Source organism: Malus sylvestris, chromosome 9 (genome assembly GCF_916048215.2).
Source record: "Malus sylvestris chromosome 9, drMalSylv7.2, whole genome shotgun sequence".
Classification (NCBI taxonomy): Eukaryota; Viridiplantae; Streptophyta; class Magnoliopsida; order Rosales; family Rosaceae; genus Malus; species Malus sylvestris.
Window position 1 is genome coordinate 15,370,673 of NC_062268.1, and position 144,179 is coordinate 15,514,851.

Consider the following 144,179-nt stretch of genomic DNA (forward strand, 5'->3'; position numbering starts at 1 on the left):
AATTATTAAGATTAGTAGCTATTTCGTTGTTTTTGGCATAACAATGATGTTATTAATAATAAAAAAAAATACTAAAAGTAAGTAATAACCGCACCAGAATAGTAACTAATACATTAAAAATGTACATATTTTTTGACCTTCTGCCACATTTTTCTTTTTTTGTAACATCATTGTTACGTCAACAACAATAACTAAATAGTTAATTTTGGTAGTTGTTGCTCACTTTTCTTATAATAAAAAGCATCAAATCATGGAGATTAATCTGGTGTTGATGGTGAATAGAGCAATGAATTCTCCAATGTAACATTAAACGAGAGAGAAAATATCTACTTCATGTGGATTTGTATCATCTCTGTCCAAAAAGAATGAACATGCTCAATAATTAACTGAGATCATTTAATATTTAAGATCAGTTATACATATGAACCATGTCAAAATGTACTTTGAGTAAAATGTTAAAGTTGTTTTTTTTTTAAGTATAACTTTTATTAAATTTTAATTCGTTTACGTCTTCATTAAGAATATTAAATTAAAATTCGGGACCAAAAGCATCCCAATGAAAAGAACTTCCATGTGAGGCAACATACGAGGCTACAGCATGAGCAACGACATTTCCATTCAGCTTGACAAACACAAACCTCACACTTCCTAATTGAGACGCCAAATGACCAATATCATGGATAAGACACTCTAAAGTAGCATCTACCACATACTCCCTATTAAGCATACTAATTATCACCTGAGAGTCAGATTCAATCTCCACTTTATCACAATCCATCTCAATACATACCATTAACGCCACACGAATCACAGCAACTTCTGCCATCGCCGTATTATTGAACCAAGCCCGCTTTCCCACCTGCCGCTTGCTGCAATCCAGCAAAGTCCCTCATAAGCCCACCCATATCCTCCTTTGAGTGTTTTAGAGACTTGATTTAGTTAGGGACTAATATGATTTGATTTAATTAGAGATTTGATATGATTTGATTTGGTCTATGTTTCCTTGTTTTGTGAACAAAGGTTTGATTTTATTTATTTCTATTATTGCTCCATTGTATTCTTATAAATACCTTATTATGAAGAAGAATAAAATATTCCGAAGTATATGAGATTATTAAGAATTCTGAATTTTCCCTAAATCCTTTATTTTCATCTAAAGTTTCACTCAAATGCATGACACGCCACCTTCATTTTCTTTCTCAAATTAAACTACTGATTGCGTTATTGAACTGTCTCCAATAATTCAACAGATAAGGGTTGTACAGAATTGACCAATTAACTAGTAATCATGCAGCCTTAACTTAAAACTCAAAGTAATACAGCCTTCTGAGCTTTCATAGAAATTACAATTTCCATCAATCAAATTCTAGTGAGATTTTGATTAATATTTATTGTTGACTGCTTTGCAAATGAGTTGTTATCAAAATAAGGTTGATTTGAATCAAGAGTCATCAGATTGTTCTTATGAGAAGCACTAGAGGAAAGTTCGTGCAGGTGAGGTATGCAGCCAGCTTACCGAAATATTTTACTTACAGAAAGTCACAATTGCAGCACGCTATAAATTTGCTAATACTTCTGGTTTTCCATTACAATATACAACCACGCAAAATCCACTAATTAGATACCCGGCCCACTCTACTTTTAGTGGCAACAATGTCCCTGTCCAAAGCAATACAAATGAGGGTTACTTTTAGATGCATATTAAGGCTTCGTTTCGCAGCTCGACTGTATTGATTATTTCAGTTGAATAAAATAAGTAGTCATCAGATAGTACGATTAAATTAATGGGTTGTTTGGTGCCGTATCGAATTAATATCGTATTATTTATACTGGATGTCAGTGCACCGATAAGAGAACTTCGAAAATATATTATTATTTTTAAGAAAAAAATGATGATTAATGAAAAAGAAAAAGGGAGAAAAACAAAATTTTTAATTTGCATTCACAAACTTTTCTTCTAATTTCCCAATATTCTTTCACCTAAAAATGTAACTTCAACAACAACAAACACAGAACCAACTAAGCACCCAAAATATGAACAACCCATATCGCCAAAAGGAAAATTCCCAGATCGAACTTCGAAACATGCTGAGGACGATGAAAAATGAACATGGATTGACCTTCTGGAGATTTAGGGTCCTTCTGGAGATCTTTGAGCTCCTTCACATCCTTTTGGAAGCCATGCGAGGGTCCTTCTGAGAACAGAAAATTCCCAGATCAAACTTTGAAACATGCGGGGGTCCTTCTGGAGATCTTTGAACTCTTTCAAGATTTGCTTGGAAGCCATGGATCGACCTCGCAAGTCGTAACGGATCTCAGGAAGGGAGGAAGGGGCGTTCCTCTGAAGGAGAGAAGAAGAGAGAGAGAGAAAAGGAACTTGGCAAAGCATAGTCGGACTAATAATACACCGATTTTGGGGAGGATAATTAGTCGGGTGTGAGGAGTATTAAAGTGGTGGGGTTGGATATTTAGTCCGGGTATTATTTAATACGTTAGAGCATTAACATCTGATTCGGTATTATTAGTACTATCCAGTTTTATAGGAGTACCAAACGAGCCCTAAAGGTATAATTAACGTTTGCAACTTTGCACGCGCACATATATTTGGTAACAAAAAGCAAACTTCAAAGTATGGCAGCTTTCCTAGCAGAAAGACGCATGAATATACAATATACTGGTCACAACTTTTTAAGGCTTAGAATTTATCAACAGACTACAGTCATTTATGTACGTATAGATAATTGAAAATCGTAACTATAACACGCATGTGAATATGAACTTACGACCTACATGCATGAATGGTTGAAATATAGTATCTACATATGCATGCATGATTGGTTACACTAGCAAACACAATTATAACACGTGCATGAATGATTGCTAGTAACCTAAGTGCATGAATTATTATTGAAATGTATAGTATATCTAACTTGATCAATCTGCGGCCAAACTCCTAAGTCTCAATTTGAAGTCTTCAGAAGCAGGAATTAATACGCATATAAATAAATCTGATTACGAGTTACCAAGTGCTCTAATATTGCACTTGGGAAATGTCATGGAGGTCAATGTGGTCGTGGCCAAATTAAATAGTGTTGATTCTCTTGCAGTTTCTGGGTAGCTAGATGGTTAGTCGAACAGATTAACGCGAATCACTATGTTTAAGATATAAGGGGACAGATCAGTACACAATTTTTCAGACCATTTTTTTGTTGTCAAATACAAGATTATGTTTTGGATCTCCATATCCCACTCGGTCAGCTTTGATCAATAAATTGCAGTATGCTTACATGAAGTTTCCATGTCATTGTCGTCTATAGTTCTGTACTACTTTACTCATATTTCTACCAAAGTTTTCATCCACTAAATACAATATAGTATTATTCTTCACTATGTATGCATGCCAATTAAGTGGACGTATTGTATATAGAATTTGGTAGACTTTACTTGACTATTAAATTCCAGTGTATTTAATATAGATTTTTAAGAGTATCTCCAAATGAGATGTTAAAATCCTAGATAATATGTCACTGTGCATATTTGACACAAAAGTCTCTTCAACCAAAGTGTTATTTACTGATCAAATTTGAAGGCTTTATGATTTGGAATCAAATTTGGCATCAATGTCAAATTTATTTTAATTCATTTTAATGGTGGGTCCCTTATTCCACTAACATTCCAACTTTTTAAACATTTTTTTAATAATTACAACCATTTAAAACTCTATTTAAATAATAAAATAATATTTAACAATTCAGCTGGAGAAATACAAAATTTGACATAAGGTTTCAGATTGCCACATCAGTCATCAATTGTAATTTGACCCTTATAAATTGACATTTCATTTGAGGATGGTCTAAAATGTCGATAAATCACATGTATTAAATAAAGACTTTTTTTTATCTAAAATATCTACAAAAATCTTGGGTTATTTAATTATGACTTTTTGTGAGGTTTTTTTTTTTTTTTTTTTTTTTTTTGGGAGAACGACTTTTTGTGAGTTTGGCAAAAGTCTAGCTGTTCAAAATTTCATCTGCTTTAAAGGATTTTAAAAGCCATGAATTTCGATGGACTTGGTGCTTTCATCGTAAGTTTTTGTTATAGTAAATCCAACCTCTTCCCTTTAAGATTTTGATGGATTTCATTTTTCTCAATTCTCTATTGGTATACTGTGTCATCCACCATAATGCAATGACTATTATTATCAACTTCAATTACCATGTCACCTTATCACCTTATTATGACCATCTCCTCTACCTCCACCACCGCCAACATTGACATCATCATCGCTACCATTGTCATTCCAATGAGCGTCATCGCCACCTCTACTTTGACCACCACCATATTGCATGTATACAATTGATGAAGTTTATCAGTTTACCTTATGTCCAATAAATTATCGTTTATATGATATTTTACTCCATAACATATATTTTTGCTCCTACGAGATTGTTCTATTAGTGTCTTGTTATAAACACATTGAAATTTCAATGAAAAAACAAATTTGAAAATGCTTTTTGAATAAGCATACAGTAGGTTTTTTTTTTTTCTTTCTTTCCAAAAAAACGTTTGTAGGAGTCAAAAGCATTTCCAAATTTTTATCTCAAACGTCTTTTGCCTTTCAGAAACAAGCACAAAACATATGTACGTATTCAATAAAAATATAATAATAGGTTCTTGATATTTGACCAAAAAAAACTAGGTTCTTGATAAATCATGAAGAACAAAAAGAAAAGAAAAGAAAAAAAAAAACTTACCTCTTTCAAACAATAAATATTAAGAGAGACAATCCAAAATAGAACTCCGAATGTAAAAGTAAATGCTTTAACCATTTAAACTATAAGTTATCAAATACCATAATAAAACAAAATAAAACTTTTTCTCGTGAGGAAATGTTAAAAGTTATCAAGGTTAATTAGTGATCAATAGCGGTAGTGAGTAAAATAATTAGCATGAAACTATGAATAGCCTAAAGATTTAGGATTCCAATTCCTATTTTGTAACAAAAAAGTGTATATATTAAACAAGAACCAAACAAAGTCAAGGAGAAAAATGAAATATTAGTTTATAATACGTTTTTCAAAGACTTCATATTTTATCAAATCAACCATGGACCATAGATTAGTAAAGCTAATCCCCTTCTCCAACAATCAACTTCACACTCATGAAACTTTTCAATACACACGGACGCAGTTGCCATTTCTACAGAAGACAAGGAGACACTCGTCCTTTGCAACCAACATATCTTAGTTTCTTATTGGCTTCCCCACGTTACCACACCGCGTCTTTACTCGGAAACCTGAAACTCGTTTTTGACTCGGACCCGTTTAATTTCTCTCTCTCTCTCTCTCTCTCTTTGAATTCGTCCCCAGAAAAATGTTTCCCAAAAACAAAAATACAAAACACGAAGCCAACATTAAAAGTCCAAGTATTTTTCACAAGCACATATTTTAAAATAAACGTGTGGACGGTGGTGCGATCGAACTTTTCTCTTGCATGATCATTTTCTCTTTATATATATACCAAAGCAGAAGCACCAACTCATCATATTCTTCATATTCCATTGACAAATAAATCATCCCACTTCTTCTGCAGCTACCATTCTTTTTTTTTTTCTCTGCACAAAGCAAGGTAAAAAAAGATTCAACTTTCTCGAACAAATTTAAGTTTGCAGAGAACTAAGGAAGAAGAAGAAGAAGATGGCACTGACTAAACAAATCATGGGCAGTTCTCTGATTGAAAAATCCGAGTTTTTTTCATCATCTTATAAGTTGTTTTTGGCAAGACCAAGTTTGGTGCCTTCGCAGAGGACGGCGGTGCATTTGAGAAGGTCACAGAGGGGTCCTTTGGCGGCCATCAGTGAAGATTTGGTGAAGATTGTGCCTGTTTTTTCTGCTGAGAAGCCTGTGAAGTTCAAGGTGAGAGCTGTTGTGACTGTGAGGAATAAGAACAAGGAGGATTTTAAGGAGGCCATTTCCAAACACTTGGATTCCCTCGCTGACCAAATTGGTAGAAATGTTGTTTTGGAGCTTATCAGTACAGAATTAGACCCAAGTAAGCAACTTTACTACCTGAGTTTTCTTAGAAGAAAATGATTTACTCACACTTTTTTTTTCTCCTCTTAACTCTGTCGGTTGATTTTTTTTGTTTATTCAATTTGAATACTAAATATAAATATGGGTGTGTGAGTGTGTGGAAATCACTTAGAAATATTAAAGTTAACTTCTTTAAGTACACTATTTAAAATTGTACTAAGATTTGTTTTTCCTTATTTTTGGGTTTTTTTTCCCTAAATTTTTGTAGGAACAAAGGCCCCCAGGAAAAGCAGTGAAGGTGTGGTAAAAGATTGGTCTAAAAAATCAAATCTAAAGGCAGAGAGGGTGAATTACACAGCTGAGTTTATGGTGGACTCAAATTTTGGCGTCCCAGGAGCAATCACAGTTACAAACAAGCACCAAAACGAGTTCTTTCTGGAGACCATAACCCTTGAAGGTTTTGCCTGCGGTCCACTGCATTTTCCTGTAAATTCCTGGATTCAATCTAAGAAAGATCACCCTGGGAAAAGAATAGTCTTCTGCAACAAGGTAGATTCCATTTTTCCATTTCCCATCGATTTTGCTTGGCCTACGTTGGAAAGTCAAACCTAATTTTTTTATTTTAGGCTTTGAATATATCTGCAAGTGACTAATAATTTAGGTGGGTATATTTACGTCAGACAAGTTGAATGGTTCAGTTCATACCTTCATGGCAAGCGGCCTGTAGCATTTACAGATATTATTAATTTTCTTATTTTTATTTTTGTCTAGCCCTCATTGGGCAGTCAAACAGATACTGATTGATATATTAGGCCCTACAGAGCATTACCCACTACCATCATTCCAGTCCTTTTGTTCTATATTACTTAATTTATTACATAATTTTTATTTTTGGCAGCATGTTTAAATGCATTAAATAATTATTGACTTTTATTTAATTTTGAGCAGCCATATTTACCAGACCAGACCCCTGAGGGGCTTAAGGAACTGAGACAGAGGGAGTTGAAGAATCTGAGGGGTGATGGCAGTGGAGTTAGAAAATTATCAGATAGGATCTATGACTATGGTTTGTATAATGATTTGGGAAATCCTGATAAGGGAATCGACTTTGCTAGGCCTACACTTGGTAAAAAAATCCCCTACCCAAGAAGATGTCGCACCGGTCGCCTCCCTACAGATACTGGTAAGAAATGCTCACTCGTTAGACCGTCTGTCACATTATGTTGCCAAACTGCTATCTTGATAACTTAAATTTAAATGGTCTACTTGCTTTGTTTGTACCACAGATATGCAAGCGGAGAGCAGGGTTGAGAAGCCACTACCAATGTATGTGCCAAGAGATGAACAATTTGAAGAGTCAAAAATGGACACATTTTCATTTGGGAGGCTCAAGGGTGTTCTTCACAACTTGATCCCCACCCTTATGTCCAGCTTCAAAGCTGACAAAGACTTCCGTGGATACTCCGACATCGACAGCCTCTACAGTGAAGGCGTCCTCCTCAAATTGGGTTTGAAGGATGAATTCCTAAAGAAGCTTCCGTTGCCAAGTATGGTCAGCAAATTCCAGGACTATAACCAGGGCGTTCTCAAATATGACACCCCCAAGATCTTAAGCAGTGAGTTTCACTGATCAACATGTTCTTAATCAATATAAACCCCTCAATGTGCCCACTGAGTATATAAAAATATGATTGCGCAGTCAATGTGTGGGCAAAATAATAAACTCTAAATAACTAATTAATGACTCAAAAGCCATGATTAATATTTTGATTAACTTAGATATTATTCCATGTGCAGAGGACAGGTTGGTTTGGTTGCGAGATGACGAATTCGGCCGCCAAGCAGTTGCAGGGGTTAATCCATTAAGCATTCAGAGGCTTAAGGTTTTTCCACCGGAAAGCAAACTTGATCCTGTGGTTTATGGGCCATTAGAGTCTGCTCTCAAAGAAGAACACATCTTACCGAATCTCTATGGCATGACTGTTCAACAGGTACTGCTCATTATCTCTTTTTCTATTTTAATACTTCCGATATTTTTTTAAGGAAGCTGTTATTGACATTCTGATCGTCATCTGTAGTGTTGTTAGTTTAAATTGGCATACGAGGAGTTGGAATAACTTTTTCCAATTTTTATGGGACCTTACACCTCCTTCATGAACCATATTTTGTAATGTTGTTGCTCATTTTTGTTTTTTGTATTGTTTAATTTTGCAGGCATTGGATGAGAACAAGTTGTACATAGTGGATTACCATGACGTATACCTTCCATTTCTTGATCGGATTAATGCTCTGGATGGGAGAAAAGCATATGCAACTCGTACCATTTATTTCTTGACACCTACTGGAGCTCTGAAGCCCATCGCCATTGAGCTTACCCTCCCCAATACAGGACCAAGTTCAAGATCAAAGCGTGTTTTGACACCTGCTGTCGACGCCACCACCAACTGGATGTGGATGCTTGCTAAGGCGCATGTCTGCGCCAATGACGCCGGCGTCCACCAACTCGTACACCATTGGTACATAAATTCTCTCTTTTGTCATATTAGCTTATTTTATTATGTGATATTTGATTATATATTATCAAAATTATTCATACCAATTTATGTGACCGACTTAGAGTTACTTATTTTATAATTATATATAATTTTGTTGCAAATGTTGTTTGTGCTAAAAATTTGTTGCGTTGGTTTCAGGCTACGTACCCATGCTACCCTAGAGCCGTTTATCTTGGCAGCACATAGACAGTTGAGCGCAATGCATCCGATTTACAAGCTTTTGGATCCTCACATGAGATACACACTAGAGATCAATGCACTGGCTCGCCAGAGCTTGATCAGCGCTGATGGTGTCATCGAGTCATGCTTCACTCCAGGTCGGTATGCCATGGAAATCAGTGCTTCAGCGTACAAAACCTGGCGCTTTGACCATCAAAGCCTTCCTGCAGATCTTGTACAAAGGTAGGTGACTAAAGATATAGCATGTTGCATGCGTTTCCATTAGGTTTACTATTTCCTGAATGTATGGTTCCAATTTACAGCTTGACAATATAAGTCTGGTTAGCTTACGCTACCGACATATACTATATGTTTTTATGTTCTTCGTCTAATTTATTTGGTTTATTATTTTGTAATGTAGGGGCATGGCAGTGCCTGATCCAACACAACCCCATGGTGTGAAACTTGTAATGGAAGACTACCCATATGGCAGTGACGGATTACTCATCTGGGGTGCAATCGAGAACTGGGTTCGAACCTACGTGCACCACTACTACCCCGATTCAAGTGTAATCCGAAAAGACAGAGAGCTGCAAGCATGGTACTGGGAGTCCATCAATGTAGGTCACGCTGATCTCCGCCATGAAACCTGGTGGCCTTTACTGTCCACAGCAGATGACCTAGTCTCAATCCTCAGCACATTGATCTGGCTAGCATCAGCTCAACATGCGGCACTTAATTTTGCACAGTACCCTTATGGAGGTTACGTCCCCAACAGGCCACCCCTGATGAGAAGATTGATCCCGGAAGAGGGTGACCCAGAATACGCAAATTTCATATCAGACCCACAAAAGTTCTTTCTCTCAGCTTTGCCAAGCGTCCTGGAAGCCACAAAATACATGGCTGTGGTGGACACATTATCGACACATTCGCCGGATGAGGAGTACCTCGGGGAGAGGCAGCAACCGTCTACTTGGTCAGGGGATGCTGATGCGGTGGAGGCATTTTACAAGTTTTCTGCTGAGATTAGAGAGATTGAGAAGGAGATTGATAGGAGGAATAGTGATCCAAATCTTAAACACAGGTGTGGAGCAGGAGTTTTGCCTTATGAGTTGCTTGTACCAAGTTCCGACCCTGGGATTACATGTCGTGGTGTGCCTAATAGTATTTCGATATGAGTCTCAACAACATTTAGTTTATTATTTTGAGGTGGTGGAGGCAATTACTGACCATTCTCTATAACTTGTAATTAAATCAGGCTATTTTTGTCGTTGGGTTATCTATTGGGATGTATATGTTAAACAATTTAATCGTAATTAATAATGTTCTAGAAGTTGGTCATTTTCTCTCTATTTTCTACCATCGACTTCTTTTTAATTATATTCCTCTTCTATTGTTTATTGTGTTGTAGCAAAAGCGAACATTGCTAAAATTTTGAACAATTATATAATCAATCGTATATATGGTTTAGCAGTTGATGATGCACCAAGTTGAATACTCTTGTTGACAAATTTTTATGATCAACAACCAATTATTTTTCCTACCAGAATAAATAAGTACTAATTAATTAGAGAGCGAACAAAAAAAAAAGATCGTGAATTTTACAAAATTTGGTTGTAAATTATTACACTGTTTTAAGAGAAGTTTAAGATCACCTCAATTAGCAATGAAATCTTCCATAGGAGCAGGGCAGCGGAATATCACTGAAATAAATTGTTAGAGTGACCAAAATTTTGAAAATTTGCCATTCAAGTGGTAACAACGGAAGCTCCCTAAATTATTCCTCACTGTCACGTCCAAAGCTGAAATGATTCCAAGGTGGAATTTCCACCAAGCGATTGAATTCAAGCATCGGGAATATTTTCTCAAAAAACTTGGCAGAAAGTTTTGGTTTCCATAAATATAATTCATCAATGTGAGGTCTACTAAATCTTACCATCATGTAATGTTTATCCTACGTTGGCTAAAACCTTACGTTAATTATATGTTGAAATGTATTTTTTTCATTTGATTTCTATTTTTTATAAAGTTGAAAACATGAGTTTTTGAGTTTCAATTTACGGCCATCAACACTAAGAGTTGAGAAGATGGGTTTGGGGGTTTGGGTTTCGCTTTGTAGGTGGTGGTGAAGCCTCACCTTGAACTTAAAACTCTGTTCTTGGTTGAATATTTCAATGGAAAAAAAGTGGTTTCCCAACTTGAGAAGGATGTGAGTGTTCTCAACGATAAGTCACCTTTGAGTATAACACATCATCTCCATAGTAGAGCTTGGCAAGCTCATCCTCCACCACTTCGGGCCACACAAATTGTCCATCACCATTCTCTATACCTATGGCAGCTTCATCAATACCCCTAGCATTCCTGCCTAAGTGCCACATATCACAATATCTGCATAGAAAGAAAAGTTATTATTAGTTTATTTTCTATGGTGTTTTAAGTATAGACATATGAAAAGTTATTATTAGACATATGAAATGAAAGCATGTACTTTATGCTTATGCAAATACAATCATGGGCGCATGGATATCAAGAAAGTAAATTGGAGATTCATAAACAAGTAGAAACTTCATCAAACTATTCAATTGGGATTTTATTTTTTAAATGGGTATAAAGATAAATTCACATTTTGAATTGGATTTATGAGGGTATAAATAGGTATAAAATTGGTTTTAAAGTGATATTAATTTTTTCATTAAAAATAATATAAATGTTATATGAGTTCAAATAAAATTTTCCAAAAAAAAAAACACGAATCCATGGCCTCATTCAAGCCCTCCATTCCCCCACCAGTGACTTTTCTACCTCCGGTGAGGTCCATGTCATCATGGGTCCTATGTTCGCCGGCAAAACCATCGCCCTACTCCGCTGGATCAAGTTGGAGGGCAACAGTGGCAGGTAAATTTTAAATATTTGGTTAAACCCAAGTTTGATTTGTGAAGATTTTGGGTAGAGATTTAAGCTTTGTGTAAGGTCGTGTTAAATCGGTACTAAATTTCCCTTAAATTTAATACTTATTTATTTATTTATTATTATTTTTTATGTGTAGGAATGTGGCAATGATAAAATCGAGTAAGGATACGAGAGACGCCATTGATTCAGTTGTGACACACGACGGGGTGAAGTTTCCGTGTTGGGCGTTGTCTGATCTGTCGTCGTTTCGGCAGAACTTTGGAGGAGATGCTTATGACGAGGTAATTTTGGAGCTGGGTAAGTGTTTAATCATTGTTGGGTTTATGTCAATTCTTCTCTTTTTATTTTTTTAATAATTATTTGGGCTATTGTTTTACTACTGGATGTTGGACCTTTGATTTCTGTAAAACATGTTATGGCATGGTAAAACAATTAGACGAAGAAACGGGAGAGCAGGGGTGGAAGAGAAAATTGGCTGGGCTCTTTTGCACTAATTTTTATTTTTATTTTAATTTATTTGAGGTTTTGTGATAAGGGAGGTTGTGGTCTGGTAGCATAGCTTAAATAAAAGCAGAAATCGTGATGTCTATGAACTGGACAAAGTTTTGGTCCAACTCTTTGCTCTTTGTTCCAGTTCTTTTGCAAAGGGTGGGTCGGGCTTTTATACATAGAGTGGTGGAAAGTGACGGACCACAGGCCTATAAGCCTAGTTACTAGTTTATATAAGATTGTGGTGAAAGTGCTTGCATCAAGACTAAGGGAGGTTATGGGCAGCACAATCTCTCCATTTCAAGGAGCTTTTGTTAAAGGTAGACAAATTTTGGATGTTGTCCTCATTGCAAACGAGGTTGTAGAAGACGTGAGGCAGAAGAAAGAGGAGGGTTTGGTGTTCAAGATTGATTTTGAAAGGGCTTATGATCATGTGGAGTGGAGATTTTTGGATGAAGTCTTACAAAGAAAAGGCTTTGGCAATAGATGGAGGAAATGGGTGCAGGGTTGCCTAAGTTCCGCAAATTTCTCAGTTTTGATCAATGGGAGGCCTAGAAAAATTTAAAGCTTTAAGAGGTTTGAGACAAGGTGATCCACTGTCACCTTTTCTTTTCACCATATTAGTTGATGTCTCGAGTAGATTGTTGGAGAAGGCACAAGAGAATCATCTGATCAAAGGTTTATGCATGGGGCAAGAAAATGTGGAGATTTCGCATCTTCAATTTGCTGATGACACCATTTTTTTCTTGGCAGGGGATGAGGAAGTTTGGAACAATGTATTAGAGTTGCTCCATTTATTTTGTACTGTTTGAGGTTTGAAAATTAACAAAGCAAAGTGTTCTTTGGCTGGAATAAACAAATTGTGAGAAAATTAAAATAATGGCATATTCTTGAAATTGTGAGGTGGGTAGTTGGCCAATAAAGTATTTGGGTCTCCCTCTTGGGGGAAGGCCAAGAACAATTACATTTTGGGATCTAGTTGTAGAAAAGATGGAAAAAAGACTTCAAAGTTGGAAGAAAGCATTCTTATTCAGAGGTGGTACTAAATTGGATGTTGGTTTGGTTATTTCCGAACTTTTCACATGACTTTCATTACCCAATAGAGAATATGAAAACCCTAACCTTAATTTTGTAAATTGATTTTGGTACCTGCAAATGAGAAAAGGGTAAAGTTTCTTATCTCTTTAGTGTTTGATCCTGAAATTAATTTATCTGAGATCTGGACCTCTGTACATTTTGGGTAAATTTTAACGACTTTCTCTTTTCGAATGCCTTTTTGTTTTCTATTTTGGTCTTTAAGCTTCTGCTTTTTGGGCATTTTGGGTTGTATTTTCTATTTCCCAGTCGACTAGAAATATTGAGGGGGGAGAGAGAAAAATTTCTCTTCAATAACCGTGCTTTTATATTTCATAGGGTCTGGTATTTGATTAATTAGAAATGACAGCTTTACTTGATTGATGTTTTTTTTATTTTATTTTATTTATCAATATAAGGTACTATGAATTGGGACCCGACAATCCACCATATGGTGCCAAGTTCTACGACTTTTGTGGGGCTGAGGATCCTGAGGCATCCAGCTGCACTACCAGTTTCCATGTTTCGTATAAGGCCTAATCGGATAAATGGTTCCCGTGATCATAAGGTATTTGGATGATAGTCCATGTGGTAAAAAAATTCGGATTTAAACCCCTGTGGTCTAAGTCTGTTATGATTTATGCCCTTTTGTTAAATAATGCGGATTTATGCCCTTCTGTTAAATAATGCTGACGTGGCTGCCAAATGTCTGCCACGTGGCAAAAATAATAATTTTTAATTTTTTTTTAAACCTGAATTTTTACAACAAAAAAAAAAAACAAAACCCAGATCTGCAGAAGAAGCTCCCCCCCCCCCGATCGGACTTCTTCTTCTTCTTCCCGCCGGAGACCAGCTCCCCCCCGCCGGAGCCCTCTCCCCATGCGACCCTCCTCCCTCTCCTTCTTCCTTCTTCTTCTTCCCGCCGGAAACCAGCTCCCCCCTCGCCGGTCTCCCCGCGCGACCCTCCTCCCTCTCCCTCTTCCTTCTTCTTCTTCTTCTTCTTCTTCTTCTTCTTCTTCTTCTTCCTGCCGAAGACCAGCTCATCTCCTCGCCGGAGCCCTCTCCCTGCGCGACCCTCCTCCCTCTCCCTCTTCCTTCTTCTTCTTCTTCTTGCAGATCTGGGGTTTTTTTTTTTGTAAAAATTCAGGTTTTTTTTAAAAAAAATTAAAAATTATTATTTTTGCCACTTGGCAGACATTTGGCATCCACGTGGCATATATGTGGCAGCCACGTCATCATTATTTAACAGAAGGGCATAAATCCTAACAAACTTAGACCACAGGGGTTTAAATCCTAACAGATTGTGACCACAGGGGTTTAAATCCGAATTTTTTTATCACAAGGGCTATCATCCAAATACCTTATGACCACGGGGACCATTTATCCGATTAGGCCTTCATATAATGACGATTGATCCATGTAATATCTCTCTCTTTAAGTTTCATCATTTCATTTAGTCTTGCTCTTGCACTCTAACCAAGGTTCTGTATTTCCAATAATCTCATCTCTTTTATATAAATCAGTGTATTAAAACTTTAAAAGTGTGAGACGTGGGCGAGGCGCCCGAGGAATAACCCGGCCTAGGCATGAGGCGAAGCTTCACAGGACTTAAATATTTTAATATATACACTAAGCGTATACATATATTATAAATATATATATTCACATCTATATACATATTATATATATATAATAGAGGATGAAAAGCACAATGAGCACACATATAACAATGCAAGCAGACAACACACATATCCATAAAATAAAAATAAAAAAGCAAAGAGATGATAGTGCAAGGAAGAGGTATGAGATAGTTCAAACCTACCAAAATTTGGGTTTGAGAGTTAAAAAAAATAATAAAAAAAAATAAAATTCCCCTGAGGTGCGCCTAGGTGGCTCCGGCAACGTCTTCCGCCGCCTAGGCGGCTCCGACAACGCCTTACACCCATTCCCTCAAAACAGAGGCGTTAGCCTTCACGCCTAGCCTCAAAGGCGCCCTAGGCGCGCCCCGAGGCTAGTTTTTTAAAACATTGATATAAACATGAAGTTGAAGCGTGATTGGGTTTTTTTTTTTTTTTTTTTTTTTTTTCTCTTTAAGTGTCTGTGTTTATTTTCATTACTGTATTAATGTTTTCTGCTGTTGTTTATATAATTCTAAGAGGAGAGAGATTAATGGCATCAGGGTAAAAAAAAACAAGGGAAGGAGGGAAGGATGAGGAACGCACCGGTTGGCCTATTTTGGCCTGAGTGTTTTTTTAATTGGTTTGAGATTTTGTTTATTTTTGGGGTTCTTTTGCCCTAATTAATATTGGTTTGAATTCATATAGAATTTTGTTTATGTTTGGGGTTGTCATGTTCGAGTATTTAATTTGGTATTTGGTAGTTTATGTTATAGTTGTTGTCAGTTTTCTTAAAGGATAAATCCAAGCGATAATGCCTTTTCTTATATACGTGCAAATGTTAACACTTTGTAGATTTTCAGTTTTTAAACAATAAGAAAATGTAACCGTTAAGACTCCAGAGTGCTTTGTCATTAAAGTAAATGATTTTCGTTTTTTGGTTTGTGCTTTTTGTGATTAAGAAAGTTTAGTAATTTTTTTATTCACTTATTAATTAATTGGTTACTAAAAAACTAACAGAGACATAAGAGCTTTCATTTCTTTTTCTTTGCTTGCATTAATTTTGTATTGTTTTTATTTTTTTTAGAAACTTTTGTGCATATATTTGGGAATTTTTATTTGGTTAGAGAAAGGGGAAAAATATAAGAAGAGGAGAATTATATCCTTCGAGTTTCTAGAAGTTTTAATGTGTTTCGCGTCTTGTATTTTCGTAACGTCCGTACAAGTGTCTTTTGGTTTCTGGCTACTTTAGTTTTTCAGCATTGAATTGTAGGATTAAAGTTTTTGATTGAGTTCTTATTTAGTTCCAGATCAGAATGGGTGCAATATGAGCACTCCTAAAACTGAAAAGTTCTCCTAAATTTGTGAGAATGGCTGTGTTGGATATGGTTTGTCGTCCATGCAAGGATGGCGTACCACAATGGAGGATGTTGTGAGTGCATTAAACTTTTCTCTTCCTATTAGAAGTTTTCAGATCATAAAATTCTTTTATGTCTATTCTTAGAAGTTTCTACTGTTGTATCCTTTTCTGTCTTTATTTAGCATGATATAGTTTGGATTCAACTGAATATGATTTTACTTGACATGTTCAATTGACTGCATAGATCTAAAAGAAAACTAATGATAAGGGCTCCAAAACTTTAAATCTTAACCAAAAACCACATTATAATTTTATTTAATGGTTTTGACAAAGCCCAACATTAAATGAGTCCATGAAAGATTGGCCCAAGCACGAATTTCTAATTTAACCCTTAACGGCAAACGTTGCTCCGTTTATTTAGTTTGTTTCATTCCAGATGAAGAGAGAAAGCCTTTGTACAGTTTCTACAAGATTCTATGAATTTGATATTAATTTTCTCTCAGCTATTTTCTCATTTCATGAACCAGTCACTGATCTTTTTCTCTATTAAATCAACAAGATCCCATATGACTTGATTCCATCATTCTCCCATTCATCAGGTAATTTTCCATATTAAGATCCACCTCTTCCTCCGTCATGGGAAGCGAAGCCCAAGCTTTGGGTATGCATTTATTAAACCTAGTCACTGATGACATTTATTATATAATGTCGACAACGACAGTGACGCCACCCTTTCAATCCATGATGGAGTCAAGGCCGAGGAGAAGTTCGAGATGTTCGGGACGGTCCCTGACCTGCCATTAGAGGTACCACAATTATGCTATATTATTTAGATTTGAGCTTTTTGGGATCTTGGATTTTTCATTGATGATTTAATGTCTCCTTCAGAGGAAGAGTCTGAGCTTGATGTTTTTGAAAGGTATTAGGATCTTTTAACCGCCTTGAATGATGATGTAGACTTTAGGAAGAGGTGCAAGAAACAGAATCCTCCTCCTCTTCTGTTTGTGATTCTTCTTTACTTCCTGTTCAAATTCAAAACTCTAAAATTGTTGATTTTCCTGGAAATAACTCCCAAACACATGACAATTGTAAGTATTTTATTTTATTTATGCCCTTGTTTCGGTGTTTTTGTCTGGTGTAGTCCTTGAGGATCAAATCACGGGCCTTCATAGGTGATTCGATTTCGCGTAACCTTGTGCAGTCATTGCTTTGTATTCTCTCTCTGGTACACTCGAAAGTAATCAAATTTACTACTAACTAGCTTATGTTTACTGAATCTATATGCTTTAGATCTACTAAACTCTATTAATTTTATTTTGCATTTCCAATTAACCACGATAATGTCTGACGATTTGGCGAAATTTATCGAATAGTATCTGGAGAGGTCAACCCATTATTCTTTTCTCAGTCTACGTTGGTTGTAGTCACTCAGGTGTGGACTCTACTGATAGCCAAAGTATGCTTACAAATTCCATATGACCATTTCATAACAAGTTTTCTCTTTACATTCCTGCATTCTCTTTACATTCCAGAAGCTGGAGCTACTGGGCTTGGAGGGCAAATGACAAAAGAGGAGGTCAAGAGCTTGAACAAACGGTCAGAGCTGTTTCTTCATGCTTTTGCTTTTCAATTTGTTAGGTGCTTCATTTGGCACCTCCTTTTTAATATGAGGGATGAGTTTTTATTATCTAATTATCTCTTAAAACTTCTTTTAATTACTTTTCTAGTACATATACATCTTAAATAGTTTATCACAATCATCCAATTTCCATATGGTTAGACCTCTTTTCATTGTTGATGTGGGATTCTATCTTTGTAGGTGAAGACTGGGTAATGGGCTGCTATTTTCCTTTTTTTGTTTCAGAGTTTTTATTTGGATAGTTAACAGTGTTATATTGAATCAATTGAGGGACAAGTGTAAATTTTGAGGGAAGCCAATGAGAGGCCACATGATTTTCGGTGCAGAAGATCTGCACTCCTGATTTTTACTTGACTGATTAGCTTAGTTAATTTTGGATTATTGTGTTGGAAATTGTGATGTGTTCAAATTAAAAGTTAGGAAATTGTGATTAGTTTAGTTAATTGCTTTGATTTTTACCAAAGCAAATTGAACTATTTATCAAAGTGAACTATTTATCAAACTAAACCACACTTTTTTACCAAAGCAAACTGAACTATTTATCAAATTGAACTAGAAAATCACACTTTATTACCAAAGCAAACTGAACTATTTATCAAAGTGAACTAGAAAACCATATTTTTTTACCAAAGCAAACTGAACTATTTATCAAACTAAACCACACTTTTTTATCAAAGCAAACTGAACTATTTATCAAAGTGAACTAGAAAACCACACTTTTTTACCAAAGCAAACTGAACTATTTATCAAACTAAACCACACTTTTTTATCAAAGCAAACTGAACTATTTATCAAACTGAACTAGAAAACCACACTTTTTTACCAAAGCAAACTGAACTATTTATCAAACTAAACCACACTTTTTTACCAAAGCAAACTGAACTATTTTATCAAACTGAACTAGAAAACCACACTTTTTTTACCAAAGTAAACTGAACTATTTATCAAACTAAACCACACTTTTTTACCAAAACAAACTGAACTATTTATCAAAGTGAACTAGAAAACCACACTTTTTTACCAAAACAAACTGAACTATTTATCAAACTCAACCACACTTTTTTACTAAAGCAAACTGAACTATTTATCAAACTAGTAGTATCACTAGTTCGTAACTAAATACTGACTATTTTTAAAACCGAACACTAATACTATCACTATTTCGTAAACTAAACACTGACTATTTATCAAACGAACAATAGTAGTATCACTGTTTCGTAAACTGAACACTGACTATTTCTTAAACGGAACACTAGTACTATCATTGTTTCGTAAACTAAACACTGACTATTTCTCAAACGAACACTAGTACTATCACTGTTTCGTAAACTAAACAGTGACTATTTATCAAACGAACATTAGTACTATCATTGTTTCGTAAACTAAACACTGACTATTTATTAAACGGAACACTATTACTATCACTGTTTCGTAAACTAAACACTGACTATTTCTTAAACGGAACACTAGTACTATCATTGTTTCGTAAACTAAACAGTGACTATTTATCAAACAAACAATAGTACTATCACTATTTCGTAAACTAAACACTGATTATTTCTCAAATAGAACACTAGTACTATCACTGTTTCGTAAACTAAACACTGATTATTTCTCAAACGGAACACTATACACACACATGAGTTCAATTTTATAATGAGATAGATCCAAGGCAATTGCATGAGACTTCCAAACATAATTCAGACCAAACATAATCATAAACTAGTTTCCAAAAAAAAAAAAAAAACATAATCATAAACATTGATGTGAGTTACTAAGTTTATGGATCACAAACATGCAAACATTAATTTGAAATAAGTAATTAACAAGAAAATGAGATTAGTACCTCTCATCAGCTTATGGGTCCCAAATACTTCATCCAATCAAAGCCTAAAAACTTATGTCTAAACAAATATTAACTCAATTTAAACAGTTGGTACAACATAATTACTCCATATGGAACGTAATAGATTTCTTTTATAAAATTTTGGTGTTTTGTTATGATTTTAGATTTGAATTTGAGTACAAAAAGCATCCAAGGAATGTTTTTTAGATTTCCTCTATCTAATTTTAACAAAAGCACAAAGCGTCTATTCGATCGTTTATTTACTGTGCATTAATTTACTGGAGCATACCAATGAAAAGTTTGTTTCATGATAACAAAAGCTAAAAAATTTGCTGAACAGATGGCATTGTACTTCACATTTGGTGCGACATATATACATGCTGCTTATATTTGTTGAAAGCAAGATTTTCAAAGATTTTGCTTTCAAATTGGTGGGGCTTTGACATGTGGATTTGCAGCATGTATACTAATGGCTTTCGTATTCTCCATCATCACTTTCGTGTTTAATGGGTAAGGTAGTGGCATTAATTGACGGAATGGGGCTTCCGTCAAGGGTAGCGCCTGTAAAAAAAAAGTTTGGTTTTTCACATGGGCTTGTTTTTTCGTTAGAGTATTTAGTTTTTGTCCTTTTTGATTAAATTTCAAGTCCTTATTATTAAAATTTAAGCCATTTTTATTAAATAATAGTTTATGATGGTTTTTCATTAAATAAAAGTTAGTCCAAACCCTTTTTATTAAAACTCCCTAGATCTAATTCTATTGGTGGATTATTATCTGTCTTTAGTTTGAATGCATCAGTAACATTGTTTGTTTCACCACCAAGTACAAATTTATTTGCTTTTTGATGGACATACTAGAGAATTTGTAAACATGCTAATAGAGAATACTCTTAAACACTAGAGAATAATGTTATTTATGTAGTTACACCTGAAACAGTTGGTTTCCACCTCAACGCGCGGACTTATTATTTAATAACAACTATACTACAAGAAAAAGACTCTTTGCGACACTCTATTTGCAACAGAGCGCAAGTGCTTGCGAGAAAACTTTTGCAACTCTGCTTCAAGTAATGTCGCAAATGATGTTGTGACGTCAATGGATACCCTCTCTAAAAAAATTATTTTCAATTAGCACGCCGCATCTTAAGATGGAAAATATTCTACCGTTATCAATTTTTTTGGTAAACTTGGCGCCTTCTTCGCAGATCTTCAATCAGGCTGGCCCCAAATCAAATCCTCTCCCTCACTCTGAGTCGCAGTCGAGTACCTCAAGGAAATCGACAAGGCTCGCAGTGATCTTCGCTCTCGCATTTACAGCTGTAGCTACGCTCCGATATGCTCCGTTTGGTATATGCTCTCTCTCTCTTTCTCTATTTGTTTGATAAAATTTTCGATGAATGAAAAATCCTATTCCTTTTCTTGCGTTTTCTCGGCCAAACAGAACTATTGCATACTGTTTCATACTTACAGAATGGCCTTTGATTTCTTTTTGTAAATGTAGTGTTTGCATGCCATTGTTCGTATAGATTTTGGTAGAGTTATGATTGATTGTTTTTGGAGGTGTGAAATTGGGTAGTACGATGCCGGGACCTACGATGCCAAGACGAAGACGGGTGGGCCGAATGGGTCGATTCGGAACGAGGAAGAGTAATCTCCTGGTTCCAACAATGGCTTCAAGAAGGCTATTCATTTTGCGGTATGTTCTTTTCTTTGGTTTCGTATTGTCAAATCTTTATTCAATTTAACCCATTTTTTTTACAAATAGTGCTACACTTACTATTGTACCATTATTGATACTATTTCTCTAATAGAGGTAGCACCCACCAATGCATGTGGATTCCATCTGTATCAGAGAGACGGTACAAATAAATTGTGAGAAGAACAACATTTTTGTTTTCTGGCTAATGTACAGATTATTCGTTTTTTAATTCTCTTGTTTTGTTCTTGCACCCCATGTTCTATCTAATTTTCTAATTTTCAGCATTGGTTTTGGAACCAATCGCTTCTATTATATGCTGTTATTGGGTTTGAGATTGAGCTTTGAGCTATTGGAGAGGTATGATTTGCTGTGCCTCTATAATTTTCGTATACCCAAAAGTGTAACTAGTAAAGCTGTGTGAGAGAAACAGCTGAATGGAAGCGTAAATACGACTTTGAGAGAATTCTCCTCTATGCCATGGGGATTTGAAACTCCATTTGGACACTAGAAAACAGAAAGGGAAAAACAGATCTAGAAGAGAGATATTGAAGTAAGCTTGGTGTAATTTTCTGGATAAACAGCTTTTAATCATCTAATATCTTCATATGCTTTGTCTTCAATATGCAGTTCTCGGTGTTGGTTGCGAGCTCTTTATTCAAATGGTTCCATGGCATTGCTATAAGCTACTCCATGTTAAAACTCAACCCACTTGTCCCCATCTCCTAGCTTTCTTAATGTGCTTAGAATGCTGAAGATTTATGACAAGTTTTCATGCTTGCTTGTGTATCATTTTCAGTAAAATTGCTTGGGAAATGTTGATAGAAGTTGAATTTCTTGTCGGTGTTTTTTATCTTCTGATAATAGGTGCGCCACATTGGAGGGAACGGGGCTGTCTGACAAGGATATTGCTGCACTATCTGGGGGCCATACACTGATATTGCTGCAGATCCAGACAAATATAGTTTTGATGGTCCGTGGACTAAAGAACCTCTGCAGTTTGATAACTCATGCTTTGTGTAAGAATTGAAAAAATGGTGAAAATTAATCGTTTTATGTCCTTTGGATTTTCATCTCGTCTTGTTCTTCTTGCTTTCTCTTAGTAGTCTCTGTACAACTAGTAGTATGATTAATACACTCATATGAGATGATGGTGGTGCTTTTAAGTTTTGACGATATTTATATATAAAACAAAAATTCATGTATTTCTAGTTATATCTATTTTCATCTTGTTGAAATGATGAAACTTTGTTTTGTTTTTTTATTTTTTTAATTTTCATACATTATTGATGGTTCCAAAAACTTCACTTGTAGGTTTAAGATAAAGACTACATGATGCCATTCTGTGGCCGATCTAGCAAAAATGATTTGGAGGGTCACGAGTAAAAGTTCACAAACATTTTTTAGACATATAATAACTTTAAAAATTAAACCATAGTTCCATCAGACATAATTTATAGAACAAATAACAATACAAGTTACAACGCGTCTTCATTTTTTTAAAATGCTGCATTATAGATTCATTATCAATAGAAGAATAAATATGGTTCTCCATATAAACCACCATGATATTACTCAACCATTGATCTCCCATTGGGTTACGCAATGAACTTTTAACAGTAGTTATAGCGGAAAAGGTTCACTCCACTGAAGCATAGCAATTAGTAGAATCAAATCCAATGTAATTAGCAAATACACATGATTATATACTCTATTCCTCTCTGTCTCCTCAATTTTTTTTTTGTCAGACTACCAATTCCATCCAATTGAGAAAATTCACTACTTGAACGACAACTCCAACCTTTAAAAGGGCAACACTCAAGTTATTTATGAAGAATTCAGAAGGTCAATTGACCCCCCCTGCCCCTTGCCCCTTAATGGATCCGCCAGTGATTCTATTGGTGTATAATGTTTCATCTAACTTTCAGTAAAAGTGCAGTGTTGCTTTCATAGTTTTGTTGGTACTTATGTATAATAATCTATTGTATTATAATTTACATAATTTATAGTTCATTGTTAACAACAATTCATATCTAGTTTATAGATATATACATAATTTACAGATTATTCATTTTTAATAATAATTTGTTTTGAGTTTATAAAACTAAATAGAATAATATGTATCTAGCATTAAATACAATGTCAGTTTTTTTTGTTTTTTTACACTTGACATCTATTATTATCGATATTTTAGATAACGTCGCTATGGTATCGCAATTTGCCACCGGTCATGTCACCTTCTGTATGGTTGTCAAAACATATAATGGATATAAAGTTCATAGATTACTCACAAGGCGACGTCACCTTAGAAGAGATGTCATCTTATGTATGAAGGGAAAAACTAAACATATGGTTGTTGAGAGATTACTATCATCCTTGATAGTCTTGATTACTCAGGAACATGGAAAATGAACATTCATGATTAAATTGAGGAATATTAATTTTGCTTAGTGACCAATCTAATGGATTTAAAGTTGACACAGTACGAAGTTAAAGAATTATAAGTGTAATTCGTTGAAGAACAAAAGTTTCTGAAATCCTCCAGTTTGATAGAAATCCCAAACGATATTTGTGCCCTTCCCATAACATCTTTGTATTGCCACTTAGTACTACAGTCTAGTGGTATTTCTCTTCACTTGTAAGTGAGAGATCTTAGGTTTGATTCTCGCCAAAGATGAATTTGAACCACATTATTGCTAGCCTATTGTGAGGCTAAACCCACTGACTTCTTCTTAGTGCAAATAATATTGTTTGTTAAAAAAAATATTAATACAGGAAGCTATCCAAATGTTAATATATATAGAAATTGATCAATATAATACAAAGACTATGTAGAAGCAAGAAACATGAGTTAATTAATTAACAAAGGCTCTTTTCGTGAAATTAACAAGGCGATATCACCTTAGAAGAGATGTCATCTTGTTTTTTTTTTCTTCTTTTTTTTCGGAGAAGAGATGTCATATTTTTATGGTTGTTGAGAGCTAGAGTTGGGGGTGGGGTCGCTATAGTGGCTAGGGCAAGTCTTCCTTTCTGTTCTTAGAAACATGGATTTGAATTTCCCTCTAATACATCCTTTATATTACTACATGTTCACTACTCGGTTCATTTGCTTCCTACTTTTAGTACAACAACCTAAATCGATTCACTAAACAACAAAAAAAAACTAGCATTTCAAGTTGAATCTATTTATGACATTATGAAGGAATATTACTATTTGACTCACCACGGCTATTAGGACCGATATTATTCTTCAATAGTCTGGACTACTCAATAACACATAAAATTAATGAACAGTAATTAATGATTGAATTGAGAAATACCATTTTTGTTTACTTGTCTATTTAATGAATATAAAACCAAATTACCCAGTAGTACAAACTGATGAAGACTTATCCAACCATAATTTTTCTTCAATAAAAAAGATGAGACGGTGTATTTGCTAATAAAACTATAACAACGTCATTAAGTATAAAAAGTGTTGAAAAACCGGATATTATATTGTGGATTATTAGAGAACTCATCTTACATCCCACAACGATAGAATCTAGTCATGAAAGTAATTGAAAAAATTAGTGGGGAAAAACTATAGTCTCCAAAAGTATAATTTTCCTTTGACAAAATGTAATATAAAGTTTAGTCGTGTCAACAATAATAATAAAAGTGCAACCTTTTTCCGAGAACCATACAAGTACAAGTCTGCTTCCGATGTTATTGTTTGTACCTCTATCTGTCCTCGAAATTTCCTTTCAACGAAAAAAGTTAAACCCACTTCGGAAAATTATACACCACAAAATTGTTTCTAGGTCCTTCAACTAGGGGTGGATTTTTTTGCCAAATTGCCGTGCCAACCGAATTGCCAACCGTGCCATACCGATTTTGTGCCAAATTTTTCGTACCAATCGGTAATGGTACGGTATTGTACCGTACCGAAATTTCATGGTATGGTATTGGTAATGGATACCATTACCACGGTATTACCGTACCATACCGATAATACAATATAATATATAATTTATAAATTATATAATAGATAACTATATAACACATATTTATAATATTCCAATAATTTGAAAATAAAACCCTACTTATATTAGCATTGTTGTTGGTGACTTTGATCTCTTGAAATTGTGGAAATCAAACACAAAAGAGTTCATAATTCTTTCACAAATAGACAAAATATCTTTGTAACCCCCACTGCTACTTTTGCTAGTGAAAATGCATTTAGCCTAGGAATGAGGATTGTGGACCCTTTAGGGTATCCTTGACTCCTAAAATAATGGAGGCACTAGTGCATACTAGTGGTTGGCTTAGGGCATATGAAGTAAACTTCTACAAGGAACCAACGGAAGATATGCTTCAATTTTACAAGGAAATGAAAGAAGAGAAAACAAGAAAGATATGCTTTAATTTTTTTAGTAAATTTGTTATTAAATGGTTTTCAACTTTAATTCTTCTTGCTACTAATTAATATGTTTTCTTTGTTTGTAATGTAGGCTTGACACAAACTCAATCTTCTACAAGTTCAATGCCTCCTCCAAAAGTTTCGACATCTTAAGCTTGAATAACTGATCAATGAATTCTCCTTTTTGAAGTTTATTTCCAATTTTCATTTGGTTTGAAACTTTAATTTCTATTTGGATTGTTAACTTCTATTTGTTTTGATTCGTAACTTCTATTTGGATTGTAAGCTTAATTTTCATGATGAATCTTGATGCATCATTTGAATTATTATATGTGTGAATTGTGAATGATGAATAATAGATGAATTTAATCTATAATGCATGAGATAAAGGTACAAAAAAAAAGTTTTGCCCTTGAATTGGGTTAAAAAAACAAAAACAAATTTTGTCCCAAAACAAAAACAAATTTTGTGGCAATTACCATTGTCATACCATGCCAACCGAACTTTTGGCAATACCGAACTTTGGTATACCGAAAGTTTGGTACGGTAACGGTAATAGATTTTACCAAACCGAAAGTTTGGTATGGTAATTGGTACACGGGGTTTGGTACGGTAACCGTACCGAACCCACCCCTACCTTCAACTGCAAAATGGCTAACCTCCCTCTCACCAACCCAAAATGTGACCCGCACTATGCGATCTGAATGTACGTGAATTAAAGAATTGTCACTATCATTATGCTTCGGTCAAAAGGTTGTTTAATTTGTTTGTAAGTGAGACTTTAGTTTAATTTTCATAAATAACGATTTGATTTTTAATTATAAATGATTATTTTGTGGCTTAGTGGAATTTTCATGTTTAATATCGTTTTATTATATGTATAACGTCAAACATGGGCATAATGCACGTATTTCTCCTTTTACGAATGACATATTTCCATATAATCGAAATGATTTAATTTTGTGATCTTCATTTAAAGACCATACAAACAAAAATAATCATTTGAATCAAAGTTCTTTTAATCATCCAAATGTTCAAAAATGAATAATTCATCATAAACATGTTATTTGATACTCATATAATCGATTTGTTTAATGCATATGGATGCATAAACAATCTAATATTTGAATAATTTATTGCCATTTTGCATGCATCAACTCTTATGTCGGGAAATTTCCATGCCACTCGTTTATTTCCAATTCTATGTAATAATGAACAAAATTAAACAAGGGGCAGTCAGTTATAACTTTAGAACAAAATTAAACAAGGAGCAGTCAAATCCAGGTCCAAAAAATTAAAGATGTTTTTAAATCGAGTCCAATTCTAACGGAAAAGGATCATCGCCTTTTTTTTTGGAGATCCTAGGGATTCCGTGATCGTGATCATGCATCGTACATCGTGCGGTCAGAAATCATTTCAAAATTTAAAATTACATATAAATAGTACCTAACGAAAACTGACCGCATGGTATACGATGAATGATCACCATTACAGGATCCCTAGGAAAAGGATCCGGCAAGGATTCTTTTCCAATTCTAACATATCCATATCACTACTTAGTACTACGATCTAATATTGGTATTCCTCTTCACTTAGAAGTGAGAAATCTTAAGTTCAATACTCACCAAATGTGAATTTGAGCAACTTTATTACTAGCTTATTGTGAGGCTTAGCCCACTCCCACACCCCTTAGTATAGATAATATCATTTGTTCAAAAAACAATTGTAACATATCTATATCTATAAATATAGGTAGGTAAAAACAATGTATGGTAGATTATCAACCAAAAAAAAACATATATGATATAGGTATATTTAAATAAGTAAAGACTGTATGTAGTATGGTTGAAGGGGATTTTTTACCGTATAAATTGGATTTCATTCAAACATCATTCAAAATCATAAACATCAACATGCATGTTACAAAGAAACCGCCTCTGAAAAAAAAATTTAACCGAATAAAATTCAGTGAGAAAAAGCCTAAGTAAGTAAGGGTTTTTATCACAAATGATCCCTGAAATTAATCAATCCAATCAAGATGGTTCTTGAAATTGAAAATCGATCAATGAAGTCCCTGAAAATGGCTGTTGCAAATCAATGTGATCCTTCCGTCACAATTTCTGTTAAGTGCTGATGTGGCACATAAATGGATCCCACAAATTTAATTAAATATTATTATGTGAATAAAAAATATTAAATAATAAAAAAGAAGGAGGAGATGATTGAACACTGTTCATCGTCTTCTTCCCCTCCTATTCACATAGATATTCACATAAATGATGACATTGGAAGGAGAAATCCCAAGCTTGAAATAGGCAAGCCAAGCGAGGAAGAAAGAGGACGGGCCGCCGAGAAAAATGGTGGTCAGGTTGAGAGGGAGGTAGAAGAAGAAGAATGCGACGGGTAGGATGGCGAGGAGTCTGGTGGTGCCCGGAGAAGTGAGCTTGCCGACAGTGTGAAAGTAGGATAGTGATGCCACAACCAAAATCCACACCACGAATAAGTTTAGGATTTCTCATTCCAATTTCATCATTTCTGTGAATAGGAAGGGAAGAAGATGATGATCAGTGTTCAATCATCTCCTTTTTTTTTTAAAGATTTTAATTATAAAAAAATAACAATTTTATTATTATTTAAATGCTTTTTATTCACATAATAATATTTAATTAAATTTGTAGAACCTATTTATGTGCCACATCAGTACTTAACAGAAATTTTAACAGAATGACCACATTGATTTGCAACAGTAATTTTCAGAGACTACATTGATCGATTTTCAATTTTAAGGACGATCTTGATTGGGTGGCTCAATTTCAGGAACCATTTGTGATAAAAACTTAAGTAAAAAAGGTCTCACATGCAAGACAAAACTAACCCACATTTACAGACTCGTCATGTATACAATACATTAGCCACGGTGGCACCGTTCCCACCCAAAACGATAATGCCCAAAATTAAACAATAGTTTGTACAATTTGTGGTTATGGTGGTGCTGATGAGAGTGAGGGTGAATGCGAGGGTGGAGAAGGTGAAGAAGAAGAGGAGCCACATGCAGTGACTTCTGCCGTTTGTGGATTGCTTGGGGGTGGAGGAGTATAAGCTTTGTGTTTGTGGTGGCGGTGTTGGTAGTCTTCATTTCAACAAAGAGAGAGAGAGAGAGAGAGAGAGAGAGAGAGAGAGAGAGAGAGAGAGAGAGAGAGAGAGAGAGAGAGAGAGCTCTTTGCTTTGTCTTTTTTTAATTATCTTGGTATTATTTTATAAATAAAAAAATACTATTATTTTATTACCTATTGTCAGGGCTATTGAAGTGAACGGTGGAGATGTAAAAGGCGGTTACTGTTCATTAAGGACAGTTACTGTTTACTGAGTGGATAGCATAATGTATTGCCTGAGGGGAGGGTTCCCACGCTGGAACTGCTCTAAAGGTGGATAAGTGGAATTATATAGTCAAGCAACATTTCCACCATTTTTACCAACTACCACAAAAATGAAATCATGCAATTAGTGGAACTTGATGGCCAAGGCCCTATCAAGGCAAACATGTTTCATGCCCATGATCAAAGGTAAAATGTTTCATGTGGGAAAAGGTAGACATATTATCCGCAATTTGATTGCAATAATTTCAAACACTCACAAATTGAGCTTTTGAGTGTCTTTTTGCAAGCACAATCGTAGAATGAATCATGCATTGATGTGAGAAGTAACTTTGCATGAACTTATAAAGAGTTGAGCTACTCTCCATTTGGTTACAGTTTGTTGAGAATAAATATTATATTAATGTGACTAGAAATATATACGAATAAGGGCGGAGTCATGAAGTTTTATAAGGATATATGCTGTGATTTTACTTTATTTGTTTCATTTTAGGCCTTGCTAGAGTGGAGGGAACAATTTTTTATATAAAATTATGGTGTGATAATATTCACTAACTAAGGTGAATTTCACCAAAATTAATATGAAATTTCTATAATTCCAAGTTTTCGCACTGGATTTGAACCCGCAACTTAAGAATGGCTCTGCCCTTGTATGCAAATATATATCGTTAGAATTAAGTCTTATAAAAGACTCTATAGCTAATATCTAGTGAGATTTTGAGTCTCCACATTTACACCTTCTGTATTGCAATCTAGTGAGAGTTTGATCAACAGGTACTTAGACCGAAATTTCTGATACAGATCTTCAATTGGCTTCAAGGGATATCTCTTGCTATTGAATAATTGCCAAAAGATGATAGCTTCATTATTGTGCATCCTACATCTTCATACTTATACACTTGAGCCCAAAAAATATACTATTGGCTCATGCAAGTTAGCGAGATCTTTGAGGTGAAATTAAAGTTCATATTTATAACCACATGTTATCTGATGATGCCTCAGGTATAATCACTATTTACATACTACAATTCGAAGTTTATAACATGTTACATGTGGAATGCATCCATACGTTTAAGCTTCTTAGGTGGTTATTATTTTGAACTTATCTAATAGATAAACACATATATATCTATCATGTGTCCAACACGCATAGCACGAGACCGTACTAAACTTAATGCAAAATATACTAGCCTTACCAGATAGTCATAAGTGTCTAAACTTTAAAATTTGAAGTGTGATGTCTTAAGACGTTAAATTAATAGAACGATCAAGATTCAATGAATTGCAAAGAAATGCGGGTGCATAAAATGTAGAGACGCGGAATTTATTTAAAAAGCCATCTCTGAATTGGGTGAAATGTCTGCTTAAAAAAAATAAAAGAAAAGAAAACCACTTTTTGAATTGTCTTTTCACTTTTGCATCCGATCCCAAAGAACAAGAATTGTCTGCCCTTCTTGTTTCCGTGCCCTTATGTGTTCTCTTATTTTGTGTGGTCACGGTTAAACCACGTTAACATTTTGTATTATTTTTTTATAGAGATAATAAGATAAAAATAAATAGTAATATAAAATGTTAACGTGGCTTAACCGTGACCACACAAACAGAAAAGTATGGGAGAGTACGGGAACAAGGAGGGCAGACAATCCTTGTCCGATCCCAAAATATGACCCAAAATTTTCCAGGAAACTCAGAAGAAAGTAAAGTGAATTCGGTCAAGTTCTTCAGGGTATTCACACCTACCAACTGAGGAAACTTACTTTATTTTCTTCTTGTACTGGCTTGGTAGGTTTCTTGTTATTTTCCTAAAGACTAGTGTATTGATCATTGACCAGATTATCAAGTTGGCCTTCTCACAGTTTCTTAAGACATTTCACTATTATTATTAAGAAGCCTATTATTGACCTTATTTTTGTAGCTATTAATAACAACATTATTTGAGTTGTTGTGACTCAATTGGATATTTTATTTGGATAATGCAGTCTATATTTTATTTTATTACGTAATTTGTCTCTCCTTTACTATTATAATCGTGGGCAATCGATCAAAACGCAAGAAAAAAAAATTGAAGTTACAAAGATTCCATGCGACTATCATATCCTAGTTGTGGGTATGAATGCAATAGTATTCTATGAATCACTTGCGCTCGTAATTATTTTGAATAGAAGTGCTTTTACATAAACAAGAAGAAAATTATATTAAACAATCACAAACACTTAAAAGTGTTTTCTGAACAAGCACATACCATCTTCTTTTTCAAAAAAAGGTTTTTATGGCTGAAAAATCTTTTTATGACGAAAAAATATTCAAATTTTTTTTAACGTAATTAGGAGCACTTTAATTGTTTAAAAAAAAACATTTATTTCCAAAATCAAACGTATGTTACATTCTCTCCCAATGTGGTCATTTGGCATTTTCTAAACATAATCAACATCGACTCACGAGTCTTCTTTGTTTAATGAAAATCCAATGTGCATACTCCACTTTGTTCAGAAGGGCAAAATGGCAATTCAACGAAGTTATTATGAAGCATAATTCAAGTTGGCATCGCGAAAAATCCAGATCCTCTTTGCGAGGATTTCAGATGTTTGTGAATCATGTTCGTACATTATACATCGTGTGATTAAAAATTATTTTAAATATTTTATTTAAAATTAAACACAAACAATACTTGACAAAAACTGACAGCACAATGTATGATAAACGGACACGATTAACAGATTTCCACAATCCTCACCAAAAGATCTGGAGAGGATCCTGTTGGGTGAAAAACGACAATTCTAAATGTGTTAGATTAGTACTATGATTGATTATGATTGATTTTTTTAATGTAAAAATATAATTTTTCGTTAAAATAAAAAGTATCGGAAACTTCTCGTTAATGTATTTTTATAAAATACTAAAATGACGCGACTTGTGTACTGACTTCAATTATAAAATCCCCCTCCCACCACCTCTAACATACATCAATCATTTCATCACACAATACATTACCACTTCACCCCTACTTCCCAGTTAATGGAAGCCACCTGGGTTGCATACGCTGCCGCATGGCTAGGAGCTCTAGCTCTCATCCTCCTCTCCCGCCGCCTCCGCCGCCGCAAGCTCAACCTCCCACCAGGACCAAAACCCTGGCCCATCATTGGAAACCTCAACCTCATAGGCCACCTTCCCCACCGTTCCGTCCACGAGCTCTCCCAAAAATACGGCCCCATCATGCAGCTCAAGTTTGGATCATACCCCGTCGTCGTGGGATCTTCAGTAGAAATGGCCAAGGCCTTCCTGAAAACCCACGACGTCACTTTTGCCGGTCGCCCCAAATTTGCAGCCGGCAAGCACACCACCTACAACTACTCAGACATCACTTGGTCCCCGTACGGCCCATATTGGCGGCAAGCCCGTAAAATGTGCATCATGGAGCTTTTCAGCAACAAACGCCTAGAGTCGTATGAATACATTAGAAAGGAGGAAATGAGTGCCTTGCTTAAAGGCTTATATGACTCCTCCAACTCCAACATTTTGCTCAAAGACCACCTCTCAACCGTGAGCCTCAACGTCATAAGCCGGATGGTGCTCGGAAAAAAGTACACCGACGAGACTGAAGACGCCATCGTGAGCCCCGATGAGTTCAAGAAGATGTTGGATGAGTTGTTCTTGCTCAGTGGGGTGCTGAACATCGGCGATTCAATACCTTGGCTTGACTTTTTGGACTTGCAAGGGTACATAAAGAGGATGAAGACTTTAAGCAAGAAGATGAATAGATTTTTGGAGCATGTGTTGGATGAACATATTGCAAAGAGGGAGGCTAGCGGGAAAGACTTTGTTGCAAAAGACATGGTTGATGTGCTACTGCAGTTTGCTGATGATCCTGGCCTTGAAGTTAAACTTGAGAGGCATGGGGTCAAGGCATTTACTCAGGTATGATTTACTGTCGATCTATAAATATTTACTCTAGTCCGAGGCAAAAGGCCTAGGGGGCCCAAGCTCAAACTACAATTTATATATTTTTTATTTTTTAGTAATGTTTTTTTATTTTTCGTATTCCAACTTCTCTAAATTACATATAAACTACATATTAATATTACCATATGGGGAAGTGTTATTAGCACTTCAAAAATCTCATTATACACTTCTCAAGTGTATTTTTCTTTCTAAATATAGAAAATTTGAAGTGTCAATAACAATTCCCTATCATATTTGTCAACAAAAACTCTAGATAATTGTCATTCTAACCCTCTCATCAAAGCTGAGCAAAAATAAAAATCAAACACGAGCAATTTAGTAATTACATGTAACATAAAGTTTGTTGTTTTTTACACTAACCTCAGCATAACATGCCCCATTTAAAAATAAATAATTAAATAACTAAAAATTAAAAATTTGCTCATGTTAGAAGAAACTACCTATCATTGTTCTATTTTTCATAATTGACTTTTTTTATTAGGATTTTAAAAACTATCACAATCCTTAATAAAAAAACAAAATGAAGTAAAATTGTTCACACACAGTGTGTGTGGGCATCTACATATATATATGATAATAATATATTTATTTAAATCTATTTAGTCTGCTGAAGTTTCCGTCTAGGTCCCACCTAGGGGTCGTCTGTGGGCCTGAGCACTAGGTTCCAGTCCACAGGCAATAGTGTCTAACGTTCCTTAGAACATTAGTTGACTATAATTATTGACATAGTTCTTAACGTTTAGTAGATGTGTGACATATGCGATGTGAAATGCTAGTGTCATGTACGTTAGATATACGAGAATTGTTAGGCTGCATTTAGGTCTCACAGTACAGTAATTGGTCATAGTTTTCCGCTCACACGTAAGAAAAAGATTCAAAACGAGCCGAGAGAAACACTGATATCTTATTTGTGACTGAAAATATTGAGATTTATTTTGGTGTACTCTTGCTCAATATTTTGTGTTGATGGATTCTTTGCTATTAGGACTTAATTGCCGGGGGAACAGAGAGCTCAGCGGTGACGGTGGAATGGGCAATTTCGGAGCTCTTACGGAAGCCGGAGGTATTCAAGAAGGCAGCGGAGGAGTTAGACAGGGTGATTGGAAAAGAGAGATGGGTTGAGGAAAAGGACATTGTTAATCTCCCATATGTTGATGCCATTGCCAAAGAAACCATGAGGCTACACCCAGTGGCACCCATGTTGGTGCCAAGGCAATCCACGGAAGACTGCCAAATCGCTGGCTATGACATTCCCAAGGGCACCAGAGCCCTAGTCAGTGTGTGGACTATAGGAAGAGACCCTGAATTGTGGGACAACCCTGAGGAGTTCTGCCCCGAGAGGTTTCTAGGAAAGGACATTGATGTCAAAGTCCAGGACTACGAGTTGCTGCCTTTTGGGTCAGGCAGGAGGATGTGCCCTGGCTACAGTCTGGGCATAAAGGTCATTCAGTCAAGTCTGGCTAATCTTTTGCATGGGTTTACATGGAGATTGCCTGATAACATGAAGATAGAGGATTTAAGTATGGAGGAGATTTTCGGGCTTTCGACACCGAAAAAATTTCCCCTCGTTGCAGTCTGCGAGCCTCGTCTTCCACCTCATGTTTACTCACTGTGATCACGTGAGTCTCTTCGTCTCAGCTAGTTCCCTCTCAATAAAGTAGTACTTGGGAAAGTACGTTATGAGTGTGTTTGGACCCGATGTTGAGTGCTTGGGAAAGTCTGTAATCCCTATCCAGACCTTTTACTGTATTCCCATTTCTGATAGGACTATGATTCTTTCCTCTTCTCTTTTCATCCCCTTCTCTCACGTTCTCTTATTTTATCTTTCTTTTGTTATAAAAAATTCATATAAGATGTTAACGTAACTTAACCATTCAAATAGGAAAAAATAGAAGAAAAAAAAAAAAAGATAAAAAAGAATCCTACTCCTTTTTTTATATGGTCAGAGAAGTCCAAAAATATAAATAATTATTGAAGATATTATATTAAATCACAACTAACGAGTCATGACTCATGACCATCCATTCCTGTCGGCCCTTTAAAATGCCATGATTGAGATAGAATGATTGAAACTGGAAGTTGCATGTATTTAGGGTTTTTGGTTGTAAAATTCGGATCAGGATCTCTTTCGGATCTTCATTGGGAGGATCGTATAGATTAATCAATCATAATTGCTCATTATATATTTTGTGGCCGTAAATCATTTAATTTTTTAATCTTTTTTACGTGGAATTATGATTTTTAGCCGTCAGATGTGTGGTGAGCGGTTAGAATTGATTGATTCCTAGGATCTTCACAATGATAATCTAGAGAGAATCCAGATCGTTTAAATTCTTGATTAAAATTCATTGACTAAAACTTAATGACAAAAAATCTTGGTGAATAATATAAAATGGAGCATATAAGAATGTCTTTGAAAACTAAGCAACAACAAACAATACGATCGAGCCGAGATTCTTGAGTCTGAAAGCTGAAATTGAGGTTCTTACATGATTTCACATGAACATACTATAAACATTAACATCAATTGATGCATGAACAAATTCTTTCGGCTAGACTTAAATCGATTCCACAAAGCCAACTATTTTATGGTCTAAACTAAACAACCAGAATAACATTGTCGATCATTGAACTTTAAGAGTTATGAACGAAACTTAAAGACGATTATTTAAATTCACATGAATATATTAAAAAACCATAAATCGATGCCATAAACAGACTTTTCTACTAAACTTGAAATCGATACCATAAACCACCTTTTTTTTTGTACAAAACAATGAGAATGAAAGTAACTCCAAAATTTTATAGTTTTCCCAGAAAAAAAAAATTAAGCAACACCAAAACAAAAACAACCACAATTCCCCAAATTAAATATAAAAATATAGAACCAAAACACACCCAAAAGTATGATTCAAAAACTAAAATGGGCCTTGCTTTGCTTGTTTGTTTGTTTGTTTTTTGGTGTTTAATTAAATAACCTTTTAACCAAAAAAAAAAAAAAAAAGCTAAATTGACCCCACATAAAAGCATATCCTCCACAAATAAATAAAAAAATCTGACAAATAAACAAACAAAACAAACGTAGGTGGGCCCTGTGTTATGTCCATCACACGATTCACAACCCACATGCCAGTATATGGGTCCTGTGCTATGCACTTTCCCACAGGCCAGCTTCCGTTCGGTTTTTGTCAATTTACGGTTTCGAATACTAAATTATTTGAACATCAAATCATCATGCATTCAAATAAAAAGCGGCAATTAAAAGAAATATACATTGATCAGCCAACAAACAAAAAAAATCAAGAACCCCAGAACTCAAGCAAAATTAGTCTCCTGATATTCGTAGCAACATCAACAACAACAAGCAAAAAGAAATATTCAAATAGCATTAAAGGAAATATGCATTGGTCTATTGATATTGGCAGCAACAAGCAAAAAAAATCCAAATGTCCTTGGCAGTGGCATATTCTTTTTCAAACAGCAACTCCTGTACACAATCAAACAACATATAGTCAAATCAAACAACTTATTTCAGAGAGCAAACAAACAACTTCTTATTTCAGAGAGCAAGCAAACAACATACATCAAACAACAAGTTTACAATTCGAATTAGTAAGGAAGGTGCTAAAAAACTAAAGTTACATACATACCATCAATAGTAAAAATGTGATAAGTTAGGACTGAATAGTTTCTGAAGCCCTAGTGCTAGATGCGCCGTCACTCCTTTTTTTCTAGAACATATAAAAATCAAGAACTCATTAGAAAATAAGAAAGTAAGCACACATACATCAACACCTTGTATTCTCTCATCTGTGTCAAACACCAACCCACCCCTTTCCTTTCCCTCCCCTTTTGAGTTTCAATCCAATTTTCAATACAAAAAACAAATCCATTCACACATATACTAAATTATAGAAATACACATTCACACATAAGGTGTGGCCATTGTCCTTAACAACCCATGTGATTTTGATTGTCCTTAATGTTGTGTTACCAACGTCGGTTTATAAAATCCCAACCCACCTGCATAGTATTAATACAAGCTTTTATCTTTAATACACGCCACATGGCATGCTCTTAATGGATGCAAGTTAGAACTTTGTGGTCTTTCCCACACCTTAGCATTTTGATTTCTAAAATATCATAAGCCGCTTTCCTTCTCCAGAATCCCCAACTTCAGTTCTCTCCGTTGCATCCTCCATAGCCACTCCATTAAATTTCCTCTAAGATTCCTAGTTTTCTATGCATCTTTGTTGGTATTCCCAGCATGTCGGCTCGACCTATGGATGAGGGTAAACCCCGTCCAATCCAACCAATGTCGAGCCCTACCCTTTAATTCTTGGCAAAAATAATAGATGCTCTTATTGATTACCAACATACGGTAGTTTTAAGTGATACTATTACAATTTAGGCCGCACATCACTCAACAAGAGCTAACCTCACAAGAATACAGTAGTACAACAACAAAACAAGAGTAAATTTTAATTCAGCCCAAGAGAAAATGGAAAACCAGGAGAACTCAACAATATTCCTAATCTCAAATATGAGAAAAGATAGAGAAGATACCAAGGAGGGAGGACAAGGGATGAAGAGTTGTGAGATGTCGCAAAGAAGGGATGACGAGGGTCATCGCAAAGAGCTAAGGTTGTGGGCTGCCTGAGGAATCGTTGATATTTTTGGATGAAAAGCCATGAGTGAGGTGGTCGGCTAAGTGAAAAAAGAATGAAAGTCTAAAAGTATGAAATGGGGGATGTGAGGTCGTGAGTGAGGTGAGGGTGAGGTGGATGAGCCTTAATTAGGATGTGATCCATTGCTTTGCAACTTGGTGAAACTAATTTTTCAACCTATTAGACCATGACATACGTGTGTATATATAATTAATCAATTTATTATTAATAAAACGGTTCGGTTTGGTTCCGGCCAGTTCTTGTTCATTCGAAACCAGAACCAGAACTGGTTTGAACTAGTTAGGTTTGATTTTTGACTCAAAGTTGACTTTTTCGGTCAACACGGTTCTTTTCGGTTTTTTTTTCATACGGTTTGATGTGGTTTTGCGGTTTTTATGCCCACCCTTATGGATCGTTGGGTATTTCTGATTAAGGGTCTAGACTTTTTGGACAAAAAAATATAAATCAGAAAAATTTGAATTGTTACTGTAGCAACACATTCCTAATTTTACGATTTTATTAATTTTAAAAGAGTGAATTGACCAAAATGCTCTTAGAGGCAAGGATTTTGACTTTCATTGACCACCGTATAGTGAAACTTATGACCCATTCTTTTAGCATATTTGTGTAGTAATCGTTGCCAAGAACTCGTAGGCATAAGTGGATTTGAATTTGTACCTGAAATGAAGATCTTACGAAACACCAAATATCGAGGACAAATTGGTAATTCCGTGTTGGAAAGATATTTTGGGCTTTGTTTTGTGAGCCACGTGGGGCCCACACCCACTCTTTCCTTGTTCCTGTGTCCCATTTTCTACATTACCTATAGATTAGATTAACATATATAAGAATTAGCGTATTGATGGAATTCATGAAATTATGCTACGTCCTATGTGATGCACAGGTATGCATATTATTATGGATGGCTTGGTTGTATTTATGGTCATGAATAATATTTCATTGATTAGAATTATCAAATTACGATTTACCGTTACATTATCATATTTATGTTATCTACTCATCGTGTGCTATACTGGTATTCATACTCACCTGGACTAGGACCAGTCTTCATGTGTATGTTCACATCGCACCATACACTCACTTTGAATCCATTGTGGGTGCCAGTCCTGTACCAGATTGCTAAAGGCAATTAGAACTTGTATGTGACGCTCATAGCGCCAGTCTTCACATGATTGTAATACTATAGCATAAATCATCATTACATCTAGTCATGTTCATGTCAGAATACTTCTGCATGAGCTCGTGTGTGAGCATATGTTGATGAGCATCCGATATTATATGTTCATTTACACGAGATAATGTGATTATTGGATGTTATATGTTTTATATGTGAAATATTGTGACTTACCTTATTTCTGAAGTATTACTATTTACGGTAAGTGTTTTCATGCTATACGTAGTATATATATTTGAAAACTATACTTGTTTTACGGTAATGGGTTATACGTTTTTGAAAACGTTTTACAAAACTTTATTTTTAGGTACACCCACCCTTGTTTTTCGCTCTTCCAGGCTTTAGTGGCAGAGTTTTTGTGCCAACGAGGATTCTTGGCAAATGTTGGAATATGAGATTATCTTTGATAGTATAATTCTCATTTTACTTTTATTGTACTTTACTTGTGCTTTATCATTATGTATGAAATGAGTTCATTCCCACTCACATGTGCACTCTTACATTTAGGCACTTTTAGGTTTAAATTTATTTACATTTTTCACCTCACTACACTTTATGACTTCGTTATCTTCCGGGTGTCAGCTAGAACAACTCGATTCGAAGTCTAGGTGGACATTCTAGGTCGGAGTGTGTCAGTTACTGTTGGCATACGTGTCAAAATCCGAATTGTTGAGTCACGATGTTTTTGTAATCTAGGGGGCGTTTGTTTGCCCTCACTAAGTGGGACTGGACTGGACTGGACTAGCTGTTAGTCCAATATCGTGTTTGTTCCATGCTGGGACTAACATTAATAAGACTAAAAGGGACTAGCATGGACAAAACACTTCACTAAGAGGTCTTAGCGAGACCCCCCAATAACCATGGGACTAGCTAAGACTATCATCTCTCGTCCTCGTCATACTCAACGACCATTCCCGATAGACTCCTCGTCATCTCCGATCACTTAGATCATAATAAAATATAAATAATTTATATATTAAATAATATAATATTAGAATTTGTTATTATCCAACTTCTTAGTCCAACACTGCACAAACGCTTCACTAAGTTAGTCCAGCTTAGTCTAGTCTAAGCCAGTCCAGCTTAGTCCTTGAAGCTAGTCCAGGCAGAGATAGTCCGATGCAACAAACGCCCCCTAATGGTCCATATTAATTAAGTTAATAAAAATTATAAAAAAATTACAGAAAAATATAAGTATCTAACCATGCTCTTCCACCTCACACCACATTTTAAATATTTTCAAATACTTTCAACTAATCTTTCTCCCAAAATTTTCATATACTTTCAACCAATCTATCCACAAAATTATTACGGAATCATGACAAGTGACGCTACTGTGGATGCAAATTTCTTCCTCATTCTTCTTGGGCAAAATTGCACCTACAAAACAATTAACACCTCAGGGTCAAGGCCAAGAGCCTCACGCGCCCACGATGAATGGGTGGGGGGGGGGGGGCACTTTGGCCGAAGAACCTCCTATGCCAAAGTTAGAATTTAGAGAGAAAAATGTTTAGAGAGTTTTTGGAATTTTGCAAGAGTGTGAACTTCGGTTTTTAGAGAAAAGTGGGTAATATTTATAGGGTATGGCCGGTCCTCCTTGGAGAAAGAGTGGCCGGTCCTTTATGTATATTTTGGGTGTTATTTGGTGATTTAATTAGAAATTAATATATTGATTAGGAATAAATATATTAATTGGCTAATTAACATTATAAAAGGAATGTTTTTGGGAGGTTATGTAATTTAATAAGAAATATTTTGTAAGTTATGGGATGATAGCTTTAATTGATTAGCTAAAAGAGGGAAAAAAAGGTAAAAATATATGGAATGAGATAGGTTTTGGGAATTACCTTGTAAAAGGGATTTGATGAGATGGATTTTGAATTATTACCTTTTTTGGGCATTTTTGACTTGGTTGAAGGATGATTGCCCGCTGCTCGCGCGTAGAAATCCCGTTGTAACTCAAGGGTATTTTTGTCCTCTCCTGTCCAGAAATCCACGTGTTGCCTTGTGATTATTTTTGGCTCCACAGCTACGAAATTAGTTAAAAATCTACTCGAAAATCTAACCAGGCTCTTCCACCTTACACCACATTTTAAATATTTTCAAATACTTTCAACCAATCTTTCTCTCAAATTTTTTATCTACTTTCAACCAATCTATCCACAAAATTCTTACAGAATCATAACAAGTGACACTACGAAATTAGTTAAAAATCTACTCGAAAATCAATCCACAAAAATTGTACTTTCGGATCCTATCTGAAATTAAAAATAAAATTATCTTTTATTATTTCATAAAAAAAATATTTTAATACCAATAGCCTAAACTATTCAGTTTAGGGATAGAGATGCACTTAGTCTGTTAATGTTCACTAAATGCAGTAATTGCTTGCTCAATTTGGATGGGCAATTTGGCAGGGATGGAGTTGGTTTAAGAAGAGTCATTAAGAAGAATTAGAATGTAAGTGGCGAAACAGCAAAAGTTTACTAGTGCGGAGTAACTTAATGGGTCTGAATTCTTTGAGCTAGAAAGCGGCTGCTTGCTTGAGCGGATTTACTCTTGGACGTCTTTACAAGTCGTGCCAACACATAACATGTAAACTCATCTAGGTGATGTCAAGCCACAATCCATGTTCCCATATAGGTTATCAATCATTGTATTTTCTGAACATGTTCTTGGTTTTGGACAGGAGAGCCTTTAGTTGAAGGGGTTGCTGTTCCATATGGTGAAAAGTATGACGCAGACTGGGTGCGTGACGAAAAATACAAGGCTTAATCACACCTATGGCCCCTGAATTAGTGCTCTCGGTTACTTAATCCGGATCAGGCTGCTCATGAAGTTTCACCTCCTGGTGGTGGAAGCTAGAAATTTTAGTGACAAGCAATTGCATCAACTCGAACGCCATCTAATGACTTTCATCCAAATGGATTATACAAGGGTTATCTTGGGGGTCCTAAGTCTTCAAGCTAAACCTATTTCTAGCTTAAGCTGTCCCACTTATCTAGCTAAAAGTTGCTTTGAATTTCTGTAACCCTAACCCTTTTCTAACCCTACTTGTTTCAAATTGGGGATGGGATGGATGTACACAATTTTTACTGCTCAATGAATATTAGATTGAATTCTCATTTTTCTGATCATCAGTATGAATTAATTGAATTATCATTTTTCTGATCATCAGTATGAATTATTGTACTACTAAATTATTCTATATCGTTTTGCTTGTTCATCAATACGTGATTTCAAGCGACATGAATATAAATGAGTAGACCTAAACACAAGCCCAATGAGACCCTTGCAAGTTGTTTACTAATTGTGGTCATAAGCAATGGCAAATAATTCAAGTCTTACAAAGACTTTCATCAGTTGAATCAGCAAAACTCATCGGCCAAACTTGGGATTTGGGTGGGTTTGGTGCAAAGGGTGGAATCTCCACAGATTTTGATGACCTTTACTCTCCAAATATTTTGTGAAATCTGCTTGGTGGGTTATTCAAACCCTTTGATTGGTGCACTACATTTGAGCTAATTTTGAACACAAAGTAAGAATTGATGGAAAATTGACTTGGAACATTGAATAGAATATTTTGCACTCCAGAAACGAATGGAAGATTAAAATGGTGAGTCCAAAATAATTTAATCAAGGTCATTTTTATTCTTTCTATATAACCTTATGCACTAGTAATAAATACTTGTAATATGAATTCTTTATATGGAAAGCATAGAAATTTGAAGTTGAAAACAGAGTACTGTGTTTCTTCAAAGTACTTGTTTTTCCTTGTTATAATAATAATATAAATAAAAAAAGCTACAAAAATCATACACAAGGGGAAGATCCTCGCAACAAATAAAACAACTCTAATGTATAAGTACAAATATATTGTTTGTTTAGTGTCTATACAATTCTATTTTCGACTAAAAACTTGTAATCAGTTCTTTCTGTGCATATTTCGCCTTTTTCGTTTGTTTCTACGAGGATGTATGACCAAATCGTGCTAAAGCATGTGCATTTTTTCCCTAACGACATCAATTGCTTATTTGGGAGAGTACAAATCAGTTCCAAGAATTCTATAAAGAGCAGTATCAGAATAAACGGTACTAGACCTCAATGACTTAATCCGGTTTCTATACCGATGAGCTTTACGTCTCCTGTGGAGGCCCTTCGCCCTCGTTTCCACCACTTTTTCTTCACCTTTGCTCTCGTTTTTCACCACATCACACTCAACTTGCCCCTCTCTTTCAACCCTATGCACACTAACTTTGTTTTCTTCCTCAGTTGGAACAACGTACACAAAGGGTCCAATTGGGATGTCATTAGTCAAGTCCATAAGAGGCTCTAAGGTCTTGACCACACTGCTCATCGTTGGTCTACATTTGGGGTTGTGGTTCAAGCATTGGTGAGCCAATGCAGCTGCTTTTCTAGCCCCTTCGGTTGAGTACTGACCCTCGAGCCTAGGATCCATCACGCGGTCAAGTTTATGTGTGTCCTTCAAAAACGGTTTGGACCACTCCACTAGGTTCTGTTCTCTACCATGACGGCTCTCATCCACGGACCTTCTACCAGTTAGTAGTTCCAAAAGAACTACGCCGAAGCCATATACATCGCTCATTGCTGTTAAATGACCTGAAAACGAAGAGTATATGATTAATGAAAATTTAAAATTTCATGCTATTATGAATAAATGAAAGTAGTAACTTGAAATAAAAAAAACAATTTGTACAGTCTTAACTAAACATGTGTAGCGTTTTCGGTGTGTAGTTGATATAATAGTGGTCGGTTGACATGGTACAAATAGCAATACTCAAGATACCAACTTGCATTACCTGTCTTGACGTATTCTGGAGCTGCGTAGCCATGAGTTCCCATGACGTGCGTTGTAATGTGTGTTTCATCTCCTTCCGGGCCATCTATGGCAAGACCGAAATCAGACAGCTTAGCCGTGTAATCCTGCAGGAAAAAGGAAGACATAATTTTATCAGATGAGCAATATTTACGCATGTATGAAGAGCAGAAGAGAGCTAATTAAGGAGAGAAATTTACCAAGTCCAGTAAGATGTTCGAAGTCTTAAAATCGCGGTATATGACTGGCTTTTCTTCCTCATGGAGGCAACTGAGGCCTTTTGCAGCTCCAATTGCTATCTTGATTCTTGTTAGCCAAGGCAGGGTTCCACCATAACCTGCATTAATGAACAAACAAACAAATTCATAAATTTTTCTGATCCAAATATTTTGTGCTCGTTTCAAAATTAAAAATAACCATAAAAATCATGCATGCATGATCAGAATTGTACGTTTAAATAGCTGGTGATCTAAGTTGCCTCTCTCCATGTACTCGTACACCAGAAGCCTGTGATCGTCTTCACAGCAGTACCCGATCAAGTTAACAAGATTTGGGTGCTTCAGTTGCCCAAGAACAATCACTTCAGCCTACAACATAAAAAAGTGTTTGATAATTAGCATTTTTCCACAACTTGGGAAGCATATGATATGATTAGGATCATAGCTTTGAAATGGTAAAAAAAGAAATACTACCAGCCACTCCCTATGTCCTTGTTTGCCATCTAAATCCAAGACCTTAACAGCGACAGGCTGAGCTTCCAATCCAGGCCTAAGCTTGTCATCAATGAAACCTTTGTACACCTGCCCGAACCCGCCTTCACCGAGATAGTTGCTCTTGGAGAAACTTTGTGTAATCTTTTTAAGCTCCTTGTGTGAAAAAATATGAAGGTTTGAGCCAATAAGTGAATTTGACAGATCACTGAGGACTGTGCATACCGATGAGTTACTCAAATCCGAGAGTGACAATCTCCGCAATGAGATTTCTTTCGACGTTTGGGATTTTTGATCTGCAATTGGTTTGTTGGCCTTGAAACAACTAGGAGTCAAGAAGGTGAATGCTAGTTTCTTGAGACTCATATTTGCTGAAGCTACAAGTTAGTTTAAAAAATGCATACGGTTGGATTGGATCAAACTAGAGAATAATATGGGGGGTAGATATAGGGCTATAGGGTAATAATTTATATAAACTGCACAAAGAAGTCAAGATCCCAATGATGATAACCAACCTTTTTTTCCTTTCCCTTTTTGTTGATAGTTCATGTGTGGTACAAGAAAAATATATCATTCTTAATTTTCTAAATATTATTTTAATTTCAGTCATGAGTCTAAAGTTGTGTATAAATTTTGGTCCCTCCAAGACTTGGAAGGTTTACTGCAAAAAGGCACGTTTGGATGTTTCATATTATGAAGGGCCAAGTCTGAAGATTAATTTGCCTTGATCATGTGCTAAATTAATTAATGGAGTTTCTTAGTAAGTTCAAGTGTTGGTCTTTGTGAGACCTCAGAGAACCGCTGTTTTTTTTTGCGGCAACGACTAAGTCGAATGGAAAAACCCATGTTCTCACTTCTCATTTCCTAGTACTCCGAAAATTCAGTGCATCAGATATAGGAAGCTGGATTAGAACACGGGATCTCAAGTGAAGTGGTTTCCAGCATAAGATCTCGAGTATTGGGGTGAATGAACGTAACCCTTGAGCTATAAGAACCCGCTTGCAAGCATGGTCAGTTTTAATAGTTTTATTTAATCATTGATCTGTACAGTCTGACTTTAGTGTTAACATTTGTGCTTTGGAAAGCTGAATCTCTTCATATCATTTTCGGTTCTGTTGGTTCTAAATTAATACGCGCTCTTCGGCTCTAATCACAACAGTTAGATGACAGATTGAAAGGTTTTTTGGTAAAACTTAGGAAGATAAACACTAAAACAAATCCCTATCGTCGACTCGTTAAGATGTTTCATTTGTTCATAAATTCGATCACTACAATTGCTTGTGGCATGACACATTAATTCGGTGAGTAAATTTAAAAACTCGGGTACATAGTGAGAGGTACATCCGTTCTAACTCTTGTGGCTGCAACTCTGTATGAAACCATGAGCTTAAAGAAACGCCAGCCTCGGTCATGTTACATTAGACGATAGGACTTGTGTTGGTTACAACAAACATATTCATTGCTTGAAATCCGTCACTTGACACGGTGAAAAAAGAAGATAGAAAAGGTGAGAAAAAGAAAGAAAAGATATATCATATTCGTTGCTTTATTGCTTTCCTTAAAGTTGTGTGGGACTGCAGGCAGGACCTGATGTATGCAACCGAGACGGACTCACCAAGTTACAGTTTTCTGGGAGGTCAACACATTTTGTTTAGACAGTCAATGTTCTTGCTTCCAGGTTATAACCAAGAAGGTGAAGTAACTATTTATTTTGACCTTCCATGTAATTTCCATTCAAACATGTGTGTTGTCTTTTTAAGAAAAAGAAGGGATTTGTGGTTCGATAATCATTTCAGTTTTGAGTTTTTATTTTTATTTTGTTATTATTTTATGAAGAAGAAAAAATATTACAGAGATAAAGGATGAAGGAGGAAGAGAAAAGACGTTAGAGGGATGTAAAATAGCTAAATAAGTGTATGAAACGGTATGCAAAATTAAAATAGGAAAAATAAGGATCCAGTCCTTGATCACTAATGTTCATAGACTGAAACTTTATTGGTTTTTAGAAGTCCCTTGACTTTGTACACCTCAACATTGCATTTTACTATTAAAATAATTCCATGTCATCTTTTTATTTGTTTTACATATTTTAATTTATAACTTTTACTACATTATCACGTTTGTAACTGAAAATCCCAAAATTCTCACTCAAGTTTCTGTTTATATTCAAATTCAACATTATTATATTAAATATGTTCTTCAAATTAAATTTTGCCAAAAAAATTTCAAACTTACTTTTTCTCCATGACTATCATATTGCAAAATCATAACAAATGACCATTATATTGCTATGAACGCAATTTTAATTTCATTGGGTACATTCTCTTCTCTTGTTCCTTAATCCATGTACCCAACTTTTATTCTATACTACCATTGTAAAATTTTCTTCTAAATTATTTTTTACCCATATATGTATAACTTTTTCCTATAAGATTTATATAGTATGTACCCTTAAGTATTTTTTTTTTAAACAAACGTTAGTATTTTTATTAAGGGGAGGGGGTGGGCTTAGCTTCATAATGGGCTAGCAATAATGTGGTTCAAACTCGTCTTTGGCGAGAATCGAACCTAAGACCTCTCAGTTATGGTTTGCTTCCATTTTTCTATCCTTTAATCATTTTTTACATTAAGAGTTTGTATGGGTACATTGTTTTTTTTTTTTTTTTTTTTTTGTCACATATGGGTTTTAATGTTGAAATTGTGTGTGGGTACATTCTTGTGAATTACTATAATTGTACATGGGTACATTCTTATGGGAACATTTATCTTTTATCATGCCATTCAATAAAAACAAACAATTCTTTTCATAACTTATTTTCCACATTTTAATCACCAATTTTTTATTGGTTTAAGGTTTTCTAAGGGTGGAGTTTGTTGTTTAATCCCATAAACGTAAATTTCAAATCTTATGCGATTTTATATCCCATAAATGTGGTAATTTATTTTATTTACTTGCTTTAAATGTTCGGACAAAAAAATTACTTTAAAGGATGTCTATATTACAATATTTAATATAATGTTTAATTTAAAATATAAAATAGTTGACATGGAAATTGATTAATGTTAATATGTTGATGTGTACAAAGTTAAAGGACTTTGATCAAAAATCTAAAAACTAATAAGGTTTCAATCAATGTACACTAGTGATTAAGGACCGCATCTAAAGTATCCCATAAAAATACAACATAAAAAATTGTAACAGCATGTTTGATAATTAACCATTGCGATTTTAATTTTTAGTTTTCATATTTGTGTTTTTTTTTTTTTGAATACATCGATATTTTTACGCTAAGGGGAGGCGAAATTTGGCTAAGACAAACAATGGACAACCTAATTTGGTATTTAATTTATCATCCACGAGATTCGAACCTAAGACCTCTTACTTTCAAGTGAAGAGAAATACTACTAGACCGTAGTATTGAGTGACTTCATATTTGTGCTAGAGATACAAAATAATAATAATAATAATACTAATAAAAGGAGAATGGATGGTGAGAGAGTTATAGAAGAATGTAAGGAATGATACAAAATATAAAAAAGAAAAGATTAATCTTTGTGTACAACTCTGAAGTTTCTTAGTTTTCACCATTTGGTACATCAATTTTTTTTTCATCCTAGAGTAGTACCTGAAGTCATAATTTTATGACCCTTTCATACATCTGCTAAAGTTGTTAAATCAGCCGTTAACTGGTGACATGTGGTCCATGTATATATTAAAAAAAAAATTTAAAAATGAAGAAAATTAAAAAATATGGGCCGTCCTCTCCAACCTCACCCCCTTTCCAAATCCCTTTCGCCATCAAAGCCAGTCTCGATGGTTTTTGGCCGCTGGGTGCAACACCCACAATAAAAAATTGAATTGGAATACAAATCGGGAGAAAATTTGAAAGCTTTAAAAAATCGGTTTGGCTCTCCACCCTCGTATTCTTCTCCAGCCGCTCGGTTTGGTTCTCCATCACTATTAAATCTGGTAGGTAGGGCTCAAAGGTTCGAGCTCACAAGGTCGTCCATCCTCGCTCCAGGATCATCCTAATTCTGATCTTTTCTTGCATAGTGCGGTGAACCTCAACGCCTTTAAGTTGTCATTTCTCAGTTCAACACAATGGATCGCCGCTGTCAAATCTGGAAATGGGTCGAGTTGGGGTATGGTAATGAGGGAGAGGTGGGTCAGGTATGGAGGGATCAACGGACAAATGAGAGTGAAGTCGAAAATGGAGGGGTAAGGGTGGATGTGCGGGGAGTTAAAGAGGGTAGGTACAGAAGAAAGAAATGAGGGATGGTTGGGTGGGAGCCGGAGGTGACGTAGGAGAGGGCGGCCCAGATTTATTTATTTATTTATTTATTTTAATTTTTTTAATATCTAGGTGGGCGCCACGCCACCAGTTAATGGCTGATTTAACAGCAATCTTAACAGATTGTTTGGACCTAAAATACTAGTTTGGGCCGAGTTTATTCTCGGCCCAGAGGCTGTGCTTAAAAGTTGCTCGGAGTCGTCCGGCTCATGGGCCGCATAGTCAAGGCTTGCCGTGTCCCATTGTGAATCCATAGGATATAGGTGAGTCCTGTTACGAGAAGGAGTTTCAACAGGATAAGGATGTTGAAGTTCGGGATTGAATGTGGCCTGATAAGAGGTTGAGTTCTGTTTGTACCATACTTAGAGCCTCCGTATTTAGATCTTGTATAAATACTCGGGGGACTCAAATGTAATTATGTAATAAAGGAAGGGGCAAATATGTAATAAGTAAGGAGCCCTTATTTTATTAAAGGACTCATCACCTTCCTCATTAGGGAAGACCATTTCTTAAGCCCCTCTCGTCCTCTCAAAGCTCTCATCCTACGAGATAACATAGAAGCTCTCTCTCCCTCTTCAACATCTCAGAGAAATAAAATATCAGTGTGGACGTAGCCCAAACATTAGGGTGAATCACGATACATCTTGTATTATTTACATTCTTGCAGATTCACGGTCGGATTTACGTTGTTCCAAGACCCCTCCGGTTTTATGCATCAACATTTGGCGCCGTCTATGGGAACCAACACGAAAAGCTATGTCGATTCTCTCTCAATTTTTCACCTCCACCGTGAATCTACAGAAACCCAAAACCAAACACCTGCAGAGTCACTGCAAAACCTATCTCTAAAAAATGCAGAAATGAAAACGCCTAAACAAAACCACTGTTTCTTCTCTCTCCTCACCAACCCATCTCAGACCCTTCATTCATTCCAAAGAGATTAACCTGAGCAGCATCAAGCGTGGTGCAGTTGCAAACACCAAACCTCCCCCCTGCCACTTGATAGAGAACAGGCGCCCGCAACGGAGGAGGATCACACCGTCACCGTCAGATCCAACCAGCGAAGATCCATCCTCCCTTTGTCATTCCTCGTCCACCGTGATCTGGTGGAGCGACATGGGCTATTGCCCATGTTTCGGGTTCAGGAAGGGGAGGAAGCTCAAGACCGATACGGACGAAGCCAAAGATGATAAAACTGACAAAGCCGACAAGACGAAGATGATAAATAACAAACCTCAAGAAAATACGATTCAATTGTCATCTTCCGATAGTTCTGCTTCTTGTATGTATCAACATTTGCAGTCCTGGAATAGGAAAAGCATGGCAGGGGAGAGGCGAGGGGTGCAATTGATGGCGAAGAGGTCGGCGGGTTGAATCAGAGTGGAGTAGCTCTCGAGCTCCACTAGCTTTCTCGGGCAAACGAGAATCGCCCTGAATTCCAAGATGGTGAAGCCCTGTTCGGGTCGAGTTGGCACCATCGTCTCCACCGATTCTGTCCAGGCAATCCGTTTATCGAGAGCAACTACGGTGTCCATTCAAGGCAATTCGAGGTCAGCGTTCTCAATTGGTTTGCTCGGTTGGGGAGATTGAGAAGAATGAGTATAGGGGATACATCACCAATTGCGGCACGGAAGGCAATCTCCACGGAGTCTTAGTTGGGAGAGAAGTATTTCCAGATGGGATTCTGTATGCTTCTCGAGAATCGCATTATTCGATATTTAAAGCTGTCAGATGTGATTCTGATTGAAGTAGCAGGCTAAAAATTTGAGAGTTGCTGCTTTTATGGCTTTCAGACATCACCCATCATTGGAGTTACTTTTGTAGCTTTTGGGAGAATAATCCTAGCTTGGAATGAGCGAGCGAGAGAGAGCCATGATTTATAATCCAATGGGGTCCCACTCGTCACTGTCAGCAACCACATGTCCACCATGATTTATAATCCATCCACCAGGCATGTTCATGCAGCCCCAAAGTTGATGGCAATCTCCGAAATGCTCTCGAACATGATAGATGGAGCCATTCAGAAAGGCATCAACATCTAAAAAGATAAAAGACTCTCATCATGAAGGAGTGCATGTTCCTACCCTCACAGACGACACCATGATGTTAAAGAAAAAGAAAAAGAAAGTGAAAAAGAAAGGCTGCATGTGAGTATGTCTGTTGGTGAAAAAAAAAACATGCATTTATCCCTCAGACATCTCAACCACTCCCATAAAAGCAAAAGCAAAGCAGAAAGCAAAAGAAGATAAAAAGAAGCAGACATAATTGCGGTGGTGATGGCATTATGGGCGTGACCCATTGAGCAAAGGGTTGGATTTATTTTTGAATGATGTAATTTATTTTTCTTATCTTTCGGAGACATCTGTATAACCCCATCAAAGGGTAATAATAAAAAAATTAAAAAAAAACGTCAAGCCCAAAGTAATGGGCTGGATTGTTATGTGAAGGGCGAATGCCCATATGCCCAAAAGAGTCAGGCCCTCTATTATCACCCATTACGTGATCAAAAGTACACCTAGTACTACAAAAAATTATTCGGCAGCCTGCCACTATTACCACCAACCAAGTGATCAAAAGTACGTCCAGTACTTCAAACATTCATGAGCATTACTCATATCAATCATACATAAACATTCATGAGCATTACTCATATCAATCATACATAAACATTCATGAGCATCATTCATGTCAACATTCATGAGCATCACTCATGTCAACATCCATAAGCATCACTCATGTCAATCAGCTTCAAAAGCTTCATTTACAGAGCTCTAGCTTCAAAAGCTTCATTTATAGAGCTCTAACTTCAAAAGCTTCATTTACAAAAGCTCTAGCTTCAAAAGCTTCATTTACAGAGCTCTAGCTTCAAAAGCTTCATTTATAGAACTCTAGCTTCAAAAGCTTCATTTACAAAAACTCCAGCTTCAAAAGCTTCATTTACAAAGCTCCAGCTTCAAAAGCTTCACTTGCAAAGCTTCACTTACAAAGTTTCAGTGCAGGGTATACAAATACCGTCTTCGAACAACCGCCACTTCGCCCCATACATGGATTGAATTTCAAGTCTCCAACCAACAACCTCTATTGACCGAAGACTTGGGGGACTACATTATGTACCATATATTAGGCCTTAACTAGGCCTCATGAAAACTACTTGGGGGACTCTAGCCCATTATTTATGTATTGAGAAGCGAGCCCTTATTTTATAAAAGGGACTCTCTCATCATCATTAAAGAGCATTAACTCTAGCCCATTATTCATGTATTGAGGAGCGATCCCTTATTCTATAAAAATGACTCCCTCACCATCATTAAAGAGCATCAACTCTAGCCCATTATTCATGTATTGAGTAGCAAGCCCTTATTCTATAAAAGGGACTCCCTCACCATCATTAGAGAACATCAACTCTAGCCCATTATTCATGTATTGAGGAACGAGCCCTTATTCTATAAAAGGGACTTCCTCACCATCATTAAAGAGCATCGCCGCCTACTAAGCAACCGTTTTGCCGCAAGCATCAACTCTAGCCCATATTTATGTATTAAGGAGCGATCCCTTATTCTATAAAAGGGACTCCCTTACCTTCAAATGCCACAAGCCGAGCCAACCAAGACAACATAAGCCACAAACTGAGCAGCCTTGCAACATGTGCTACTTCTAGTTAAGCATCATTTCACTTTGAGCACTGCCTCATATCAAGTATCAGTTCAAGACGACATCTAGTTACTTCGACCCACACATGGACTGAATTTCAAGTTTCCAGCCAAAAGACTCTCTTGACTAAAGACTTGGGGGACTACTGTTTGTACCATATTTAGGGTCTCCGTATTTAGATCTCGTATAAATACTCGGGGGACTCAAATGTAATTATGTAATAAAGGAATGGGCAAATATGTAATAAGTGAGAATCCCTTATTCTATTAAAGGACTCATCACCCTCCTCATTAAGGGAGGCCATTTCTTAAGCCCCCCTCATCCTCTCAAAGCTCTCATCCTACGGGATAACAGAGAAGCTCTCTCCCTTTTCAACATCTCAGAGAAATACAATATCAATGTGGACGTAGCCCAAACATTGGGGTGAACCACGATACATCTTGTGTTATTTACATTCTTGTAGATTCACAGTCGGATTTACGTTGTTCCAAGACCCCTCCGGTTTTGTGCATCAACAAGTTCAAAGTCCTAGTAGGAGTAGGACTGGCGGAGATAAGGTTGGATCGGGGAAAGGAGTTCTAATCCGAGAATGGTTGTGATTCGATCGGAAGCAGGTTGGCTACTATAAATAGAAAGAGGAGGACATCATTCAAGCCTTTCCAATTCAACACACAAATTGCCCTGAGCAAACTCTCGCTCTACGTGAAACCTCTCAACAACCTTGAGATTTTTATTTCTTTTTCCGTCTACACATCTTCAGTTTGGATAAACAACACTGTTGCCGTAGAATCAGCCGATCGCGAAGCATCTTCAGTTTGGATAAACAGCACTGCGTTGAGGCCGACTGGTTACCTATCCAAGTCTCGGTCGAGAAGGATTTTTGAATCCTTATTGGCAAAGGTCATCTCATTAGCTTTCTCGGCAAAGTGAGGTGTTACTAGGGCTCGGCACATTGAACGCCGAGTTGTTTTATGATTGGATACTCACAAATAGGCTTTAGAGTTCGACGTTCTGACGGTCGAACCACATTTACCATCAAGACATATATCTGTTTTGAGTATATGTGCCCCTATACTCTGGTGTCGATTCGGCGTGCTTATACTCTTACGAATATAATCACTGTGACCGAATCCAGCGCCGACAATTTGTGAACTTCGCAGAACTAGTAGCCTTGTCTTCAGGCTCTAGAACCCAAAGGCCGAGACGTGTTCCTTCCTCGGCCGCAGTCGCAAGATCGAGAAGTCAGCTGTGCGCTCAACACAACATCAACACATTTTACTCCTCAGCCGACGAGTTGGCACGCCTTGCATCAACCGAATGACGTAGTTAGCTCATTAGTTACTCGGTCTGCGCGTCACGTAAGCTTGATAGTTTTTAGGGTCAACACAGATGTCTGAAAGTGTTCCAAAATTATGACTTCAGGTATCACTCTAGAAAGAAAAAAACTCGATATATCAAATGTTAAAAACCAAGAAATTTTATGGTAGTAAACTGAAATTAACCAAAAAAGAAAACTAAAAACTTTTATAAATTGCTTTCAATTTCAATATTTGTTTTCATTTATACTTCTTTAATTCTTCGCCTCTCTATTATCACCCATCTCCATTCCTAATCTCCTCCATATACTTTCCTCATATATCAAGTATAAAAAAATATAAACTAAAAATTAAAATCTGACAACGTGTTTGATGATGATTTCATTTTTTTGTTTTTGCTTTTTGACTTTAAAGTTAGTGATAGAAGAGAAATATGTCGAGAAGGGAGAGATTGCTTTCAATTTCAATATTTTGTTTTCATTTATTTTTCTTTAATTCTTTGCCTCTCTATTATCACCATCTTCATCATTAATCTCCTCCATATACTTTCCTCATATTTTTCTTTTTGACTCTTACGTTTGCTATAGAAGAGAAATACGCCGAGAGGGGAGGGATGATGACGAGTAGAGGATTTCATTACTCGATCCCACAAGCGACGCGCAGATAAGCATGGTCATGCGTGTAATATATTCTTCCCGGTCAATCATTCGATCAGAAAGTTCCTCGGTACTATAAGTAAAATGGGACTATATAACCTTTGGGAATGTAGTGGAACAGGAAAATGCTTGGAAATTAGGACAATTTTTATGCATATCTATAGGACAACAAAATCAAGTAAGAAAATCAAAACCACATTCGGTTGTTGGTATCTGTTAAAATCTTCTTTTAAATCATTCTATCCAGCCATATAAAAAGATGAAATTAGTCCATTCGATCAGCTGAAGGCTCCTAGCTTTTATTTAATTAAAAAGATGTGTGTTTCAGACAGTCGTCCACACATATGGTAATTCCTAGCCATTCATGTAGTGGAGCCCACAATTGCTTTCACACATGCCGGTGACTTCCGGCCATTGTGCTTTATCATTTGTATGTACACGGTCTTAAATTCAATTTTCATGAATAGCAAATTCGATCCCATATTATAATGGATGACTTATTATTTGACAGAGTCCAAAATTCTCCACTTTTAAATGTAAATAATCGTTATATAAAAAATAGAAAAAGAATTTGGCAAGATATTTGTTTATGATATGATTAGTCGCTACGAAATGAAAAGAATATTAGGATGGCTCTATAAGATTTATTTTGCTTGCGTCAAGAAAAACCGTCAATTGCGACAAAGAGTATGAAAACGTTAGCTAATCGACGAACTAAAGTTGCTACTCTAAACAAAATTAAGAAAATATTGCTACAATCGCCCAAAAGTCATCAGTCAACAGCAAAGAATGTCTTCCAATAAGGTTGACAGAAACCTTGGTACAATTCATCCCCCCACATACCAACAACGTCAATAAACCTTCGATTTAGTCCACAGACAATTATACCACTAAATCAGCGCATCACTTGATGGTTGTTAATGTGATTTCAAACACAACTCACAATCACAACTCCTTCACAACTCCTTCTGCCAAGAAACCTATGTACAACAGAAATATCATTGTAAAAGCATAATATACAATAATGCATTTTTATGCAATTTAACTTGTCCATGCGTTCTTATCAATCGAATGTACAACAGAAATGTCATTGCAACATCATAACATGCAATAATGCATTTTTACGCAATTTATCTTGTCCACGCGTTCTTTGTTTGATTGACTTGAAATTTCGTTATAATGACATCTCCGTTATACGTAGGCCTGGCATTTTGGACCCAACCCGTTAACCCGACCCGACTCAACCCGTTAATATTTGTATTTGGGTGGATGCTTAACGGGTCGGGTCGCTAACGGGTGAACCTGTTAACAACCCGTTAAATAACAGGTCACTTTGGGTCAACCCGTTAGACCCGTTAGGACCCGTTAGTTGAGGATATTTTAGTAATTTTAGTAAAGTCTTAATCAAGGAGGAAAAAAGCGATAATATCGGCGAAATATCGCCAATATTGTCGTTTTTTTGAAGTTCCGAAATTTTTTTCACTATCCAACCTATTTTCGTCAAAATATCACGATATTATCAGTAATATCGCGATATTTTCGAAATAATCGATAATATCGCGATATTTTATTAAAAAAATACTTAAATATGTTGAGAAAACTCAACACATAGTTAACTTGATCATGGCCCAAAGGCCAAACAAGTTTTGGTTATCTCACCAGGGGAGTGTGCGTTTTATAGGAAAAATTCATTGCTCACTTCCTTGCATGGGCGATGTGGGACTCGCCCAATGGGGGAAAAAATCAAAATTTCGGCCGAAATTTTACACCCACTTTAAACGGCCATAACTTTGTCAAACCTCAACGAAATCAAGCAAGACAAAAACGAAAGTTGTAGCCCTCGAACAGACGAAGATAATGGAACCTCACACGATGTCTGAATCGTAGTTATTTGGCCGGAAAATGCCTCGAAAGTCACTGAGGTCGCTGAGGTCGTCGGAAACTGGGTAAGATTCAAATGAGTATAACTTTTTCAATACGCAACGAAATTGAGTGAAACAAAAAGAAAAGTTGTAGCCCTCGAAGAGACGAAGAGAATGGTACCTCACAAAATGTCTGAATCGTAGTGGTTTGGCCGGAAAATTCCTCAAAAGTCACTGAGGTCGCTGAGGTCGTCGGAAACTGGGTAAGATTCAAATGAGTATAACTTTTTCAATACGCAACGAAATTGAGTGAAACAAAAAGGAAAGTTGTAGCCCTCGAAGAGACGAAGAGAATGGTACCTCACACGACGTCTGACTCGTTGTGGTTTGGCCGGAAATTGCCTCGAAATCTACTGAGGTCGCCGGAAACTGGGTAAGATTCAAATGAGTATAACTTTTTCAATACGCAACGAAATTGAGTGAAACAAAAAGGAAAGTTGTAGCCCTCGAAGAGACGAAGAGATTGATACCTTGCACGTCAGCCAAAATTCAATTGACACACTCCTAGCTTCCAAAATTCAATACTTTTACTTTATATCAAGTTGAAAAAACATAATCGGCATCCAAATTAAAGTTTAATCCTATTTAATGTATTGATTTTCAATCGTTAATTGATATACTATAATTTGGAACTTCAACGCCTAGACGCATGCTTATGTGTAAGAAATTTAAATTGTCAAATTCGGCACATTATTCTTCATCATTTTATTCACTTCCCTTTTTTTTTTTTTAATATCCTAAATAAAACCTCCAAATATTGTACTAATTAATTATATATAAATGATTATGGTGTGTTTAAACTTCTTTCATTAATTACTACATATTTTCCACACTCACAATGTTTGCCAGCTCGCTATATAATCAACTTAAATCAGTTAAATCCATCATGCAATGCATTTCCTTCCAATTTTTTGTGATAAACTAATAGATAATTGACTAAATAAACATCCTACAAAGTTTCATTAAAAATTTCCAAGTTTTTCTTACAATTTCCGTGGTTTCCATGTAATTTTTATCGATATCGATATTATCCCGATATTTCCATCGATATTTCCGTGTTTTCGGACTACCGATATTTCCGATATTACCGATATTTTCTTCCTTGGTCTTAATAACAAAAAATAAACTTTATGCAAAAAAAAAAATAATAATAATTGTCAACGGGTGTTAACGGGTGAAACGGATCGGGTTCGGATGACCCGTTAACTTAACGGGTCGGGTTAAACCCGACCCAAACCCAATAAACCCGACCCGTTTACAGGTCTAGTTATACGGACCAAAAAGTTCCGCAACTAAACATAAAGAGTAGATTTTCGGAATCAAAGGTACACGAAAACGAACCGTCTGAGCATGGACTTGACATCTTTTTTTTTTTGTGTTAATTATTGACTATAAAAGGTATACAAACAAATGTTAACTACAGGAGCTTCAAACAGTAAAGCATGACTAAAGAAGCGTAAAATTTGGATGAATCAAAGATTGGAAAACCGTAAACGACTAAAAGAATACAAAACTTATGAGGTTTACAAGATCAGGTAGAAAAAAAATTATCATTATACAGGCGCAAAACACAAGGACCTTGCAGCTCCATCATGTAACAGAACTTCCTCTGTAAATATGCAACTGTAGAACAATCGGAAGGGAAAAAAGAACAAATGAGCAACTTTACAAGTCATTCACATTACATTTATCATATTCCGTTTAAAACTAATACGAAGAAGCTATACCTTCTTAAAACATAGCCGCACAGAAGCTATATACAGAAAGAACCTGAAATGTTTACCAGAGTAAGTGCGTTATAGAAGATATACACGAAGACAAAATATTTCAAACCAAAATAGATACAACTAATCACCGGACACACGCACGAGCACACAGACAAGCTACACTACCTTCGGTGAACAAAAATGCATTGCCAGAATTGTGACAACAAAAACCGGGAACATTCTGACATGAGATAATGTCATTCACCTACTGTGACGATGCTATCTGACAACAAGGCTCCCATTCTGCTGATGTCTCAAACTTTCAATAAGTGACTGGTAGAATGACTTCAATGCCTTTATATCACTACCCTGCATAACAGAATGAGCAATGAATAATCAGTACTGTCCTACTAAATATTCAGTTCTGCCTTTTTCTTCAAGCAAATATACTTTTAGGAACATTTCGTAAGCCAATCCTAAATCCACTGGGAATAACTACAGCGATTTGGTTATCGGAGAGACAAGTCAATTCACCAATTCTTTAGAAGCCTAAACTAAATGATAAGCTAGGAGATTACAACATTAAATAAAGTAGCACAACCATTGCCAATTCCTCACTTATTCAAGAATGGGTATATACCTTAATCAACTAATTTTGGTTTTCATTTGGTTTTCAAGTACGTGTAATTTTTATCCATTCATTACCCCAACGTTGGTTATAGCCCAGTTTTTCTTGATCAGAAGAGGAGGGAAGCCTCTCTTCCGGCTCAGATACATCTTTTGCACGTCTAGACCTCTTAGCCGGTGTTAAAAGTGGAATAGGCAGCCATGCAAAAACAAGCTAATTAATAGAGAGACTTTTCTATTTGGTCCACCAAAACTCATGAATCCAAATAATCTACAGTGACCTTTTTACCTGCAGCTGCTGGCAATATTTCTCAGCCAAATCTTGGGGGCAATGTGCTGCTGGGAAACCCTTTGAGACGAAATGAGCTAGAAAATCATTGCCAAACTTTTCATACATAACCTTCTGAGCAAGTACAATTTCTCCAAACAAAACGAGCTGCCCCAGATAAAAATAACAATCTTAAAGGTAAGTTATGAAGCAACAAAATTAATCCAAGACCCATAACAAATATCAATAGATTTCTAAGCCAACACAATTTCTCAAAACAATGCAATGCTGACAAAACAAAACTAATTCAAGATCCGCAACAAACCTCAATAGGAAATACAAGTTATACAGACCCAAAATACAAAACTCCTCCACGCAGGAAAGTCATTATGCACTTCAATTGTATTTTATTGAGCAATGTTTATGTGTAATTTTCTTTAACAGACAATGGAAATAACCAGTCTGAATAAACAAAAAAATATTTTTTCTAGCATGTAGAACTTCCAACTTCTGGGGATAGCTAATTGCTTAAATGCCACGTGTTTTAACAGCTGTAAATAAGACAGTTATAGACTGATATGTATCGGCCAAATACAGATTTAACATCACAGTTATGTAACAGATTTCAGCTTCTTCCTATTCTTAAGGATACCTAAACAGCTGCTTAAATGGCACTAGTTTTAAACCTATGTAAATAAGAAAAGTTATAGACGGACTATATAGAGATCAGCCAAATACAGATTTAACACAACAGTTAAGTAACAGATTTCAGCTTCTTCCTATTTCTAAGAACACACGCCACAAACCAACTGCCAACTTACTATCCAGACCTTGGCCCTTGCGGAAGAAAGTGCAAAACAATCCGTTCAATTGTTGCTTAACTCAAACTAACGGCTCTTATTACCTAGTCTACCACACTTTTATCTCAACTACTCAACACCCACATAAATGGATTCCAGAACTTCTCCAAAATCAAATCTCCTCTTAACATACATGACATGTGCAAAAATCAATTCAATGATAATTTTCATTAATCTATAATTTTTCATTTCAAATTAAGAACTTCTAAGATAAGTAAACACCGTTTAAATAGAATATCCCTGTCTTCAGATCTATTTTCTAAATTTCTAGTCAGCAACTAAGTTTACTCTAGGTTTTATGGTGCATCTACTCTATGGTATAAGAAGGCAAACTATCAATAAAAATATCAAAAAGAGTAAAAATTCAAATCTTACAGTATTTGCATCACGAAATTCAAAAGAGGTGTCCAGCAGGCTGTACAAACAACAGTTTGTAGCAAAGGTCTCTATTATAAAACTCTGGAAACCAGGTACCTGAAGCAAGGACACCATTTTAAGATGAAAAGATATATGTTTCAACATTATCAAGCAGGAGGAAGGACTAAATTTAAGCTCTTACTTTTTCTTCACCATTAGGCATCGCGCACCAATCCTTAATCAGCCTAATAAATATCTGAACGCACGACTGAGTTAAAGAAATATTATATTAGAAATTATTCTACTGCAGAGTAATTAGAATGAATAAGAACCAAACTTACAAAGGTAAACCAAGTACACATACCTTTCTTACAAGAAAATCCTTGTGCTTACAAGACGTTAACAAAAGCAACTGCATAATTGGCTGTAAGTAGCTCCTACTTTTGGGGGATAGGAATACAGAAGATAGATCATGTGTGGTTATCACATGAAGAAATGTATACAATGTTCGCTGAAGTTCTTGCAATTCCCGATTTTCCTACAAAAAGAATGAAGAATATTAAACGTTCCAGCCTTGAGATTCAACAAACAAATTTTCTATACTGTTCAAGTAATATTCAAATTTCAAAATGATGCACAAAATAGTTTTAGATCCACAGAAGCTTTCATAGTAATAAATATGAAGCACACACAATCAAACTCATTGCTATCAAGATAGGAAAAGAATAAGTGGAAATGCAGAAGATTATAATTTATGATCTGTTTAACTCAACACTAACTTTTAATTCAATGTTGAGCATTTAAATTGCCCAAGTTGGTGTCTTCTTTTCCCTATTTTTCTCTTATATCCCCCCGCCAAAAGATGAAAACCAAATATTAAGGAAAGAAAACACGCACTAATATCGCTTAAAAAGACGGAAAGACACAAAATACTCATTTAAGTAATAAACTTTTGTATAATTATTTTATGAGATTAACAGATAAGACTTCTAAAAGCAGGCACATTCAGTGTTATCATAAAACTCAATTTATGAGAGATCATATACTTAGTACGAGGAACAGGTAATCTAATGCTGGAAAAGCATTCAGAGTTAGTTATGAACTACAAACACCAATAATCATTGAATCATACCTCAGTATTAGATCCAGGTCCTGAGGGGAGTGTGTCTACTGGAATAATATTTAATATCCTACCAGTAATAGCAGGAAATACTTCATCCAGTATGTCACGGAATAATGTGTTGAACTTGCATATCAGTTGATTAAGCAACAGAAGCAAACCAACCAATTCCTTTGGCTGCATCAAATTAAATCCATAATCAAATCTTGTTGGTGAAAAAAAAAACAGGGAAAGACAACTGGTGCAAAATAAACTTATGTAGCACAGAACTGTTATTTTCTAATTTTATATCTCGGTGACATAGTAGTGGCAAAAATTTATTCTCTATTGATTACCAAAAAAGCATTTTGTTAAAGTTAGATCTAATGAAAAACTCAAAAGTAAAGAACATAGTTATAACTGTTTTCTACCTCACTATCCACAAGCAACTGCTCCAAGGCCTTTGGGAGGTAAGGAAACACAGATGCTCCTAGAGTGTCCACCATGCGGTGTACAAATGATGTTACCTGGATACCACTTACAATTGCATCAGGGTAAAGTGCAGATGATAAACTCCAAATCAAATTACATCTGGTATCCCACACAGGACTCCTTACCTTACTGCGCAAAGTCTCTACGTTAGGAAACACAACCAGTACTTGAAGGAGAACATCTAATGTCTGGATAACAAGGGGAAACACACATATTGTTAAAACATGAAAATATTCTAATCACACAATTAGAAGGCTTAAAAAGGAAATTGTAAATATCAAATGTTATAAAGCTGTATTTGAATATCAGAAAGCATAGGATTGCTGATCATAGAGTTCATCAAATAGGAAAAACCCAAGGTCTAGAAACAGTTATTCACAACAAACTCATAAAGCCCCAAATCGACAATTCTAATCAGAGGAAAAAATCATTCAGAAAGGAAGGTGAGCAACAAATACAAGGTATAGATGCTAACCTGCTTGAACATGAGACCAATTGCAGGTCGACTAGCAGTCACAAGACGCTCGCTGAATCCCTGGGTGGTACATAAATTTCAGTAGTTAATTTTCTGAAACCATATAGTGCTTACTAAGGCAAGGCAGGAAGAGGGGCCAAGGGCTGAAGAGTTTTATACTTCTATTATAAGCTACAACATATTCAACCCAAAAAAAAAAAAAAAACTTTACAACATAAAAACTCTTCTATTTTACGGTACCAAACATCGTAAGCGAATTGATCAAGAGTTTTTATAATTTTTTTAGAAGCATATGATATTTAGTACAAAAAAAAGGGGCCAAGAAACACATTAACTAAAGGGTCAGAGGATGTTGAAGAACCTTGCTGAGAGAATTAATCGCCACGATTATCTGCTGAATATTAGCAAATTTTTTTGGTGCCTCTTCTGGAGTCAATACTTTGGCATTCATGAGCAATACTTCAACCTAGATGGTAGGAAGACCAGGTCAAATGCTTAGTTCACATTTTAACTCAGTTCTTAATTTGAGTTAGAACAAAATATCTTGAGGGTGTGAAGGAGGAAGAGTGACTGCCATGCAATTATGTATTTATATGTGCAAATTCAACAACCTGTTGACAAAGAGGAGTGAGAAGTGAAGAGAGATAATCAGATTGCTTTGCTGGTGGTACATCTTCCATGCCAATCAATAAACCAATTGCCTGCGAAGAGACCAAATACACATTAAAATGGAACAGAGCACCCAGTCTCTATTGAGAAAACTTCCTTCCATCTCATAAACACTCGTGCACACACATTAAAAGGCTTAACAGATGTCAAAAAGTATTAAGTCAATACCTCAAAAATGTGACTACCATCTTCAGACCCCGAAAGCTCTTTTGATGTATAATCAATTCTTGTAAACCCAGCAACTGTATCATGCAAACTCTGAAAAAATCCATTTAGATTAGTTTAGAGGAGATGGAGTGAAGGTGGAAAAATAATGATAAATTTAGGAAAGCTATTCACAGAAGATAAAAAGAAAAGGTGAAAGCAAATTAATCAAGCGTGGAGGAACTGAAATATAAGTATGTTGATGTATAGGAATGCAGTTGGGGAACTACAGTTCGTCTCATACCTGCAAAATATTTTCTATGAAAGGAACAAGCTTCACTCTCAACAATTTCACAATCCTCATAAACAGATAACTCGCCCTTCTACTCACATTGGCATTTGGATGGTGTATACCCCTTTCATCAAGAAAGGCAGCCAAAACCATGTGAATATATTGAGTATTCTCCTGAACAAACTTCATGTATCTTGTTACCGTTTCTAGATACACAAGTGCAACTAGCCTATTTGAATGGCAAAGGAACCTTGTAGATAAAAGCATTGGTACCAATTCACCCAATAGACCACTCCCAGTTCTAATTGCCTCGCCATTTATTGACTCACCATATGCATAGAAAAGTGAAAGTGCAGCTTCCACCTCTTCAACATTCCAGTCTGATGATGATCCAACGGCACTAGCCAACGAGTTTCTAATAAATATCTGAGTGACATCAGGTGCTACACGACCTACATTACGCAGCAGCACAAACAAATCCTTTCTAAACTCCACCATCCTATCTTCCTCATCTTTTCCAATTTTATCCAATATATCTAGATTTTCACGGTACATAGGATCATAGCGGATCTGCGAACGGATCACTTCCAAAATCTGACCCACATGACCCAGCTGTGTTTCCCTCAGTGGGGAAAGAGTCTTCATTGTGCCAACATAACCTGAAAGAAATTGCACAATGCTAAATGTCGAGTCCAACTCACAGTTCTGCATCACATAAAATACAGAGGGCAAAACTTCATTCAAAAGCTCCATTGAAATACCCTTGGCATCCTCAGAATTCAACCTTTTAAAGCACTCAAGAACCTCAACTGCATACCCAGTAAGCAATGCAGCTACGTTAGAAACCAACTCTGAGTCACTATCCTGAGCTATTAGTCCAAAAACCTGACGCATTTGAAGACTTTGCAACAGCTGTAGTTTTGCCTGTGGATCCATCCTTTTTGATACTGCTGCTGACAAACATCCAGCTGCTGCACTACGAAGTTGTTCGGAGACCCCATCAACCAAAACCAACTCAAACAATAACGGGATAAAGGCATCATTCACAATTAATCCAATATCAATCCAAGAGATAAACCTCCTCATTGATTCTAATACACTAGCACAAAGCTCTTCATCAGAGTTCCTATACATAGACACAATGTCGTACCAGGCTCTAACTATTTGTGCTACACACTGCTGCCTCATAGCATCCTTAATCCGCGCTGCCACTGATAGTTCCTCAGGTGTCCGAGGGTGATCCAAATTAATCACTTCCTCATCCAGAGCATTCAAAACCCGGCAAAACATATCAATCACCACTGCGCCCTTATTCAGTTGTGACAAAAAATCAACAAACACTGACGACCAAATCAATGGGTACTCATAGTAAATCAAAGTCACTAAAACCTGCGCATGTTTATTCTTTATAAATGCAGGACCTTCTAAAACCCTAACAGCACTCTTATCATCAAACCCACCTAGACATGCAATCCAAAACACCGATTTTCTGATCAAAAACCTCTCATCTAGACTCATCGACGAGTACCGGACCCTAATAACCTCTTGTAGAGTCTGCAAACACCAAAACTGAACTTGAACTAAACTCGAAAAACACAACCTCTCAATACAAACACTACATATCGCTTTTTCCTCCTTGATTTTATCACAGTAATCTTTTGCCTTCTGTTTCAGCTCAGAATCAACGGTGCCCGACTCATCAAACAATATAAGTATTGCTTTTTCGAGATCATCCATGGACCCAAAACCCACCCTCAGGTCCAAAACCCAATTAATTTTTTTCTCAAAGTTTCAAACTTTAAGCTCCGATTAGGTGTTTTTCCAACAAAATTACGGTTTTCCTATCTGGGTTTTTCACAAGGGCAGCTCTGGGATTCCAGAATCCGACGATGATTCAAAAGGGTTGAGATCGAATGAGAGAGAAGGACAGAGAAATTGAGAGCTATGGAAGAGCTTACCTTTGAAAAGTTATTCTTTATTGGATTGGATCGGATCAATTGGAAGATCAATGTGGTAGAGAGAGAGAGGGAGTTAGGGTTTTTGTGTCCGTGGCTTTTGTGTTTGTGTGTTGGAGAGCAAACCCTAGAAGGCTGATTTGGATTGGTTTTAATTTATAGTTTTTTTGTTTAGTCTTCTCAGTCTTCCGGAGGTAGTAAATAGGGGAGAGAGAGAGAGAGAGAGAGAGAGAGAGAGAGAAAGAGAGAGACGACTGTAAAGTACGAAGGAAGGTAGACAAGGGTTTAAGAATTGAAGAGAGAAAAAAATTGGAAGTTTTAACGAAAAGATCACGATACTGTTCACTTTAACGAAAAATCATATTTTTACATTAAAAAATCAAACTTTGTACTATTTACTTTACCCTTTATTTTATCCTTATCATTAAAACTCAAAGTTTTCAAGTCATTTTCATTAGTTTTCTTAAAAACAAATTCTTTGAAAAGGGGACCATGGTGGTTTGATCATGGTAATTCGAAATACTTACAGAGGTATTTTAGTTTTATTAAGGCCACCAAGTTGAAAAAAAAATTAAAAATGGGATTTTACGTGCATTTTCTATTAGTTTATATTTTTGACACAATATTTTATAATGTTAACATGAAAATCAATGTTAAATGATGAGATATTAGATAATCTATAAAGAATCATACCATAAGAAAGCCTCTTTAGGAAGTTAAAGAAAAAGAACGTCGTACCGTTGTGGGTTGCTTGAAATTTGGTGAAGGATCAAATTACATAAATAAAGCTGGAATTTTTTCATTGGAAAAATAAAAACAGAATCCTATGATTAATAAAAAGATGGAAATCAATTTTGAGAAAATACATTTAGGACATAATAGTTCAAAAATGATTGAAATTGTTTTTAATGAAAGAAGTAATTTTTTGAAGTGTTCTAAAAATCGGCCTAGTCAGTGAAGACCTACCCCGATTTAGGGCAAATTGTTTCGAAAAATCGGTCTGGAACTAGGCAAGCTAGGCGGCTCATAGACTGTCCTAGGCGGATTTGGTTTTATTTTTTTTATTAATTGTGTGTTTTTTAATTTTTTTTAGTTTCAATGTGGTATACTTATGGAAATGGTGTACTTAATTTGCAAATGATGGATTGATTACAAGTTCATCCAATTGTGAAAAGAATTGGAGAACTTTCGAGAGGATACATACAAAACAAAGAAATAAACTAAATACAACAACGTTAAATAGTTTAGTTTATGTCCAATCTAATGCAAGGATTATGAACAAGAAGAATTTAGTCTATCATCCAAGAATATTAATCATTATGATTATATGCTTACTGTTTTTTAAATATTGAACTTGTTGGATGGATCTACTTTGTGTGTAACATCCCACATCGCCCAGGAGAGTTATCCTTAAATGTATATTCTCATCCCTACCTAGCACAAGGCCATTTGGGAGCTCACTGGCTTCGGGTTCCGTAGGAACTCCGAAGTTAAGTGAGAATGAGGCCGAAGCATTCCCAGGATGGGTGACCCACTAGGAAGTTGCTCGTGAGTTCCCAAAAACAAAACCGTGAGGGTGTAGTTGGGGCCCAAAGCGGACAATATCGTGCTACGGTGGTGGAGCGGGCTCGAGAAGTGGCCTGCCCCGGGCTGGGATGTGACAATTTGGTATCAGAGCCTAACATTGGCTATGGTGTGCTGACGAGGACGTCGGGCCTCTAAGGGGGGTGGATTGTAATATCCCACATCGCCCAGGGGAGTGATCCTTAAATGTATATTCTCATCCCTACCTAGCACGAGGTCATTTGGGAGCTCACTGGCTTCGGGTTTTGTAAGAACTCCAAAGTTAAGTGAGAAGGAGGTCGGAGCACTCCTAGGATGGGTGACCCACTGGGAAGTTGCTCGTGAGTTCCCAAAAACAAAACCGTGAGGGTGTAGTTGGGGCCCAAAGTGGACAATATCGTGCTACGGTGGTGGAGCGAGCTCGGGAAGTGGTCTGCCCCGGGCCGGGATGTGACATTGTGTATTCTTCTACTTCTATTTTTGCATTTTGCCATTCTTTTATTATCCATATAAGTATAGTTTTTTTAATTGTAAATAGGTTATTTACAAGATATATAATAAATTTACATAAATCCGCCTAGGCGTTAGGCTCTTACCCGCCGCCCGACTATCGCGCTAGCGTTTTTTAGAACTTTGATTCTTTGTAAGAAGGTAAATGAATCTTAGAAAAACACTTGAAGTGTTTACTGCGAGAAGTACTTAGCTAGTGTTTCTTTCAAAATGAATTTCCAAAAACACTTTCACTAAAAACGCTTTGAGTCATTTTAAATGAATTTTTAAATGAGCCTTTATAATGTGTACTATTATTTAACTTAATATGCTATTTATCTTTATCAAAAATTCGTGGTTAGCGTAATTTCATAATTCAATATGAAAATATTCACTCATTGAAAGCTCACTTGACACTGTGAATTCATGATTTGATCAGTCTATTTTCTATATCTATATACTTATTGCTTTATAGAGTAGCGAAAATTAATATCAATCTTAATTAATAAAGATCGTGATTTTAATAAATATTTTAAACATGACGCTTATAATTCTGTTATTAGTGCGTTACGTTTCTTATAAAAAATTGTGTTTTGACAAATTATAAACCATATAAAAGTGCCACAAGTTATAGGAGTTGTTTTTTATACAAATCTGAGTGTTGTAATTGACAGTCTAAAAATATCATTATGCACTCCTTTGTATATACCCTACAAGTTTATTATGTATCATGTGCGTATTTAATTGCCTCTATTGATACTTATTAGGGATAATTATCTTAAATTTCTATCCCTAAAACAAAAGAGGAGCAGATAAGTGATCTGAACCCAAAAGAAGCGTTGCTATTTTGCTATTTAATTGCCTCCATCCTCCACGGCTTTGCTTTTCACATCTCTTCTCCCAACATTTATTATGTTTTTTTTTTCCCACAACTATTTGCCAAACATGGGAAAGGAAATGGTTTCCATTCCCAAGTCTCATTTCCTACGTACCAAACACAACCTAAGAGTTGGGGGTAGACTAGACCCCGTGGTAAGTTAGTCGTAATAATTTAGTTCGAATTTATCTTTAATGAGAACTAAACCTAAGACTTTTCACTTATAAGTGAAGAATAATATCACTCAGCCGCCACAAGTAGGGGTGAGCTTGAGAAACCGAAGCCGGAAAAAAAGGGACCGAATACCAACTGAAATGGAGAAAAGAAAACAAAAAACAAACAAAACAAAACTGAACCAAAACTATTGGTTCGGTTTCAGTGGTTCAAACTGAACCGAAGGAATATAAGTTAATATTTATTTATTCATTTATGTTGGGTGTTTATTTTTCAAGCCCAATTCCAAGTCAACTATTAGCCTAACTTCAATCGAAACCTAACTTTAGGTCCACATATGTTGAAAGTCTTATTCCCTAGATATTTTTTTTCTTCATTTTCTCTCCAATTTATAGGTTCAAAAGAAAAAGAAAAAAATTGAAAAAAAAAACCAAACTCGAACTGAACCGAAAAAACCAAATTGAATCAAACCGAACCGAAATACAATTGCAAAAACCGAACAGAACCAAATAGTAATTTCAATTTGGTTTTTGATTTTGGAAGAAAATTGAGTTGGATGAAACCAAAATCAAGCCTAGCCACAACAACCAAAATTTGAGCATTCACATACATTCAACCAACATAACTTTACTAACCACCGTATACTTTCTAATCACATACTTTCTAGTCACAATATGCATTTTTACACACCTTTATTAACCAGTATGCCTTCTAATCACATACTTTATATTAAAATAAAATGTACATTTAATAGAATTTGACAAGAATAATGCCACCTATTACTTTCTTTGAAATATATACATATACAATCCTATACAATCCTTATTGAATAAGGAAACAAATAATTAACTTTATAAACAAAACCTCCCTAATAAAGGACTCACGACCAACACTCCCCCTCAAGTTGGTGCATAGATGTCACACATGCCCAACTTGACAAGTGAGTCTTCAAACTTTCGACTACACACAGCATGCGTGAGAACGTCTGCAAGTTGCTCCTCCGATTTCACAAACGGTATTGACACAATTTTTCTCTCAAGTTTCTCTTTAATAAAATGCCGATCAACCTCCACATGTTTTGTTCTATCATGTTGTACCGGATTATCGGCTATATCTCTTGCTAATTGATTATCACAATATAATCTCATGATCTCCTTTGGCTTGAACCCAAGCCCTTCAAGAAGTTTCCGAAGCCAAAGAATTTCACAAATGCCGTGGGCCATACCTCTATACTCGGCCTCGGCTGACGATCTCGATACCACCTTTTGTTTCTTACTTCGCCATGTAACCAAATTCCCGCCTACAAAAGTAAAATATCCCGAAGTAGACCGTCGGTCACTCACATTTCCTGCCCAATCAGCATCTGTGAACCCCTCAACATTCAAATGTCCATGCTTCTGATATAAAACTCCTTTTCCAGGTGCAGACTTCAAATATGCTAAGATACGCATAACAACAGCCATATGATCTACACTTGGTGAATGCATAAATTGACTTACTACACTCACTGCATATGCAATATCTGGTCGTGTGTGAGCCAAGTAAATTAGTCTCCCTACAAGTCTCTGATATCTCCCTTTATCAACTGATTCCTGATTCGGATCCAAACATAGATGATGTTTTTCAACAATAGGAGTATCTACTGGCTTACATCCTAGCATACCGGTTTCTTTTAACAAATCCAAAACATACTTACGTTGTGACAAGAAAATACCTTTCGAAGATCGAGCAACTTCAACTCCAAGAAAATACTTCAAATCTCCCAGACTCTTCATTTCAAACTCAGCCGCAAGGTTACTCTGCAACTTTGAAATCTCATCAAAATCATCTCCAGTAATAATCATGTCATCTACATAGATGATTAAAGCTGTCACTTTTTCCTGTCTTCGTTTAACAAACAATGTATGATCAGAATGACTCTGATAATATCCAATCCTTTTCATAACTTGAGTAAACCTATCAAACCATGCACGAGGTGATTGCTTAAGTCCATAAAGAGACTTACGCAACCGACATACTCCGGTATTTCTACCAACACTGTACCCAGGAGGAAAATCCATATATACTTCTTCCTCCAAGTTCCCATGGAGAAAAGCATTTTTCACATCAAACTGTTTTAATGGCCAGTCCATATTAGCAGCTAAAGATATCAGAACACGTACCGTATTCATCTTAGCAACCGGTGAGAACGTTTCCTGATAATCTACACCATAAGTTTGGGTGTATCCTTTAGCTACCAACCTTGCTTTGTACCTATCTATTGATCCATCAGCTTGGTATTTGACAGTAAACACCCACCGACATCCAACTGTTTTCTTCCCTTCTGGTAATGACGTCACCTCCCAGGTATTATTCTTCTGTAATGCCAACATTTCTTCATCCATTGCATTTGCCCACTTCGGATCCTTTAGAGCCTCCTCCACACGGGTTGGTACCTGAATAGCCTCCATATTGTCCACCAAAATCATGCGCTCTGATGCAAGACCATTGCATGAGACATAGTTGGCTATTGGATACTTCACTTTACCTTCCGGAGAAAACCTGTCAGGTGGTACACCCCGATTGTGTCTCGGTGGCAGTATATATGTATTTACATCATTACTTGCATCAGTTACATAATCATCCATAATACTTACCTCAGGTATATCCAGAGAAGATTCATTGGGCAGCACAGTATAGCTAGAGAGAGAGGGGGTACGGTAGCAGTAGCAGAATCGGTAAGGAACGGCTGTGGTTGTTCTGATGGCACGGCAATCTGTTGCCGTGGGGTTGCTGAAGGTACTGCAGCAGTTTCTGCAATAGTAGTATGTTCCTGCCGTGGGGTTGCTAAAGGTACTGCAGCAGTTTCTGCAATAGTAGTATGTTCCTGAGTCTCATGAAGCTCGACAGCAGGTACTCCGGGAGGAAGTGGCGGCTCTACCATAGTATTTCTCTCTAGGTCCAACCATCCAAGATCACCACAAGTGTTCTCTCCCTGGTGATCGGAAGATGAAGATACGGGAGCATAAAACAATTCTGACTCAGAAAACGTCACATCCATGGTAACATACAGATGGCGAGTCTCGGGATGATAACACTGATACCCTTTTTGGTGAGACGAAAAACCAACAAAGACACACCGGAGGGCACAGGGATCCAACTTAGTACGATGAATCTTGTGAATATGCACATATACCACACACCCAAATACCCGGGGGGGGGGGTGAGAGTAAGAGTAGACACCATCGGTACATGTTGAGTGAGGACTTGAAGAGGAGTTTGAAAATCAATCACCCGAGAGGGCATACGATTTATTACATAAATAGCATAAGTAACAGCAGCTGGCCAAAAAACCTTAGGAACAGAGGCGCCTAGAAGGAGAGCACGAGCTGTTTCTAGGATATGGCGATTTTTCCGTTCAGCCATCCCATTTTGCTGGGGAGTATGGGAACAGGTCGTTTCATGGAGAATGCCTTGATCACAAAGAAACTCCGACAACTCACGATTAATATACTCACCACCATTATCAGAACGGAGAACTTTAATTACAGATGAATATTGAGTCCGAATCATCTGAGAAAACGATCGGAAAACCATACTCACATCACTTTTATTTTTTAAGACATATAACCACGTCATACGGGTGCAATCATCAACAAACGTAACAAACCACCGAATTCCAAAAGAAGGAACAATAGGAGAGGGACCCCAAACATCAGAGTGCACAAGTTCAAACGGTAAAGCTCTTTTATTCATACTATGAGGGAACGAAGCACGATGGCTTTTAGCAAGAATACATACTTCACAATGTAAGTCTGATTCATTTATTCCACTAAAGAGACTAGGTAACAAATGCCGTAAATACCCAAAAGATGCATGTCCTAACCGACGATGCAACAACCACACTTCTTGTAAATTACTAGATTGTGACGCGCGAACAGCATGAGCTCTGCCAGTAGCGACGTCGTCCACATAGTACAACCCCTCTCTCTTAGTGCCACGCCCAATTATCTCCTTGGTCTGAATATCCTGAAGTAGACAAAAGGACGGATACATTAGAACAACACAATCCAATTGTTCAGTAACCTGTGGTATGGATAACAGATGATGGGATAAAGAAGGAACAAGCAAGCAATGATGTAAGGGAAGTGACGGAGTGAGATGCACAGTGCCGGCACCACACACAGGTGCCAGAGTACCATTGGCAGTTGATATATTTTTCTGGTGAGATGTAGTCATATATTGGAATATATTTTTATCATATGTCATGTGATCCGTTGCCCCAGAGTCCAGAATCCAACCTGTATGGTGCTGAGTTTCGGAGGCTAAGAGAACACGTCCCACGGTACCTGTGTCGGAAGACGAGTCACCCCTAGTACGAGTCAATAAGTTGTGACGAGGATCACTAGAACAAGGCAAGACCTCCTGGGCTGTTGGTGTTGCCGCAGCAAGGGAGGCACGGCCTTCACTGGAACCCACTGCTCCACGCTCTTTGGCACGTAATTTTTTCTTTAATTCCGGAAACCAATCAGGCACTCCATGCTTAGTAAAGGACGTATCCTCAGTATGACGAGTTTGTCCACAGAAAGTACACTTCAAATCATCTTTATTTTGTCGGTTGAAAGCACGAGAATTTAAAGATTGATTAGAAGAATTATTAGAGCGAGAAGCACCAGCTGGCCGAGAAATCATAGCCAGGGACGGCACCCCTCCTTGATTGTTACTACCACCCATCATAGTGGCATGTCGTTGAGCTTCACGCCGAACAACAGAAAACACATCCTCAACAGATGGTAGTGGCTGAGTACGTAAAATATCACTACGCACTTTATCAAAGACATCATCCAAACCCGCCAAAAACGCATACACACGGTCAAGTTGAATTTCTTCCCGAAGGGTTTTGAAATCCACAGCACATTCCATCTTGATGGGTCTCCTTTGATCTAACTCCTGCCAAACGGACTTGAGATCCGCATAATACACACCAACTTGCAGACCTTCTTGACAAAGTCGGAAAGATTTAACCTTCAATTCATAAATTTGGGAAATATCCGAACCATCATAATAGGTCCGAGCCACCTCTTCCCAAACTTCTTTAGCAGTACGCAGGTGAATAAAAAATCCCATGATAGCAGGTTCCATGGAATTGATCAACCACCCTTTTACGATTGCATTCCCTGTCTCCCATGTCTCATAGTCAGCACTCTCCTCAGCAGGCTCCTTGATACTCCCAGTCACAAAACCCTTCCTACCTCTTCCAGCGATGTGCATCTCTAAAACCTTGGACCAAAGCGGATAATTTGATCCATTCAATTTCACGGTGTTGGGTACAGCAGATACATCATGCTGAAGAACAACAGGATTCACGGTACGAGCACTTCCTTCCAATTTCAAAACACCACGCAGATGCCATATTACCGTCGGGAACAAATCAGAGAAAACTGCACGTTGAAAAAACAGTGTCCCACCACATTGCAATACACACGGCACTACTACCCCCACTCAAGCGAACTGAGGTCTGCGGGAAGAAGGGCAGAACCAGTCTGGCGGGAGGAAAGAAAAAAATAGGGTTACGGGAAAACAAAGGGTTACGGGAGGAACTAGGGTTACGGCTAGGCTCGTGATACCAAATAGAATTTGACAAGAATAATGCCACCTATTACTTTCTTTGAAATATATACATATACAATCCTTATTGAATAAGGAAACAAATAATTAACTTTATAAACAAAACCTCCCTAATAAAGGACTCACGACCAACACATTTATACAAAATGACGCCTTATGTTTCCAATGGAATGAAGGATAATACTTTGTGCTTCAGGGTTCTGATGAAGTGGAGGAGATTATTGTGTTTGCATTGCAAACCCATCATTGAGTATCACCATTGCATCAACAACTCTTCGTGTCAAATTGGCTCTCGGAGCATCGGAGATAGTATGATCGATGACATGATATTGTCGTTGTGTCATGAGCCACCAAGTTGAAGCAGAATCACCCTCTCGAGTTCAGCGCTTGAAAAATCCCTGACGATATTAGCATGCTCAACCCTCCTTCTTAGAATATTCTTGCAGAACTCTCTTGCCTCTTCACGATTTTCTTCTGAAAGCGGTTGTACTTAGAAAGGTAGTTCTGGAAATCATTGTTGTTCTGGTAGCCAAGCGGCTGTTCGAGGACCTCTCAATGCCACATTGGAGCTCGACGCCTGGAACCATACCCAAAAGCTTGTTGGCTGTCGCATTTCTGTCAATGCGGGGTTCGACTTGATGAGAACCCGACGCTGTCTAAACACCCTATGCCCCCCCTCATTGAAAAAAGAAGCTTGCTCTTGCATCTGCGATGTACAGGTCACACAAACCAGCGAACTGCATCGGGTTCGGTTGGCGAAGCTCCTCATAACAACTCTCGCAGCAGCCAAATCTCTCGACAAAAATATTTTTGAGTTAGAAAAACTAAAAACCTTTTATCAAAAGGGGATATTTCTCACAAAACCCTTAAAAGTATCCTTGCTTAATGAAAAAGCACAACACGCGTTTGGAGTGTACGATACTCACACTACACGATGCTCAAAACCCTTAGATATTGTGCATACAAGCACAACGAAAACCAATTGATCTTCTGCTTGTTGGGTTTTGTTTGTGTTCATTTGAAGAGTTGATTGAAGAATGGCTTGAAGTGATAAATTTTTAAAGTAACATAAAAGTGTAAAATAGATTAGGAGATACTCTTATGAAGTAAAATTATCCATTCTAATCATTGGTAGGATTAGAAGGAATGAAATTCCGTCATGGCTAATTCTCTTCTAATCCATTCCAAGTGAAAAACCATTCCCCTTCTACTTTTAAATCCCTTGAAATGTGAGAGTTCTTCAATTCAATATGTTTGCCAAACAAACCCAAAAGTGAGAAACTGCTGCAGCCTTACCGGAGAACTTTCAATACCATATAATTATGTAGATTATAATTGGTAAATGTTAGGCAAATCAGATATCTAATCAATGTGTAATGTCACCATGTGATTATCAAATGAAAAAAAAAAGAGAGTTCGTGGGCCTTGCTTATTTTCAAATATCCTACCTAACCCTGAAGCCCCAACTCACAATGGTTTTTCTACCCACCTCACTTTCTCAGTTTCATGGACTTGTTTTAACAAGAGTTGTGAGCCGGTAGGAGTGTAACTCGGGCTAGATCAACCCAAGCCTGCTCATGTTTAATTCCACTTTAAACTCAAATTGGCCTGTTTATTGGGTTGAGTTGATCATTTTCCCGTCCATACCCAACCTAATTGATTTATGAACAACCCAACCCAATTAGAGCCCAAATCAACTGATGCACATATTACACCCAAGTCTAACAGGCAACAGCTCTTATGATATTATATAAGCTTTATATGTATTTGATACTTTGATTAATCGGCCCGAATTGTACTCTCTTAACTATTTTATTCTAGTCACTAACTCGATTCTAATATTAAATCCTTAGTCTCTAAACCCTAGCTTTAGTGTCTCGAGTAATTTGCTCAGCTGCTCTAGTCTCTACCCTTTCCTCCTGACATTGGGTATAGCGACCAAACCCTTCCTTTCTTCACACAAATTTTCCAATTTCAAGAAATAAACTTAACAAAGTTAGACAATCCAAGCCCAACTCAAGTAAACCGAATAAGAACGCACCCAGCCGAAATCCGAGTCTGAATCATGAACGCTAAGTTAGAGTTGGGTTGACCTTTCAACCCACTCGAGTTGCAACCCTAGTCAAGTGAGCGCACGATAGTATATAAACTTTCCTTCCCAAATAATGCCAATATAAGATTTATTTATTTAATTATATCAACATGATATTTAGAATTAACGTGGCACACTTCATTGCAAAGGGGATTGCTGTGCACTTATGCATCAAGAAATTCTATCTTGCAATCAACAGCGCATAATTTTAGTAGTGTAACTGGTTCACTTAATGCCTGAAATTTTTCCTCAAATATCTAATAAATATCTCTCATATAGTCACTAATTACATGACAAGATCTCTCTTGCGTCACCGATTACCTGAAATTATCTCTTCTATGCAGCACGCCGGATGGTGTTTAAAAGTTCCATTCTCTTTTGACTAATCGGCGTATAACATTTGACTATATGGACGTGGTTTACAAAAACTTATATTTATATATGCTCTAGCTAGGCTTAATTTTAAAACACTTTGAACCTACTTCGTGGCCTCTTGAATGTCTTTATGGAGAGCCTGGATGTATGTAATTTCAAAGATATATGATAAGATCGGAGGGTAACTAATGTTCAAAATATCGGTATCAATGAAAATATCAATATGTAAATTTGTGAAAATATCGACGGATATATCAAATATCAATCTCAATATCGGTTGCTTTCAATGGAAATGATGATAATTTTAAATAAAACTTAAAGGATTGTCAAACATTGGTTTGAACGAATTATAAGAGTTTCTCCAGTATTTACCAAATGTGTCAGAAACATCGACAATAGTTGTCGATTTTAGCCTAAACTTAAGAGTTTCTCCAATATGATGTGAAGTTTAGACTTCACTCCCTGTTTCCATATCTTTCTTTGATTTTTTTTGAATATTTCTATGAAAATATCGACCATACGAACAAATTTTAAACACAAAGGTAACCTATAAAGAATATATCAACTTTCTCATGTTCATACCTTGTTAATTAGTTTATAAAATTGTAAATTAATATACAGCATTAAGATAAGGGGGCGGGGGGAAGTCAGCAACACAACATTTATTTTGTAAAGTAAGTTGGGGAGGGGTCTCTATCAAAATTAGTAACGTAGCGTGCATGGAAAGTGAAAATTGGAAAATATATATATTGTATATTACTCCAAGTCTTCAACACATGCAAAGTCTTGGCTTCCACGTCTTAAGCTTTGGCAGCAGTTTCATACGCAAGAAGAACCGAGCAGCTTCAATTTACTCAAGCTGTCATGCACTCATGCACGCATGCATGCAAACTCACATCTCGTCTTTGCAAAATTGACATTTGTCTTGCATATGATTAGGATTGTTTTATTAACACCTCACAATCTTGAATATACCCAATTTTTTGAATTTCCGTTGAACTTCCTCTTCTTTTACCCTTATTTAAAGAGTAATGATATTCATACCATGTTTTTGTATCACATTTTTATATCACCTTAGGTGGCATTTGATGTGGACAGCCACATCATTTGAATTAATCAGATTTTGAAATTTAGTTCATTATTTAATAAACTAATAATTAAGAAAAACTAGTTAATTAAATGATGATTGTGGTATACGAGAAGTCTTTCTCCTTCTTTTCCTTGGGTTTTGCAAATTTTTCCAATGATGTGGTTGTCCATATCAAATGCCACGAAGGTGGTATAAAAATGTTGTATAAAAACATGGTATGAATAGCATTACTCTTATTTAATTTTGAAAAAAAAAATGAAGGGAAATTTGGAAAAATAATCAAATTTTGGATCTTATATAGAATTATAGCCACTTTTTTAAATTTATGATAAATATAACCAAAAATTGATATAAAAATACTAATATACCCTTAATGAGGACTCTAGCTTTCACAACTCTTTTGCCCATTTAGTTTCTCTCTCTAAATCTCTTTGCTATCATCATTTGACTAAACAAAACCATTTAGCTTTTGTTCACAACCACATGGTGCATTTAATAATTCTCATCAAAATTGACATCAACTTAAACTAGACACTAGGAATGACTTTGGACGAAAATTGATTTTTACTTGAATCAAAACATTTAAAAACACAAATTAAAACATATTCTAACTAATTAGACACACTAAAGTAAAAGGGGATTGAATTTTGGACGAAGTTGAAACAAACAAACAAGTATGAAAAACTAGACAGATTGTAAAACAAATTTGAGAAATAAGATGATGGATGAGATAGCTAGAGGCTTTTTCTCCACACATGACATGTATGCAAATAACTCGATTTCTAGTTACTACTTCATTAAATTATGAACGACAATGCTCTAAATTAACCGTGACATCACTAGTTAACTCTCAGATTTTCCTTGTTTTATTGGATTGGATGACATCATTCTACAACCCAAAACATTCTTCAAAAGTTCCCTACATGACATCATAATAGAGATACAATCAAAGATCATTACGTTTAATGAAAATCATAAGCATTGACAAAGCACTTGCAACTATGACATCATGTCGCTTATGCTAGGAATTGAACTTAACACGATCGTTTATAAGCGACATTCACTACATGTGAATATAAGTTTGTAACGATTGTGTGAAACTTCCTTATATTCTAGCAACGGATTTATGCATGCCAATTAAGTGTCGACCCTTAATTAACAAATACAAATAAGCTATCAATCAAATAGTTAAGATAATTGCATTCACGATTCAAAAGTTCATAACTGGAATTTATCAAATCATATTACACACATAATCATGGCTTTGAAATCACCCCTAGCTAAGAGGGGTTTAGCCACTCATATTCACAACAAAACGAAAGGAAATGAATTTAAACATTAGAAACAAAAGAAAGAAAACACCTAAAAACTCAAACGATCCAAGTTGGACAGCAAGCACGTCCAAGCACTTTCATTCCCTTCCTTTGCTATAGCACAATGTGTTGGTGAGTGTTTGAAGGTTTGTTTGTATGGAGGAATGGATGTGAAGATGAATGGATGTGTTTGGATGAAGGTTGTGTTGAAATGGGAGTGAATGATCTAACCAAGTATGAATTAAATTTATGTTACACACACTTCCTTTTATAGAGGAAGTACATGTCAATGGAGGGGAACATGGAGTGGTGTAGCAATTGAGTGCAATGATGCATGAAATCTGAAATGATGGAGGGAACAAGGAATGGTGTAGCAATTGAGTGCAATGATTCAATGTAATGATGCAGCAATTGAGTGCAATGATTCAATGTAATGATGCATGAATCTGAAATGATGGAGGGAACAAGGAATGGTGTAGCAATTGAGTGCAATGATTCAATGTAATGATGCATGAAATCTGAAATGATGGAGAGAACAAGGAATGGTGTAGCAATTGAGTGCAATGAGTAGTGTTTGAAATGATTCAAATGTGAAAGTGAAGTGATGATGCAAAGCATGGGGGTAAAATGGAGTGGTGCTGCAGCTAGGGAACATGAATGATTGTGCACATGGTAGAGAAAGGAAATGGAGGTGGAATGATGCAACAAATGAGTCAATGGAAGGAACATGGATGATGATGCACATCATAGGAATCCAAAGGGAGTGCAATGGTGGTGCACGACAATGATGGAAAGGTGAATGGTGGAGAGACACCCCTTTGTGGCTGAGCTCTTTGTCCTTTTTACATTAATTCTTCTTTCTCTTTAACACATTCCTAGCCTCTTTAGTCTTCAATTTCGTCCATCCACCTTGCTCCATGCATGTGCTATTCATTCCAAGCCCAAAACTGCTCCAAAATGCACCAAAATGCATCTTATTGCTTCATAAGGCCTATGGACCTACAAACACACGAAAATAGCTTAAAATACATAATTAACTGAGAAATAACAACATAAATGCATGAGAACAAGCTAACTCAGTCGCATAAATATGCTCCTATCATAAGGCAATGGTGGATTCCTTCTCGAATTAGTGTAGATTTTGTTTGTCATGCATTGTTTGTCTCGCCAGTGAGTGATGTGGCGTTTCAAGTCAGAGATGGCTTATGTTGCTGCAATGACAATTTATACCTGCGATCTTGTGCTTGTGGTAGCCGTATAGGGGTTTGATCATTTTGTTTGTTTGTACAAGTTACCTCTAGATTAATATATTGGTTTTTTAAGAAATGTACCTAGGTGGCACCCATTGTAATCATTCTTAGTAATGAAATCGCAATTGCATCTTGTGAAAAAAAAATTATTATCACGAATAATTGGTGTTATAATTAAACCAATCATTCAAATATCAAATAATATTGTTATATATTGGAGTTGATGAATTTTATCTGCAAAGAAATTCACGACTTTTTAGTTTCGACTTCAAAAGCACGCATGTGGATGCAAATTTCTTCCTCCTTGATTTTGGACAATTTTGCACCTACAAAACAATTAACACCTTAGGTTAAGGCTAAGAGCCTCACGCGCCCACGATGAATGGGGAGGGCTTTGGCCGAAGAACCTCCGATGCCAAAGTTAGAATTTAGAGAGAAAGAGTGTTTAGAGAATTTTGGGATTTTTGCCAAAGTGTTGGAATGAATATTTGGTGAAAATATGAGCCTATTTATAGGGCTAGGTTGGTTCACTTTAGAGAGGAATGTGGCCGGCCACTTAGTAGGGTTTTTAGGTTTTGTTTTGGTTTAATTAGGCAATTAATTGGCTAATTAAACATAAAATGAAATGTTTTGGTGGTTATGGAATTTATTGGCTAATAAAAAGGAAGTAATGGTGAAAAAGGTAGAAAAAAGTGATGGATTAGGTTTTGAAATGGGGATAGCCGGCCCTTTAGTGACTTTTAGGTTTGAATGGGTGTTTCAGTTTGATAATTAAGGGATTGATTAGGTAATTAATCCCTTAATTAGTCAATTTTTAGGAAATTTGAAAGGAATATATTATTTAGCTAATTGATTAGCTAAATAATGGAATATAAAACATATTAAATAAATTAGGTTTTGGGAATTACCTTATAGAAAGGATTTGATGAAATAGGCTTTAAATTGTTACCTATTTTGGGCACTTTTGACTTGGTTGAAAGATGATTGCCCACTGCTCGCGCGTAGGAATCCCGGTATGCCTCAAGGGTATTTTTATCCTCTTTTGTCCAAAAAACCACGTGGTGCCTAGGGAATATTTTTGGCTCCACAAATGTCCCCACACCTGTTGGGCTGCTCGTAGAAAAGGGCAGCAGGTGTAGAGATTTTCTTGCTTTAGGAAACTTAAGGATTGCTTCATATTTTGATGTAGATTCTCTCTTTAATAGGAAATTAGATCCTTTTAGGAAAGGGAAATAAATTTCTCTCAAAGCCTATTTAAGTCCACCTTAAGTGGGTTATTAAATCAACTTTGGAGAGCGATTTATTCTACCCTACAAGAGAGAGATAGCTTAGATGATATTTGTTCCCCCTCCTCTAGCAATCTTCTACATCTTGCCCATGCAAAGGATCGTCTTTCGTTGCTTTCTTCGTCTTCTTCGTGCCGCACTGAGGTAAGAAAAAATTAATTTTCCTTGTCTTCTTCTTGGATGGTGCTACCGCTGGACAGCAGTCGGGGTGGTGGGGCACGTCGGCTGGCATGGGTCAGGAGTCGGCTTGGCATGGGCCGATGAGGTATTGTGGCAGGGACCACTGCTTTAAGCTGCTCGACTTGGCTAGAACCAAGGGCAGCTTGTGTGGCTGGGGCCGTGGATTGTGGCGTTGGGGCACAGTACTAGGCGAGTCACATGGCTCATGTCATTTTAGGCTTTTGGACATGACGCGAGCTAGGCTGGTGATTGAGAGAAATGAAGAGATTGCGGGCCTCATGAGCTGCTGGAATGTTGGGTTGAACTCCCCTGCTAGGTACCACGAATGGCGTTGGCAACTTTAACTCTATTCGTCAGGAGAAACGTGGGTTGCTCCCAAAAGAATAGGTGAATAGGATCAAGGTGGATGCATTGGCTCGTCCAATCACTATTGTGGATCTTGCTGCAAGTGAAGGTGGGAAAATGGATCTTCCCTGCCTGCTCAAGAGATGTCGGCTGAGAAAAAACCAAAGACTTCTTTCGCTCGCGCGGGTTCGCCGACTGCCTCCAGGCTTGTGATTGACTTGACTTTTTCCAAGAGGACAAAAAATAAGGCTGCTAGATCTGAGCATGTGGTGCCTGCCATGTCAAGAATGGCTAGTACGATTGCTGATAGGATTGTTTGGCATAAAGGTCGTGTCATGCCCCTAGTACCGAATTTTGTACCAAGACGTCTGTTGGGAGCTAAGTCCGGTTTACCTTTGGAGAGGCTTGCTATTAAGAATAATGATAAGGTGGACTCTGCTGCTAAAGTGGCGCCAAGGCCCATTCCTTATGCTGCTGAGACTGATTCGCCTGCTGGGAATGAGGAGACTGCTCGCGTAGGTAGCTGTGAGAAATCCACTAAGCCTGCTGCTGGGGAGGCTGCTGAGATCTATGTGCTTTTGAAACCAGATCTCTAGAAAACATGGACGCTTGTGCCAAGTTTGTTAATGGCGTCAGAAAGGTGTTTGCCCAAACTCGTTTGCGAAGCATACGACCCAATTATAGAAGGACTGTTCTGCTTACTATGATGCAGATATAGCAAGGCTGCTAAGGAGACGACAAATACTATGCAGATTCTAAGCTCGTTGCTTTGAATGGGTCTCATATGTCTGCCCCCACTTCTTTACAGATTGAGACCGCTCGCTAAAAGATCATTGACTTGAAGACTAGGCTTGACGCGATCCAAGTTAAGCATGAAAGTGCATAGAAGGAGATTGGATGTTACATACCTCAGATTCAAGATCTTGAGTTTGCAGTTTCTGAGCTTTGTTTCGCTGCTTATGCAAAGGATGAAAAGTTGATTGCTGCTTATAATCAAGTGATCCACTTCAAGAGAATCGTCGATAGGCTTGAACCCTAAGTGTTGAAACTTCAAGGTGTACTGAAGATCAACGAAAGTCTGAAGAAGGAAGTGGATGAGTTGCAGAGCATCCATGTTGGTCTGCTCGAGGAAGATGAGCAGCTGAAAGGTGAAAACGTTGGGCTCGGGGTTTCGAGACCTTCTCTATTTCTCCGGAAGACTTGCTTGATTTTACTTTTGAGGCTTCCATTGGTGAAGAAGTTGGAGAAGTTAGTGCCCAGGCTGGGGCAACCGATGGTGAAGCGCCGGATGAATACCGCTGTTAAGAGCGTCGTGGCTGCTGAAGGTGTGGCGACCGAGTAGTCGTGGGAAGTCCAAGCTGCTATAGTCTTCTAAGTAGCCTTTAGGATTTTATTTGTTTTTCCTTGTAACTCTTGTTTTGCTTGAACTCATTCGGCCTTTGCTAGTTGTTTATAAACATGTTTTCCTTCGCTTTTCTTCATCTTCGCTTCTTTTGTTCATGCTTTAACCTTTAGACTTGATAGACCAGTGACAGACATGCTACTTATTATAAGCAGACAAGCCCGCGTAGCCTATGCAGCCGTAGGTGTTGGTGTAGAACTTTGCAAGGTTGTTAGCCATAGGGTTGGCAGCCAGATGCCTTACTTATAGAAGCAGACAAGTCCGCGTAACCATTAGGCTGTTAACCTTGGCTTTCTCCAATTCCGTAGGTTGCGTAGCAAATATCACAACACTTTAGAACTTGGTGTAGGTTGTTCCGCGCTTGGCAGAGGTGAAGCTTATCGACTACGTAGCATGTCGGCAGTGGATAAAACTTCGTATATGTGCACTAGCTTGTTTAACCTTTCACAAGAATGTGCGGTTGTATAAGTCTAGCGCAGTTTTACTGCTCAAAGGGCAAGCCGTAGGCAGTCTTCCAGAATCCGTAGGCTACCTTAGTGCACTCGGTAGCAGCTTTAGGGTTCCAGGGCAGCCATTTGTAGGGCGTACTGCATAATGTGCCCCCTCTGTCTCTGGGGTCCGGTTCCCCACGGATTAGGCCAAGAGACCCAAAATCCTTCAGTTAGCTAAGCCTTGAAAAAGACCATTGTGGCTACTTCTAAGAATCCCGACGCAAGTCATCTTGCATCTAGTTATACTAGGGCAGCCAGGCTCATCCATGTTTGGATATTCGGAGTGTAAAGTTTATCCTCGCGTCTTGGAGAGCTGACCCATATGGGTGTCGGGAAATTGGTTTACCCTCTCACACTGGAGAGCAATTAATTTTTCCTCTCGCACTGGAGAGCATGGTTGGTCCCTCGGAGGGCGCATTCTTGTAATGAGTCCCTAAGCAGGGCGCAGTCTTCTTTTGAAGTGCAGGAGTGATCAGTTGTTGTAAGCATGCAGTCGAGCTAAGTTGTGATTACTTCTGAATTCCTCGTTAAAAAAAACGAGTGAAACGAACAAGAACTTAACTGTAAGGTAAGAACTGCATAACAACTCGATAGTCCTCGGATTGTGAGGTGGTGGTGGTGCCCGTCAAGCTTTTTGAGTCTTTGATCACTCATATATTTTATGCATTTATACCATCCATTTCTAAAGTTTTTGTGATGTTTTTATGTTAAAATTGTAGTAACTTACCTTACCTTGTGTTAATGTACAGTTAATTTTGTGTTAGCATTGTTTTCACAGAAATAATGGAATGATGGAGGAATAAAAGAAACAAAAGAAATCCATGGCATGGCAGTCATGGAGTGATGGAGTGATGGAGTGATGGAAAAGAATAAGAAAATAAAACAGTGGGAGAGCACGGACGAAAAAAAAAAGAATAAAAGAATAAGAAGCAGTGGAGGGCATACTGAAATAAAATAGGCAGGGAGTGGACGAAATTAGTTCAGAAAACAAATGAACCACAGATTCTCAATCAGACAAAGAAAAATATTCTCACTTGTACCAAAACCTGGCACTTCACCTTGCAGGCCACTCACGGCAGACATCACTATGACAACCAAAAAGAAGAAAGTCACGGAGAAAAGAAAAAAGAAAGAAAACACTGACAGAATAAAAGGCGCGGAAGAGAGTAAGGGAGGTGGGGGGAATACAGGCTGCCTTTGGCAGCGTGAGAGACAGGAGGCGGAGAGAGCAGTAAGGGCAGAGGGGAGACTGACACGGAAGCAGCAGAGGCACGGCAGGCGAGAGAGGATTGGCAGGCGCAGATTGGCAAAGAGAGCTGACGTGAGAGACAGCAGAAGGAGGCTGCTTTGAGCAGCGTGAGAACGGGAAGAGAGAAGAGAGACTGTCAGAAGCACAGTCCACACGGGCAGAAGACCAGAGGCACGGGTGGACTGGCGAGCAGCGTGAGCCTCGGGGAGGAGAAAAACAGAAGCAGCAAGCTGCCTTCTCTCTCGGTTAAATCTTTCCAAACTTATATTTTATTTCTGTTTTAATAATGTGTAAATAAATTTATTTTGGCTAGAGGTTAATTCAAAGCCATGAATATATTTGTAATATGAATTGATTACCTTCAGTTGTGATTTCTGAGTTGTAATTTAATTTGCTTAACTGCTTGATTGATAACTTATTTTTGTATGTCGATTAAGAATGCATACTTAATTTACATGCATGAATTTGATGCTAGAATATAAGTGAATTTCACCTAATCGTTATGAACTTATATTCACAAGTAGTGAAGGTTGTTATCCACAATCGTGTTAAGTGAGTTCTAGGCTGGATTAACATGTGTATTCCATAGTTATGAATGCCTAGTCAATGTTTATGATTTCCGTTGAACTTAATGATCTTTGTTGAATGTCTCTATCATGCGTATTCCATAGTTAGGGACTTTGATGAGGAATAATTTGGTTGTAATGCGTATTCCATTCAATCCAATGAATCTAGGGAAATCTAAAGAGTTAATTTAAGCGGACCTAATTAACTTGGAACATTGTCATTCACAATTTATTGAAAGAACAACTGAAAATCAATTTAGGTTGCATATGTGTCATGTGTGGAGAAGAACCCTCTAGCTAGTCCGTCACCTATCCCTTCACCTTAATTCATGCTTTTGTCAATTCTGTAATTTATTTAAGTTTAATTTACTTCTCGTAAAAACCAAACCCCCCCATTATTAAATTATATTATTTAGTTAGTTTTCATTGTTGTTAGTCTTTTAATTCAATTTCCGTCCATTTCAGTTCCTAGTGTCTAATTTGATTGTTTTCATTATTTTGAGTCATTCTAAGTGTGTTTCGAGTTATTAGAGTTTTTAGCCTAGTTTCGTGTCCTTGAGTCTTGTTTAATATTTTTAAATTAATTTAAAATAGATTAGCAATCCCTCCTAATCCCCGGCCTAGAACGATACCCTACTTACATCTATACTACAATTGTCAAAAAGAGGGTTTAATTTTGTGTGTTAACTTATTTTTCGCACCAAATTTTGGCGCCGTTGCCGGGGATTAGCAAAATTGCTAATCCCCCCTTTCTTTCTTTTTTGTGTCTTTTGTTTTTCGTTTCTGATTTTGTTTCGTTTATTCTACTTTTGATATTTGATTTAGTTTTCTTTCTTTGATTTTAGGTTCTAGAGAAGTAAGACATGGATTTTGCTAACATTCAAGCTCAATTGGCGAATCTTACTTCTCAATTGTCACAGATTGCCGGAAGGACTACAAGGCAAAATGTCCCTACATTTGGTGTGTCTTATGGGCACGGATATCAAACTCATCAACATCCTCAATTCACTGTCAACGAAGATGCTTGGGGTTATCAAGGCTGTGATCAACCAAGCAACATGTTTTCCAACGCTTACAATTCGGCTTGGAGAGATCATTCAAATTATATGTGGGGGGAACCTCAACAATTCCAACAAGATGGATATTGGCAGCAAGAGGAGGAGTTCTATTCAAAACCTATGCAATATGCTCAATCAAACTCAGGTTCGTCAATAAATTATAATCAAATTCTTAATGAATTAAATTGTTTGGTGCAGGGCTCACAAAATCAAGCCAAGGAGGCTCAACAAGATGCATATTGGCAGCCATATGAGGAGTTCTACACCACACCTATACAGCCACCACAGCATCCCCCACAACAATTCCAATCAAATCAAAGTATGCCCGTGAATTATAATGAAATTCTTAAAGGACTAATTTCTTTGGCGCAGGGTTCACAAAAAGAAGAACAATTGCCGCCATCGGAAGAGTTCTATCAGTGGCCATATGAACCGTCACAGCCACCACAACAATCAACCCAATTCAATTCAGGTACGTCCTTGGATAATGATACACTTAATAAGTTACTCACCTTTTTTAAACAGGGAGTAGAAAATCAAAACCAGGAGATGCAAGACCGAGTCAAAAGAGTGGACAAATTGGATATGCAAGTTGGGCAGATTGTGGAATTCATGGCACAGATTCGAGATCAAAGTGAACTTTCCAACTCAAACATTGCAAATTCAAAGGCAGAAAGTGAAATCGATGAAGCCATCACTTTGGAAGGTGACATGAAGGATGAAGCTGTCCCAGAACCATCCAAACACAACCCGAACATGGATGAATTGCTGCTGCAAGCAGAAGAGGAGGAGGACGACCTGGGCAGTTTAGAAGAATTCTTGCTGCAAGCTCCTCAAATCCCTATGACATCCAACTCAGGTGAGGAAGTTCTAAATTCACTTCATTCTAACATTATTCCACCGAATGTCCTTTGTCCTTGCAGGTTTTTGATTCCAAATATCAAAGAGAGTGAAAAAGACATTGTGGAAGCTCTTCCAAAGGTGCAAAGTGATATCCCAATTCTTGGTGCACCAAAACAAGTTCCCGATGGTATTGAAACGTTCAAAGAACCTTGCACACCAAGAAAAGGGATTCAAGAGAATGAAGTGGTTGAAGCATATCAAGAATACATCCAAGAGGTTGTGCATGAGACAATCAAGCCCAAAGCAATTGAGTTTGATGACACGGGACAAGCCACAACCATCATAGTAAACCTGGCCAAGTTCAAAGTCCCGGAAATGTTCAAAAATGTGGTGTTTGTCATTGAGTTTGTGTCGGAAAAAGAAAGTAAGCCATTTTCTCCAATTTTAATTTTAATTTATACTAACATGTTTCTGATTTTGATGATTCAGGCACCCATTCTTGAATTTAAACCATTGCCGAATCATTTCAAGTATCACCTCCCATTAAAAGATAAATTCCATGCTTTGGAGCCGAGGGGAGTTTAAAGGAAAGATTCGTCCGACTGCGGACGTTAAAGCAAGCGCTTCTTGGGAGGCAACCCAAGCATTCAACTTACACCCTTATCTTTACTGCTTTCATTTTGTTTTGTTCAGTTAGTTGTGTTATTTGGTTGATTTCTGTGAGTTTGTGTTATTTAGTTTAAGTGTGGGGGAAGGTTAAACAAAGTCTTTTTACATTGATTTACATATTTTACATTTATTAAAAAAAAAAAAACAAAACACACCTAAAAAAAAAATAAATAAAAAAAAAAAAAAAAAAACATAAAAGTAAAAATATTTTACAATGATGTGTAAACTAATAGCATTCATTGATCAGGTGGTGCTTCAGTAGTCGGCGGAGCTTCAGTAGTCGGCGGGGCCACAGAAGGAGAAGGCAACAGAGGTTGATCAGTTGGAGCTTCACTACGCGGTGCCGCCCCAGAAGATGAAGGCAGATGCGGTTGGAACAAACCCACAAACCTCCGGTGATCAAGTAAAATCTGACCATCATTTTCCTGCAGCTGGTTAATTTTCCTCTTCATGTTTGTGGCATAATTGTGTGCAAGCTTGTGCAATTGTTTATTTTCATGCTTGAGTCCTCTAATCTCCTCTTTGAGACTCTGTATTTCAGCCACCAACGATTCAACGTGACGGGTTCGAGCAAATAGGCGTTGGGCCATGTTGGACACAGAACCCGCACACTGCACGCTAAGAGCCAGAGACTCCTTAACCGCCAATTCATCAGATCGTCTAGCGAGCAGTATGTTATCTCTGGGGGTGACAAGGTTCCGGGCCACCACCGCAGCGGTCATGTCATTTTTCATCACCGAATCCCCAACGGTGAGAGGACCAGTAGGGGATATGAGGGACGGACGCCATATGTTGTCTGGAGAATGAGGGGCTGCTCCTTCATCAAGGTTCAAGTCAAAACGACGGTCGGAAGGGCCAGACATTTTTCAGAGGTGGTGAAGAAAGAAGAGAGTCGGACTGATCAAGATAAAAAAAAAAAATTGCAAGAAGGGAGTGTTTACAAGAGGGAGCTTGAGTGTGTTGTGGAACAAAATTAGCGCCTCTATAAAAAGAAGAAATCGGAGAGGCGCTCCTCAGAAATCGAAGAAGCGTCCTCTCGCAAATCGAAGAGTCGGGGCTCCTTTCTCAAAAGCCGGATTCTTTTCTCAAAAGAGGCGTTGCATTTCTCAAAAGCTGGGCTTGCTCAGAAACCACGAGTCGAACCCCGGATTTCGCAAGATCAATTTGTCCAGGCGTGTTGTCACTCGTCACATGCAACTGGTAGCTTTGCGGAAATTACGGGCAGCTTTGTCAGAAAGCGCGTAATTTGTACTATTCATCCATCCACCGGCTGCCGACAATGAGTGAGAGAATAGTTCCGGTTGTGAAGAAAAGTCCTATAAGTATCTACCTTCGCCTTCCACAGCAAAGGCACACCCTCTCAGCACTTCTTCATCTCCGAGAATGCATTCCCAAATAATCCTCCTAAGTTACTCAGTGTTCCTCATTCCTTGGGATACTCCTGCGAACAACCCATTCAAAGCAAAAGTATTTCATATCATAAAGGTAGAAAACAAGAGTATCTCATATCATGCTTTCTCCATGTCCTTCTCCTTGTCTTTGTTTTACGACAAGGAGAAAGAGAGCAATCAGCCAGCATTTGGTATCAATCTTCCGATCTGGAGCCAACTGCCTGGAACCCCTTCCTGATTGCTTACTTAGCCTTGCTCTCGAGTACTCATCTTCATCATCTTGTGCTTTCTCTTCGTCTACCACATCTGCCTGGGGGACAGTAAAGGAAGTGAAAATGATACCTCGAAGCATGTGGAGACAATTCAGCTAGGGACAAGGAGAAAGAAAGCAAGAGGTGGGCACTTGGAAAGATTGAAGAAAGAAACAGACCAACACCTCTCCCTCGTGCCTGCCCGTCGTGCAGAAGAAACAAGCAGAGAAGAATGCAGCTTGCACAATCATCCCAGCGGAAGGAGTCTGAGATAAAGAACTAGAGAAGCTGCCACATCTGCTTGGAGAACAAATAAGGAACTGCAACATCACCAAAGAGCAAAGCTTCGCCGTACAATATCATCAAATCATCACTTGCAAGTAAAAAGCTAAGTGTCACCCAGTTCAAGAGGAAAGCTGTGGAAAGTCAACAAGCACGACCAATGATCACTTATTAGTTCTATTCATTGTCTTTTATCGTGATTTTCAATTTTTCGTTTGCAATTTTTTTTACATTTTCTTGCGTTACTTACTGAATTATTTCTTTTCTTTGCAGGAACTTTTGGTTATTTCCACCTTTGAAGTTGATTGCAGAATTTTAGCTTGGGGGGTCATCGCTTGGTTTTACTGCAAACTAGGGAAGTTTTCAGTCCAATTGCTTTATTTTGTTTCTTATTATTTATTTATTTTATTTTTATTTGCATTATATTGTTTTCTGACATTGGGGACAATGTCCAATTTAAGTTTGGGGGTAAAGAGTATAAAAAAAAATGACCAAATTGAAATTTTTTGTACCTTCAACTACGAACGGGTTTCATTTGTTTCCGTGTTGTTGCTATTTGTTTTCTTAATTAGTTTTGTTTTCTTTTAAAAAAAAATATTTAAAAAAATCGGAAAATTTAAAAATCCAAAAATATTGTCTTGTTTCCCTTATTGTTTTGAATTAGATTTTTGTTAGTTTCCCGACCCAATGATATAATTGGATCAAAATTGAACCATGATCATCAAGAACTTAGTTAACATGTGTTTTGTGAAATTCCTAATTCTCTTGTTAGTTTTGTACATGTTTGACCATCTTTGAAAAACCAAATGCACATAGCCTTGTTAATGTGAAACTAAAGTATGACTTAAACCTTCATATGTGAATTTAGTGACCATATACATCCTATGTGAGTTTTTGAGCCGATTGAAAGTGTGTGCATTTTTCATACACTCCTATTCTTTCATGTGTGATGAACTTATGTGAGATACATCTCTAGAACTTGCGTAACGATCTTTCGAAATGCTTGTCATTGAGTGCATGAACTTGGAAATGATAGAGGCATTAGGTTTACCACTATGGCCCAAATAACCATGTTTCCCAAATAAAAATGATATCATTAGATTGCCAATTTGAGCCGTGTATGTTGAGCCTTTTATTTCTTATCACCAGATATGTCTACCCTTATACCTGAAACATTTTTCCTTACCCTTTCCAAGCAAGCTAGTGAGCAATGTGAGATTGTCTTATGAGAAATGTTTGTGAAGTACTTTGAAGGTGTTTGGCAAAAGAATAAGTGTGGGGGTATTTCATGTTTGTATATATAAAAAAAAAAAAAAAAAAAAAAAAGAAAGGATTGTACACAAAGAAAATAAAAAGTTGTTCAAGTTTCAGTTTAAGGGTGTGGTTAGAGGTGCTAAAAGAATCGTTGGAAAGATTGAGTTCTTATAAATCTAAAGAAAAGAATTGCTTGCAATGTAGCTTGGAACTTGTGTTTACCTATTCTTTCATTTCAATAACCCTCTCCCTAAACCTCATTACATCCAATAAAAGTCCTCTTGATTTAAGTTTTGCAATTATGATTGTGGAGATGAGATCTTTATGCAAGCTTATGGTAGAAATTTCACATTTGATTCTTTGAGCGAAACACATTTAAACTAAACACATGTGTGATTGAGTGCATATCCCGTGAGAAGGTCGCTAGTTTGCATATGATGATTTTAAAAATAAAAACTTGAAATTGCATTAGCATGACTATCTCACACACTACACTTCAAGGATGATTCAAAGATTACTGCTAATATTTGAATAAGGAAGATGAACTTGGATTAGTTCCTTGATGCTAGCTATGGTTCTTGATGATTTGTTTTCTTGAATGAAATTCTATGAGGATCACATAGAGGGAAGCTAATGTTTTTCATGTTTTTACTTTTTCATATTTTCTTTGTTTTGCTCGAGGACTAGCAAAAATGTAAGTTTGGGGGTATTTGATCACTCATATATTTCATGCATTTATACCATCCATTTCTAAAGTTTTTGTGATGTTTTTATGTTAAAATTGTAGTAACTTACCTTACCTTGTGTTAATGTACAGTTAATTTTGTGTTAGCATTGTTTTCACAGAAATAATGGAATGATGGAGGAATAAAAGAAACAAAAGAAATCCATGGCATGGCAGTCATGGAGTGATGGAGTGATGGAGTGATGGAAAAGAATAAGAAAATAAAACAGTGGGAGAGCACGGACGAAAAAAAAAGAATAAAAGAATAAGAAGCAGTGGAGGGCATACTGAAATAAAATAGGCAGGGAGTGGACGAAATTAGTTCAGAAAACAAATGAACCACAGATTCTCAATCAGACAAAGAAAAATATTCTCACTTGTACCAAAACCTGGCACTTCACCTTGAAGGCCACTCACGGCAGACATCACTATGACAACCAAAAAGAAGAAAGTCACGGAGAAAAGAAAAAAGAAAGAAAACACTGACAGAATAAAAGGCGCGGAAGAGAGTAAGGGAGGTGGGGGGAATACAGGCTGCCTTTGGCAGCGTGAGAGACAGGAGGCGGAGAGAACAGTAAGGGCAGAGGGGAGACTGACACGGAAGCAGCAGAGGCACGGCAGGCGAGAGAGGATTGGCAGGCGAGAGAGGATTGGCAAAGAGAGCTGACGTGAGAGACAGCAGGAGGAGGCTGCTTTGAGCAGCGTGAGAACGGGAAGAGAGAAGAGAGACTGTCAGAAGCATAGTCCACACGGGCAGAAGACCAGAGGCACGGGCGGACTGGCGAGCAGCGTGAGCCTCGGGGAGGAGAAAAACAGAAGCAGCAAGCTGCCTTCTCTCTCGGTTAAATCTTTCCAAACTTATATTTTATTTCTGTTTTAATAATATGTAACTAAATTTATTTTGGCTAGAGGTTAATTCAAAGCCATGAATATATTTGTAATATGAATTGATTACCTTCAGTTGTGATTTCTGAGTTGTGATTTAATTTGCTTAACTGCTTGATTGATAACTTATTTTTGTATGTCGATTAAGAATGCATACTTAATTTACATGCATGAATTTGATGCTAGAATATAAGTGAATTTCACCTAATCGTTATGAACTTATATTCACAAGTAGTGAAGGTTGTTATCCACAATCGTGTTAAGTGAGTTCTAGGCTGGATTAACATGCGTATTCCATAGTTATGAATGCCTAGTCAATGTTTATGATTTCCGTTGAACTTAATGATCTTTGTTGAATGTCTCTATCATGCGTATTCCATAGTTAGGGACTTTGATGAGGAATAATTTGGTTGTAATGCGTATTCCATTCAATCCAATGAATCTAGGGAAATCTAAAGAGTTAATTTAAGCGGACCTAATTAACTTGGAACATTGTCATTCACAATTTATTGAAAGAACAACTGAAAATCAATTTAGGTTGCATATGTGTCATGTGTGGAGAAGAACCCTCTAGCTAGTCCGTCACCTATCCTTTCACCTTAATTCATGCTTTTGTCAATTCTGTAATTTATTTAAGTTTAATTTACTTCTCGTAAAAACCAAACCCCCCCCCATTATTAAATTATATTATTTAGTTAGTTTTCATTGTTGTTAGTCTTTTAATTCAATTTCCGTCCATTTCAGTTCCTAGTGTCTAATTTGATTGTTTTCATTATTTTGAGTCATTCTAAGTGTGTTTCGAGTTATTAGAGTTTTTAGCCTAGTTTCGTGTCCTTGAGTCTTGTTTAATATTTTTAAATTAATTTAGAATAGATTAGCAATCCCTCCTAATCCCCGGCCTAGAACGATACCCTACTTACATCTATACTACAATTGTCAAAAAGAGGGTTTAATTTTGTGTGTTAACTTATTTTTCGCACCAGTCTTCGAGTTTTGTTGTAGCTGGGGAGGAGTTGCTGTTGGTAGGCTACTATTCAAGTGATGGTCTGCTCACACTTCTCCTCTGCCAGATCTAAACTTGTGGCCATCTCCTTACCGTTCGGTTGTTCATCTTTTGGTGGTGCGACATACCCATAGACATCCGAAGAGTTCGTTTAGCCATTTTCCCTTCTTGTTTGTGAGTGATTTCTTAAGGCAGTCGATGATCGTCTTGTTGGATACTTTGGCATGCCTATTGCCTTGAGGATATCTCGGCGTGGACATGTGCTGCTACATGCCATATTCTTAAGGCATTTTTGTACTAACTCTTTAGCATCTTGGTGCATGGTAGGCCAATAGTAGCCTGCGTTAAGAGCCTTCTATGCTAAGGATTGGCCTCTAGAGTGGTTTCCACATACACATTCGTGGGTTTGATCTTAGAACTTTCAAATCGTCGGGAGGCGTTAGGCAGCGGATATGTGATCCAATGTGGGATCTTTGGATGATAATACTATGACACTTAGGCTGTTGGCTCTATCTCTATGCTTGGCTTATCAAGATATTCCAACAGAATAAAGCGTTTTGAGTTGGTGATCGAGTGCGGAGCCTAGGTCGGCTAGTACGTCTGCATGGGCATTGTTTACCCAGGGAACTTGAGTGAGAGTTTAAGTCTGAAATGCCTCAAGCTGCTTGCGTACTTTCTCTAAGTATTACATCATCGACATGTAAATGCCAGAAATCTCTATTGAGGGAGCAGGTGCAGCTAAAGTATACTCGACTGCCTTTGGGGAGCCATTGGGTAGCTCTGTTGCGTTGTCAAGGCTAGGTGTGAAGGCGCGGTAGAGAGCCATGGGGCTGGGGCCATGTAACATGTAGCAGGAAATGCTCAATTTCTGGTATTAGGCCACTCTAGAGCTGAATAATGGAGCAAAGGTTGGCTAGGGCCGTGTGACGCGTAGCAGGAGGTAGTGCTCAACTGCCGATACATGTTGCTTTTATGTAGAATCTTCTGGGGCGACGAGGATAAAACTTGCTTTTGAATGTTCCTTCTAGTGTCGTCTACCCTTGGCGTGTCATTTGGGCCTAGTTGTTGCGTTCGTCAGGATTCGATGGAATAGTGCATCATGATGATGACTGCGTGCGTTTGAGGGTAAAACTTAAGCTTTTAGGTTACAACAACTATCGCCAAAGTTAGCTTTTGAATTTCTGATAACATCAATGAGAGCTTTTAAATTGTGGAATACAACTGATAGCATCGATGAGAGCTTTTAAACTGTGGAATACAGGTAGTCGGGCCCCCAGCTCTTCTCGTATGATGGTAGAGCTTATTTCTGCTTCAGATGCGACTACTCGTCTAGTCAGACTTTGAATCTCCTTTAGAGTAGTGAGGAACTTCATATTCAAGATTGCTTGGATTTTCCTTAAATGGGCATCGGCGAACTTCTTCCCAAAGTGCATGCTTCTCTGCTAGAGCGAAAAAGTCTGCCAAAGTTCGATCTTCTTTCATTATCAGTTTTCCGAACAATGGGTGGTCTGCTGAAAGTCCTTTTTAGAAGGCTGCTCTAACTATCGAGTCGTTGCATCCGACTATTTTTGCCTTCTCTACTTTGAACCTCCTCACATAGTCGCGAAGCGACTCCTTTGGGTTCTTCTTGACGTCGAACAAATGGTCAGACTTCTTTTTTATCGAGCGATAAGATGAATATTCTTTGGTGAAAACCAAAGAAAGTTCATAAAAATTTCGGATGGATTGTGGCGGTAGGGTGTAAAACCAATCTTGCGCCTCGCCTTGTAGAGTGGTGGCGAATATCTTGCACATGAGATCATCGTTGTTTCAATAAAGGATCATTGCACTTCGGTAGTGCTTTAAGTGTCTCTCCGGGTCTTCATCCCCTTTGAAAGATGTGAAATGTGGCATGTTGAACTCACGTGGAGGCTCTACCTACTCGATCTCGTCCGTGAAGGGTGACCTGCTTATGTTGGTCATGTTCTGTCGCAGTGCCTTGTCGGTGACCTCGTTGCATTGGAAATCGTGCAATCGCTTGGTCAAGAGTCTCTCTACTTCTTCATGAATTTACCTTTGTTGGGGGTAGCGGGGCTCTGGGCTGCCCCCAGCCATGACTTGCTAGTCTAGGCTGCTCTTCTATGTGTTTGGCTCATCTATACCGCGGATGCAATGCATGTGGTGCGTTCCTAGCAGGCGAGCGAGTTCTTTGCAGGCTGCTGGTTGAACTTGAGCCGAATTAAGTGACTGCTTCTCTTCGTCCGTCGTGCTGCCTACTCCGATGTGAGGTGGAAGATGCTCCTTACGAGCTTAGCCGCGAATGAACACTTTGCCCGGAAGGTTACTCATGTTGACTATCGGAGTGTAACCCCAACCATGAATGTATGCTCATCCGTGGGCCTAGTCGAGAGTGCACGCTCTTCTGCTCGCTAAGACGGGAGTATACGCTATCTCGGGGCCCAATCAGGAATGTACACTGCCTGAACGCTCGGCTCGTGGCTGGTCGAGTCGCTGCTTGTCGGGACGCTGCTGAAGAGGTTCTTTGTCTGCCTTTGTCCTACTTCGGGACACCTTGTTTGGGGCACGGTGCATCTTGGTGCGCTGCAAGAGTTGGTTCACTAAAGTCGTCTGCTGTGCAAGGGCACTCGTCAACTCTATGACTTGTCGAGACAAATGTTGTTCGCCACTTAGATTGGAAGAGCTTGGAAGGAATGTGCCTTCTTGGGCAATGGAAGGGTGGTAGACTCCGGGCACGAGATTTGTGTTGGGAAATGTTAAATCCGTGAAAAAATGTGGTGAGAATACCCCCGGCTCGATGGTAGGTCCGGATGGTTGATATAGTCTTGGGCCGACTTGGGCTGCTTGGAAAGCCACTGGAGCAGACTGGGCCGCATGAGCAAGCTGGGCCACGAGAGCAGGTTGGGCTGCGAGAGTAGGCTGTTCGTCGGGAGCAGGCTGAACCACGGGAGTGGGCTGCTCGTCGGGAGCAGGCTGCTCAGCGTGTGATGCATACGAATGCGAGGCTTGGGCTCGGACGCGTGCAAGCTTGGATGGCACGGCTTGGGCTGTGGCCTTGGTGCCGTGAGCCTTGGATGGCACGGCTCGGGCTTGGTGAATGCACCATGGACCTCGCCACGGGTGGCTACCGAGGTAGCCACCGTGGTGGTTTCCGTGGTGGAAAGTCGTGTGGTGGTGCTACTCCACTTATTGTCGCATTTAGCCTCGCGAATCTCCGCAATCCCACTTCTTGAACATTAGAATTTTCACTTGTGGAATTTTCTAAATTTCTAGCCATTATATTTTGCTTATACGTTTTATCAAAGAACCTTTGCAAGAAAAAAATTCTAATAATAAGAACGTATGAAAAATATTCAAATGGACTAAAAAATAAAGAAAAAACCTTTTTGTGCGAGAGTCTTCTACGAGTATGGATTTCAACTCTCAATGAAAGTACCAATTTGTGGATGCAAATTTCTTCCTCCTTGATTTTGGACAATTTTGCACCTACAAAACAATTAACACCTTAGGTTAAGGCTAAGAGCCTCACGCGCCCACGATGAATGGGGGACTTTAGCCGAAGAACCTCCGATGCCAAAGTTAGAATTTAGAGAGAAAGAGTGTTTAGAGAATTTTGGGATTTTTGCCAAAGTGTTGGAATGAATATTTGGTGAAAATATGAGCCTATTTATAGGGCTAGGTTGGTTCACTTTAGAGAGGATGTGGCCGGCCACTTAGTAAGGTTTTTAGGTTTTGTTTTGGTTTAATTAGGCAATTAATTGGCTAATTAAACATAAAAGGAAATGTTTTGGTGGTTATGGAATTTATTGGCTAAAAAAAAGGAAGAAATGGTGAAAAAGGTAGAAAAAAGTGATGGATTAGGTTTTGAAATGGGGATAGCCGGCTCTCTAGTGACTTTTAGGTTTGAATGAGTGTTTCAATTTGATAATTAAGGGATTGATTAGGTAATTAATCCCTTAATTAGTCAATTTTTAGGAAATTTGAAAGGAATATATTATTTAGCTAATTGATTAGCTAAATAATGGAATATAAAACATATTAAATAAATTAGGTTTTGGGAATTACCTTATAGAAAGGATTTGATGAAATAGGCTTTAAATTGTTACCTATTTTGGGCACTTTTGATTTGGTTGAAAGATGATTGCCCACTGCTCGCGTTTAGGAATCCCGGTATGCCTCAAGGGTATTTTTGTCCTCTTTGGTCCAAAAAACCACGTGGCGCCTAGTGAATATGTTGGCTCCACAGTGCCGCCTATATATGATTACCAAAAGCTTAAGGTTTGTGCCTTTGGTGTTAAATTTCGTTTTCTTTTCTAGCTAAAGAGATATGTGATAAAAAAATTAAAATAAAATAAAAAAACAAGGTGGTATTTTCCTTACACCCTTTTTATCTCTCACATATCATCATAATTTCAGTTTTCTGATTTTTTTCAATTCATTCAATCTGATAACCGAAAATTGGAGAGAATGTGTAGAATATTCAAAGAGGTGTGTGAAGAGCATCACTCAAAACATAAAAGAAATGAGAAATAAATAAGAGACAAGAGTGGTGAAGAATAAAGAGGATGGATTATTTCAAAATTTGCAACCACGAAAGACAATTATATATTTGAAAATGCGAGTTTCAACTGTGGTACAAAAAACTCTTTCTCACAAATAGTTTCTGAAATTGACCTATACCATCAAAGATGGTCACAGGATTTGAAAATCGATCAATATAGTCCTTAAAAATGGATGTTGCAAATCAATGTGGTTTTTCCATCCCAATTCCATCAAAATTTTTGTTATGTGCTTATGTGGCACATAACTAGGCCCCACAATCTAATTAAATATTGTCCATGTGGATTTAAAATATTTAAATAATAAAAAATGATAAAGTGGGCGACGGCTTGGAACTCGCTGTTGTGGCTACTAATATGGGCGACGACAATGGGGCTATTGGCGATGGGGCTGTTGGCTCGACTTGGGTGGCGACTGGGTGGCACTTGGCAGAGCTGTGTAGGGAAGAGTACTTAAGGGTGAGGATGTGTTGTGGGTGATGGTGGAGCTGGCAGTGCTGATTGGGGCGGATATGCATAAGGTGATTGGGAGTACGATTGCATTAATATTTTGAGTAATGGGGCTTTGCCGCTATGGTCTAGAGTCGTCATAACAGCTTTGGATTTTGAAATTTACCCTTTGTGTTTTTGGATCGTTTTAATGTTTGAATTTTTCTGGGTTCAGAGGTCAAACTTTGTCTTTTTTTTTCGAGAACTGAACATTTTGGTTGTACAACAGAGCTAAAATCACAGCAACGGGGTCAATGAAGGTGGTGACTAGAAACTTGTCGTTGAGAAGCAGCTGGTGTGTTTGGTTGTGGTGGGAGGGGAAGAAGTTGAGCATATGAAGTATAAAGTTTTAAAGTTATTTTTATTTTCTCTTTTTTTTTTTAAGTTTTTAATTATATAACAAATATGTTTTTAATTTTTAAATATTTTAAATCCACATAGACAATATTTAATTAGTTTATAGGACTCGGTTATATGCTACATCAGCATATAACAGAATTTTTAGTATTGTGGGGGAATGACCACATTGATTTGCAACACGCATTTTCAGGGACTACATTGATTGATTTTCAATTTTAGGGATCAACTTGATGGTATAGGTCAATTTCAGTGATGGTATAGGTCAATTTCAGGGACCACTTGTGATCAAAATCTTGTACGAAATTATAGGTATTTAGTTTTAATATATAAGTACCATTAGTAATGCTCATGCACACATCAATTCCTAAGTTAATACAGTGTTACTCCTTTGAGCTTTTATCAAATGATGAATCAAATACTGCATAGTACGTTATATCACACTACAAAAAGAATTTTTGTTTATACATTTTGATATACATGTAATCTTATCGTTTTTTCTCTTTCTTTAACAATTAACTAATTAATTCACTAACAATATCGCTCTACTGAAAGAAAGTTTGAATAAAATATAATTTTGTTTTTGATGAAATATACTCCACTAAATTTTACAACCAATAGCATTCCGATCCAAATTAGCTTTCAAAAAAATACATCAACCACAGCTACCCTCAAGAAATAGAAAGAAAAAAACCAAAATAAGGAACAAAAAATTGACCATGAACAGAACACGTGTACTTATATTGACTCCAGACCTTTTGGAGGCTCTTTTAACTTCTTGTCACACATTCACCGCCCGCTAGTTGTAGTCCACTAGCAATAACAGCAGCGCACCTTTTACTGACCGTCGGATGCTAATCCCACCGTCCTATCCTACGAAGCGAAAGCCAGTCTTTCAATCTCGGAGCTGACTCGCCCTCCAGCAGAGTGACCCCACCGACTGTAACCGTGTCCTCGCCTAACGCCGTCATTACGAAGCACGTGTAAGTCAACAGTGCGGACCAGGTGGCTACGTCGGCCGCCCGTCGCGGTGCCACGTGTCGTGTTGCTTGAAGCCCCATGCAAGTGAACTGAATCTAACAGAAAAATACAGTATTTGTATGAATCTGAAAATTACAAGTATAAATAAAGAGTAATGTTATTCATATCATATTTTTGTACCACATTTTCATACCATCTTAGGTGGTATTTGATGTAGACAGCCACATCATTTAAATTAATCAGATTTTTAAATTTAGTTAATTATTTAAAAAAATAATAATTAAAAAACTAGTTAATTAAATGATGATTGTAATATACGATAAGTTCTTTTTTTTTTGTTTTGTAAATTTTTTAAATAATGTGGCTGTTTATATCATATGGTATAAAAATATGGTATGAATAACATTATTTATAAATAATTAAATAATTGATGGTGACGTGGCCCTTGTCGTGGACTGTAACCTACTGGGGAGATTATCTTTCGCTCAATAGTAAGGATGGGCAATGGTTACGCGGGTGGGTAACCGCGGTTAATTTACCCATAACCGTTTATGCTCATACCCGCATAACCGTTTACCCGTTGGGTAATTACCTAAACGGTTATACCCATACCCATAACCGTTTATAAACGGTTAACCATACCCATAACCACATACCCATTTAACCGTAACCGTTTAATACCCGTTTACCCATTTATCATTTTTAACTCGTTTATCTTTTTTTTTTTTACCATTACCCTTTTTTCACCCATCTACATGTTTTTTAACAACTTGAAAATTAAAAAAAAATTGTCATAATTTTTGGTATTGTGAGGGAATGACCACATTGATTGGCAACACGCATTTTCAGGGACTACATTGATTGATTTTCAATTTTAGGGACCAACTTGATGGTATAGGTCAATTTCAGTGATGGTATAGGTTAATTTCAGGGATCACTTGTGATCAAAATCTTGTACGAAATTATAGGTATTTAGTTTTAATATATAAGTACCATTATTAATGCTCATGCACACATCAATTCCTAAGTTAATACAGTGTTACTCCTTTGAGCTTTTATCAAATGATGAATCAAATACTGCATAGTACGTTATATCGCACAACAAAAAGAATTTTTGTTTATACATTTTGATATACATGTAATCTTATCGTTTTTTCTCTTTCTTTAACAATTAACTAATTAATTCACTAACAATATCGCTCTATTGAAAGAAAGTTTGAATAAAATATAATTTTGTTTTTGATGAAATATACTCCACTAAATTTTACAACCAATAGCATTCCGATCCAAATTAGCTTTCAAAAAAATACATCAACCACAGCTACCCTCAAGAAATAGAAAGAAAAAAACCAAAATAAGGAACAAAAAATTGACCATGAATAGAACACGTGTACTTAAATTGACAAGAAATACAGTATTTGTATGAATCTGAAAATTACAAGTATAAATAAAGAGTAATGTTATTCATATCATATTTTTGTACTACATTTTCATACCATTTTAGGTGGTATTTGATGTAAACAGCCACATCATTTAAATTAATCAGATTTTTAAATTTAGTTAATTATTTAATAAAATAATAATTAAAAAACTAGTTAATTAAATGATGATTGTAATATACGATAAGTTCTTTTTTTTTTGTTTTGTAAATTTTTTAAATAATATGGCTGTTTATATCAGACAGTATGAAAATATGATATGAATAACATTATTTATAAATAATTAAATAATTGGTGGTGACGTGGCCCTTGTCGTGGACTGTAACCTACTGGGGAGATTATCCTTCGCTCACTAGTGAAATGTCAATATTTGTCCCCTTGATTTTTTGTCTGATTTGAGTTTAGGTGAATTATTTTATATAAAATTTGATTAAAGTTGGGATTATGTTCATGTGCCTTGCTTTTGTCATACTCCTCGTATCAAAGTTTATTATATTAATAAATTTGTAACTCAATTAGTTCATTATATTTATTAGTTCTTTTGAAGTTGCGTGTTCGATTCTTTGTTTTTTTAATATTGTTTGCCTATTTCTTGTGATCCACAATTATATCTTGAAGTTGATTCATAAAAATATAGACATGACAGAAGCTCATGTGTCTAAGAAAAACTTATATCAAATGCTTATATTTGCGTCGTTGAGTGACCTATGATTTTTCACCTTTTTAATTGGCATGGGAGGCCTTAATTACAATTGATATAATGCACTATACCATCGTCTATGATTTCGGGGCTGATACACGAATTTTATAAAAAGACCTCTCCTTAAGATAATCAAAACAAACTTCTGGACTCATTGATTGGAAGTTTACAAATGTCATTAAAAAATAAGTAAAAACAACTACAAACATAATCTTCACTAAATAATCAAAAAACCACTTCAATCTTAAACAACCAAACAAGAGAAGAAAAAAAAAACTTCAAAAACTCAAACTTTACAATTCATTTGAAAATATGGCATTATTATATAATAAAGTTGGATAAAATGTTTTTTAGTGTGTTGTTATTAGCACTCCAAAATCTCATTGTGCACTCCAAATTATTATAATTAGAAAATAAAATAAATGAACTATAAAAGTAATTTCTTGATATGTAACATTATTACATATAAATACTAGATAGCAGAAATTTTTTTACCCCTTCAAATTTGGGGTTGTGTGTTGCATCTTTTGCTCCCCCAAAGCCGCCTCTGATTAGGGATGGGCAATGGTTATGCGGGCGGGTAACCGCGGTTAATTTACCCATAACCGTTTATGCTCATACCCGTATAACCGTTTACCCGTTGGGTAATTGCCTAAACGGTTATACCCATACCCATAACCGTTTATAAACGGTTAATCATACCCATAACCGCATACCCATTTAACTGTAACCGTTTAATACCCGTTTACCCATTTATCATTTTTAACCCATTTATCTTTTTTCTTTTTTACTATTACCCTTTTTTCACCCGTCTACATGTTTTTTAACAACTTGAAAATTAAAAAAAAATTGTCATAATTTTTTTTTGACAATTAAACACCGTTATAGGTACATTCATCATACATTTTCATATTTTAATTTTTTAAGTCCTTATACCATTCCAATAATTGAAATAATAGTTTACGGACGATATTTTTAATTGTTACCAATGAAGGTAAATATAATATTTGCTAAGTATTATTGGGTTACAAAAATTGTTTAGAAGATATTTCTGTCAATTTCACGGTTACCCACAAGGAATTTAAATTAATTTGGCAAATTCCTTGATGATGAGAATCATCATTCCTGTAGTAGTGTTATTGAGAGAATAACCGATGAATTCCTTGCTAATTTATTGGGTGCTAAAGTATTATTGGATTGAGAAGATGGTTTATGTTAGTTTTACATATATAAAATAAATGGGTAAACGGTTACCCGTTTATAACCGTGGTTAATACCCACAACCGCCCATTTAAATTTTGCAGGTAAACGGTTATACCCACAACCGTTTATTTATCTAAACAATTACCCATAACCGTAACCGTTTAATTTAAATGAACGGGTAACCGCGATTATCCATAACCAATGGATATTTGCCAATTCTTACCTCTGATGCAATATATGCATGTTCGAGTTTGCATTATGGTATGCCTTTTTCATATATGAGTATCTCCAATGAAGCTGTGAAAAGATAAATATTAAATATTAGTTTGCTGACGCATATGATTTTCTCCAAAGGATATAATTTTTAGATTTTAATAATATTCGTATGACCCACTCAAAAAGGAAATCAATTAAAATCAATTTTTATTAATTTTTAGTGGCATTCACGCAACAAAACAATAATAAAATGAAAAGACAACATCTTTTCCCTTATGTCAAAATTGGCGACAAACAATTCCTATGCTAATCCATATAGGATAGATATTTTGGTTTGAACTTCTTTTTACCTTTAAATTTAGTTACGTGTTATTATACCTTAGATTTAACTCATTGATTGGAGATACTCTAGTAACATACGTGGAGAAACTTAAAATTTTAATGTGACTGTGACACTATTACCTAATATTACTAATATATAAGTTATAACTTAAAGAGGGATATGCTTATATTGAGTATTGTATATAGCACTGATCACTCGTTCAAACGCGACATAGATAAAATTAATAACACCATATTAGTGGAATCCAACGTAATCTAACTTTAGACAAAAAGCTTGATTGCAACATATGATATGAGCACACAAGTGGGAGATTGATAATTGCTTCTTCTAGTCTGTCATTAGTGTTAAACAATACCACATTAAGTCACCATTCTCTTACCATTTCAACATTTGATAATTTATCCAATATTTAATATAAAATCAATCGAGTGGATAAGCACAAAATGTAAAATAATATATGAAGGAGATAATTCTACAAACTTAGCCAACTTTCATTCTCCAAATTGATTTTTGCTGTTTTTGAGTTTGGATCAGGGAATGGAATTTGTAGTTAAGAGACAAATGCATCACATAGGAAAACCAATTGCAAAATTAGTGTATTTTGGTTTGTAAATATGTATATGACATTTATCAACGAGTGCATCTTTTCTCACTCCCGTAAATCGAGGGTTATCCTCATTTCATTAATCTAAATTTTGAGATAATGTCTTAAATTAATTTAACCAAATTGATCTAACAGCAAACAATCGGAGAGGTGAAAATCACACTTAGTTTAGGGTGCGAGCAAAAAAGCACTTTTTATGAACTATATGAGAAGTTTCAATTCGATTTTCAATTTTAATTTGTGTACTTTGTTTTTGTTCAAATTGTGTACTTTGTATATTTTATAAACGTGGTGTTTGCCTAATTTTTTAATAAAAAAATGGGATGGTTTGCAAAAAATTTTATGTTACCAAAAAAAAAAAAACATTCTGTACTTGTCTAATTATAGTTGTTTATTGTTCTCGTTTCCAATTAAAGACGGAAACACAGCCGGATTCATATACACAGCAATCCAATAAACCCAGATTGTCCAATTGTAAAAAAATAAAAAAATAAAAAAATCCAGATGGTTTAAAACCAAATTCACATGTCCCCAGGACTTTTAGGTAATTTCACAATTCAAATGCCTGGCCTATAAGCAACTACCACTTGATTGAAAAACAACAAAACAGAGGGAGAGTCTGAGAGGAGGGAGAGATTCTCAACCAAAAAAAAAAAAAAATCAAAGACGAAGAAAGAAGCTTCATCTCTCTCTCTCTCTCTCTCTCCTGCGTTCTATTTCTAAGCGTCTTTGACTTACTTTCCTCGAATTAGGTCTAGCTTTCCAGTTGTTTCTGGATTTATTGAGCTCAATTTCTATAAATCTGTACATAACTGTAGCTCGAATTTCAATCCATTGTACTTTTCTTTGTTTCACAATCTTTGATTTGTCCAATTGGGTATCGAACAAGAATTTTAGATACAGAACCATTTCACCCAATTGGATATTTTTTTTTCTTTTCAAAAATTTACTTACTGGGTCTCTCTGATAAATCCGATTGGGTATCTGGAAGTCCAATTGGGTATCTGAAAAGTCCAATTGGGTATCTGAAAAAGTCCAATTGGGTGTCTGAAGTGGTTGGTTTCCCGGGAAAGTTCGTTGCTTTGGCGAAGAAAATTAGTGGCTCGCCGAGAAAAATCGATTTGGACGAAAAGCGTTATCTGGGTTTTCTCGATTTGTGATTTGGGGTCCGGAATCGCCTCAAAAAGGAAGCCATGACGGTCCCCACAATAGCTCTGTACGCGAGCCCGCCGAGCAGTGTGTGCTCCACGGCGCACCCGTGCCAGATCAACGCGCACGCCTCACACGATTTCGAATTGAGCTCTCGATCTTCGTCGTCGACGGCGTCGACGCCCTCCGCGTCGCAGAAGCCGGTGGCTGGGGGGCTGTCGTGCCTGTTCTCGTCGCAGACGGTGAAGCACGCGTCATCGTCGTCGTCCAGCTTTTCGGGTGGAGGAGAGGAATTGGGTTCTCGGTGGCACGATAGAGGCGAGGAATTGAAGGAATTGAGCAGCTCGTTTCGGTATTCGGGGAGTAAGTTCAATGGGGCTTCGTTGAACCGGGACCAGAGCCCGGTTTCGGTGTTTCAGGGTCCGGTCTCGTCTTCCAGTAGCGGGGTTTCGGGGTCGGCGAGAAGCCCGCCGATGAGAATTGCAAGGGAAAGGTCTAGCAATGGAGATTTTAGCTTGAATTCTATTCGGTGTGGGAGTAATGGGTTGTTTAATGGGTTTGTGAGGGGTGCTTTGGGCTCTTCCTGCATAGATTACGCCTCGGCGAGCTTCGAGGCTCAGACTGATGGTTTGGATGTGGGTTCTTCAGCTGTGCTTGATGAATTGACTTTTAACATGGAAGATGGGTTTTTGGAGGGAATTGCTGAGCCTTATGCTAAGGAGTTGCTAGTGGGTGCGCAGCTGCGGCACAAGATTTTCTATGAAGATTTTATTATCAAGGCCTTTTACGAGGCCGAAAAAGCGCATAGAGGGCAGGTAAATTTTGTTTGGGTTTGAGTTTTGTTTCGATTTTTGCCTTTTGGGATTTTGGTGAATTGGGTTGAGAAGTTTTGTTGTTGTATTATGTTTTGTTTTATTGCAGATGCGAGCAAGTGGCGATCCTTATTTGCAGCATTGTGTGGAGACGGCGGTGTTGCTCGCATTGATCGGTGCTAATTCCACAGTTGTTGCTGCAGGGCTTTTGCATGACACGCTTGATGATTCTTTTATGTGTTATGACTACATATTTGGGAAATTTGGAGCTGGGGTTGCTGATTTAGTAGAAGGGGTATGTGTTCGATAATTTTTAGTACTCTATTGTATTACTGAATGGAAGTAATTCGACAAGTGTCAATTTTTATTCGTGCATGAGAAGTTGTTTGTTTTCGTATGTTGAACACTAGATTCAAGTTAATTGTTCATGATATGTGAAATCTACCTGCCATTGTTTCACGGATTCCACTTAAGCTTTCTATAACATCTGCACTGGAACTTTACAGTTGGTGTAATAGATGTCATATTGATTAAAAGTTAACTGTTTTCTTCTTATCCGAATGAATGCTTGTGCTATCAATTAATTCTATAGTTGAGCTCATGTTAACATGAGTTACATGATTGTCTTGCATATGTTGCAGCTGTATGAAGTTAACAATCATGTTGCACAGTGTTCTAATTGTAACTTAGAATAGAAAAAGCAGCTGTTGAGATTTATGTAATGGTACTCTACTTACAAAAGCAAAACCTAGTGTAGGATTCTATATTTCAAATGGTGCTATTGCTGTGTTTGTTTTTCTATGAATATCGTATATGATATTGACATTTACTAGTTCTAATCTAGTTCTTTATGGAATTGATCAGGTGTCTAAGCTCAGTCATTTGAGCAAGCTTGCCCGTGATAATAATACAGCATGCAAAACAGTTGAGGCAGATCGCCTGCATACCATGTTCCTTGCCATGGCAGATGCCCGTGCTGTCCTCATTAAATTGGCAGACCGATTGCATAATATGATTACACTAGATGCATTACCCTTGGCTAAACAACAGAGGTTTGCAAAGGAGACTTTGGAGATTTTTGTGCCCTTGGCCAACAGACTTGGAATCTCTAGCTGGAAGGTGCAGCTGGAAAATTTATGTTTTAAGCATCTCAACCCGGATCAGCACAAAGAACTGTCCTCTAAGCTTGTAGATTCATTTGACGAGGCAATGATTATTTCTGCCACGGAGACATTAGAGCGTGCTCTCAAGGATAAAGCCATTTCCTACCATGTTCTTTGTGGGCGGCATAAGAGCTTGTATAGCATCTACTCTAAAATGTTAAAGTATGTTATATCGGCCCTCTCTCTCTATTCCATCATAAAAGTTGACCATAAATTTTGTTATAAACATAGTTCTTAATGGATCAGTAGATTAATGAGTTGTAGTTGCATGCTTTGACTATAGCACATTATTCTCCCTGCCTGGATTGAAATTAACATGCTTATGGCTTTATTTTGCACAGGAAGAAGCTAAACATGGATGAAATACATGATATTCATGGGCTACGTTTGATTGTCGAAAATGAGGATGATTGTTACGAGGCACTTAAAGTTGTTCACCAGTTGTGGTCTGAGGTCCCAGGAAAGTTTAAGGACTACATAACTCAACCCAAGTGTAATGGGTATGCCATACCTCAAAAAGTTCTTTGTTTATTTGGTCAACGTACCTCATAAAAGTTCTAGTCACCTAGTTTATCCTTTTTTCACTTGCTTGTGCTAATATTCATCTAATAATATAGGTATCAGTCATTGCACACTGTGGTGATGGGTGAAGGCGTGATTCCACTGGAAGTCCAAATTCGAACAAAGGAGATGCATTTGCAGGCTGAGTTTGGATTTGCAGCTCATTGGAGATACAAGGAAGGTGACTGTAAGCACCCCTCATTTGTGCTTCAAATGGTTGAGTGGGCCAGATGGGTGGTCACTTGGCAGTGCGAGGCAATGAACAGAGACAGGTCCTCCGTTGGCTGTGATGATTCAATCAAGCCGCCATGCACGTTTCCTACCCATTCTGATGATTGTCCATATTCTTACAAGCCCCACTGTGGTCAAGACGGGCCGGTGTTTGTCATCATGCTAGAGAATGATAAGGTTTGTTCTAGGAAACTTCCTATTAATTTTGTACGAATATGTTTAATTGGTTTGTAGCTGGATTTAATAATTTAGCTGTATATGAGGTGGGTCTTTATGGGACTTTCTAACTTTCATACGGCAATGACCTTAAAATTTGTCTATGGATGATAGTCTTGAACTGATGTTCTGCACCATTGTAATTTCACATTTGCAATTGTGCATTAAGCATGGTGTCGTCAGTGTTGATAGACGCGTGTTATGCACCTTGTCGGGTGTCCATATGACACATAAAATTGGGATAAACAAAATAATATGGCACACATTTAGCAATGGGGTAGGCACAAGTCTTGACGTAAATAAGTTGTTTTGGGATTTTGTAAGGTTTTAATTGTAAGAAATGGCTGTATTTCCTGCTTATATCACAGAGACGTATTTGTTCATGTTGTATGCTTTTCATATTAATGTTATTAGGAAAGAAAAACAAGCAGGTACATATTTACAATGAGTCTGACCATGTACGTTATATTATTCCAGATGTCTGTGCAAGAGTATCCTGCAAACTCCACTGTTATGGATCTGCTGGAAAAGGCAGGGCGAGGGAGCTTGAGATGGACTCCGTACGGGTTCCCACTGAAGGAAGAACTGAGGCCGAGGCTGAACCATGCGCCAGTGAACGATCCTACATGCAAGCTGCAGATGGGGGATGTGGTGGAGCTGACTCCAGCTATTCCCGATAAGTCTTTGACAGAGTACAGAGAAGAGATTCAGCGCATGTACGACCGGGGCACAAGTGTATCGAGTGCAGGGCCTCCTGCTAACCGTATGGCGGGTTGGAGAAGTTGACCGGAATGCAGATTGTCCCGTTTATAGTTGTATCCAGTGACACTAAAGTCATTCTTGTATATAAAACAAAAGCATTTGTACGGAACAGCTACGTGGTTCTGTTATTCGATGACTAACCGAATTCAACAAGGTGTTAAAATTGCTTTATCTATGAAGGTTCTCACATTGAATGCACTATTATCTTTCACGATACTCCCCCAACATTATCTTCTTATAAGTTTCTGTATGGACTCAGGGAGTCACCTTGCAACATGCTTGGCGTTTCGACTTCCTTTTGGTTCTATGGTGACATGTTGGCGGAATTCGCGTATCCCTTTACCGTATTGGCCAATTGGTATTTTGATTTATACAAGCGATATCAGGAGAGAGAGAGAGAGAGAATTGAACACGTTTACCATGAGCTTCTTGCTGATTGGAAACAAGGATAGGGGAATACTACACGCAAACGATTAGCTAATGTCTCTTACAATGAAAGAGTTTATGGAGATTTCTACCGTGCTCAGGAATATCAGATGTCTCAAAAAAATTTCAACGTTAGATCTTTAGTTAAATGTATAAAGAATCAAAATCCAATGGTAAAATGCCCCGTGTACAGGAGTATCCTAAACTCCAAAGCATCATAGGATTTTTGGAGATGGCACATTTCTCCATCACAATAATATTTTATGATTCATACAACCAATACCACTTAGTGAGATTTTGCACCTCTACCCGATCCGATTTGTCATCCCCGTTACGGTTTTTTGGCATTGCAGAACAGAACAGAATATTCTTTTACAGTAAGAGAACAGAAGTCAACTGCAGAACATCTGTTTAGCAATTATCTTATGTTATAAGCGTTCAAATAACTGAAAATCGAAAGTATTGCAGAACATTCTTTTACAAGTATACATATCTAATACAAATCAGCATTTTGTTGTAAGCAAACACAATTACTACATCTCACACCTCTGCACTAAGATGAACCACTGTTTCTTCCCATCGGCTAGATCCTCACTTTGTGCGTTTAGTGAGGGGGAAGGATACCCTTTGGGGAGTGTTCTGCGGCACATCAGAGGGCTTCGGTTCTTGGGGCGGCTTTGGTTCAGAAGGCTCTTCATCCTCCTCCATTTCTTCCACTGCTTGGGTTGGTTGTTTCTTTGGGATTGCCAGTTGATAGTTCGGGCTGATCAATGTGTCTTGTTCAGGCGGCAATGCCACTCCAGGCCCGGCAATTGATTTCGGTAGTGGGATTTTGTTTCTGTTTCTAGCCAACTCCAGTAAAACCTGATAATGGGCCAGCTTAATGTCAAACTCTCTACATGATGCTCGATAAAAAAAAGCGCACACTCATACACAAGCTGAAGAAACTGTATTATGTTGACAAATCTTTGTTTGATGTTATAACATGTCATAGTAAATGTAGATGCATCTTCTCGGACTCTTTTATTAGCCGAACTCAGATTAACATGATCTCAGATTTAGCAGATGAAAAATAAGGGGAGTGAAATAAATTACCTCTCTTGGCGGGGGTTGTGAAAAGCTAAAATTAACCTTGCTCTGAATAGCAAGCTTGACATCGTCACAATCAATTGCGGCTTTACCAGCATGTTCGGAGTAGACCTGTGCATCACTGAGCACATCAACAACATATCGATACCACAGCTCCAAGAATTGGTGAATAACACGAGGTTCATACTCCTCCACACCCATCGATTTTAGCAGCGTCTTCACAATCTTGGCGTCTCTGGGCAAGTCCTCATCTTCCCCTGCCATTTTCTAGTTCTGGGTACTTATTTTAGGCTCGCCTGGAGCAATGGGATGGGCTAAACCTCTAAACTACTGAACCTTTTTATTTTCCCTTCAAGACTCCAGTAAATGCATCAAGGATAATAGACACTACAGAAAGAATGGGCTGCACATCGAGGGCACTAACAGAAATAAGAATTTAGAGGCAATGATATTTTTTGGGGTCAAAAGAGGCAGTGATTGATGAATATGCAAATTTGGAGCATAATTAACACAAGAAGCATAGCAAACTAGAACAAATTTGAGGAAGTGATTGATGAATGTACAAATTTTGGGGCAAATTAACATTAAGAAGAAAACTAGCACAAATTCAAGGCAGTGATCGACGAACTTACAGATTTTGTGGAAAATTAACCCTATTAGCACACCAAACTGTCACAAATTTGTGGCAGTAATTGATGAATATCCAAAATATGGAGGTAGATAAGTAGCGAGCAGAAAGCGAAACAATGAAGGAGGTTGCTAGTAGAGCATATCAAATATGGTAGCAAAAAAAATACAATGTAAACACAATCAGAGTCAAATGTAAAGATTAAAAAAAAAAAAAAAAAAAAAAGGTCCCATAGAAAACCCATATTCTGATTCACACCCCAACTCAATCTCCACAGCTTACTGGAAATTTGCACATTTCAAAGAACACGAAAGGTTCGAATTTATATTCTAATTTTGTCCACTGGACAAAAAGAACCCTAAACCCTATTTATTTCCACAATACAAAACCCATTCTGGTCAATGAAAATCAAGAACTTATCAATTGGAATTGTAGATTTGATGTCAGCTTTCGCCTTTAATGGAGGAACTGAGCCCTAAATCCTAAATTAAGCTTACCCGGATCAAAAATTGAGGACCCAAATAAAAGAAATTGAAACTTACACAGCTAATTTCATGATAAATCACACATAACTAAGATGGAGAGAAAGAAAGTAGATAGCTCACCTCGTCTTGTTCCGAAGAGGGTGAGGTCTCTCTGAATTGGATTTGCGTGAGAGACAGATCGATGAGTTCGATTCCAGTAGCTAGGGCTTTGCTGATGGATGAGCGGGAGAAGAAAAGGAAGAGAGAGAGAGAGAGAGAGAGAGAGAGAGAGAGGGTGAGTGAGTTTGGGAATTGGGCGTGGGTACTGGGTGGGTTATGGGGAAGAGTCCATGGTTCTTTGCTAGTTTCTTATTGGGCTTAGATATGAATCAGGCCCAGCTACCTTTTAATCTGACGCGATGAGCGGGAGAAGAAAAGGAAGAGAGAGAGAGAGAGAGAGAGAGAGAGAGAGAGAGAGAGAGAGAGAGAGAGGGTGAGTGAGTTTGGGAATTGGGCGTGGGTACTGGGTGGGTTATGGGGAAGAGTCCATGGTTCTTTGCTAGTTTCTTATTGGGCTTAGATATGAATCAGGCCCAGCTACCTTTTAATCTGACGCGATACTGGAAGCCGTTTACTTTCCAGTTCATCCTCTAAATATCAACTATAACGAAGATCAGCCAAATTTTAAATCGTCTTACCGTTTGATTAATGTTGTCAAAATGTTACACTCTGTTCGGATGAGGAAATTTAAAATTACTACGGAATTTTAAAATGATGGAAATTCAAATGACGGAATTTTATTGTCTAATTTGTGAATTTTTTTGTTTGGTTAACCTAAGAACAATGAAATTTGTTATTTTTAAGTTCTCACCCTTAGAAATTTGGAAATGACACTTATTTACATGGAATTTAAACTTGGGAATTGGAGGCCCCAAATTCCAAGTTTTTTTTGTTTTCACTCAGAAATTCTAAATTTCTATGCTTACGAATCCAAACGAGAGACTTGGTGCATACCAATTTATAATTTATGACTTTTGTCAAAATTTCAAGTTTATTTCCTTCATCCAAACATAGTGTTAGGGTTTAACCGAATAACATTTCATTGTTTAATTATTGGATAACCATTAGATATTAAAGGGTGAAATTCAAAATAGATGGTTCAAATCATTGTGTAACATTAAAGGGTGAAAAAAAGAATTAAGAAGTTTCATATGAGAACGTTGCTAGCAGCCTCTAAAGATTTATTTTTTATTTTTGGAGAATGAGTTTGGAAGTCACCTTATTTTTATATCTCGGGCTCGAGGCATAACGCAAGCAATCCTTAGCCTCGATCATGAGGAAACGTTAGGGTCCCCTTGGTATCCTATTAAAAATTCATCATATCTCAAAACATTTCTCGAGAACAATTTTATTTAAGACCCAAAAACTTGTTTGGTATAAGATTCAAAATTATTTTTAAATTTTAATAATTAAATAGGAAGAAAAAAAGTCACCCTCCATCATTTCCCTGGTGGAATCGGCAACTTCTAAATCCAACTAGATAGAGAGGAGAGAGATAAAGAGCGGAGAAAATCGAAAGAGGATCAGAGGTTTGGGAGGAGAGAGAGAGATGAAAGATATGAGAGAAAAAGAGAGTACAGAAAATAGGGAGAAAGAGCACATTTTGATTTAAAAACTCTAAAACCTCAAAGTTTGGTGTTTATAAGAAATAAGTCATTTTTTTAAAAGTTGTTCTGAACTCCAATTTTGAAAATTGAAATACCAAACAAGAATTTTGGACCTTGCACTCAAAAATTGTTTCTTAAGGTTTAACAAGTTGGATTTGTGTTGGATACAAAACAAGCTCTTACATACCCCAATGTTTTATACACATCGTCCTCTATACCTCCTGCCACATAACTAGTCAGAGAGATAGAAAAGGGACATATACATTGGGAGTTTCTTCAATCCCCAGCGAGCTTTAACTTAATCTTGTTTTACAGTTGACAACAATTTCATTTTATATGTAGCATGGGGTTGTAACTTGTACTATTATTTAAACATTATTCAGTTTTTGCACTTCTTTAATACAGAACTGCATGATACCCACATTTTGGATCAATAATCTCCAGTTACTAACACAACTTACATTATTTGATATAACAGCTTCTAGTACAACCAACTAAAATGAAATACAATAAGAGATACAATTGTACTTAATTTTTGGTCTCTATCTCCACAAGAATTCATGAACAGAACCTTGCCAAGAAAGCACAAACATCAGCATCACCAAAACCCCGGCAAGCCCCCAGGACGAGCTCCCAATTCTCAGAACCCACGAAGGATCAGAAGAAGGAATAGAAGAATCTCCTCGAGTCGACGACAACGAAGTAGCTGACGAACTCGATGATGATGAAGAAGTGGTTTTGATGGCAATGATAAGTCCGGCAAGAATCATGGGAAGAACAAACCCAGAGCTCCATTTTGCTTCATGGTATCTTGCATCACTGCTTTTTCTAGGGTTTGTATAGATAGGTGAAAGAACAATTGCAGATACTAGAGCAAGCACCATGGCCACTGATCTTTGAGAAGATGAGTTTTGGCTTGTGTATGGATAGCTTGTAGTAGCAGCAGCAGCAGCCATTGGTGGGCTCAATGAAATTAGGGTTTCAAGACTGGTTTTTCTTTTTCTTGAAGAAAAAGGAAAAACCAACTTGATGAATTTAATTAATATCAGATGAAGTGGGAAAACTGTATATTTATAGAGCAAAGAAGGTGGAAACGGTGACGGAATGTCGGTGGAAAGCTTGGGATTGGATGACAAAAAGTGATAGACAGCCGTCCAAAAAGTGGGAAAAGCAGAAAGATGGGGGACTAAATTATGCAGATGATTGCGGGATGGGGGTAAAAGTGATTGTAAAGGTTAAGAAGGATTGGAAGCATTGGAAGTAAGGTATTTGTGATGTGTTCGTTTGTGTGTGTTCATACTTGACAAGAAGCAAATGCTAGCTGTTTTCATTATTTCGGGAAACATCTAGATCTCTCTCAAAGAGGCAAAGGTAAAGCATCGATGAGCAAAGTAAAATACAATATAATCAGCTGAGGTGCCCCCATCTGCAAGAAATCTTTTGTTGCACAGTTGGGCTGTTTTGAAATACGAGAGAAACTTTCTTGTTCTGGTGGCACTGTCTTCTTATTTTTTTCATATGTTTAGTAAGTAATGTATAGAGAAATAAAGGAAAAAAGGGCACAATTGTACGCTTTATGGTTTAAACCTTAATAACAAAACAGTTATAACGTATATTGGGTTTTTTGATACAAACATATTCTAGGTACGAAATGGAATTAGAACTTCAATTTGGAATCATCAGAAAACGTGTTACTTATAGTTATTAGTTTGTTGATTTGAAGCTAATTATAGATAATGATATGTGATTATCTCGATGATACTCCACCACTTAGAACCCTTCTAATCCAACGATCGCCAAAGAAGATTGAACAACTGTTGGATTGGATCCAAAGGCCCGAAGCGACTGAGTGTTAATTTAACCCTAAATCATTGTTATCTACATGCCACTTGGCATCTCAATTTATTGCCACTTGTACACTGGATTTTCAATTATATTCCCTTCCACTCCCTAGATGAGAAATGTTAAAAAGACTCTTTCAAAGCGAGACTCTTTATGAACTCTCTATCTTCTCATGTTTTTGGCATAATATTTTACAATGTTGGCACAAAAATTATGTTAAAAACATAAAACATAAAGTAACAAAATATCCATAGAGAGTTCCATTTTTCGGAAAATCTCCTTAGAATTTTCTTTTTTGAGATTCATTAAATTTTAGAGGTCAGTGCCCATCTGGAAGACAAAGTGATGCTTTCCCATGCCCTGATCCTGTAGATTCCTGCTGGACCTTATCGCTTGTGGTATTTCTTTAATCTAATGGTCCAAATCTTTTGGTCCCGGATGCCATACCATTATGCATACATGCTTTTAAATTAGTGTAAAGAATGACCAAATTTTGCTTAATTTAGGAAAAAGTAGTTAGATCAGTAGCATTGGTAGCTTTAGATAGTGCTACTCACGTATTTATTTTTGCTTCCCATTCATTTTTATTAATTTTTTTGTTATTTACCTTCTTGAATTTTAGATCTGATAGCATTACCAGTATCTTTATTAACAATGGTTGCCATTTGTCTTTGACATAAACACACACTTCTTCAAAATTAAAAAGAAGCCTCTATATTATGTTTTTATTGTTTGTAAGAAAGAGAAAGGAAAATTTCAACAAGGAAATGCTATTTTTACTCTCGTTAACCCATCAACACTTTTGTAGGAACATACTTACATATGTTCATGTCATAGCATGAAAGTGATACAAAACATACGAGAGTGACACGATACAGCGTTATTCCCGTTCTCTAGTTTAATACGATTACAGTTACAAACCAGTCTCCGTTTTGTTTTTCCTTTTGTTATTTTGAGTTGGCACGATTGGTTTTCATCGTCTAGAAGAACATGCAAGTGGGTCAATCAATTGTCCTCATCACCTCACAAATGTGAGATGCCCCCAACTCTCTTTTACATCTTATATAGAAACTGCGTGAAGCATCACAAACCATGCCAATTTAAGTAATCCAACAAGGAGGAGATCAACCACTCAATATTTCTCAATTCAAATTCAAACCCTAGATCATGGCTTACCCAAAATTTTCCAATGTCCTCTCCTTCTACCTTGCAACAATCATAGCCATTTCCCAATTCTTGATTTCAATTTTACCTTTGCTGAATCCAATCACGCTCCTAATCACAGTTGCAGATTTACTTTTATCAGTATATTTCAGGTCGTGTGGTCTTTGTCCCTGCACAGTTGAATTAGATGATCAAACCACGATGCACTTTTGGGTTGCAAATCCTAGGAGGTCCCAGAAGCCTGCCCTAGTAATGCTTCATGGGTATGGTGGCAATTCAAAGTGGCAGTTCATCCATCAGGTGGGCTCTCTCTCTCAAAGGTTCAATCTGTATGTGCCTGACCTACTGTTCTTTGGCGACTCCTATACAACTAGGCTTGAAAGGACTGAGATCTTCCAAGCAAAATGTGTGGCAGAAGGGTTGAAGAGATTAGGGTTGGACAGATTTTCTGTGTACTCCATAAGTTACGGAGGGTTCGTGGCGTATTGGATGGCGGAGATGTACCCGGAGTTGGTGGAGAAGACTGTGGTTGTGAGTTGTGGGATTGGAATGACGGAGGAGCAGAAGAGAGAGCAGCTCAATAAGGTTGGAAGCAATGCATTGAATCTCCTTGTGCCTCAAAGTGCTCATGATCTACGGCTCCTGGTGAATCTATCAGTGCATAAACCTGGCCCTTCTAAGTGGGTCCCTGACATTTTCCTTCGTGGGTTCATCAATGTGAGTTTCATTGGATTTGCAATGTTCTACTCAGATATCTAACATGTTATATTATCAGTCTATCGATAAGGGATTGATTGAAGACTAAGATATATAGTCTGACAATCACAGTGTCTAGGCACTTTGTTGTAGTGTCTGGCAAAAGAACATTTGTGCGTCAAGTTAATTCTAATAGGATTGGATTTGTATGCTGTGATATGTAGGTGACCTATAAACAACACAGGAAGGAGAAATTAGAGCTGGCAGAGCACTTGCTGAGGAAAAAAAAAGATCCAGACCTTCCTATTCTAACTCAGGTATAAACCAACTTGGCCATAATTCAACACTTAGAAAACTTTCTCTTCAGAAATTTTGAAGGCAGTTCTTATTTGGGTGAAGGAAACACTGATAATTTGGGGTGACAAGGATGAAGTCTTCCCTGTGTACTTGGCCTATCAGCTGCAAAGGTGACTTAATTTTAATTTATTTCTTCATGATTAAATTAATTAATCAGGATTTTAATGTTCACTTTTGAATATGTACAGGCAGTTGGGACCAAAATCAAAGGTGGAAATAATCAAGGACACAGGTCATGCAGTAAATATGGATTCACCCACTTCCCTGAATTCTCTTATAACTTCATTTGTTTTAGGTTAATTTTCGATCTTAGTCTTTTAGTATGAAAGATTTGTTGCAATTGCAGGCATGTCTTGACGAAGTTCTGTTTGTCAACGAATCTTAACTAAAAAATGGAAAATATCGTAGTGGATCAAAGCATGTAAAGGCCTTTAATATTGGATACTTCAATTTTTTAGATCTAAACCCTGTTTGAGATTTTCAAAGGTCTAATTTTCAGAACAATTTCCTTACAAAATGCAATGCAAGGTCACATGTCTTGGACTGTTGTGGGAGAAAAGACGAGAGAGTTATAAAATGGAGAGATATGTTATGTCGTTGTCCACTAGTAACGATTTAAATCGTAATGTGTAAATTTGAGATAGATTAGTTAGTAAATCAAAAGCAGTGTGTCTGTCTCTTTATATTTGAATTCAAATTTTCTTCTTTAAATTAGAATAGTTTAATTGAAATATTAGGTAAGAAACCAAATAATATGAGTCCAAATCCTCGTCGGATCTTCTTTGTGTGCATTCCGAGAATTCGTGAATTGTATTCGTTTATCGTACATTATGCGATCAGAAATTATTTTAAATATTTTAATTTAAAAATAAACATAAATAATACTTGACAAAAACTAACTGCACGATATATGATGAACATACACGATTTATGGATTCCAGAATCCTCACCAAAAGAATCCGAAGAGGATCCTGTTGGTATTATTGGAAACCTTTAGCCTTAGATGACATGTGAGATGTCCTTGTTACATGTCACATGTCAAAGTAAAAAAGGTCTTCCAAAAAAAAAAAGACAAAGTAAAAAAGGTAAAGTAGATGGGTAGGACTGGAAAAAACATACCAAAAATCCCAAACCGAACTGAAAATTTCCCGAAACCAAATCGAAAAAAATACCAAACTGAAAATCCCAAAAATTTCTGTATGGGAATCGGTCTCAAGTTTTTGGGATTCCAGTAATCCCGAACCGAATCAAAATAAAAAAATTTATTTTTAAATATATATTTGAAATTATAATAGCAGACGGATTTGGTTAAGATTAAATCTCAATCGTTGAATATTATCAAACCTACACAGAAGTCAGAACAGAAGAACATAACTCACTCACACAGTCACAACTCATAATCTCACACTCACTTTCTCTCACCTTAGACTCAAACCTCGCTCACCGTCACCACCATCCTTGTCGATTTCTCTCTCCGTTTTCGAATCCGGCCACACAAGTGACTCACCTGAGTAATCTTTTTAGTTTGCGTGTTCCAAAGGCCACTTCTCCGTCTAGGGTTTTGACTGCGCTTTAATTCCAGTATCTGAAGAGTAAGGAGGGATTCGGAATTCCACTTAGCTGCTTAGGGATCCCAATTCTTCATCGTCAAGGTTTGTTTCCCTTTAATCTTTATTATTGTTATTCATCTTTCAAATTGCTCAACTTTAACAACCTAGTTGTTGCTTAGATTTTAGGGTTTTAATTCATTTCAATTGTTATAGGCGGTGTAAAGATTTGAGCTCTTGGAACTTGCCCAATAATTAATTTCCCTAATTGTTTGACATTGTGGTTTATCAAATATGTTTGAGATGGTTATGAATATTTGTTGTATGTGTAATTCCACAGCTTAAAAAATTCAGCTTTAGTGCTACCTTCGTAGTTAATTTGTGGTGGTTGCTTTGAAAATCTATGTCGATTGATTTGGGAACACTGCCCTACACAATAAAATCTAATTATATATATGGTAAGTAATTTGTGGTGGTTGCATGTTGTTCAAGCGCAAGCAGTGTTTGGAACTTTGGATCAAAACATCCTTGACGTTCTTTATTTACTCGTTGATAGATATATTTCTTCAATACTTGGTATCAATCAATTAGGTCTTGTTTGGTATCCTTCTTGGATCAAATTTTTAGTTTTTCTTTAAGCTAATGAGTGTTAAATGTTAAGTAATTTAGTTACATTCAGTATTTTTAAAAAACAAAACATTGGATCCGATAAGAATGCCAAACAAACTCTTAGCTTCCTGCTTAATTCCACCATTTTAATGCAAGGCTATGAATATTGTAGAACAATCTAATTATATATTGTAGAACAATCAAATCCCACCATCAAGTTCAAGATGCATATATATTGTTTGTATCTCTCCTTGCTCATTTGTTATTCTTGTTGGGGCATTACTGTGAGATGTTGTATATGTTATTCTTGTTGGGGCATTATTGAAGAACTGATTGGAATCTGATTCTCTGTTTTATGTGCTAGATTGTGTACTTTGGTGGTGCCTGTAAGAGAGCATCCCCTTCCCTGCTGTGGTTGTGGACTTAATTTATTTTTGTTGCATGCATGTGTAGTAGAATAGGCAGATATATGCAAGGATTTTGGTTTGATACTTTGATTTTATTTCTACAGACTGCGCACCGCACAGACCCACGGTTTGATACTTTGATATATTTCTACAGACCCACTATTTAGTTATACAGATTGGGCTGATTGGCTATTCAGTCTATTCTGCACACTGCACAGTGTACATACCCATTATTATAGCCCAAAATTTGAAAAGCCCAAAAGCCTAAAAACCCAAAAGCCCAAAATTATTTCGGGATTCCCAATTTATCCCGAAATCCCGAAACTATTTTGGGAATCCCGATAATTTCGATTTGAGAATCGGAACAAGGGTTTCGGTTCGGTATCCCACACCGAACCACCCCTAGGTGGGAGGGAAAGTGGAAGAAGATGGGGTCGAGAGAATAGTTCCATCGGTCTTTCCAAATTTTTTCGTTCAACTTCTTGTAGTTGCCACGGTGCAGTTAACCTTTTTGTTTGCTTGGGATAATGAGAGGATATTTAGGTGCATGGACAAAATTATCGATATGTCTCAACTTAACAATTTATTGTTAGATGTCAAGTTTTATCATGTAGAAATACGGTGATATGTAGAATCTCCCACATTTTATGGGTCATATATAAGTTGTATATTATTTTTTAGGATAAATTACACAAAACTACCTTAACTATGAGTCGAACCACAATTTCATACCTCTTGCTTTAAAAGTTAAAATGTCATACCTCATCTTACGAATTTATTGCAATATTAGACATCCGTTAAAAAATCTGTTAATTTGTCTGTTAACTGCTAATGTGACAGACAGATGACCACTCTCTTGTGCAATTGGATTAAAAAATTGATTAAATAATAAAAATTAATTAAATACTAAACTATTAAAAAATTAATTAAATATTAAAAAAAATATTAAAAATCTCTTCCAATTCTCTCTCTCTCTCATTTCTCCCAAATCTGTTTTTCCCAATCGACGACGAACTCAAAGAACAACCCACCATGCGCGAGCCCAGATGACGGCGAGTCAAAAAGCAACCCACCATGCGCGAACCCAGATTCATCAGAGGAGGAGACACATCGTGTTTGTCTTTCAAAAAAGGGGTACGGATTGCAGACATCAGGTGGTCAGGCAAGCGCGGGTTTGCGATGGGTTGAGCAGCACTAGGTGCAAATAATGGTGGTTCGGGATTGGCTGGGTTATGGTGACGCTGCAGGTTCTGGGCTGCACAGATTAGGTGTAGCGGCGATGGGTCTGCAGGTGATGGGGGAATGCAAGTCGTTCGGCAGTGAGCAGGTGCGTCGATTAGCAGTGGGGGGTCAGCAGGTTTTGAGGGTCGGGTTGCGTGGTGTGAGTACTGGTGGGATCGGTGGCGTCGAACGGTTGAGATTTGATTTTGCATTGGGTTTGATTTTTTGTTTGAGATATGATGGGATCGGTGCCGTCGAACGACTGATGAATGGGGAAAGAGATAGTTTGGTTCTGATGGTGGGATGGAGTGGTTTGGTTCTGATGGTGATTTTGAGGTCTTAGAGCAACTCCACCATGGAGCCTTTCTCCCTGGCAATCTACTATTAAATCCACTATTTTGAACAGAAACTGCCTTTAATGAATAGTAACTACCATTAATGAATAGTAACTGCCATTAATGAACAGTAATTGCCATTTGCATCTCCACCCTTGGAGTCCTCCCCCTGGCAATAGGCAATAAAATATTAGTTTTTTTGTTTGTTTAAATAATACAAAATAAAATTATTTGTAATTTCGGATAAGATTTTTTAAATCGTTCTCGTTGTGCCACGTGTTATTTTATAAAAAAAAACAATTATTTAGCGATGGATTTCGATAAGATTTTTATCCAATGTCATCGTGCCACGTGTCGTTATCTTTTGAGAATCTTTGACGATAGATTTTGATCAGATTTTAACTCGTTCAAAATTGCGCCACGTGTCATTATCCGAAAATATAATTATTGGAGATCGATTTCGATACGATTTTTATCCAATACGATCGTGCCACGTGTCATTATATTTTCAGAATCTTTGAGGATAGATTTCGATCAGATTTTTAACGAATGAAGGCATGCCACGTGGCCTTATCTACAATCCAATCCGGTCTGAATCGTCCATATAATCCACTATCCATCCTCACAAATCTCACGCCAATTTTCTCAACATCTCTATCTCATTATTCATAGTTTCTGCTTCTTCTTCACCATCCATCATTACAATGTCTTCTTCTTCATCAAGGATGATGTGGGAAATCGATCAGCAAGAGGAAGAATTGTTTAACCAATCTGAAGGAATGTTCAACCTTTAGATAGCCGAAAATGAGATGGAAGAGGATGAGGAGCGTAGAATGAGAGATGACGAAACAAGAATGGCCAGAGCCTCACATTCCCGTCGAGTCATCTAGACTGTTGCTCAGATATGCAGGCCCAACCGTTCAAGAAACCTTGATAGAAGCAGGCAACGACGGGGTGAAGAGCTGTTGGACGATTACTTTGTCCATAACAGTGCATTTCCTGATACAAACAAATAATAATAATGAAATTATTAGGTCACAAATAAATAATACAAACAAATAATAATAATGAAATTAGGTCACAAATAAATATTGCAAACAAATAATAATAATGAAATTAGGTAACAAATAAATGAAACAAACAAATAATTATAATCAAATTAGGTAACAAAATAATAATACAAACAAATAATTATAATATATTCTTACCTCATCCGCATAATTTGCCCCACTTCGAACATTATTACTAGCTTGTGTCAAGGCATCTCTCCACGTACTAAAGGAATGGCTAAGTATTTTCCAACGACTGGATATCGATTCTTTGGTTCTTTTCCCACTCATTTGCTCAACAAATTTGGTATGAATTAAACTCCACATTTCTCGCAATTGCATCTCATTACCCGTAACGAAATTATGAGTAACTTCAACCCAGCTAGTGCACAACGCAACATCTTCAAGAAGCGACCAATTCGAACCTGCATCAGTAGCCATTTTGTGGAAAAAATTTGGATTGAAACTTTGAGAGAAAGATAGGAATTTGATTGAAAGTAGTTGAGAAAATATGAAATTGTGGTGTAAGGTAGATGGAGAAGAAGTGATATTTATAGAAAAGTAAAAACAAATTTTTACAATTTTTTTTCAGATTTTTTACAATTTTTTCGGATTTTTTACAATTTTTTTTTAAAATTTTTATTCAAATAATTAATCTCTGCCGTTGGATTTAAAAAATTTGAATTCCAACACTCCAGATTGTGCCACGTGTCACAACAGTAACTTTTCTTAATTTTAAAACTATTTTTTCTTTTTTTTTTTTAAATTTATAAAGCAGATTAATATCAACCGTTGATCTCAGATCGAACGGTTGATATAAAATCAGCTTTTTTTTTTACCGTTGTAAATCGGATGGTTCTTATTAAAGAACCGTTGGGATCTAACGGACCGTGGGAAGCCACGTGGCTTCCCAACGGTAACTGGCGTGCGGGCCATCCCCCTGAAATCCTGTCGGGCGACGCGCCCCCACTCGCGAGTGAGGGGCAAGCGCCTGACACAAAAAAAATTAAAAAAAAAGGCCGGACCCAGCCCTTGCGTCAGCCTAACGTCACAAGGCTCGGGGGCCAAGCCTGTCAATTTTCCACGGGCCTCCCACTCGGGCTCCCACCCTCACTCGGGCCCTTCCCCGCTGGAGATGCTCCCACCGGCCCTCAGGCCCTTTCTCCTCCCCTGTCGCCCGAGTAACCAGCATCCGCTGGAGTTGCTCTTATGGCTGGAGGAGGAGGAGGAAGAGATGGAGGAAGAGAGGGAGGCGGTGGGGTGCTGGTTTTGGTGGTGAAGGAAAGTTGGGGGAATACGAGTGGATGCGGATGAAATGGGTTGATGGGTTTGTAAGGGTGGGTCCCTAATTCAAAAAATTATTAAATTATTTTATTTTTTAATATTTAATTAAAATTTTAATATGGAGTGGGTCCGTCTTAAGCCACGTCAGCATTTAACAGAGGAATTGATAGACAAACTGACAGAAAGTATGACATGGCAACAAATTCGAAGATAAGGTATAACATTGAAATTTTGTTAAAGATGGGTTATGAAATTGTGATTGGTTCAATAATTAAGATAGTTTTGTGTAATTTACCTTCTTTTTTATATGCCCGATGTGGATTTCTAGTCTTTAAGGGTGTGTTTGATTGCCCTCCTTAGCTCTCACTGGACTGGACAGGATTACCTTTTAGTCTAATCCTTTGTTTGTTTACGAAAGGGCCTAACTTTAATGGGACTCGCCCCGACTAAGTTGGATTAAACACTTCGCTAAAGGGCTTAGCGAGACCCCTCGAAATCGAGCGGACTGCTAAGACCTTAGCTTCCCCCTCCCGCTTTGCACATCCATCTACTTCGTCCTCCAGAACCATTTTCAAGACCAGATTCGGCAAAACCGAAACAAAATAGAAGAAAAATCTGCAGACATTCTATTTTCAAAACCACATCCAACACCCAAAATCTCAGAAAACCTAAAAAAAAAAATCTGAAAGTGAGATGAGCTTGAAATTTTCAATCACACAACATTGAGAAAACCAGAAACCCAAAAAATCTGCATTGAATTTTTCAATCACAGCACCCAGAAAACCAAAAACTTAGAAAACGCAAACCAGATCCAACCCCCATCTTCTACCTTCAGGCCAATCACACATGCAACCCACTCCCAACTCCTAAATTTTCAATCTCTTTCTTGCTTTGTGGTTTGATTGTGAAGATTTGCAGTCGATTATGAAGTTGGGAGATGAACAGCTTATGGGTTTAATTTTGATGTTAATTTCTTTCATCAAAAGAGGGAGATGAATAGAGAACAAAGGAAGAAAATAAGGAGATGAACGGAGAACAAAAGAAGAAGACGGAGATGAAGAGGGAGAGAGACGAAGAATAAAAAGGGAGAGGGACGAAGAAAAATTAGAAAGAAAACAGAGGGAGAGGGGCGGAGAAGGAAGAAAGATGGGTTGAACAGGGAAGGTTTCTGGAATGAATGAGAAAATAGATAGAAGTAATAATAAAATATTATAAAATATTTATTAAATAATGTAAAATATTAATAAATATGAATTAAATAATATAATATTAAAATTTGTTATTAGTCTGTTCCTTAGTCCTGACACTGCACCAAACGCTTCACTAAACTAGTCCAGCTTAGTCTAGTCTAAGCCAGTCCAGCTTAGTCCCTGTAGCTAGTCCAGTCCGAGACAGTCCGGTGCAACAAACGCACCCTAAGTGTTCTAGCCGATAGGAGGATAATTTGGAACTTTGAAATTGAAAAAGATTGGCGTAGTCTTGGACTTGAAAAAAAAAATTATTAAAGCAAAGTGCTTCATGTGTTTTTCATTGGCAGCACTTCTAGGAAGAAGCACCTTGATTATTAAAAGTTCGTTTGGATGTGCTTTTCAAATGACTGAAAGTGCTTTTAGATAAAATGTTTTTAGATTGCAAAAGCATTTTAAGTGCTTTCTACTGGAAGCACCAATTATGTGCTTCTTCTAGGAACACTTTAAGTGTTTTTCCAGGATTTACTAGTATTTTTACTAAGGATTGTTTTAAAAAATATTTTCACCATAAACACTTTCAGTCATTTTAAAAGCATATCTAAATGAGCTATGAATTTGTCAAAAGCTTTTTACTCTTTTAAAAATAGTGTCAAATGTGGACAAGACATGACGTAACAGGCAGACAATAGGAACTGTAGAATAGTGTTTGGTGTGATGTAAAGTAAGAAATTTTATGTAGAATAGTATTTGATGTAAAGTAAATTATTGATTGTGATGTAAAAGAGATTTATCTTTATCATGTGTAAGTATTGGACAAAAGAGGAAGATGTCTTTTGTCAACTGATAGTTACATGAGAGATTCGGTAAAATTCCTTTCAGGCCTATAAATATGTGTGTGTATCCTTCGTAATACTTATAGAAGAGGTTCGAGGGAGTCCCTCCCATACCTATAAATATGTGTATGTATCCTTTGTAATACTCAGACTTGGCTGAGACTTGAATAAAGAATGTGACATATTTAATTTAATTACGATCTTAGTCTTTTAGTGGACCAATTTGGTGCAATTGCAGGCATGTCTTGATGAAGTTCTGTTTGTCAAAGAACCTTATATAGAAAAATGGAAAGTATCGTAGTGGGATCAAATCATGTAAAAGCCTTTAATATTGGATACTTCATTTTTAAGATCTAAACCCTGTTTGAGATTTTCAAAAGTCTAGTTTTCAAACTAATTTTCTTAGAAAAAAATTGTAGCAATGACCTCTTAATTTTAACCCAATTGGAGTAGTGATCCCTCAACTAAAAATTGATAGGATCATATTTATGCGACTTAGTTAGCTTGTTTTTGTGCATTTATGTTATTTCTTAGTTAATTTAGTATTTCAAGCCATTTTCGTGTGTTTGTAGGTCTAAAGGGTTAAAGAGGCAAAGAAGTGCATTTTGGAGCTTTTTTGGGCATGGAATGGTTAGCATATGATTGGAGGAAGGTGGATGGACGAAATTGAAGACCAAAAGAAGCTAGAAGTCAAGAGAAATTAGAATGGAAGCTTGGAAGACAAGGAAAGACACATTTCAACTTATTCCTACAAAGGTGGCGCCTTGTCTCCCCTTTGTCCCCTCTTTGTCCTTCCTTGTGCAGCATTTCCCCTTGCCATGTTTCCCTATTCCTAAACCGTGTAAAACCTTTCCCTTTTTCTCTAGGACACGGCTGAACACATTCCCTTTCCCTTTTGGACAGTGCCGCACCTCCCTTACCCCTTTTCCTTCCTTGCCGCGCAAGGAATGGCTATTTCCTACCCCTTTTTGATTCTGCTGCATATCCCCTTTCCTTTTCCCTTAGGATTCTGATTTTATTTCCCTTTTTCTGGTGGATTTGAATTAATTTCTGTGAACCAAAATAAGTTAGGGTTTTGATTTCCTAAAACCTTAAATAAAACCCTTTGCCGCACACAAGGGGAATCATTCATCATTATTCACTCCTATACACACATCCAGCCGCACCCATACACTCTCATCAGCCATCACTCATCATTCAGAAACTATCATACATCATCCATCACCGCAAAACCTTCACCCAAGCCTTGTGCCGCAACAAAGAGAAGAAGGAGGACCCTTGGACGTGCTTGCCATTCAAGTTGGATTGCTGGAATGTTTTTAGGTGTTTTCAATCTTTTGTTTTCAATGTCTAAATTTATGTATCTTTGTTTTGGGAACATGAGAGGCTAAACTCGTTTTAGCTAGGGGAAATTTGAAACCATGATCATATTTGTAATATGAATTGATTACTTCCAGTTGTGATTCTATGAATTGTGAATGCAATTTACTTAACTGTTTAATTGATAACTTATTCTTGTTTGTGGATTAAGGATGCATACTTAGTTTGCATGCATGAATTCGATGCTAGAATACAAGGGAGTTTCACCTAATCGTTATAAACTTGTATTTATAAGTAGTGGAGGTTGCTAGTCACAATTGTGTTAAGTGGATTCCTAGCAGGAGTATCATGCTCATCATAGTTACGAAAGCTTTGTCAATGTTTATGATTTTCACGAAGCTTAATGATCTTTAATTGTATCTCTATTATGCTGTTCATGTAGGGAACTTTTGAAGAATAATTTGGATTGCCAATGCGTTATCCGTCCAATTCAATGATTTAAGGAAGATCTGAGGATTAATTTAAGCGTACCTAATTAATCTGAGGTGTTGAGATTCATGGTTTATTGAAAAGCAACTGGAAATCATTTTGTATGCAAGTGTGTCATGTGTAGAGAAGGACCCTCTAGCTAGCTTATCACCCATACTTTATCCCAATTTCGTGCTGAAATATGTCTTAAGTCTTTAGTTACTTGTTTTACTTAAAATTCGTCCAAAACCTTAGTGTGTCAAATTAGTTAGAATATGTCTTAGTTTGTGTTTTTAAGTGTTTTGAGTCAAATTAAAATCAATTTTCGTCCAAAGTCATTCCTAGTGTCTAGTTTGAGTCTATTTAGTTGTTTTAAGTTGTTTTGAGTCTTTTAAGTATGTTTTGAGTCATTTGAGTTTAGTTAAGTGTTTTCAAGCCTAGTTTTGTGTTTTAAAGTCAGTTCTAAATAGATTAGCAATCCCTCCTAATCCCCGGTCCATAACGAACCCTACTTACATCTTTACTACAATTGTCAATAAGAGGGTTTAATTTGTGTGTTAAGTTAATTTTCGCATAAAACATCCATGACCATTGGTCCCTTAACTCATCAGAATGTGCATTTATGATCATTTTCTTCAATTTCGCTAAAATTTCCGTTAAAATGAGTCACGTGCCATGCACGTGGGGCTGAATCCAGTGGCAATTATGGGAAACTAAATGAGAAAATTGTAGAAATGCTCCCTCAACTTTAACCCAATTAGAGGAATTGTCTTTCAACTTTAATCAAATTGTAGCAATGATTCTTCCAACATAACTCATTTTGACGGAAGTTCTGACGGAGTTGACAAAAAGGACCATAACTGTACGTTTTGAGAAGTCAAGGGACTAAGGGTCATAGATTTTTAGTTGAAGGACTATCGCTCTAATTGGTTTGAAGTTGAGGGACCATTGCTACAATTTCCTCATTTCCTTACAATATGTTTGATTGAAAGATATGTTATGTCGTTGTCTACTATTAACAATTTAAATCGTAATGTGTAAATCTGAGTTACACCATTTAGCAAATCAAAAGCAATGTATCTGTCTCTTTGCTCCTGAATTCGAATTTTTTTCTTTAAATTAGAATAATTTATTTGGAATATTAATATAAGAAACCATGGAATATAATATTGGAAACTTCGGATGATATTGGGCACTTGAGCCTCAGATGACTTGTCACATGTCTAATGTGAAATTTTATTCTCTAGGTGTTGTAGCCGATACAAGGATAATTTGGAATTTTAAAACTACAAATAGGTGTAGTTTAGGAATTGAATAAAGGTTAGTTTGATATTGTTGAGCTTTTTGTAAAAAAAAAAAAAAATGTTTTTGTCGTGCTGTGAGAATAAGTAGTTGTAAAATAAAGTTGTTGAGTGTTTGGTAAAAGTGCTTTAACAAAAAAAAAAAAAAAAAAAAAAGAAGAAGAAGTCTCTGAGTGTTTGGTGAACTGTTATATAAATTGCTGTGAATATGTTAAATGATTAAAAAAGATATAACATTTAGGGAATTGTTATTAGCACTTCAAAAATCTCATTCTACACTCCAAACTTTCTATATTAGGAAAGAAAAGTACACTTGTGAGAAGTGTAGAATAAGATTTTTGAAGTGTGAGCAACACTTCCCAATATTTAATGTGATATGATAATTATCAAAGACAATAATAAAGGGGCAAAGATTATAATTTTGTAAAATATATGTGGGTATACTTGCTATTTGAAAATGTTATTAAATGGGCACTGATTACTATGCTTTGAAAAAAAAATCATTTTTTAGAAGTATGGTAGACCCTGCTCATGCTTTTCTATGTTTTTTTAATATCATTGACAGCAGCTTTTTTAAAAGCATTTTTTTTATCACATTTGATGTTCTCAATTTTTTAATAAACTATTTTTTTTAAAGCATTACAATCTCAAACCAGCTCTAAATTCATTAAAGTGATGTGCTTCTTGTATTTTTCTTTGGTGGAACTTCTAGGAGGTGCTGCACTTCCTTTGTGCTTTTTAAAAAAAAAACCACTTCAAGTGCTTCTACTTTCAACTCAAGATGCTTTAGAAAATTTTGTAAACAATAGTTTTTTAAAATTAAAATGCTTTTACTCCTTAAAAAGTGCTTTTCAATCTTCTGAAAGCACATTCAAACTAGTTACTTAAAATGGAAAACTAATGGAAACACCCTAGAAAACTTTCATTTAACCATAAGGACAAATAATTTTTAAAATGGCAAGGTTGCCCTTGAAAACCTTCTGACAGAAAAAGGCAAAAGTATCCCAATCTCCAACATCTATCAAAAGTCACATGCTCTTCATCAAAGTAAATACAAGAAAAAAAAAGACAAAGTTATGGGCTATAGGAAACAAACCATGCAGGATGTTGACATGCAAAGCAACATGAGACAAGCAAGTTCACATGCATTCATCAAAACAAGGCAAAAGAAGATAAATAAGTCAGACCACGTTTCATAAACAGTGCTGACAATTTTAGCAACAGTAGAAGCAAAGTGACAAATGACAAGTACCAAGGATACTTCTACACTATTCATTTGTAAAGAATTTTAATTTTTTATATACATAGTATTCTCACTCAATGTATATAAGAGAAGTTCCATTCATTATAAACACACCAGATGCTCACACCATACTTCAATCCTCATACACTCAAGCATCCCAAACCTTCCTAGCATCCTTTGTAAACACTTCTCTTTGTAAACATTTTATATATCAATAAAAGTTCAAGTGTACAGATTCAAGCAATCTCCAAGTCTTAAGTAAGTTTTCTTTTATTTCTTTAGTGTGTTTGTTTAATTAGACTTTTAGTCCAAAACTGGGAAACACTATTGTAGTTATATTATTAACCTGCTAAACTGACGATCATACTTTGTTCGAAGCACTTTGTTATAGTTGAATGCTTGTCATACAAATAACTGGATATTAACCAGTGTACCTCTGAGTTCAGTCGTTAAGGCCTTATACCTGCATTGTGAGTGGGTATCATGTTGAAACATGTTGAGATCCATATGCAAGGTTTTATGTCTAGTTGTAATAATGGTCATCCGACTATTTAACCGAGCTTGCTTTATGAATTTGGTATCAAAGCCAAGTTTAGCATTTTAATAGTATAATTATAATAGTAAAGTACCTTGAGGACATAAGTCATTAACACAACTGATATTACACACTTGTTTAATTTTGTATGAACAACAGATATTATTGTCCTTGTAGACCTTGTCAACCACAACCACCAGATATTTATTGTCCTAGATACTCAACTATAACTAGCATAAAGAGATGATTAACATATATATCCAAAAGAATTAGCAGGACCTTGAAGAAGCAGAGCTTTTATCTTGATTATCTTGAACATCCTTAATTTATTTGTAAATATAATAACACAGAAGTGCAGCATAAAATTTTAGAAGCAAAAAAAAAAAAAAAAAAAAAAAAAAAACAACATATCAAGTTTTAGAGACCTTGAGAGAAGAAAGAGAGTTTCTAAGAAATCAGTCAGCCGTAACTTTAGAGAAATGTAGATTGTAATTTATGATAGATAATCTTAATTTAGAAATTAGTGAACCACAAAAAAGAAAAATAACCTTAAACCAAAATAGTTTAGTTTGTTATTTTCCATTGAGAAAGCATAATCATATTTTGCATAGTGAAGAAAATCCACAAGCCAATAGTATTGTAGATCTTATTTTAATCAAGCAGAAAATATAAATTAGAAAATAATAAGCATAATCATTTGTTAAACCAGTTGTTAGAGCATTTTCAGAAAAAATCCATAAAAACAATTAGACAAAATTTAGATTATATTACATCTCAGTTAGAAGATAATAATAAAAATATTCAAAGGTTTCCTAGCAAAAGAGAGATATAAGAGTTTATTGACCTTATAGATAATAAGCCTAAGCAAGTAGAATTGAAATCATTAGAAATAGTTGAGTAGTTAAAATCAGAAGTTCAAAAAATTCAATAATGCAAAAAGAGTTGAGTGAACAAGTAGATAAGCTGCATAATAAAATAAATAAATTATTAGTTTAATGACCGATTCTAGAACTAGTAGAAAATATATCCAAGTTTTGAAAGAAATTAGTAAGTTAGATAAAGAACCAGTAGATTTAACAAATTTTTCAACACAAGTAGCTAGTAGTAATATTCCCATTAGGCAAAATAATTTAATTATTCAATTAGTTTTAAGTTTGGCTGAGAAATTAGATCAAATTGAAGAACAAATAGCAGAAATAAACCAAGTTTTATATAACGCATCTTCATCACTTCCACTATCTTTGTTAGAAAAATTAGAAAATTTAACTTTAAGTAAAAATAATTATATTAGAAGACCTAAGATAAATCATTTTGATGACAGAAAATGGAACTCTTTAGGAAAAAAGGAAAATAAGTAATTAGAGTTGAAGATATTTATCCAAATGAAGAAGAAGCACAAAAATTTATTAGAAGAGGTTTTGAGAAAACACAGAAAAATAAATACAATTTGTATCAATTAGGTTTATTTGAAAATAGAAGTAGAATTTTAAGTAGCACCAGTCAACATGAAGTTAGCTGTATTGATAAAGAAGTTACACTTAATTTACTTAGTAAGGAAGCAGTTATGCATTTGAGAAAATCACATTTCAGTCAAATTCACATAGGAACAATATTAATTGGAATAGTAGGATTAACCAGAGCACAAGTAGGCACAAAAGTTTTAGTATACATAAATGATGATAGATGGGATAATCACCAACAAGCAGCAATAGCAACAGCTGAAGTAGACTTAAGTTCAAACTTAGCAGTCATATGATGTATTCCAAATTATGTTATGACAATAAACGGATTTAGTAAATATATTAAAGTAAGCATAAAAAAATTATAATATCAAAGGAGAGTAAAAAAATTTGTGTATTAGTTTAATGTATATTGGAAAAGTGTCTGATAAATATAATTATAAGTTTAATTTAGAATTTCAAAATTTAGTTCAAACATTTGGTAGTAAGCATGCAAATATGATAGAAGCAAAACCCGTAGATAATAGCTTTTTAGAAGGAACTCAGTGGACATTACCTAATTTACAAGTAGCAAAAAATAGACAACCAGATAGAGTTCAAATATATGAAACTAGTACATGTAAAACAACAATTAGGTTTAGTAATTACAAGCAACTAGAAAATATAGAAGAGGATGAGAGTGAGATCGAAAATGAGAGTATTCATATGCCTTTTGATAATTTAGTTATTAATTTAGTTGAGCAAAATTTTGATCATATTATAGATAAGCTTATAGAAGATATTGATCATTTAGATGAAAACAATACTTAGAAAAATATAAGACATATGATTTTTTTTCTTTTTCCAAAGGATAAATATTATTAGATACGAACATAAATGTTTACATCATTAGCCAGAGTATTAAATAACCACTCCAGCTCCAAGCAATCCCACGAATGAGAACCCCCCATACTCGTGACAAACTTTGCCACCAAATGCACAACCTCATTACAGGTTCGAGGAGTATAAAGAAATTCCACACAATCCAATTGGTTTTTACTATACTCGATGTCCCATAATATTCCTTCAATGCTAGCCTCCGACAAAAGAAGGCCATATAACATCTCCACAAGCATCTTCGAGTCAGTTTCAATCTGAACCCTTCCATAACCTATCTCTATACAAGCCAACAAACCGCACCTCACCGCCTCTGCTTCCGCCATCACACTAGACCTACACAAGATGCCCCCTCACCTCCAGCCCCTTGGAAGATCCCTGCAAAGTCTCTAGCCACCCACCCACATCCACCAATCCCCATACGAGAACACCAAGCACCATCACAATTAATCTTAATAGTTTGAAATGGAGGCTTCACCCATCTCTCTTGAACCATCCCCCTACCTCGCGTTGTTGCCTTGTAGTAAGTCTTTGCTCCCACCTTTTCCCTCAAGCTCACTCTATTGTCGAACTAAAGACTCCAATATTGATCGAGGCTCCACTATAGTCTTTTCAAAGACCACGGTATTCCTACATTTCCAAAGACGCCACAACCCACATACCACCCATCGCATAAGCTTATCCGCCTCCACCTCATCACTATATTTCTTACTCAACCACTTCCAACTTTCCAAAAAATCACCACTTTCTACCACATTCACATCCAATTGTAATGGTGATATAAACCAAAAAACTCCAGCGAATGAGCATTTAAAGAAAAGATGTACATGTGTCTCTACATCCTCCCCACACTATGGGCAACAAGTCTCCAACCGAATCCCCTGATGTTGTAACTGCCACACATCAAGCCAAACGCGGTCCTTAAGATGACCCTAGCTTGACTGTCCAATCCCCTTATGGCCCAGTTCACCATTTCTCTACATCTCCTGAGCCACCTTATATCCCGATTTAACCGAGTAAATCCCATCCCGTGTATAAAGCCAACTAATACGATTCGGACAACCAAACCAAATCTACTAATTGGCAACCTTAAGATAACACGGGCTTCATCAATATTGAAACAATTTTCAATCACATCCCTCTTCCATGTACCATCCGGTGCCACCAGATCCGCAACCAACTGCGGCATATCCAGAAACCTCGAAGTAGGGCGGAACGTACGAGGAATAGGTAACCATGGATTCATTTGAATCTGAATATTTCGTCCGTCACCAACCCTCCATCATAAGCCTCCCCTTAATATTTTACGGCCTTGCAAAATACCCTTCCACTCCCAAGAAGTTCATCTTCCCACCGGTGCATCCAAGAAAGACGAGGAAGGATAATATTTCACTTGAAAGATAATATTTTAGCACTACATAGAATTTCAGATGATGAGATGAAAAAATTAATTTTCTAAATAGGAGTAGAACATATTTTAGGATAAAAATATATAATAATTTATTAGAATTAAAAGTAGAATGTAATCTAGCAGAAGAAAGTAGTACATCATGAGTAGAAAATCCAGGATACACAGGTAGAACTAATCAACAATTTTTTAGACCAACAAATGAACAATATAATGAACAAGCAGGAGTATATTACATATTTGAGATGTCACATCCCGGTCTGGGCCCCCACCACATCCCGGGCTCGACTCCACCAACAAGAACTTCCCAGTGGGTCACCCATCATAGGATTGCTTTCGCGCGAACTCGCTTAACTTTGGAGTTCATACGGAATCTGAAGCCAGTGAGCTCCCAAAAGGCCTCGTGCTAGGTAAAGATGGGAATACACATATAAGGCTTAGATGATCCACTCCCCTGAGCGATGTGAGATGTTACAATCCTCCCCCTTAGGGCCCGATGTCTTCGTCGGCACACTTCCAGCTATGTATTGGCTCTGATACCAAATTGTCACATCTTGGCCTGGGCCCCCACCACATCTCGGGCTCAACTCCACCGTAGCACGATATTGTTCTCTTTGGGCCCCGACCACACTCTCACGGTTTTGTTTCTGGGAACTCACACGAGAACTTCCCAGTGGGTCACCCATCTTGGGATTGCTCTCGCGCAAACTCGCTTAACTTCAGAGTTCCTACGGAATCCGAAGCTAGTGAGCTCCCAAAAGGCCTCGTGCTAGATAGAGATGAGAATATACATACAAGGCTTAGATGATCCACTCCCCTGGGCGATGTGGGATGCGACATGAGAAAGTTAGAACAAATTAATATAGGAGGAAATATATTAAACTTAGATAATGTAGATCCACAAGATTGGGAAAGAACAATTGAGAGATGGGAAAAATGTTGCGTACATGTAGCATTAATGTTAGATTTTAGTCATATATTAGATTATTTTGAGCATACTTTAAATGGTTTAGTTTTTTATTATTTTTATTCATGGAAAGTTCAAAATCCCGAACAGCATTAGGTTGCTAAAACGCATTTTAATAATGGTTTTGGCAAGAATTTTTAAATCAGAATAGATTAGATGGTAGAAGTGAACAAGAACAGATAAGAGCAATTAGAAATTTAGAACAATTACAAATTTGTGATTTACAATATATAGCTTGTGATTTACAATACATAGTTGAGTATACAACAAACTTCTTTAAATATTTAGGAAGAACAAGTAGAATTAGTGATACTAATTTATTAGATATTTATATGACAAAAATAAAAGGACCAATAGGAGAAAAGATTTGGATTGAATGGCAAAAGCATCCAAAGAAAAATGATATTGCAATAGGACCTAGAATTCAACATTTATATGATATTCTTAGACAAGAGTGTAGTCAAATACAAGTTAAGAGACAAATTAGGAAGCAATTTTATATGAGCTGTAAAAATATAGATTTACCACAACAGTATGGTTGTCACAAGAAAAATAAGCATAAGAAAATATACAAAAAGAAATATAAGTCATATAATGACACACCCCGACCGAGATCAAGGCATGCTGGCCGTCACATGAGAGTGACGTAACCATGTTCACAGTGCGGAAGCAATAATGATAAGAATTATACGAATAATTAAAAACCAAATTACTAGAGTGCACTACTAAACAAGAAGTGATAGGAGTTAGTTACAACAGTAAACACTCATATTTAGAGCATAAAAGTCTAGGTGCAGTCCAGTAGGACAAGTACTAGTTATACAGTACCAGGAATGCCTTACTATTATTTAGATAAGTCAGAACTGCCGACGTCCTCAATCCACCAACAACAAGCTTACTTAAAACCTGGAGGGGCGCAAAACAGAAAACGTGAGTGGGCAAAAACAAATGTTTTACAAAACCATTTCATTTATCAATATATCTAACCCCTCGCCGTAAAACATGTATAATTTTTCCCAGAATCAATATATAAGCATATATATAATCATATCAATTCAATTCATGCTTCACATAATCATATTCAAATGTATGCCATGCCAAGATATAACAGAGTAAGCAATTCAGGTAAGAATAAATTCATAGAAATATGATATGTTAGCTGGAACCCCTGTGGTAGTCGATACGGCTGAATTCATAGCTCAAAAGTCAATCTAGCCGAAGTCACTACAATGACGTATATGGCAATATACTGCACATAAGTCGGAACCACTAAAAAGGGGTATGTACGACAAGATTGGGTGTAATATAATTATACTCAATTTTACTCTCTCATAATAGCCGGGCGATAAATCGCTAGTCACCTACGAGTCGGAACCATAAATAAGGTCTGTTCAACAAGACTATGCACTTAAGTTGAATCCAATATGAGCATATAGTACGGGAGGTGACGTAAATAAACAGGCATGTACTTCATATCTCTGACTAAATTACAATTACCCTAGGTGCAGTTTTATGAGCTCAACATTATTCAATCACATACCACATCATCGATGATTCATATAACCAAACATAACTTACCTGAACTTACCTGTGCCTCCACAGCACCACATTTATATATATAAGATATCACACACCAATTCATACACGAAACATAATTGTATATGCATGGCATTTATGGTATATTATCATTTAAACATATTTTTTATGGGAAAATATCAAGTATACAAATATATACTGAAAACCAAAAGCCCACTCACTGGTATGTCGAAGGATCGTAGCCCCTGAGTCGCCCGTGGATACGCTCGTCCTCGGGATAAGCCTCACTTATATGCGAATTAACTATAAAAACATTATTTTAAAGCACATAGGCAAAAACTAGCTAATAACGTCTCATACAATACTCAATTTAGGTATATGAATATACCACAGTGACCTACACAACCTCAGGATCATCCCCAAATTTTCAAAATAATTTTCTAACCCCGCACGCACCGCCACGTGCCGACCAAGGCACGACAATACGCTCCGCCACGCGCAGGGGATCCTGACGGATTCTACAAACGGCGTTAGGAATATTCCTCAGAATATTCCATTAAATCCTAACGGTAACCGTCAATCCTAACTGATGACGTCAAAATATTCTGTCCAACCTGACGAAATATTCTATCTTTAAAATATTCTGTCTTCGTCTCCGGCGAGTCGCCGGTTGCCGGAAAGCTGGGAAAAATTTCTAATCGTCTATTCTTACTCATTTTTCAACCATTTTCTTCAAAATTTGAACCAAATGAAAGCTTAGAGTGAGAAGAATGGTGTTATACCTATTTGAAGCTTCAAATCTCACGAAATCACGTCGGGAAGCTTCGCAATTCCAACCAAACCTGTAACTATTTGTTTCTCACGATCCCGATGTCCAAATTCTTCAAATGAATTACCCCGAGACTCGTGAGGACCTCTTTAAGCTTCCTATGAGCTTAGATTCCCCTAAAACACAAGGTTTTACATGAGTATGAACAATGCATGAAAATTGGGTTATGGGTTCACGAGTTTTTCGAAGGATTCTTTACCTGAAATGGGTACCAATCAACTCATAGCACCACGAGGAACACAATGGTGCACTCAAAACCTTTGATCTGTGAAGTTTGAGGTGATTTTGGTGCTTGTTCGTACATATAGCAAAGAGAGAGAGAGAGAAACCGAGAGAGAGAGTACGGGATTGAGAGAGATAAGGTGATGTGGTTGTGTGTGTGGTCCTATCTGCACACCCATCAATCAAACCAATTATTTTCCCTACTTGCAATTGGGTCCAACATTCCAGGGCTTATCAAATTGGTCCTTAAACCAAAACTTAGTCACACAACACCACCAACGCTCAAGGGAAATTCCGTCTTTTCACATCATCGTGAATAAAATAATGTACATCTCCAGGACGGGCTGTGACATATAAACCATATAAACAACATAAGAATTTTAGCATAAGACCTTCAAGAACATATAGGAAGAGAAAATATATTCCAAAACAATTTAGGAAAAGAAGTGGCAGACCTTGGATTAGAAAAATAAAGCACTAAAAGATAACAGTAGTTGTAAATGTTATTTATATGGAAAAGTTGGACACATTGGACCTAAATGTCCAAAATTAGGTAAACAACCGAGAGAAAAAGTACATTTGATGGAGTTGTTTAAGTTAGAAAAGGATGAGGATATACAGTCAATACATAGTTTAGATGATTTAAGTCATAATGAGAGTATTTATAGTATAGAAATTATAAATATGATATATTCAGAATCGGAAGATTCAAGTAGTTCAAATAATGATTTAGAAGAATATATGTGTGCATTCATAGAAGAACAACATGAAGAAGAATATAAATATATAAATTTAGGTTGGCTAGAAAAATGTCATAAGTGTTGCAAGTTAGTTGCAAATAAATATTATAATACATATTCAATATTGTGTGAAAAGTGTTATAGTAATAGGTTATTAGAAATTAATTTAGCAGAATCACAAGAAAGTACTAAAATATTAGGAAATATTGTTTATAATATAGAAAAGCAAAAAAAATAGTTCTTTAATTACCATAAATTGTGAAATAAAAATAGCAAAAGAACACAAAATACAAACAACCATGATAGATACAGGAAGCACAAAGAGTGTCATAAGAGAAGAGTTAGTATTAGAAAACTATAGACAAAAATGAGCAAAACCAGTGAGAATAACACAGTTTGATGAGATACCAGTTTATTTAACGCATTGTATTAATAATGAGTCTATTAAAGTAGAAAAATAATACTTTAATTTACCACTAACATTTGTTTCAGCAGTAGGATCATACCCATTCATTTTAGGTTTAAACTTTTTGAAAAGTTTACAAGGTTTTTTATTTATGAATCCTAACATAACATTTTTCAAAAGAGGTATCACAATAACTGATTAAAGTAATACTGTAGAAGCATACAAAAGTATAAGTATATAAGAGTCTAGGGGCCAAGATAGTTATTATTTAGAAAACTCAAAAGAAAATGATGAGCATAATAATATAGAAGAGTTTGATGAAGAAATATTTGAACATGAATATCCGATTTTAGAAGAAGGAAATCGTAAAGAAATATTACAATTAGATAAACCAAAGAGTTTAGAAGAATAATTACAATTAGCAGAACAAACTAGAATCATAGGAGAAGACCCATAATTACATTGGAGTAAAAACACAATATTAGCAAAATTAGATATAATTAACCTAGATTTAACCATAAAGACAGCTGATATGCCTTGTAGTTTATTAGATAAACAAAAGTTTGAGCAGCAAATAAAAGAGTTGTTAAATTTAAAAGTAATTAGACCCTCTAAGTCTAAACATAGATCAGCAATATTTATTGTAAGAAAACATGCAGAGCTAAAGAGAGGTAATGCTAGAATAGTTTATAATCACAATAGATTAAACGATAATACATAGGGAACTTTAACGAAAAGCACCCAGTACTGTTCATTTTAACGAAAAACCACATTTTTACACTAAAAAGTCAATCCTGGTACTATTCACTTTACCCTTTATTTTGTCCTTATCATTAAAACTCAAAGTTTTCAAGCCCTTTTCATTAGTTTTCTTTAATACATATGAAGATAGTTATAAGTTGCCAAATAAGGATGAGCTTATAAATAAAAATCAAGAGAGTAAATATTTTAGCAAATTGGATTGTAAATCAAGATTATACAATTAGCAGAAGAATCAATTAAGTGGACAACTTTTACTTGTCCAGAATGACATTTTTAGTAGCTTGTTATGTCATTTAGACTTTAAAATGCTCCATCGATCTTTCAAAGAAAGATGGACCAAATTTTCAAGAAGTATGAAAATTTTTTGTAGTGTTTATGTAGATGATATTTTAGTACATAGTAAAAATAGAAATGAACATAGGAAGCACTTAGAGATAGTTTTACAAGAACTTATTAATAATGGAATTGTGATTAGCAAAAATAAAATAGCATTAGAAAAGCAAGATATATAATTTTTAGGAATGCATATCAAGTCAGGTACAATACAATTATAAGATCATATAGCTAAAAAAGTCTTAAAATTTCTAGATAAGTTAGAAGATAAAAAACAGTTACAAGTATTTTTAGGATTATTAAATTATGTAAGAAATTTTATCCCTAATTTAGGAAGAAAAATAGTAGTATTATATAGTAAAACTAGCAAAAAAGGCCAAAAATATTTTAATAGTGAAGATATTAAATTAATTCAAAATATAAAGGAAAAAAATTACCCAACTTAAGCCATTAACATTACCATTAGATGATAGTTACAAAATAGTTGAAACATATGCTTCATCATTAGGATGGGCATGTATACTATATCATAAAAAGCATAAGGAGTCAACAAAGTCTGACGAACAAGTTTGTAGATATTCATCAAGAAAATTTAGTGATGTACAGTCAAGATTACCATCAACAAATTTAGAAATTTTAGGAATAATTAACTCACGTGAAGCATTCTCTTTATTTGTACATAATGAAGTATTTGCGATTAGAACAGATTGTCAAAATATAGTTTCTCATTATAACAAGATACATGTTAATAAACAGGCAGCTCGAATATGGGTTAATTTTATTGATTCAATCACAGAAAATGATTTTAAACCAATTTTTGAACATATAAAAGATAATGACAAGACATTAGTTGATATCTTATCAAGATTAATTCGTTGAACAAGAATGGAATATCATGGACCATCAACCTCAAATAGCACAAGACTACAAGGTAAAAGAGCACATTTCAATAGCATAATGATGCACCATGGACCTTCATCATTCAATGGATTCCAAAATAGCATAAGCAGACTAGCATCACCACCAGTACCCACTTTCAACTTTAATGACACTATTGTTGAATGAATCAGAAATCCAACTCTGAGGTATAGGCCAAGGGACCAAAACTCTTTGATAGGTAACAAGTTCTCTTAGATAATTTTTTGAATATTCAAATCAAACAGCCAAGCATGAAGCTAGGTTAAGAAAAAATAATTAGGGCCTTAAAACAAGAGTTTGATAGCTTTAATTTTAATTTCCATCAAAGCCAGCATCATATTCATTCTCTTGAGCACAACATTTAAGTCATTTCTAGAGACCATGAGTCATTACTTAGTAAGTTTACCAAAATGAACCAAGAACTCCAATATCTTATAATGCAGTAAAAGGCAAGTGACACCTTGAAAAGAGAATTGAAAATAAGTTTGGAAATTGATCAACATAAGAATAAAGAAAAAAAAAAGTTATTGAACCCATAGAATAAGAGGCTAATAAGCCCATAGAAGAGATTAAGATTGAGCTCTTAGAAGAAGACACTGAAATGGAGCAACATCAAAATAATGAGTAGCATCAGCATCTGAGGGACAAAATAAAAAAAAGAAAGATATGAAAGTTTTCTTGAGAATATATCTTTAGACTTAATAATAGATGATATCCTATTAGAAGAAATTTCAAAAGCAAAATTAAGAATAAAGCCACTAGATATGCAAAATGAGATTCTGAACAGAGCATCATAGTCCATGAAAGAGTTACAATTACAATTACAATGTGCTTTGTATCAGTCCATCTTTGATCCAAAATCAGAGATGGATATTATTATAAAGATGTATCCACCATGTCTTTGTGATAGTATAGAGAGTTGTATTTATAAACCAGAAGTTAGCATAGTTGTGGTCAAGATTAACATTAGAGATTTTAGACCATGACATTTTAGTTATGAGTATAAAAAAAAAACATAATGTAGTAGAAGTTACCCCATCCTTACTATTAGAGTTTGACTATCTTGATAAAATCTTTATTAACCATATTTCCCAACTATAATCATTTCCTGAAAAACTTATAAAAGTAGTAGAAGATTATCTAGAACAGTGGAAAGAAATTTGCATAAGTTTTATCAGTAGTCCTCCAGATTGGTATGCACATATGCATAAGGAGAAAGCTAGGTATATAGCCGTGATTAATGAAGAGTCATTTAGATTATCCTCTATCTCCCCACACATGTGGACTCCTTCATACAAAAAAATTCTAAGATTTTGAGGGATTCAAATGCTAGTCTTAGATGAGTTTGAAGATTTAACAGAAGAAGAAGAAATGTATATTTACAGTAAGACAAGAATCAGTCATCAGCCCTACTAGAAGCCTCAAAATTTCAAAGGAGAAACAACATATATGTATTACAAGGTAAAAGAATATAGAAAAAGAGATGGAGAGCTAGTAGAAGGCAATGAACAATATTGGAACAATTTGACAGAAGAAGAGCTGCATAACATCAACAACATGATAGAAGCATGAAGAACTGGCAGCAAATTAGCATAAGTTAAATAGCATCATGCAAAATAATGTATTTTAATCAGACAGAAATGTCAATATCAATGTGGATCCTGCTACAATAATATAATAATGGCATAAGAGTAAATAAAGAAAAGAGATTGACCCACTATAGACTTTTTATACACAAAATATCATTTTGATTAAGAATAAATAGTGGAAAGCCCTTTTTATTAAGACTCCCTACTTAAAACCCATAAATACTTCTAGTTGAATCTGTCAACGCTGAGCTTTTAACCCTCTTAAAAACAATGTCAAACATGTCCTATGCTTAACTTGTTAATCAACTCAGTCACTGAATCCACGACGTCACCGTTTATCTCTGTCCAGTGTGAATTCAAGAGCCACTAAGCTAATGTGTTGCACATGGGCAAGCTATGCAAAAACTAATCACATTCTCAACAGCTTTTGGTTGTCGATGTCAATCTTAATTTGGACTGATACGGCTGTGCAACAAGAAATTTAAGTTAAATTTATATACTTACTTTCTGCACAAAACAAACATAACGGTACCTAGATTCACACTATCTATAGATATGATCAATAGGCAAAATTGATGTGCTTTGTAATCAGATTAGAGGTAAGTCATCTTATTAATTTATAACACGAAAAATGTTTTAAGTCTAGTCCAAAGGCGGCGTTGAGGG

At 36.6% G+C, this 144,179-nt stretch overlaps 8 protein-coding genes, 4 long non-coding RNA genes and 1 pseudogene across 17 annotated transcripts; 7 read left to right on the forward strand and 6 right to left on the reverse strand.

Moving 5' to 3' along the window:
- The first annotated feature begins 5,538 nt into the window (after positions 1-5,538).
- Positions 5,539-10,087, forward strand: LOC126582402 (linoleate 13S-lipoxygenase 3-1, chloroplastic-like). Its single transcript, XM_050246545.1, has 8 exons — positions 5,539-6,051; positions 6,301-6,581; positions 6,981-7,215; positions 7,319-7,648; positions 7,830-8,023; positions 8,247-8,548; positions 8,726-8,989; positions 9,168-10,087. Exons 1-8 carry the CDS (start codon positions 5,697-5,699, stop codon positions 9,922-9,924), a joined length of 2,718 nt encoding a protein of 905 aa, XP_050102502.1. The 5' UTR covers positions 5,539-5,696; the 3' UTR covers positions 9,925-10,087.
- A 7,300-nt stretch (positions 10,088-17,387) lies between these two features.
- Positions 17,388-17,900, forward strand: LOC126583450 (uncharacterized). The gene is made up of 2 exons (XR_007609750.1): positions 17,388-17,627; positions 17,728-17,900. It is a non-coding gene; the product is annotated as an uncharacterized LOC126583450 (long non-coding RNA).
- A 2,875-nt stretch (positions 17,901-20,775) lies between these two features.
- LOC126582009 (uncharacterized) lies at positions 20,776-22,580 on the forward strand (annotated as a pseudogene).
- A 9,518-nt stretch (positions 22,581-32,098) lies between these two features.
- Positions 32,099-34,905, forward strand: LOC126582007 (trimethyltridecatetraene synthase-like). Its single transcript, XM_050245972.1, has 2 exons — positions 32,099-33,066; positions 34,097-34,905. Exons 1-2 carry the CDS (start codon positions 32,167-32,169, stop codon positions 34,724-34,726), a joined length of 1,530 nt encoding a protein of 509 aa, XP_050101929.1. The 5' UTR covers positions 32,099-32,166; the 3' UTR covers positions 34,727-34,905.
- Positions 34,906-36,426: 1,521 nt separating this feature from the next.
- LOC126582010 (uncharacterized) lies at positions 36,427-37,893 on the reverse strand. The gene is made up of 3 exons (XR_007609234.1): positions 37,678-37,893; positions 36,762-36,842; positions 36,427-36,598 (listed from the first exon to the last, which is right to left on the reverse strand). It is a non-coding gene; the product is annotated as an uncharacterized LOC126582010 (long non-coding RNA).
- Positions 37,894-42,691: 4,798 nt separating this feature from the next.
- Positions 42,692-45,022, reverse strand: LOC126582008 (putative receptor-like protein kinase At1g72540). The gene is made up of 5 exons (XM_050245973.1): positions 44,503-45,022; positions 44,262-44,397; positions 44,011-44,147; positions 43,794-43,917; positions 42,692-43,593 (listed from the first exon to the last, which is right to left on the reverse strand). The coding sequence occupies exons 1-5, from the start codon at positions 44,884-44,886 to the stop codon at positions 43,004-43,006; spliced, it is 1,371 nt and encodes a 456-aa protein (XP_050101930.1). The 5' UTR covers positions 44,887-45,022; the 3' UTR covers positions 42,692-43,003.
- Positions 45,023-56,358: 11,336 nt separating this feature from the next.
- On the reverse strand, positions 56,359-56,930 carry LOC126582011 (uncharacterized). 2 transcript variants are annotated; one of them, XR_007609235.1, is made up of 3 exons: positions 56,828-56,930; positions 56,658-56,726; positions 56,359-56,377 (listed from the first exon to the last, which is right to left on the reverse strand). It is a non-coding gene; the product is annotated as an uncharacterized LOC126582011 (long non-coding RNA). The 2 variants fall into 2 exon arrangements; XR_007609236.1 differs by lacking the exon at positions 56,359-56,377 and adding an exon at positions 56,538-56,556.
- A 772-nt stretch (positions 56,931-57,702) lies between these two features.
- On the reverse strand, positions 57,703-65,487 carry LOC126582006 (exportin-T-like). Of its 2 annotated transcripts, none has more exons than XM_050245970.1 (15): positions 63,359-65,487; positions 63,079-63,168; positions 62,853-62,942; positions 62,603-62,707; positions 62,242-62,301; positions 61,892-61,954; positions 61,706-61,801; positions 61,308-61,472; positions 60,540-60,713; positions 60,378-60,443; positions 60,194-60,292; positions 58,980-59,126; positions 58,329-58,432; positions 58,085-58,127; positions 57,703-57,980 (listed from the first exon to the last, which is right to left on the reverse strand). In XM_050245970.1, the coding sequence occupies exons 1-13, from the start codon at positions 65,081-65,083 to the stop codon at positions 58,343-58,345; spliced, it is 2,970 nt and encodes a 989-aa protein (XP_050101927.1). In that variant the 5' UTR covers positions 65,084-65,487; the 3' UTR covers positions 57,703-57,980; positions 58,085-58,127; positions 58,329-58,342. The 2 variants fall into 2 exon arrangements, with proteins under 2 accessions (XP_050101927.1, XP_050101926.1); XM_050245969.1 differs by having other exon boundaries at positions 58,250-58,432; positions 63,359-65,486.
- A 19,531-nt stretch (positions 65,488-85,018) lies between these two features.
- Positions 85,019-93,117, forward strand: LOC126634230 (uncharacterized). The gene is made up of 2 exons (XR_007627250.1): positions 85,019-85,399; positions 93,034-93,117. It is a non-coding gene; the product is annotated as an uncharacterized LOC126634230 (long non-coding RNA).
- Positions 93,118-105,507: 12,390 nt separating this feature from the next.
- Positions 105,508-109,990, forward strand: LOC126581936 (probable GTP diphosphokinase RSH2, chloroplastic). The gene is made up of 6 exons (XM_050245878.1): positions 105,508-106,862; positions 106,969-107,154; positions 107,724-108,184; positions 108,364-108,522; positions 108,640-108,991; positions 109,508-109,990. The coding sequence occupies exons 1-6, from the start codon at positions 106,092-106,094 to the stop codon at positions 109,814-109,816; spliced, it is 2,238 nt and encodes a 745-aa protein (XP_050101835.1). The 5' UTR covers positions 105,508-106,091; the 3' UTR covers positions 109,817-109,990.
- Positions 109,991-110,610: 620 nt separating this feature from the next.
- On the reverse strand, positions 110,611-112,709 carry LOC126581937 (transcription initiation factor TFIID subunit 9). Of its 3 annotated transcripts, none has more exons than XM_050245879.1 (3): positions 112,541-112,709; positions 111,314-111,710; positions 110,611-111,082 (listed from the first exon to the last, which is right to left on the reverse strand). In XM_050245879.1, the coding sequence occupies exons 2-3, from the start codon at positions 111,569-111,571 to the stop codon at positions 110,810-110,812; spliced, it is 531 nt and encodes a 176-aa protein (XP_050101836.1). In that variant the 5' UTR covers positions 111,572-111,710; positions 112,541-112,709; the 3' UTR covers positions 110,611-110,809. The 3 variants fall into 3 exon arrangements, with proteins under 3 accessions (XP_050101836.1, XP_050101837.1, XP_050101838.1); XM_050245880.1 differs by having other exon boundaries at positions 111,314-111,726; positions 112,541-112,706; XM_050245881.1 differs by lacking the exon at positions 112,541-112,709 and adding an exon at positions 111,940-111,982.
- Positions 112,710-114,608: 1,899 nt separating this feature from the next.
- Positions 114,609-115,022, reverse strand: LOC126633827 (uncharacterized). Its single transcript, XM_050304376.1, has one exon. It carries the CDS (start codon positions 115,020-115,022, stop codon positions 114,609-114,611), a length of 414 nt encoding a protein of 137 aa, XP_050160333.1.
- A 1,797-nt stretch (positions 115,023-116,819) lies between these two features.
- LOC126634210 (uncharacterized) lies at positions 116,820-118,590 on the forward strand. 2 transcript variants are annotated; one of them, XM_050304703.1, is made up of 4 exons: positions 116,838-117,789; positions 117,993-118,085; positions 118,168-118,235; positions 118,314-118,590. In XM_050304703.1, the coding sequence occupies exons 1-4, from the start codon at positions 117,076-117,078 to the stop codon at positions 118,423-118,425; spliced, it is 987 nt and encodes a 328-aa protein (XP_050160660.1). In that variant the 5' UTR covers positions 116,838-117,075; the 3' UTR covers positions 118,426-118,590. The 2 variants fall into 2 exon arrangements, with proteins under 2 accessions (XP_050160661.1, XP_050160660.1); XM_050304704.1 differs by lacking the exon at positions 118,168-118,235 and having other exon boundaries at positions 116,820-117,789.
- The last annotated feature ends 25,589 nt before the right edge of the window (positions 118,591-144,179 follow it).

Excerpts from the sequence above, each read along its gene's own strand:
- LOC126582402 (XM_050246545.1), top strand. The coding sequence starts at position 5,697 with ATGGCACTGACTAAACAAATCATGGGCAGTTCTCTGATTGAAAAATCC. Across the intron at positions 8,024-8,246 it reads ATGGCATGACTGTTCAACAG|GCATTGGATGAGAACAAGTT; the intron begins GTACTGCTCATT and ends TTAATTTTGCAG. Across the intron at positions 8,549-8,725 it reads CACCAACTCGTACACCATTG|GCTACGTACCCATGCTACCC; the intron begins GTACATAAATTC and ends CGTTGGTTTCAG.
- LOC126582007 (XM_050245972.1), top strand. The coding sequence starts at position 32,167 with ATGGAAGCCACCTGGGTTGCATACGCTGCCGCATGGCTAGGAGCTCTA. Across the intron at positions 33,067-34,096 it reads GGGTCAAGGCATTTACTCAG|GACTTAATTGCCGGGGGAAC; the intron begins GTATGATTTACT and ends CTTTGCTATTAG.
- LOC126582008 (XM_050245973.1), bottom strand. The coding sequence starts at position 44,886 with ATGAGTCTCAAGAAACTAGCATTCACCTTCTTGACTCCTAGTTGTTTC. Across the intron at positions 43,918-44,010 it reads CGAACATCTTACTGGACTTG|GATTACACGGCTAAGCTGTC; the intron begins GTAAATTTCTCT and ends TTTTTCCTGCAG. Across the intron at positions 43,594-43,793 it reads TCCAGAATACGTCAAGACAG|GTCATTTAACAGCAATGAGC; the intron begins GTAATGCAAGTT and ends CTTCGTTTTCAG.
- LOC126582006 (XM_050245970.1), bottom strand. The coding sequence starts at position 65,083 with ATGGATGATCTCGAAAAAGCAATACTTATATTGTTTGATGAGTCGGGC. Across the intron at positions 59,127-60,193 it reads AATTTCGTGATGCAAATACT|CTCGTTTTGTTTGGAGAAAT; the intron begins GTAAGATTTGAA and ends TATCTGGGGCAG. Across the intron at positions 58,433-58,979 it reads AATATTGCCAGCAGCTGCAG|GGTAGTGATATAAAGGCATT; the intron begins GTAAAAAGGTCA and ends TCTGTTATGCAG.
- LOC126581936 (XM_050245878.1), top strand. The coding sequence starts at position 106,092 with ATGACGGTCCCCACAATAGCTCTGTACGCGAGCCCGCCGAGCAGTGTG. Across the intron at positions 108,185-108,363 it reads ATCTACTCTAAAATGTTAAA|GAAGAAGCTAAACATGGATG; the intron begins GTATGTTATATC and ends TATTTTGCACAG. Across the intron at positions 108,992-109,507 it reads TCATGCTAGAGAATGATAAG|ATGTCTGTGCAAGAGTATCC; the intron begins GTTTGTTCTAGG and ends ATATTATTCCAG.
- LOC126581937 (XM_050245879.1), bottom strand. The coding sequence starts at position 111,571 with ATGGCAGGGGAAGATGAGGACTTGCCCAGAGACGCCAAGATTGTGAAG. Across the intron at positions 111,083-111,313 it reads CACAACCCCCGCCAAGAGAG|GTTTTACTGGAGTTGGCTAG; the intron begins GTAATTTATTTC and ends GCCCATTATCAG.
- LOC126633827 (XM_050304376.1), bottom strand. The coding sequence starts at position 115,022 with ATGGCTGCTGCTGCTGCTACTACAAGCTATCCATACACAAGCCAAAAC.
- LOC126634210 (XM_050304703.1), top strand. The coding sequence starts at position 117,076 with ATGGCTTACCCAAAATTTTCCAATGTCCTCTCCTTCTACCTTGCAACA. Across the intron at positions 117,790-117,992 it reads TCCTTCGTGGGTTCATCAAT|GTGACCTATAAACAACACAG; the intron begins GTGAGTTTCATT and ends TGTGATATGTAG. Across the intron at positions 118,236-118,313 it reads TTGGCCTATCAGCTGCAAAG|GCAGTTGGGACCAAAATCAA; the intron begins GTGACTTAATTT and ends GAATATGTACAG.